The 117,447-nt window shown below is 42.2% G+C and overlaps 3 protein-coding genes across 15 annotated transcripts; 2 read left to right on the top strand and 1 right to left on the bottom strand.

The window, feature by feature from the left end:
• Nucleotides 1-11,458: 11,458 nt before the first annotated feature.
• On the bottom strand, nt 11,459-45,020 carry PARP9 (poly(ADP-ribose) polymerase family member 9). 5 transcript variants are annotated; one of them, XM_049105338.1, is made up of 11 exons: nt 44,931-45,020; nt 39,785-39,887; nt 38,954-38,987; nt 35,984-36,834; nt 33,127-33,354; nt 31,512-31,730; nt 28,058-28,118; nt 23,414-23,794; nt 19,094-19,230; nt 18,075-18,249; nt 11,459-12,281 (listed from the first exon to the last, which is right to left on the bottom strand). In XM_049105338.1, the coding sequence occupies exons 2-11, from the start codon at nt 39,797-39,799 to the stop codon at nt 11,902-11,904; spliced, it is 2,481 nt and encodes an 826-aa protein (XP_048961295.1). In that variant the 5' UTR covers nt 39,800-39,887; nt 44,931-45,020; the 3' UTR covers nt 11,459-11,901. The 5 variants fall into 5 exon arrangements, with proteins under 5 accessions (XP_048961295.1, XP_048961293.1, XP_048961294.1 ...); XM_049105336.1 differs by having other exon boundaries at nt 39,776-39,887; nt 44,931-44,983; XM_049105337.1 differs by lacking the exon at nt 44,931-45,020 and adding an exon at nt 44,604-44,745.
• On the top strand, nt 44,662-52,502 carry DTX3L (deltex E3 ubiquitin ligase 3L). Of its 4 annotated transcripts, none has more exons than XM_025475363.3 (5): nt 44,662-44,802; nt 46,681-46,880; nt 48,777-50,321; nt 50,804-51,021; nt 52,105-52,502. In XM_025475363.3, exons 2-5 carry the CDS (start codon nt 46,782-46,784, stop codon nt 52,172-52,174), a joined length of 1,932 nt encoding a protein of 643 aa, XP_025331148.3. In that variant the 5' UTR covers nt 44,662-44,802; nt 46,681-46,781; the 3' UTR covers nt 52,175-52,502. The 4 variants fall into 4 exon arrangements, with proteins under 4 accessions (XP_025331148.3, XP_025331139.3, XP_048961296.1 ...); XM_025475354.3 differs by lacking the exon at nt 44,662-44,802 and adding an exon at nt 45,040-45,239; XM_049105339.1 differs by lacking the exon at nt 44,662-44,802 and adding an exon at nt 45,040-45,239 and having other exon boundaries at nt 46,681-46,811.
• Nucleotides 52,503-58,118: 5,616 nt separating this feature from the next.
• On the top strand, nt 58,119-103,189 carry PARP15 (poly(ADP-ribose) polymerase family member 15). 6 transcript variants are annotated; one of them, XM_049105459.1, is made up of 17 exons: nt 58,141-58,357; nt 67,188-67,583; nt 68,436-68,669; nt 75,023-75,132; nt 75,299-75,524; nt 77,186-77,302; nt 80,518-80,754; nt 82,116-82,337; nt 83,731-83,809; nt 86,198-86,347; nt 89,476-89,538; nt 91,980-92,147; nt 95,021-95,227; nt 95,312-95,458; nt 99,165-99,298; nt 101,886-102,060; nt 102,368-103,189. In XM_049105459.1, exons 5-17 carry the CDS (start codon nt 75,453-75,455, stop codon nt 102,655-102,657), a joined length of 2,061 nt encoding a protein of 686 aa, XP_048961416.1. In that variant the 5' UTR covers nt 58,141-58,357; nt 67,188-67,583; nt 68,436-68,669; nt 75,023-75,132; nt 75,299-75,452; the 3' UTR covers nt 102,658-103,189. The 6 variants fall into 6 exon arrangements, with proteins under 6 accessions (XP_048961419.1, XP_048961416.1, XP_048961414.1 ...); XM_049105457.1 differs by having other exon boundaries at nt 67,459-67,583; XM_049105458.1 differs by lacking the exon at nt 75,023-75,132 and having other exon boundaries at nt 67,459-67,583.
• Nucleotides 103,190-117,447: the final 14,258 nt, after the last annotated feature.

The following is a 117,447-nucleotide window of genomic DNA, read 5'->3' on the forward strand; positions in this document are numbered from 1 at the left end:
GAGAGGTCGGAGGATCGCGGGGGAGTGACCGTGGGACCGTGCTTGGGTTGAATTGCAAAGTCATGTCTGCAAATCTGTCTTCGCGGCTCTTCCTAGGTGGATCGAACCATGCCTCCCTCACCTGTTTATAACTAGCCTCTAACGTGGTGGCTTGGACCTAATACACGTTTATTAAATGAATGATGGAACAAAAGATGAATGGATAAAGAAGATGTGGTATATGAAAATATCAGTGAGGGTGACAAAACATGAGAGACCCCTAACTCTGGGAAGTGAACGAGGGGTGGTGGAAGGGGAGGTGGGTGGGGGGTTGGGGTGACTGGGTGATGGGCACTGAGGGGGGCACTTGGCGGGATGAGCACTGGATGTTATGCTACGTGTTGGCAAATTGAACTCCAATAAAAATTTTTTTTAAATGATGGAATGAGTGAAGGCCAAGGGAGTATTGCAAAAGTGTTAAAAGTGGGGGCCTCGTGTCTAAGGCTTTCCCAGGCAGCACGTGTGAAGAAGACTCTGGGTATTCCTTTTTCTTTTTCTTTTTTTTTTTTTCTTTCTTCTTTCTTTTTGTTCCTGTTGTTTGTTTTTTTGTTTCTCTCACTTCCCTTTTGCCTGATAATGTATGAGAAGTATCAAAAATAATTAAGAAATTAAATGAAACATAAATAGTTGCTTTGCTCCCACATGCTGGCAAAGGAAAGTTAGGGCAAATAATTGTTACTGTTAAATTGGATGGAATTCTTTTTGAACAGTGCCTTCAAAAGATGAAGGACAAGTCAAGCAGAGGTCACAGTAGAGAAAGTCTCACATGTGACATGGCTTATCAAATTGATTTAAAATACTGGCAGAGAAGCAACGTGAAAGACATCTGGTAGCTTAATTCATTTATAAGCATGGGAGGGAGGACCACACTCCCTGAATCCTAGACTATGCAATGTTCATTTGTCCTGGATCTCTTCCTACGGCATCAGTACTCTCCATTGCTCCATTGGTGAATGGTGTGTTTTCGTTTTTTCTGTTTTGTTTTGTTTTGTTTCGTTTTAGGATGAGTTGGGTTTGAGCAAGGGGAATGGGGAGAAGGAAGGTATTCTAAGGGGGAGTCTAGGGGCAAGTATACCTGACCACAACTAAACTGAGAAGAGATCACTTTATTCCAATCAGGAGTTAAGATTGTTCAGAGCTGGACTTCAGTCTTTGTGAAAACTAGTTTCTTTGCAGTTCACCCTTACTCCTAGCTAGGGCCTTTCTTCCTTAGCCCAGCCTCTCTCCCTGGGCCCAGCTTCCTCACCCCCATGAGACAGCTAAAAACTCTACTCAGTTTTTCGGCCACTGCTTTCAGAATTAGCAATCGCCTCGGGTGGAAAAGTGATGGCAAATGTCAGTCTCACCTCTTATGGCTTTCTTTTCTTCCAGATCTTAGACCCACAAATTCTCACTGCCTTGGTGGCTCCTCCATGCCTTCATGTTTTTATATTTTGTCCAGTTATTCTCAGTGGTGGGAGGATTTGTTCGACAACAGTAGGCCATTGCTGAAGCATAATCCTTATATATGTGTTATTTTTACAAAAATGTTATCATACAACACAATGTGTTTTATTAGTGAATATCTCTCTGACCTTGTCTTTCTGTAGTTTGAGAAATTTAAAATTGTGCAATAGTTTTGCTGTTACAAAGAATGCTGCTATGAACTTTTTTGCACACGTTTTCGTGTATACAGGGAAACTGCTAGATCCTAGGATATTGCATCTTTAATTTCACTAGCTGTGGTATGCAGAATTTTAAGATGGTCCCCATGATCTTTGCCCCCTGGACTTGCCATATTGATCCCTACACCTCAAATGTGAGTGGGACCTTTGACTTAATTCTAGCCAATAAACTGTGGCAAAGGTAATGGGATGTCAGTCCCATGATTATATTTGTCTTAGTCGACTGGAGCTAGGCATGCTCCTGCTGGGCTTGAAGAAGTGAGCCATCATACAGTGAACTGCCTAAGGAGAGGGGCACCTGGCAGGGAACCACTGATGGCTTCTAGAACCTGAATGCCTCCAGCTGACAGCCAGTAAGAAACCAGGGCCCTCAGTCCTACAACCATGAGAAAATAAATTCTACCAACAACCAGGGACAGCTTGGGAGGTGACTCTTCCCCAGTCAAGCCACCAGATGAGAAGAGAAGCTGACTTATACCTTGATTGCAGCTCTGTGAGACCCTGAGCCAATGAACCAGTCAAGCTGTACCTAGACTCCTGGACTACAGAAACCGTGAGATAATATGTTTTAAGCTCCTAGGTTTCTAGTAATTTGTTACACAACATTAGTGAACTAGATATTGCTAAATGATTTCACAAATTGGTTGTACCAATTTATACTCCACATGCAATATATAAGATTCTTTTTTGTAAACATCCTTGCTAACATTTGGGAATGTCTGACTTTAAAAAAAACTGCCAATCTGATAGTTGTGAAAATAAATAATAATTATACACATATGTTATTACTTAAATTTAAAAACATGTATTTACTGGAAATTACATATTCTGTTATATTCTTTTCTGTTGCATTAATGCTATTACTTAAAATAGCAATAGGACTATCTGAAAATGGCAACTAGTAATAATACGTAGACTAATTATAATTAAGCAAATAATATATGTGAGAAAAATATAACATTTTTTTAAAGGAGAGAGGGGCAGAGGGAGAGAGAGAGAGAGAGAATCTTAAGCAGGCTCCAGGGATCCCTGGGTGGCGCAGCGGTTTGGCGCCTGCCTTTGGCCCAGGGCGCGATCCTGGAGACCCAGGATCGAATCCCACATCAGGCTCCCGGTGCATGGAGCCTGCTTCTCCCTCTGCCTGTGTCTCTGCCTCTCTCTCTCTCTCTCTGTGACTATCATAAATAAATAAAAATTAAAAAAAAAAAAATTAAGCAGGCTCCACACCCAGTGCAGACCCTGACATGGGACTTGATCTCACACACTGAGATCATGACCTGAGCTGAAATTAAGAGTTGGGCATTTAATTTTTTTCATTTTTAAAAAAGATTTTATTTATTTACTTGAGAGAGAGAGAAAGCATACACAAACACGAGTTGTGGTGAGTGGTAGAGGGAGAGGGAGAAGCAGATTCCCTGCTGAGCAAGGAGCCAGATGCAGGGCTCCATCCCAGGACCCTGAGATCATGAGCTGAGCCAAAGGCAGATATTAAACCAACTGAGCCACCCAGGCGCCCCAGTATTTTTATTCTGTCCTTTGGTACAGCAATTTTTTAAAACTATTTTAACTCTTTTTTTGCATATTTAAATTTTGTGGGTTATATTACTCTATATTCTTAAGATACATAAATGTAAGAATTTTTTAAAGGAGAATGTAAATACAGTAGAACTAATTAAACAGATGTTTATTCTTTTATTTTATTCTTTATTTCCTTTTCCATTAATACTTCTCTGAACTACCTGGAGCCTTTAGGACATCTTTCTTTTTTTTACATAATGATTAAAGTGAATATGTATTCTCTCAACAAAAGTGTTTGAGCACAGAATATTTAGAATTTTATTTACTACCACAGCACATTTCTGAATTTGTAGGGATTCATTTCCAGCTCTCCAAAGTGTCTACAGACTTGCTTTGGTAAGCCAGATATTTGTCGATTAAGCTCTTTGCATCTATAAATTAACCATGTAAACTCTTCCTATCTAAACTGCTCGTCATTTAAAAAACACTCTGAAGCACATTGTATGTCATCATAAGTTAAACCTCTCTTCCCCTTTAAAAATGGTTTTAAAACACAAAAGTAATTTAAACCTGTGAAATTGGAGTTAGCTTCCAAGTAAGTTTACAGTTTTAGTAAAGAAATTCCAAAAGTTCTGCTTAATTTGGTTGCCTTTTTTAAAGATTTGTTTATTTTAAAAACGATGTTTGGACAAGATAGAACACCCTTTGTTTTGTGTGTTTATGGTTTCATTTAAAATCTTAATAAATATTAAGAAGCCAATTTGAAACTCCCATTTTTCAGGTCAAATTGCCTTAGGAGCTAAAGGGGAGGTTTTTTGTTTTTTGGGTTTTTTTTTTTTTTTTTTTAATCAAGAAATGTAACATCATTCAGTTCCATGGAGCAGTCAAAGGTACCATACAGTAATGAGCACTGCTTCACGTGATAGCCCAAGCTAAAGCTAATTCAGCAGCTGCTATTTTGGGTTGAGCATTGGTGTCTTTGAAAAACTAAAAAACTTTTGATAGATTCTGAAGTACTTGTCTCTCTTATCCCAGACTTGTTAAGATTCAGTCTCCATATGTGCTGGAGATATACTCTTCTCCATCCCAAATTCTTCTCTGCAAATTATGCAGTATGCTCTGTTTTTGTTATTTGCCTTCCTAATCCAGTTATATTATCTTCCATTGGTCATCAACATTACATAGTCATTTAGCTTTCTTTTGCAGTGATGTCTGGGTCATGCTGTTGGTAGTGTTATAACCATTCTCGTCTTTATTATCTCTTCTCTTATAAAATTTGGCCACCATATTCACAATGTTAAAAAAAATTCAACTTGTATGAGGCACAGCAGTTAACCCACAGGCAAAGGCAAAGATGGACTGCTAATGCTTCCGATTACAATGCACTTAACCTGCACACTTAACTCATATCCCTTAGAATGATGCGACAGTGGATGATGATTATTGTGAACTGCAAATCATGGTTACCAATAGCAATGGCCAGAGGGGAAGAAACACAGATAGTAACTACAGACATCAAAAAAATCTATGCTATATCTCTTTGACACGAAAAGCAGCATGGTTGCTTTCATCCCCTATTTTGGGGGCTGTCATATGGATGGGTTTTGTCTTTTCCCCCAATCTTCCATACCCATTGTAGACCAGGATTTTTTTGTGTGTCCTAGAAGGGTTTCCCAGGATGTGGGAATTTTGGCACCAAAACCTGGAAGGTCAGGCAAATCAGGACAATTGTCAGTCTTCCCTACCTGTACTGGCGGGGAAATGAAATGAATCTACTTCATCTATCCAGTATACCAATTCCCCAACCCGATGTGAGTGCTGGCAGATAACTTTCTACTGCCCCCTTCTCTGAAGAAGTACAGGCCTAACAGGAGCCAGCTTGCTAGACGGTGAAAAACTGACATCTCCTCAAAAGGCCAACTGTTGTTACAACATTCAACTTATTCTAATGGTATAGTTTGTGCCCCAAAGCTTTCCTTTGGAATTATACTGAAACTAGTCTTCAGCTGAGCCCATACTCCTGCTAGCTTTCCCCCTGCCCTATGCTGTCTTTATTTCCATATTCCTAAAAGGACTCACCCAATAAGTCAGTTGAACAAGAATCCCCATCTTAGGCCCTGTCTAGACCTAGAACAAGATCCAAATTGATTATTTTCCATTTCCTTAGCCAGTTGCTTAAGACCATTTATTGAGATTGGTCCATTGTTTTCCCAGTGATCCACAGTTTCACCTCTGTCATTCATATATATATATATATATACACACACACACACACACACTTAGTGCTGTATACAGAGAAAAGTATGTATATAGTCACATGATACTCAGTGAATAAGAACTAGTGAGCAAAAATGCAAGCATCAAATAGCCAGTTTTGACTTGACATGGAAATTTGAATACAAATCAACTATATTCTTTATCACGTGAATTCTGGCTTTTAAATGGTACTTAGCTTCTAATTGCAAATATCTGCTGGAAAATTTTACAAATGTACCAAAAAATATTGACACCATATAATCTGCAATGTGAAAAGGTATGTCATAAATATTATAGAATATATAATTTTTATAGTATATAATAGTATATGTAGTATATAATCTTTATAATACATAAACTTGAGGGATATATTTTTCAAATACACATGTTTATAAATTTATATGTATTTTTATATGTATTAGATTCATGTAGAGATACATATATATTTGAGATATATATATGTGTATGTATATATTCAAGATACATGTGTGAGTATGTATATACTCAAGATACATACATTATCAAGTTTCTACATTGGTATAGGTCTGTTTTGGGGCTTTGTATTCTATTCAGTTGGTTTGTTTGCCTATTCCTAAACCAATAACACACTATAATTACTATAGTTATATAGTAAGTCATATGTTATAGCCAAGTCACCGTTACTTTGTTTTTCTTCTTTAAAATTACCTTGGCTAGGGATCCCTGGGTGGCTCAGCGGTTGAGCGTCTGCCTTCGGCCCACGGCATGGTCCTGGAGACCCAGGATCGGGTCCTGCATCGGGCTCCCTACATGGAGCCTGCTCTTCCTTCTGCCTGTGTCTCTGCCTCTCTCTCTGTATCTCTCATGAATAAATAAATAAAATATTTTTTAAAATAAAATAAAATTACCTTGGCTTTACTTGGGCCTTTTTATTTAATATAAATTTGATAATTACTCCATCAATTCCTGTGAAGAAAATCTGTTATGATTTTGATTGACATTGTATTGATAAGATTTGTTTTTGGAGAATAGAGATATATTGAGCCTTCTTTTTGATGACGATATAGTGTATCTCTCCATTTATGTAGGTCTTCCCTAATGCCTTTGAATAACATTTTGTGATTTTTTTCATGAAGTTTTTATACATCTTTTGTTAAGCTTATTTACTTTAGTAACTATTTACTAATTATTTTTCTGGTGTTGCTATTGCAATGGTAAAAAAAAAACCATCATTATATTTATTCTCATGCATAAGAAGGAAATTGACTTATGTATAACTTCTATTGGGAACTTTGCAGAATGCTTTTACTCATTCTCATTATTTGTGTCCAGACTTTCTTGGACTTTCTATAGATAATCATGCTTCCTGTGATTAACAACATTTTTATTTCACCACCATTAGTCATGTTTTTCATTTTTTCTTCTTTACTGTGTTGGACAGGCATTCTAACTCACTGCAGAAGGTACATGGTGATAGAAAGCATCCATTGTCTCATTCTTGATTTTGTAGGGGAATCATTCTAATGTTTTAACATGAAATATGATGTTTGCTCTAGGTTTTTGATATCCTTTTATGAATTTATTAAGTAACTTTTCTCTTTTTTTTTGGAAATGAACATTTTAATATATTTATATGGTGAGTTACACTAATAGATTTTCTTAAATTATCCTAGCATTCTGAAATCAACCCAACTTGACCATGATTTATTTATTTATACAGAGCTGATTATACTTATTAGTAGTTTGATTAAGGTTTGTGCATCTATTTATATAAATTCAATCTGTATTTTTCCTATCTAAACTTGTCTATTTTTGGTATCAAAATTAAACTAGCCTTGAAAAATTTGTTGGGTAATATTCCCTCTTATTTAAGAAGTTCTCCAGAAGATTTTAATAAAATTGGAATTATCTGTTCTTTGAAGATTTAGTAGAACTCACTAATAAAATCACCTTAGCCTGTTGTATTTGTTTACTTGGTAGTTAAAACTTTAGCTGCTGATTCAACTTATTTAATAAATATTAGAAAATTCAGGATTTTCAGTTCTTCAATTATGGTAGATTATATTTTTATAACAAAATCTGTATTTTATATAAATATTCAACTTATTAGCACAAAATTGTTTCTCATATTACCTTGTTACTTTTAGATCTTTAATGTATTTTAGTCACATCCTCTTTTATTCCCCAAATTCTTTATTTGTACCTTTTGTTTTTTCTTTTATCAGCCTTACGAAGTATTTGTCTATTTTTTAAATCTTTACAAAGAAACAGCTAATGACTTTATTATTTCTCTCTGTTGTATGTTTTGGTGTCTATTTCATTATTTTCTGTTTTTATCCTTTCAGGTTTACTATGTTTTTCTTTTCTTACCTTTGGTTGGATGCTTAGCTGATAATTTTTGCCTTTTTTTTTCTTAATATAAGATTTAAGGTTTAATTTCATTAGTTTATAAAAGCACTATTTTAGCTTTATGTCACAAGCTCACAGGTGTGTGACCATCTCAGCCCTCACATCCAGGCCCCATCCCAGCAAATAGTCACCCTTTAGCCATTCTTGATGCAGACTGTGGCATAGTCGACCCTCAGGAGAACAGACCCAAGAAAGAGGTTCAATTTGAGTCCTGGAAATAGACATGGAGCTGTTTAGGCAAGAAAATTGGGGGATTCCAGGTACTGACTAGGTGTTTAGAAGTGAAGTATGCAGGCTTCAAATGGATACATTGTCTTGACCCTATAGACTACTCACTTTTGTAAAGATGAGAAAACCTAGAGGAAGGCCAGAGTGGGGCCTTCTGAAACTAGAGGGCCAGATCAGGGTCTCTCCTGCCCATATCCAAAGACAGTACCATATGAGACAGAAAGCATGCTTCTTTCAAGAGGAAGAATGCTGCCACTAGCAATCAGGCAAGAAAAAGAAATAAAAGGCATCCAAATTGGTAAGGAAGAGGTAGAACTCACTATTCACAGAATGACAGGATACTATATCTAGAAAACCCTAAAGACTCCACTAAAAAAACTATTAGAACTGCTAAATGAATTCAATAAGGTTGCAGGATATAAACTCAATATACAGAAATTCAGTGCATATATTCTATACAATAATAATGAAGTAGCAGAAAGAGAAATCAAGAAAATAATCCCATTTATACTTGCATCAAAAAGAGTAAAATACTTAGGAATAAACTTAACCTAGGATGTGAAAGACTTGTACTCTGAAAACTATAAAACACTGATGAAAGGAATTGAGGACAACACAAACAAATGAAAAGATATTCCATGCTCATGGACTGAAAGAACAAATATTGTTAAAATGTCCATACTATCCAAAGCAACCTACACATGTAATGCAATCCCTATCAAATTACCAATAGTATTTTGCATAGAACTTGAACACTTAATCCTAAAATTTGTATGGAACAACACAAGACCCGAATACCGAAAGCAATCTTGAAAGAAAAGAACAAAACTGGAGGTATCACAATCCCAGATTTCAAGATACATTACAAAGCTGTAGTAATCAAAACAATATGGTGCTGGTATGAGAACAGACACATAGACCAATGGAACAGATTAGAGAGCCCAGAAATAAACCCACAATTATATGGTCAATCTTCAACAAAGTAGGCAAGAATATACAATGGGGAAAAATCTCTTCAAGAAATGGTAGTGGAAATACTGGACATCAATGTGCAAAAGAATAAAACTAGACCACTTTCTTATACCATACACAAAAATAAGCTCAAAATGGATTAAATGTGAGACCCAAAAAACATAAAAATCAAGAAGAGAACACAGGCAGTAATTTCTCTGACACTAGCCATAGCAACATTTTTCTAGACATCTTCCCTCAGGCAAGGGAAACAAAGGCAAAAAATAATATATTGGGGCTACATCAGAATAAGAAGCTTCTAAGGAGCTAAGATGGTGGCATAGAAGAAGGACCCTATGCTCCTTTTGTTCCTAGAGCACAACCAGATAACGATCAAATCATTCTGATCAACCTGAGTACTGATGGAACAAACTGCACAACTAGAGGGAGAGAAGAGGCTACATCAAGGAAGGAAGTGCAGAGAAATGGTTTGGGAGAAAAACAAAATAAAAAGCTTCTGCACAGCAAAGGTAACAATTGACAATTAAAGGGCAATCTAAGAATGGGAGAAGATATTTGCAAATGACATATCTGATAAAGACTCAGTATCTAAAATATATAAAGTTGTATGTATATGCATGTGTGTGTGTGTGTGTGTGTGTGTGTATATACAACTAGTCAGCATATATATAACTCAACACCCAAATAATCCAATTTTAACATGGGCAGAAGTCATGAACGACATTTCTTTAAAGAAGACATACAAATGACCGACAGACACATGAAAAGGATGCTCAACATCACTAATAAGGGAAATGCAAATCAAAACCACAATGAGATCACACCTGTCAGAGTGGCTAAAATCAAAAACACAAGAAAGAATTATACGCCTGAAAATAATATTATACTATACCAACTGGAATTTAAATAAAAACTTAAAAAAAAATTTTAAACACCTAAAACAGCAAGTGTTGGCAAGGATGTGGGGAAAAGGTACCCTCCATTGCAAATTAATACAGCCACTGTGGAAAACAGTATGAAGACAAAAAAAATAGTATGGAGGTTCCTCAAAAAATTAAAAATAACGAAAAGATCCGGTAATTCTGCTATTGCCAAAGAACACAAAAACTAATCCAAAAAGATATATGCACCCCTGTGTTCTTTGCAGCATTATTTATATTAACCAAATTTTAGAAGTGTCCATTGATAGATGAATGGATAAAGAAGATGTGAGATATATATAGATCTAAATAGATCTATATATATAGATATATAGATATATATATATCGTGGAATATTATTCAGCCCCCCAAAATAATGAAATCTTGCCATTTGCAACAAGAGCTAAAGAGTATAATGCTAAGCAAAAAGAAGTCAGAGAAAGACAAAACCATGAGTTTACTCATATGTAGAATTTAAGAAACAAAGCCAAAAAAAAGAGAGAAACGAAGAAACAGACTCTTAACTGTAGAGAATAAACATGGTTATCAGAGGGGAGGTGGTGGGGGTGGTAAAATAGGTGAAGGGAATTTTTTAAAAAAGAATGCTGCTTACAGTGAGATGAGGTGGAAGAAATGTTCTGTGCAAGGATATGAGGGCCAGGAAATTGGGGGAGTATAGAGAAATATGGATTTCAGAATAGGCAAGAGATACATGGTAAGATTAGCTGGCCTCTACATTGCAGAACTCTGAAGTAAAATTTGGGCGAAGTCACAGTGGATTCAGCCTTTATAAGACCTATTCTCTCTGCATAAAATACTCTTCCAACTCTGTTCCTGATTTGCTGCATCCTTCATTCACCTAACTCTTATGAATGCTCTACACCTCAGCTTGAGTTTCACTTTCTCTAGAACGCCTTCCTCCCAACCTCTGATTAATTTATCCCTCTCCTTCTTAAATTTTTCCAAAGAATCTGTAATTCCTCTTTTGTTATACTCAATCACATAGCTGCCTTTCTGATTATTCAGGCTGAAAGCTTTCTGAAGACATTTGTCTTGTTCTGCATCGTATCTCCAGCACCCAGAAAATGACTGAAACACACCTGGGAATCAAGAAATATTTGGCAAATTAATAATTTGGCCTTGGGGCACCTGGGTGGTTCAGTCAGTTGAGTGTCCAACTTGATTTCGGCTCAGGTCTTGATCTCGTGGTCCTGGGACTGAGCCCCCCACATCAGGCTCTGCACTCAGTGGGGAGTCTGCTTGAGATTTTTTCCTTCTGCCCTCCCTCATGTGTGCTCTCTCTTTATCTCTAAAATAAATAAATCTTAAAAAAAATAAGTCATTTGGCCTCATGATGCTTGAGTGGCATTGCTTGATATGGCTGATTCCAAACAGGATATCAGTAGAATATCAGCCTTTTGATGTCCTTCCACTTTGAATAATGTCATTTTACATAAAACTTTTCAAAGCCAGTTACTCATACAAAGGTGCTTTATTTTGAAATCTCCAACAACATATAAGATTCTCTGGAAAATCAAAAATCATCAGGCTGCTACTCTATTATTTTAGAAAATAAAAAGGTTTAGATTATATAATAGAAAAACTTCTTCATTATATGTAAGACATTTTTGCTGTTACCTATAGTAAAAGAGATGAAAGAGCATCCTGAAGGAGAGGGAGTGGTTCTGAGAGTGTTTGGATTGGGATTTACCCATCCCAATAGAGATGAAGACAAAGATGAAGACAAAGATGAAAGAATTAAGATGCTAGTTTGTATTGGGTTCCTTCAATAACCTGATAGGTCCATATGGACAACCCATATGACATTTTCAAACCAGACTTTGACTCACTGATGATCATTATTTGGATAGTTCCTCCAAAGCAAGCAAATGTCAGTTGTTAAAATGATGTGGAGCCTAATTGACAGAGCTACCCCTTGAGAATCTTGCTCCAGACTGCTGTGAAGACAGCATCCTTAGTCCTGATGAGTGATCCTGTGGCCGTACATGATCCTGGGTGCAAGTCCACAAATACTGGGGCATAGCCTGAGTATCACTAAAAATCACAAAGGTTTCAGGGCTGGAGACATCATCAACCACACTGTCATGGATATCTATGTCTCCAGGACTCAACGGTGAGGGAAGAATATTTAACTGATGACCCTGACAGAAGGAGCCTGTGAGTACTTCAGCTTCAAACACATATATCAGTTCAGTTGTAGCAGATGTTTTCTTGACCTGGTCTGCTAGGTTTTTCAGGTTCTTGGTGAAGTATATACCAATTCCATATTTTAGGTCTGATAAAAGAAAACAAGTTAAAAGATTATTATGATTATTATGAACCATATTGCCTATGTGGGTATTAATACATATTCTCTCTCTAATCCTCCAAATAATCACCACCTCCTGGTCTCAAGTCTCTGTCTATTGCAAAAACACCTAAAGTCAATCTCTTCAGACAAATCATCATTGATGATGATCAGCATAATAATAGCTTACATTTAAATATACCCACCTTCCTTTTTACTCTCCTTCTTCCCTCCCTATTTTTTTCTTTACATTTACTACAGATTTAATCGAATATTGTTGTAGGCTCAAGAGCAGCACTGAACCACAGAAGTAAGCCATATCTGCAACTTAAAATTTTCTAGTAGCTACATAAAAAGGTAAAAAGAATCAGGTAAAATTAATTTAATAGTTTTTATTTAACCTATTATATCCAATATGTTATTATTTCAACATATAGTCAATATGAAAAATTATTAAGGAGATATTTTACATTCTTTCCTTCAGGTAGTAATCTTTAAAATCAGTGTATAACATTTATAGGCCATCTCGATTCGGGGAACCACATTTTAAGTGTTCAATAGCCATGTGTGTGGCTGGTGGCTACCAACTGGACAATACAAGCTCTAGGGCTTCAAAGAATGACTAGGACATGATCCCTATTCTCAAAAACTCACAAAGGGAGCTTCCCACATGTAAATGGTTAAAGCACAGCACAATTTTATGCGGAGAGAAAAGTATCTTGAGATAAAAATCAAAGATTTCTTTCCTAGAAAATTCTTCTTGATCTTGGTTCCTCCACCGAGTTCTTGCTACTTATTTATCTCTATATATCTCATATATAATTTTTTTAAGATTTATTTTAGAGGGATGCCTGGGTGGCTCAGTGGTTGGGCGTCTGCCTTTGGCTCAGGATGTGATCCCAGAGTCCCGGGATCAAGTCCCGCATTGGGCTTCCTGCCTAGAGCCTGCTTCTCCCTCTGCCTATGTCTCTGCCTCTTTCTCTGTGTCTCTCATCAATAAATAAATAAAATCTTTTAAATAAAAAAGATTTATTTTAGAGAGACAGTGCAAGCAGGGGGAGGGGCAGAAGGAAGGGGAGAGAGAGGCAGAGGAGAGTCCCTGCTGAGTGTGGCACATGACTCCAGGCTGGATCCCAGGATCCTGGGATCACGACCTGAGCCAAAACCAAGAGTCAGAGGCTGAACCAACTGAGCCACCCAGGCACCCAATATAGCATATATAATTATTTTTAATCAAAGCATAGATTATGGTCTTGAAAGGTTTTCTGGGAGAGGAAAAGGGGTTTTTGAACCCTAAGTTCAAAAGCCTAAAGGAAGGATTCAGAGCATGGAGTTCATGCCATATGTAACCGAAGAGAGAAGGATAAAATATTCTTAGAACAGTTTTCACACTTCCAATTAAATAAAAGTTCTCTGCCTGGTGGGAAGAGAAGAATCAGAGAGGACACGACTAGAACTCTTGGGGATTCTGAGAAGGGACTCACTTCGCCGCCCCACTCCCTCAAGAGAGCCCTCGGAGTTAAGATGGTGCAGAACAAGAATCTCAGAAAAATGGGAGGGAGAGACTTCCAGAGTAGAAGGGGCCATTCATTGCCCAACTCTAGTGGATGCAGGCTCTTCATCCAGCTGGTAGCTAAGTGGAAAGCAGCAGTGCCTGGGGATGATGTCCGGAACAGGTGAGGACTGCCACACAAGACCTTGCCCTTCACCTTGAAGGATGGGCACACTCAAAAATTTCCTGTGCTGCAGGAGGGGCACCAACCATGGTCAAGAGAGGAATAACCTCGGCATGAAAAACAGTGCCCTGTGTAGACCCTGAGAGCAAGGGGCACCATAAATTTAAGCATGGGAGGGTGCCAATGACCAAGCCCAGGGTGGTTTATCTAGCAGAGGACATTGGAAGCCAGAGAACAGACAGCTGCAGAACGAGACCTCCCTCCCCACAATGCCTGTCACATCATCTACAGCACTCTCAGAAGAGAAGGAGGGGAAAAAACTTGCAGGAACTGAATTTTAATCCCAAAGGGGCTGAGACAACTCTGAAAATGACTGAGTTCCTCTTGAACCACCAAGATGGGAGTCTTTCATGTTTGTAGACCTGGGAGCCTCAAAGGCAGGTGAAGTTCCATTTTAGAGCTGTGAAGAAGACAAGCCCCATACTGGAGTTCTGGGGACCTGTGGAGTTTGTACTTTGACTTACAGATACAGTAACAAAGGAATGTAGGAAGCAGCCCCCTGGGCCTGCACGAGTGAGGGAGGGTGTCAGCCAGGAAATGCCATCTGAGCAACGTCTGGAAGAAGGAATAGGACTTTGCAGGGATAAAACGGGTAAGGAGGAAGGTATTCCACAGGCAAAGGCATAGAGGCATGAAATATCCCGCACATTTAGGAAACCCTAAGAAGTTCCTGGCTGAAGTGTGGTGGAGCACAGTGAGTGATGACGCTGAGGAGATAATGGGGCGGGGCGGGGAGGGGGGGGGGTAGGGCCTTACATGCTGGGCCAACCAGGCTGGAGTTCAACCCTGTAAGCAACTAGGAAGGCAGATAGTAAACAGGCACATGTGTTTTTAGCATGATAATTCTGGTAGCAGAGTAAAGGATAGGTCAACTAAAGGATAGGGCTGTGAGGCAAGGAAAGGACCTGGTCATCGTCTAGGCCCAAGGAAAGAACAGCAAAGGCAGAGGAACAGAGAGGTGAGGCTGGGCTGAGAATGACACTGAGAGGGAACCTAGAAGGACTGTGTTACTGCCTGGACCTGAGAGGAAGGATGGAACAGAAGATGGTAAAGTTTCCAGCTAGGAGACCCGGGAGATAGATAGTGATGGTATTAGCCAGGTTAGGGAGTATCAGTTGGGTGGGTGGGTGGGGCGGAATAAAAGTGCATATTTCTTAGGGAAAAGCATGGCCAAGGTAAGAGTTCAGTCTGAGGTGGCTATAGAACTTCCAGGCAGAAATAATCAAAAGACAATGGGAAATATGGACCTACAGGTCAGGAGAGAAGAAGGAGGTTAGAGATACAAATTTGTAAGTCATCCTAGAGGTAGGAGTTGAGGCTATAGGTATAGCCTCAATCACCCAGGGGGACATTGTAGAGTTAAAAAAAAAAACAGGGGGTGGGGTACCTGGGTGGCTCAGCAGTTGAGTGTCTGCCTTCACCGCAGGGTGTGATCCCAGGATCTGGGATCAAGTCCCACTTTGGGCTCCCTGTGGGGGGTCTGCTTCTCCCTCTGCCTGTGTCTCTGCCTCTCTCTCTCTCTCTCAGTCTGCGTCTCTCATGAATAAATGAATAAATCTTAAAAAAAAAAAAAAAACAAGGCTTTCTTTAGAACTTCAGAAAATACCCAACAGATGGACTCACAGATTATAAAGGATAAGGGCAGGAACTCTGTGTGTTTTGTTTACTGTTGTATTCCTCCCACCTAGCACAGGGCCTGACTTATAGAATGCGCTCATTGTGGAATGAATGAATGAACCCAATAAAAAAAAAAACTGCAAGCATGGAGGCTCCTTCTTGCTACATTCAGCCTAGCCCTACAAGCAAGAGATGAAATCAGAACTGGCTGGAATGCCAAGTCAAGATAGAAAAATATATATATAAAGATTTGTTAATAGAAGCCCCCTTTGCCTATAGTTGGCCATCTAAATTGACCAAGAGTCCCATAATTCGGAACCTTGCAGGGAACCCCCTGCAAAAAAAAGAAAAAAGAAAAAAGGCCAAGAGCCTTTGTACTCCAAATGAAAACTGAGTGAAAAAAAAAAAAGAGTTGCAAAACAATTTCAGTGGTGATAAAATGTCTCCTGGGTTTCTCAAGCACCTTTGGTTAAGCCCACTCACCAGACACGTCAATGCAAGTCACATTATGGGCACTATCTCCCCAATGAGTCTATCATCTGAATTGCCTCAGGCAGTGGCTTTAAGCCTAGAGCTAGGGATGTGGACAGAGCACAGAGGCCAGTAGGTAAAAGACCAGGATCTTGAGGCTTAAAGACTAGATGGAGACAAGACCTTTGGCTGGGTTTTAAAGACAGAAACTTGACCAAAAGTAAACAGGCTTCATGCCTGCAGAGGTTTTAAAGGAACTGTATTGCTGAAGAAACTGCAAGCCTGGCTGTCAGTAGCCTGGGAGCATTCTGGTCCTGAGGCAATCCATGGACCCCTGGTAGGGAGCCGGCCTAGAAATGACCAACAGCACCAACGCATATGGAAGATTCTTCCCAGAGTGCAAAACAAGGAAACAAGGGTCTTAATCCACTCCCAGAATAGAGTCCTCACTATCCATGTCCAGCAGCAGGTGATTAGTGGTATGGACCAGTGACTTTCCTTCTCTCCTTTAGAAATGAGAGTTTTTATTGCACTTTTCCTGCTCCTTCTCCTGGCACTATATAATGAGTGGGTTGGGGCAATTACCTTGCTTTTATGCTTTAAGAGAGGACATTTTGGACTTGAGGCTGATGATGAGACAGGGTGAGACTTTGGGGCTGTCTTCCTTGGGAAGTGGTGTATGTGTCCTTTAGGAAGAAAGCTCTGTATAGATGTCAGGCAACTAGCAGCATCTGCCACAGGACCAGAAAGAAGGCACTAGAGGAGTTGAAAAACTAGTGATGGTCTTAGAGTAGTTTAAGTAGGGGCAGGGGGTGGGGAATGCAGGAAAGCCACTTATGATGGGTTCAGGAGCAAATAGAAGTTGTGAATTTTTAAGACTTTGTCAACAACCCTCTTCAGGTTACACTCAAAGACTTCTTGGTAGGGATTCATTTACCTATTTTTGTCCCCAGGAATTTTCCATGTTCAATTTTTACTTCAGGTATTGCTTAAGTTCTTCTGTCTGGGGCAAAGAGATGAAGATTACCAGACTCTGTGCTTTCTAGAAATCAAGACTTGGAGTTGGCTTCACAGCAAGGATCATGCTATATAGTTTGAAAGGTAAAGGTTCTTGCTCTTTAGCAGGAACATAGTCAATGGATCAGGTAAAGCCACATTGCTAGGTATTCTCCATGATTATTACTAAATTTCTTAGCCTCCTTTGGAGAGATCTAAAGGGGACAAAATGGCCATTAAGTATGCACTATTGTTGTACAACTGAAAAAAGACACAGAAGCTACACATAGTAGAACTCCCATAGCTGAAGGATCTCAATATGTCATTCACTTCACCTGCCATAAGATATCTAATTCATTCACTAGCTGTCTATAGGAAATGAAGAAGATGAAAGAGAAAAGTGCAACTTAAAAAAAAAAAAAGATTTTATTTATTTATTTATTCATGAGAGACACAGAGAGAGGCAGAGACACTGAGCAGGGAGCCCAAAGCAGGACTGGATCCCAGGACCCTGGGATCACGCCCTGGGCCAAAGGCAGGTGCTCAACCACTGAGCCACCCAGGTGCCCCAGAAAAGAGCAACTTAATACTAAGTTCAGGAAAATGCCCTTTTAATTAAGGGATGAGGTTTGGTAGTGGTGATAATAATTTTATGGAGATAACAATAGCAACAAAAAGCTTCAAAGTGTTCTCTGCAGATAAAACACATAACCACAGAAAGAGAAAACCAGTGAACTGTAGATCTTACTGCTAACGTTTTCATCAACATTAAACTCATCAGCAACAAAACATATGAAGGACAAAAAATATGACCCTTCCCAAATAACTTTATCACTATATGCCAGCTGCAAGTGATTCCCCTCACCACAGCAACAGATACTATGCGTGGTGAGTCACTTGCTGAGGTCTGCTCACCCATCCCCACCTACGGAGGCCCTGAAGATGAGGGGCCGACACCTACCGCAGGGCACCGAGTACATTCTTTGAAAGCCAACTCTGCATACTGCTTCACAGAACTGGTAAGGAACTTGCTGAAACAACCTGCAGCTCACAGGTTTCCCATGTGTTCTCTCTTCCATCACTTTCTTCTTTTTTTGGAAGACAGCCATGAGAACGGAATTGTCTATTTTCTCCACCTATGACCCAAGGATATGAAAAACTGAAAAAAACTGGGAAAAAGTAAGAACCACTATTTACATTGCTTGATACCCTGCTTCACAGATAAAGGCTCGTATGTGCATATGGCTGCATGCAACTTGCATTTCATGTAGAGTGTTTTAAGAGTCTCTCCTGGCCCAACCCTCTCCTGCTTTGACTTGTCTCTTTAAAATTCCCTGTCCCTTCTTTGATAAATCCACTTAATAAAAATTCACTGAGCAGGAATGCCTGAGCTGCTCAGCGGTTGAGTGTCTGCCTTTGGGTAAGGCGTGATCCCAGGGTCCAGGATCGAGTCCACATCAGGCTCGCTGTGGGGAGCCTGCTTCTCCCTCTCCCTGTCTCTCCCTCTCTCTCTCTCTCTATGTCTCTCATGAAAAAATAAGTAAATCTTTCAAAAAAAAAAAAAAAAACATTCAGTGAGCAGTCACTCCGTGCCAGGCACTGGTAATGAAATGGTCAACAGTGTAGACACAGTTGTTGCCTTCTTAAAAGCTCATAGTTTAGTGAGAGGTAAAACTAGGTAAACAATTATAATATGGTGTGATAAATGCTATTCCATTTCTTTCATTTTGCTTCAAGACAGGCAGATAGGTTTGCCCTGAATCTTGATTGGTGCTTCTGTACATCCTGGCATCATCTCTACCTCCTTTCCAACTACACCCTTTGTGCCTGCCCACACCCCTGCCCCACTTTCTGTCTTAATCCCAGGGTTTTGGGTCAACAAGTAGCTGGCTTAGAGTCATCAGCAGGTGAATTATTCTTTTGGCTACAGAACCAAGTGATAGCAAGACGAGTCAAATCTTTCCCTTAAATTAAGTATACCTTTATAACCTGCAAACCACAGTTTTCAAACAGTTTCTTCTGATCCTGAATTTCCTCAGCTGAAAGTTTTAGGCATCTCAGAAACTTATTCCTTTTCATTTCATCCTGATTTTTTGGTTGCCCATCAGTCCATTGTCCTAAAAATAAGTAACACAGCACTTTATCTCAATGCTCTGTGAGAGGACAGAGGGTTGTAAAGAAATTCAATAAAACAAATTATAGAAAGTTAAAGGGGTGGATTAACCAGTTTACATTGTGTGCCTTACATGTTCAGGACATGGTAGGAGAGTACAACCTAATGAGAAGTCATAGGCTAAAAGAGGGGGTTAATAAATTTGCCCTCACATGGTTTGGATTATGAGGCTGAAGGGTGAGAGAAAAAATATCATTAATGTATAATTCCCCCATCAATGTTGTAACAATGATATATAATTGTGTTGCTTATAGAAAATGTTTATATTTCTACCCAGGATGCTCATCAACAAAAAGATACAGGTATGACAAAACATTAAGGAGTGATGAAAAATAGCATGACATTTACATAAAACTTCAAGATTTTCAAAAAAGATCTCATATCTCAACTTCATTTGAACATCACAACACTGCCGCTGGAATAATTCACACACTTTTACCAATAAGGAAATTGAAACTCAGAGAAGTTAGGTGACTTGCCCAGAATCACACTGGGCTTTCGCCAGGGCTTTCTATAAGTGGCAAAGCAGAATGTTGGGTATATACATCACTCCTATGCCACCCAGCCAGAGAGAGGAGAATTTGGAGATTAAGAGTTTATGGTGTCCTTTCCTTCCTTTTTTTCCTTCTTTTGTTCCTTCTCTCTACTTTCCTACCTTCTTTTTTAAATTCAAGGGACACCTGTTATTGCCTAGCAACTCCTTATTGGAATAAATATACATATAGGTAGACAAACAGAAACCCCCAAAAGACTTATTTTCTTTCAGTTTTTCTTTTTCTTTTTTTTTTTTTTAAGATTTTATTCATTTATGAGAGAGAGAGAGAGAGAACCTAGCAGGGAGGAAGGGACAGATGGAGAAGCAGACTCCCAGCTGAGCAGGAAGCCCCATGATGCCAGGCTGAATCCCAGGAACCTGAGATCATGACCTGAGCCAAAGGCAAACGCTTAACCAACTGAGCCACCCCAGGGGCCCCTCAGTTTATTTTCAGTTTGACTTAAGCCCAAGTATATGAACATGACTGATTCCTAGCACATTATTTAATTGAATGGGCTCAATTTAACCACAAAAAGCAGATAATAAATCCAAAGAATTTCTATAGGGGCCAAGTTATACATCTGGAATGCGGGAGGGACAAAATTCCATAGCAGAGAAACTCCAATGCCAGGACATTGCAAAGGAAGAGATTATAAATTAAACCTCGAGAGCAACAGCTGACATTCATAAAGTATAGTAACAGAGTTCAGTTTGCTTGAGTTCAGCAAACATTTACTGAGCTCTTATCACCTGCCTGGTGCTGGGTTGGGCATCAGAGACTCAAAAGATCCACAAACCGCTGCTGTCAGAAGCGCTCCTCAGGAAGCATTACAGTGGCAGCATCAAAGAGGAAATACCTAACTTCTTGTAATTTAAAATTTTATTCTGGTGGATAGTTGATGATCCTTGTAGTAAAAACTCATTACAAATCTATCCATTTTGTTAATGAAGGTCTTAATTTGATTGAGAAGAGGGTGTGTAGGAGACTGTGAAACACTGCTGTGGAAAGATATGCTTAGTCATCAGCTATCAAAAATGCCACCTTGCAGCAGAACAAGGGACTGACAGGACTAACTGCCAATAGCTGGGAGAAGGAGTCAACGGTATGAATGCAGTTAGTTTCAAGTAATGCCACAAGCTTCATAGACCAGTCTTGTCTCTCGTTCTCCTGGGGAGCATAGTGCGGTCAGTTTAAATACCCACAGTCCTTAAGTTTCAAAAGCTAAATAGAAATCATAATCTTTGGCCTCATCCTTATGTCTTATTTTTGTCGTTTTTTGCCCCCTGAATTTTTCTAAGGAATGGAGATACAATATTTATTGTAAACTCCAACTGACTTTGACCATGTCTGCCTGAATTATTTTTACAAACAAGGTGCAAGTAAGGTGTTCTTTGAAATTTTACATCTGAATTTTTGTGCCAAACTCATCAACATTTCAGTGATCTTTCTACAGTATGAAACTGACCTTATCTCTGCTAAAATCCTTCAAGGCTCCCCCTTGTTTCAAGAAAAACTCTGAAATCTCATGTGATTTACAAAGTCTTGCTTAATCTAGACCCTGGTCCGATTGCTTGGAGGTTTCTTTATCTTATTAATTGCTATTTATTCTTCACTCACCATTTGTGACACCTCCTCTGAGAAGGCTTCCCTTGACCTCCCACGTCTGGGTTAGGTGTCTTAATAGGTATGCTGAGACCCAATGCCAATGTCTGTGTGTAGGAGGGTTTCCCGTATACACAAGCAAGCAATTCTGCTGCTATCTACCCAAAGATAGCATCAGATTCCACAGGTTATGGGTTCAATCCTATAAGACTGCCCCCCAACACACATACACACACACCTCAGACACCAGTCAAAAGCCAGGTTGTTACCTGTGCTTCTGGCTGACTAGCTACAAACTAGAGGTTCCAATGACCTTCTCCTTGGATTCCAGACACCAGTTGCAAGTTCCGATTGCTACCTGTACTTTTGACTGGCTGACTATAAATCAGAGAGGTTCCCATGAGCTCCTCCTTGGGTTCCACTAATTTGCTAGAGAAGCAACACCTGGGTGGCTCAGTGATTGAGCATCTGCCTTCGGCTCATGGCATGATCCTGGAGTCCTGGGCCTGTTTCTCCCTCTGCCTATGTCTCTGCCTCTCTCCTGTGTCTCTCATGAATAAATAAAATCTTTAATTTTTTAAATAAAATCTTTAATTAAAAAAATTTGCTAGAGCAGCTCACAGAACTGAGGAACATGTTACTTACTGGATTGCTGGTTTATTGTACAGGTATATTACTCAGGAACAGCCAGACTGAAAAGTTGCATAAGGCAAGGAAGGAATGGGAAAAGGGGGCGGAGCTTCCATGCACTCTCCCAGCAAGCCACACTCCCTAGCTCTCCATGGGCTCACCAACCTGGAAGCTCTCTGAACCTGTCTTCCTGGTTTTTTTTTGGAGGTCTGTTACCTAGTCACGCTGATTAAATCATTGACCATTGGCAAATGATTCAGCCTCCAGCCCCTTCCTTAGATTGTTGGGCTGGGGGATACCAAAAGTTCCAATCCTCTAATCATAGATTGGATCTCCTGGTGACCAGTCTCCACCCTTAGGTGCTTTCCAAGGTCCCCTCCTATATGTAACAAAAGACACCTTTATCACTCTCAACACTTAGGAAATCCAAGGGTTATGAGAGCTGTAAGCCAGGAATGTGGACAAAGACCAAATATACATGACAAATATGTTTTGATCACCTGAATGACCAAATATACATTCTAAATGACAGCATCACAGTGCCTGTCTGAGGTGCTCTCATAGAGCACTTTCACCCTCTTTCATAATGAACCTGCTTGCATCTCAGTATCCTCAATTAGATTTTGGGTAGAAACAATGTCCATCTTATCACTGTATCTCCAGCAGCCACCAGGATGCTTGGCACATATCACAGATAAAATATACATAAGTCAAGTAAATAAATGAAATAAACCTCTGTTTCCCAAGGTGGCATTTACAACAGTATAATTTTCCTATTTAGCTCTTGGGTTATGTTAAAAGGATCTCTCCAGACCCAAATTCCCAGTCATCATGATGAATTTTGCTCCACTGAATGGGAGATCCTTGAGTGTACTTCACGGTACAAATGAATAATTTACTTTGGTGAGCTCAAAGTAATTTCAACTTTCCTAATGCTGCCAGCAACAAATACATAGCTGCAATAAAACTCAAAGAAATGAATTAATCAAATGGAATGTGTCCACATTTGAATGCTCCATTTGTAGAATTAGGGATGTATTCCTCGCCCCCCACCCCCAGCCTGGGCTTGCGTTGCCTGAGGCTTTCCCATTTAATTGCCTCTCAGACAACCCATGTCCAGTAAATACAATCTTGCGTGTGTGCGTTGTGTGTGTGTGTGTGTGTGTGTGTGTGTGTGTGTGTTCATTTACCAAGTAACCTTGCTGGTAGAAAGAGAGTTATAAAAGTTTATGGCCTATCACAGAACCAGCATGTTTGCTCTCACCCCCATACTATCTCTGACCCACATACATAGAACAGATGCACTCACACCATAAGGAATAGTTGCAAGAGCTGACTTTCCGATTTAAAGTTACTCACCTGACAAGCTCCAAAGGGCTAGCTCCTTTTTTCTTGCCATTTCCTCTTGGACTTCACACAGCATATGTTCAATGTTCAGAACAACCTCAATAACATCAGCTTGGGTTCCTTTGATCTCTAAAATTGCCTTTTCCAGACTGATAATCTCTGAGATAGAGACCCTTAAGGTATTCTGAAGCTGAGTCAAAACGTCATGTTCCTTTTTCCCGAGGTAGAGGATATGATTATTCTCAATGATATGTGGATTCTGGGGGCTCAGTATCCTCTGGATCCACGCTTGGGCCTCCTTCATCTTTTCCAGGTTGGATCCCATCAGACTGATTGCAGGAGATTTAGGTTTGAGCCCATTTTCTCTTTTCTCCTCTCTGGTCAACTTGGGGACTGAAAAGAGTATCATAAACATCCACAGAAGGCAGGTGGGTTTTAAACCAGAGCAGAACAAAACACTAAAGCGAACATTTGTTTCGAGGATATTGTGACTGTTGCCAGCAGCAGCAGCTTCAATTACATGCCTACCTCTGAGAGCTGGGCCAGATATGAAGGAAATCTAAATGTATGGTTTACAGCCTCCTTGAGAACAGAATTTAGCCTGTAAGGGGTCGGCTTTATCTTGCCTTGCCCCTGCTATGTTGCTTTTGTCAATTCACAGGTGAGTTCACCTTGTGATATCAGCCTAGATGTTAACCATCATAGTCATACCTCAGAGCCGTAGATTGGGTTCCAGACCACTGCAATAAAGTGAATGTTGCAATCAAGCAAGTCAAATGAATGTTTTTTGGTTTTCCAATGCATATAAGAGTTATGTCTACACTATACTGTAGTCTACAAGTATGCAATAGCATTATGTCTAAAATAACACTGTACATAGTTTTTTTTTTTTTGTACATAGTTTTAAATACTTTGTTGGGGATCCCTGGGTGGCTCAGCCGTTTAGCGCCTGCCTTTGGCCCAGGGTGTGGTCCTGGAGTCCCAGGATTTAGTCCCACAGCGGGCTCCCTGCATGGAGCCTGCTTCTGCCTCTGCCTGTGTCTCTGCCTCTTTCTCTCTCTCTGTGTCTCTCATGAATAAATACATAAAATCTTTAAAAAAAAATACTTTGTTGCTAAAAAATGCTATCATCTGAGCTTTCCGTGAACCATAATCAGGATCACAAATCACAACAAATATAACAATGAAAAAGTTTGAAATATTTCAAGAATCACCAAAATGTTATATAGAGATATGAAGTGAGCAAATGCGGCCGGAAAAATGGTACCAACTGACTTGCTTGGTGCAGTGTTGCCACAAACCTTCAATTTGTAAAAACAAAACAAAACAACTCCAAACACAAAACAGTATCTGAAGCACGATAAAACAAAGTACCATAAAATGAAGTATGCCTTTATGTTCCACTGACTGAGATTTTCCTTAACCTCTGCTCCTACCAACCTCGAAGTCAAACATCTCTGAAAGCCGTAGAGCTTAGAGAGTGAAAATTCTTTTAGAAAAATATGTATTCCTGATTATAAAAATAACACATTTATTTTTGAAAAATTAGAAAATTATCCAAGTATAATGAAGAAATACCCATAACTCTACTCTCTGGGGTTCCTCTTCATGTCTTATCTGTATGTAACAGGACATTTTACACCACAGAATTTGGAGCTTACCAGCTCCTGCTGCTTGACATGGTATATCCCAGCAGAAAATGTCAAGGAACTTGATTCCAACCCACTCATGTGTACCCCTCTCTATAACTCCCCTCCAAAAGGAGCAAAGATATATATAAAGAAGTAGAATCTCTGATGGACTAGAGTAATTCTCAACCCAAATAGAAAAAAAAAAAGGTTAGAGGGCAATAGACTAGATGAGAGGAAATTCATAGGTGAGGCAGTATCTAGAATTATATATCGAGAATTCTCTCGGGCGCCTAGGTGGCTCAGTGGGTTGAGTGTCTGCCTTTGGCTCAGGTCATGATCCTGGGGTCCTGGGATCAAGTCCCCCATCTGGCTCCCCCTTCTCCCTCTGCCTGCCACTCCCCCTTCTTGTGCTCTCAGTCTCTGTGTCAAATAAATCTTTAAAAGAAAAAAGAATTCCCTCAAATTATCAAGAAAAAGGAAGAACACAAATGGCCCATATATGTGTGAAAAGATGCTTATCTTCACTGGTAATCAGGGATATGAAAAATTATCCACCAGACTGGTGGCAAATTTGACAATATCAAGTGTTGGGAACACTTGATATAGAGCAACTGGAACTCCTGTATATATCTATGATGAATGTAAAACTGGCACCACTACCCTCCACAATTATATATTGTGTAAAGAGATTTTTGTACATGTGTTTCGGGAGGTATGTATAAGAAAGCTCACATTTTTGTTTCTAACAGCAAAAAACTGGAAATGACCCAGACGTCCTTCAATAATGGAATATTGTTATACCAATGAAAAGGAGTAAACTTGAGCTATTTGGATGAATCTCAGAAGCATATTTTGAAGGGGAAAAGTAAATTGAGCACTTACTATGTTCTAGGCATCGTTCTAAGTGCTTCACATAAATTATTTTGTCCGCTTTTCACAATCTTACGATATAAGTACTATTAACAGCCCCATCTTGCAAATGAGGAAACTTATTCAGAGTTATTAAGTTACTTGCCCATGGTTATTAGGACTAATAAGTTGTGGCCATGGAGCTAGCAGGGGTGGGCACTCTGCCTCTAGCACTCATGTGATTCTGCTCCCTGTAAGCAATCTGAGGTTAGTAGTGGAAATTAGCATCCTTCCCCCTGATAGAACAGTTGGGGGGTATCGGGAACTGTGAAACAGTATCAGGAGAGACCTAGAGAGGGTCTGAGAGAAGAAAAAAAAAAAAAGCCAATGGTTTAGACAATAGAAATGACAAAGGGTTCTTAAATTGAAGGCATAGGGGTTTTGTTTGTTTTTAACCCTTCTTCTGCCCAGGAATTTATATTACTTTTTAGGAAAAAACTAGAAACAAAATATGGTGATACTTCATTTACCCATCATTACTGGGAAAAAAAGAATTGTTCTTCTGTGTAACTCATTCTTCAGATCACTAAAGGATACACTTCTAGCACCAAACACATTAGTTAAATATTTATTAGTTAAATTACTTTTTTATTTTATTAGCTAAATATTTCTAATGAAAACACATTTCCCTGCCTTCCTAAATAGTTTAACTTTTCCTTGATAATCTGAGATCATCATCATTAACCGTTATTGTCAATTATTGTCCTATGCTATAATTACAATTCTTTTACAGGTGTCCTTAAAAATGACTGAAGTCAAAGGTAACGCCTGGCCCTATTATGCAGACCAGTCACATAGAGACATTTGTATGTTTCTTTTCATATTATCCTCACCTAAAACTCCTATCTACCTTTTCCCCTAGATTCAGGGTGGTTCTCTACCCATGCACTGCATTTGTTAGCTGCTGTGGGTTTTCTTCACCTTGGGTGCCCCAACCCACCAGCTCTAGCCATTGAAAATCCGCCATCCTCAAAGCCCAACTTAGAACCACTTGTCCAGGAATTTACTCTTGATCCCTTCAGGTCTGAATCTCTCCCTCCTCTGGGCCCCGTGGGTCCTCTCATTCATTATTCTTTGGCCTTCATTTAATGCTTTGCAATTTACAGAACATTTTTACATACATAATCTCCAATTCTCCTCACAAAAGTCTGTTATTATCATTGTTCTACAGATAAACAGATTCATAAGAGGCACAGTCACAGACCACAGCTCTTCAAGTATCCTCCTCCTTCATATCTAGCACTGCTGGACCACTGCACATCCATAAGTGAAGTCTTCTATTAAAGGGTATAGCAAATCATTGGGACCCTAGTGGGAAATATCCTAGCAGTTTCTATTGCCGGTTGAATGTCTAGTGTTTTTATAATGTTCTTAGAATATTGTAGAGTAAAAGACTATTATTTCAGAAGTATACATCCTAGTTGTCATGAGGTATTTCCAACTCCATGGACTCAAACTTCACTAAAGGATAGGAGTTATAAGACAAAGTTAATCTTTCTCCAACATCAATCAGGATTAGTTTAGTCCAGTGATCCCCAAACCTAGTTCAGCAGCAAAACTGATTAGGGAGCCACTGAAAAATATACATGCTTGACCCAGATGGAGAGCTCCCGAATCAAAATCTGTAGAGTTCGGGCCTATCCATATTTCTGTTTGTTTGTTTAAAGTTTCAGTTATGATCCCAGGGATTACTCAGGTATGGGTAGTGTCAGGTTAATCCACTTATTATTATCTGGTATTACTGAGATATGTTTTCTATCATGGCTAATGAGTAATCCTATTTAGATGTAACCTCATTCAGAGCAAAAAGAGTAACAGGCTTAGTCAGCTTACGGAGGGCAGAACTTAGAGAAAAATTATAGACCTCTATGAATGAACTACCCACACTGTGGATTACTCACTGTGGCTTAGCCTCTCTATTCATAACATGAGACTGGACTGGGCAAAAGTAGAATCACGTTCAGATACTGAGCCAGTTAGTATCTGAATAAAAGCACAGTGAGATATATTTGGCTTATTTCTTATTCTTGTCCCTTCCATTAGTTCAGATGATGAAAAATAGAATGAGACTCTGTTGGGTGGGCTCTACTTCCAAGCCCATGAATTTCTTACTCACCACTGTAATTATTGGAATGATGTGGCTTGGACTTATTCTTTGCCATTTCAGCGCTGAAAGTCTATCAGAAGCAAAAGAGAGCAGAGTCATAAGTGGGGATTTCAGGCAAAGTCAACAAAATCCCTCTTTCCACCTGCATATACCACACTTGGCCTTATCCACTCTGTCAATCCCCATCCCCACTGCCACAAATCTACAGCAGTCCTAGGGAACAGCAGTCACAGCATCAAATTACGCAGTACCACGAACTATTAGAACACCTAGGGGAAACGAGTATAGGAAAACCGGAAAGAAAACCAAAATCTGGTATAAAAGAAAAAAAGAATGCATATCCCAAGGCAAAATATAATCATTCACTCATTCCACAAATATCAATGCTCTGCTTATTACATATTAGACACTGAACCAAAGGTGTGGCTACGTCACTGAAGACAAAAATGGGCAGATGCTCTTGTAATTAATAAAACAGAGACTTATTTAAATAAGTTATGTGCATACCAAGCTTTGTCTGTAGATTGAATAAATGATCAATTCTTGTTAAGTGCCTAACAGTGAACCTGGCACATAGTAAGCATATGTGAGCTATTGTTGTAATTATTTTTTTACGGCAATCAACAGACAAAGATTGGTATGTGTTGCCATGCAGACCCTTTAACATAGAGTCCATTTGAAAAAACGAAATGTCTGCTAGGGTTTGGAATGACTATACCTACTAACTCTTGTTTAAAGTTGGTTCAGTTGGCAGTGATTATTTCATTGGAAAGATGGTAAATAACGAGGGGGAGGCTAGATTTTTCTACAGTTTCTCCTTAGCAGTGCCTGGCTGATGCAATACATGGCAGATGTTTTTATTATCAATGCCTAGGGGAGCTCTCAGATTGTGGGTGATCTTTATAATTTTTTGAATCGCCACATACATTTTTGTTTGTGTATTGAAGAGAACAGAACTTCTTTTCTAGATGCAGTTAATTTTCCCTTGTAGGAAGATGCCACTTCCTGAGCAGTTCAGGGATGTGCTCAGGGCATCTATCTGGGCCCATCAATAGTGCTTTGTTTTGTCTGGAAGGTGAGCTACTTTACTGGGTAGATTTTACAGGTAGGTCAGCGTGGATGAGACACAGTGGTGTCCTGGAGCTGGCTGACATTGGCTAATGAGAGCTCACCATGAACATCTCTTCCCAACTCCACCTTCAGTGATGTCACACTCACAGCTTGAAGTCAGCAATGAATTCCAGCAAACACTACAAACCTCCCTGGGTCTAGTCAAGCAGCAAAAGGAATAAGAACCTATACACTTGTTCCAGCAAAGAGCAAAAGCTAGAACAAGTATAAGTTCATTTTCTTGTAGGGAGAGATAAAAATGGCATCCACTGACCTCGAGACAGACTGAGAGGTGGAAGAGTGAGAAGTCAGAGGACTAGTGTTCAGAGCCACTCTCTCTGCCAGACACTGAGCAAGACCCCTTATATCCAAACCCCAGACATATGCCTGGAAAATTGTCCTAGCCCTTGGATGTTGCTACTGGCAGAACCAGAAATCTGTCTTGAAAACCTATTTTAAGCTGCTGTAACTTATTTCATTTCCTTTTTTTAGTCTTCCTTAACATCATGACAATCCCTTCTCAAAGTGCCAGCTAAGCAAGAAGAAAGCACAGAGATGGTACTTCAAAGGCAGGACAGCACAGCGCCACATACTCATTACGGGGAATATATCAGGGACCTTTTCACACGTTAGAAACTCAGCTTATGGGTGCCTGGGTGGCTTCGTGGTTGAGCATCTGCCTTTGGCTCAGGGTGTGATCCCAGGGTCCAGGGATCGAGTCCCACATCGGGCTCCCCGTGGGGAGCCTGCTTCTCCCTCTGCCTCTTTCTGTGTCTCTCATGAATAAATAAATAAAATCTTAAAAAAAGAAAGAAAGAAACTCTGCTTACTCTGCCCATTCTAAAACCAAAAGCTAAGATGAAGCAAAAACTAAAGAAGCTAGACACACAGACGTCTGCCCTCAGACACAGGGACCCACTCTCCTACACACAATCCCTCAAATTTGTATCAGACCACGATGGACTTCCCTCTGAGGTCACCTACAGAGAAGTTAAACAAGAGATTGAATTTGGGGACAGTACTGGGGACACAGCGAAAGTAGCCAAATGTACCTCTGCTGTGAAATAATCTAATTGGGAAGAAAAGATAACAAGTCACTTGGTTTCGTACTCAGGTCAGCATTCCGTGAATCACAGTTCATTACAGCTGATACAGTGGCTCCTCTTCACGGAGGGCTTACCTGTGGGCCACGTAACGTTGTAAGTGTTTTATGTGTATTAACTCATTTAATGCTCACAACAGCTCCATAGGATGGTGGTTATTATTACCACTTTACTTTTTTTTTTTGCAAATAAGCTCTGTGCCTAAAGCGAGGCTCGAACTCACGACCCCAAGATCAAAAGTTGCATGCTCTATGGACTGAGACAGCGAGGGGCCCCTCTTATCCCACTTTAAAGATGAGGAAACTGAAGCACAGAAAAGTATATTAACTTGCCCCAAGAAGTTGATTGATTGAAGAGGAGAAGACAAGGAATTTGTCTTAAATATGTTGGATTTAAGAGGACAATCAGATAACCAAGTGGAAATGAGGGAGGGTTAGGTATATGGGTCTGAAGGTGGCTCACAAAACAGAACTTTGCAGAATCTGTAAGAATACTTATATTCTCAGAGGGGAAGAGAAGAGAGAAGAGCAGAGAACCCCACATTGAAACTGGAAGGTTAAAAAAAAAAAGAAAAAAGAAACTGGAAGGTTGCTTACCTTTGAGGAGCAGAGTTGAGAATGAAGGCGGCCAACAAGGGAAAAGAGGGAAGTTAGGCAGCTGGGTAACATGGCTTCTTCTTCTTCTTCTTCTTTTTTAAAGATTTTTTATTTATTTATTCATGACAGACAGAGAGAGGCAGAGACACAGGTAGAGGGAGAAGCAGGCTCCATGCAGGGAGTCCAACGTGGGACTCGATCCTGGGTCTCCAGGATTACACCCCAGGCCGAAGGTGGCACCAAACTGCTGGGCCACCAGGGCTCCCCTCTTCTCCTTTTTTTTTTTTTTCAATTAAGATTTTATTTATTCATGAGAGACACAGAGAGAGAGGCAGAGACATAGGCAGAGATTCTGAGAAGCAGGCTCTCTGCAGGGAGCCTGAATCGGGACTAGATCCCAGAACCCCGGGATCACGACCTGAACCAAGGCAGATGCTCAACCACTGAGCCACCCAGGTGCCCCAACATGACTTCTTTACAGACATTCTTCACTAGGTTGGAGGTGGGCAATTTAAAAAAAAATTAAATTTACCAAGTTAGAACATCACTGTGCTGTAAAGTGCTTAGCTCACGTCTTAGGCTGGCGATACTACATAGATGTTATCAAACGACGGAATGAATGAACCATAGGACATTTCTCAAATATTAACTGACCTTATAGGTCTCCAGTTCTTCTGGAAAGATCACAAAATTTACAGTTAATTGTTTTTTCAAATGGCGCTTGGCAAAATTTAAAACTTCACCAAACATGATCTTGGCTGCTACATAGTTCGGAATACCAATGTTTCCAGTCCCCAGGGCGGGGAAGGAAATAGAAGTTTTATTTAGTTCAAGGCATTTCTCCAAACATTCCTTCACCGCAATTCTCAGCACCTGGAGGAAAAACAGATGAGCCTTTGAGTCCAAATAAAACCTCCCTTGCCTCTTGGATCCTGCCCATACTTTGCAATGACGACCTCTATTCTCCCTAACAGTCGTGTCCATGCCTCCTTAGAGAGCAGGGGAAGTTCCCCTCCATGGGAACCCACTGCAGACTTAGGTTAGATGATAAGCAACAGAAGTAATTTAGGGCTCTGTCTTATGCTCTTCAGGGTATTGGGGTCCGATGATTTCTCCCAGTTCATAAGGCCTTGCCCATCTCCCTGCGTCAGAGAGCCAACCATCAATTTATCGCCACTTACCGGCTGCTTCCAGGTTGAAACAAAGAGCTCTTGGAAAAGTTTAATAAAGGAGACAGAGGGTAAAGTAAGTAAGCAGCTCTATCCAGCATCTTTAAGATATGTCCGAATGTTCTATGTGATTGCTTCTCGAGAAGTGCTAACATATTTGGCAGACTTACACTTTGCATCAATGTTTCAACATCCAAACTGAATTCTAGTACAGGATGGTTGCCTGTGAAAGGGCCTTGGAAAACTCAGGGGCAGAGAGTGACTAGAGGGCCAGTGTGGGATTAGAGGGCTCTCAGTCAAAGGAGGGCCAGAAACGGTGGCAAAATAGAGAGAGACAAAGGTAGAGAAGGGGACTGTCTCCCTCTCTCCACATTTGAGTGGGTCCCCCCTACTCTTTTTCCGGCAAAGTTAGCCAGAAAGCCAATCTCTACCACAAGCATAGGTAGGAAGACACCCCAGGTAATAGATTTACCTGGAGTAACACTGGAAAGGGAATCCCAGGACCTCCTGGCATTTAACTGATGGAGGGAAATAGGGAGAGGTGAAATTCCAGGTCTGCTTAGGGAAAGGCCAACAGGGTCACAGAAGGGTGAGGTGAACAGGTGTGCAAGCTGAGGTAGCCCCCACCTTTCCAGGTCTATTTACAATATGCCGGCTTAAATTTTTTTTGAATTTTTATTATTTTTTAAAGATTCTATTTATTTATTCATGAGAGACACAGAGAGAGAGAGAGAGAGAGAGAGAGGCAGAGACATGGGCGGAGGGAGAAGCAGGCTCCATGCAGGGAGCCTGATATGGGCTCTATCCCAGGACCCCGGGATCACGACCTGAGCCAAAGGCAGATGCTCAACTACTGGGTCACCTGGGTGCCCCCAGCTTACAATTTAGACATAAGTTAGGTAATATTGTAAGCTAACTTTCTTAAGATAATTTGGGACAACAACACTTTCTCTGCTTTTCAGAGTGGTAAAAAATGAGGACTAACCCACTTACCAACCTTTAAAGGTTGGTAAGTTAATAAATGTAATGACATGATGGGAACTCAGCAAAGACTACGCAGACGGTGGAACTACGTAAAGATACACTTATTTTGAACTTACCTGAGACTTTTTGAAACATCTTGAGTCCCACAACACATGGCATACACATTGACAGGACAATTTAAATCCTTTTGTGACCAGTACCAACTGAGAACCTTGATGTATCCCGGTAATTTTATTATTAAATTCCAGTTCTAGTTCATCTCCTGCTTGTTGTAGAATTGATTTCGACACAGGTCCTAATCTGAGACCATGTAGCGGATCTACAGAATTAACAATTACATCCGTCTGAAAAGGAAAAAAAGCAGAAAACAAAAAACAGATAGGATTCATTGTTAAATCACTTTTTCTTAAGTCTTTATTTTGCTGAGGAGCTTTGAAAACTACTTTTGAGGATCCTAAATTCACAAAACATCATTTGTTTGTTTTGCACAAAATATCATTTAACAGGAGATAGAAACTCATAATTCCAAGGAGGGACCATTTAATTGCCATGAGTCCATTTGGCCTATTCAGAAATTAGGTAAAGTATGTGGATGATACAATTCTGACTGCAAACGTCCGTGAGCCCCTTGCTGCTTAATACCCCCCCCCCCCATTCCAAGATTCTGAGCATTCCCTGGGATTTAACCTTTACCAATACATGGTTTCATTCCTTGCCCCACTGCCATCACTTTTGGCTATTTCTGTGTGAATTTTCTGTTTTGTTTTAAAGAGAGTGCAAATAAAATTTCTTGAGAAATTTCTACCTCCTAATTATTTTTCTTTTTAAAGAAAGCAGTACATGATTAAAGAAAGTACAAATGAGACAAAAAAAAAAAGTCTTCAGTGGAAATAGGCCTCCCTCTTGCTGGGTCCCTTGGATGCCCCACGCCCCCACCTGTCCTACAGGCAACTACTTTTACCAGTTCTTCATCTGTCCTTTCAGAAATAGACTGCATACACACGGGCTGTGTTTTCATTAATATTAGCTCCTCATTAGCTCTCAGCGCTGGGCTACAGGGAATGGTATCCTTCCACCACCACCCCCCTTCACCCTGCTCAAACCCCTATAAATCATCCTGATGGCTTCGGCTCCCTTTGCAGGCAACCCAGGTACTTCTTAATTTTTTTTTTTTTAAGATTTTATTTATTTATTCATGAGAGCCACACAGAGAGAGGCAGAGACATAGGCAGAGGGAAAAGCAGGCTCCCTATGGGGAGCCCAGTGTAGGACTCGATCCCAGGAGCCCGGGATCATGTCCTGAGCCAGAGGGCAGACACTCAACCACTGAGCCACCCAGGTGCCCCAATCCAGGCACCAGGCACTGCTAATAGATGTTAATGAATACTTCACTTTGAAAGCGCAATCAGAATTTGCAATTTGGAAGCATTGGCACCCTTCAAACATTTTAAAGTTCCTAATGTTGCTGGCCATAAATAAATATAATAAAGGTTTAATTAAAGAGTAAGTTATTCAACTAGGATGTTTCTACTTTAATTTTAAAGTGGCATATTAATAATGACTTAGTGAATCAACGTTTCATCGTGTGGGGTCCTCTAGTCTTCTTTCCTAATTGTCTTGTAGAAAATAAGTGGTATTTTTTCACTTATAACTAAGTCTATTTGATTGTGGCCATAGGAGAAAATTAAGTGTGATATCACTGATCTAGGAATAAAAAGAATATATAACCTTATATGTTTTCTCATCCTCTGTTGCAGCCCTTCTTCCCACTGCCCCCTTCACTTTTTCATCAATAATTTGCGGAACACCTAGATGCGTGGCTAGACTGGGCCCTAGGGCTACAAAGATGAACAAGACATGATCTCCATCCTTAAGGTGCCTCTGCTGAGCTGGGGAGCTGCATCAACCCTGATTCCCTCTCAGGCTTGCCAGGGCCCTGGTCTTTGTGCCCAAGAAGCAGTGGATAAATGCCAAATTATCATTTGTATTCTCTACAACCCCTGACAGAGCAGTATATTAAGCACACAACTTACAGCTCCATCTAGATCCCCTGACTGGTCCAGTCTGTGATTTTCAGGCTGTCACCACTTTTGTGTGTCTCCGATCGAGTCCTTCTAAAGCCCACCCAGGCCGTGACTCCTGCCAGTTCATACCCATCATAACTTGAGATCAGATTCAAAACTCTTATCTTCTGAACTAATCTTTCTAGGTCCACGGCACCACCCTCTTGTCACAAATGTACATACTCTTAGATATTGTGAATTCATTTTGTATTAAGACTTTTTTTGTGGGCAGCCCGGGTGGCTCAGCGGCTTAGCGCCACCTTCAGCCCAGGGCATGATCCCGGAGACCTGGGATCGAGTCCTACATCAGGCTCCCTGCATGGAGCCTCCTTCTCCCTCTGCCTGTGTCTCTGCCTCTCTCTCTCTCTCTCTCGAATAAATAAATAAAATTTTTTAAAAAGACTTTTTTGTTGTTGTTGACTATTGATAGGTTGCTTTAGAAACGTTCAGATGGGTTGTTTCCCCAATGAGATTTTTCAAATGGAGAATTTCTTCTTATATATAAAGAGTATCATAGATGTTAAGTTCCTTGGAATCAAAGAGTGTCTTACTTCCTCATAGTGCCTAAGAATAAATATCAATAATAATCATAAATAGTTATCACGTGCCGAGCTCTATTCTAAGTATTTTATGTGTATTGATTCCAGCTCTTTGATATAAGTGCTACAATTATTCTCATTTTATAGATGAGGAGACCAAGGTCCAAAAGATAACTCGATTCAGATCACCCAGTTAGCACACGACAAAGCTAGCATTCGAATCCAGATGGTCTGTCTCCGAAGTCCATACTCTTGGCTCTAACAAGATGCTTTCTAAATAGCATCTGAAATGGTACACATTTAAAAAATATTTGGTAGGTGGTAAGCAGTTCAGGGATCTCCTTTGGCAGTATGAGAGAACAAAGACTTACCTCCTGCAATTCAATGTAGCCCTGGACAATCTGGAGAGTCACATCATTCACAGTTAGCGTCTCAAAAGGAGAGGTGGCTTCTTGACTCATCCAGGATCCCAGTTTGTTCAGCCTTAGGGTTCCTTCCAAAGCATTTTTAAAGGCAACAACAGTAGGGTGCTCATTGCTTACCAGGTGAATTTCTTTCAAATTACTGTCCAGTTGCTTCCCTTGGTAATACAAATAGATAGTTTTCACAATGGTCTGTGTGCACAAGTCCAGAGGAAACTGGAAAATCCCAGAGCTAAGGGCTGGAATTGCTAGTGTCTTAATGTACGGAGAGGCAAAGGTGGCATAATCCAGAATATTTACAATGGCCTCCTGCAGCTTATAGATACATGCATCACAATCTGTCGCTGTCCACTGAGGCCCAACTGCATGAATAATGAATCTGCAGGGAAGTCTCCCTGCATTTGTGATAGCTATCTTACCAGTTGGTATTTTCCCAAATTGGGAAATGAATCTTCTGCTCTCCTCTTGGATTTCAGGGCCGCCAGCATTCACCAGGGCCCGGGCCAGCCCTCCTGCATGAATAAGGTCTCCATTGGCTGCATTCACCACAACATCAACAGCGTGCCTGGTGAGGTCATCCCACCAAACAGATAGCTCCAGCCCAGGAATGAGCATTTCTCTGAAGACTTGCTGAGGTCCACGGAAGGTCCCGGAAGGGGATGGCAAGACCAGGGTACAGACACAATCAAATTTATTCTGAAGGACTTCACACAGCTGACTCTCATTATTTTTTAAAATTGTGAAATGACTGTGATTAATGGGAGTTTGCCAACTGTGGCCTTCTTCAAGAGTGGCAGTTTCTGTAACAGGAGAGAAGATTTAAAAAAAGAAAGAAAGAAAGAAATGAGCAAAGTGTTCCTTTGAAAAGGATGTAATTCCACTTCACATCAGGAAACTGAGTTTCCCATGTGCAAAAAGTGAGATGAGCTTCCTCTCATCCCCTTCTGATGCTCTTTTTCAACCAGACATGTAATTAGACTAAGGATATACAAGAGTTTTTCGTGGTAGGTCACCTGTGAAGTGCCTAATTCTGTGCCTGGCACACAGTGAGCACTCAATAAATGGTAGCTGCTATGTTACAGAGATGGTGGTGAGAAAACTATGTGTATGGGGACTCTTGAGATTTTAAAAATTTGTGTAAAAATGATGACTCTGAGAGCATCCATACTTAAGGCCCATGCATTGGAAATGACGGAATTATGAGTCAAACATGTATGGAGGCTTTCTTTTATTCATAACTTGTTTGCTTTGGTCAGTGTCTCAGTTTGGGGTTCTTTAAAAAGCAGACTCTGAGGTGACGATTTGAATGCAAGTTTACTTGGGAGGTGATTCTAGAAAACACCAGGGGTGGGTGCCAATGACCACGGTGGAGTGGGAAAGTAAGACAGGACTAGGAAGGAAAGGAGTGTGTTATGGAGCAAAGGAAGCTGAACTCCACTAGGGGGCAGTGCAGCTCACGTGTCTCACAGTTACACCACTAGTGGAGGGGGAAAATTATCCCACTGCCTTGAGTCACTGGTTGAGGATGCTCCTGTGGGGGGCCGGGTCCAGCATGTGTGTGGAGCACTGATAGTGCCACAGTAAATAATCCTTCATCATACTCTAGTTTCATGGCACAATTCTGGTGGAATTAAAACCAGCTGAAAGTTATATTTATTGTAGGTGGCAGACAAAAAGAGGTGCTGCTCAGACACCCCCCCACACACACACACGCTCCACCCCACGCTCAATGCAGTTATAAAGGGGCAATTTGGCTAGGCAACAGCTTCTAGCTGCTAGCCAATCAGGGTCCATTTCAGCTTTCCAGCCAAGGTCCACACTATCCTCAGGGTGGCACCCATCAATGGCTGAGCAAGGCCATTTATGCACAATGTGGGGTTCCTGCAACGGGCAGAGCTTTGTCAGGTGTTCATTATCGTCTGATGACTCCACCCACCCAATCTGGTTTCTCTTTTCCTTTCATAATAATTCCCGCGTACCTCTAACTCCATGTCAGTTTCTGCTTCCTGGAGAACCCCACCTGTGACACTGTATTTCCTGGAACCTAAGGCATCATTATTATATGCCACTGAGAGAGGGGAAATGATGCCAATTAAACCATGGCACTTTAGTGACTGATAGGGAGTAGCCCTATTTCAGGGATGGGAAGAAATATGGGTCCTAAGATAGATAAAATGGGGTAATTAATTACATTTTACTTCAACTTCCATTTCTGATCTGAGCCACTTAGAAAGATCTCTGGTGGCCTTAAAGACCTAAAAGAAGCAGCACATGGGGGCCTGGGTGGCTTAGTCTGTTATGAATCTGCCTTCGGCTCAGGTCATGATCTCAGGGTCCTGGGATGGAACCCACATAGGACTCCCTGCTCAATGGGGGCCTGTCTCGTCCTCTCCCTCTGCCTGACGCTCCCCACCTTGTGTTCTCTCTCTCTGTCCCTTCCTCTGTCAAATAAATAAATAAAAACTTAAAAAAATAAAAATTTAAAATTAAAAAAATAAAAGAAGCAGCACATGAATAGACAAATCCAGTTGGCCTGTGCTTTGGTTGAAAATCGCAAGTTGGCCACTCCTATGATTAGGCAGGTTCCATTTGGCTCAAACAACCCTTGTTAAACAAAGGGACAATCAGTAGGTCACTTGGCCAATAACATCAGCTCTAGGGCCAAAGTTGGAAGATTCTCACATCTTGTGGGCAAAGGCAAGGATCAATGGGAGGGCTAAGAGAACATGTCTCTTGGTGTCACACTGCCCCTGAAGCAGTCTCCCTGGCGAAGCATGTGCTGGGTGGCCACAGTGTCCTGCAATCACACACCTGAGCACCTGGGGAGGGGGGGGAGACATTTTGCTTCTACATTCCCCTTTCTCCACAGTGGAAAGATCTGATCAGAGATCCTCTGAAACAAAAATGAGGTGATCCTACCTGATTTCTCATTGGAAGCTGCTGCTCTGGAACCCTGCAATAAATAAAAGTGGTCTTAAAAAAAAACCGCAACTCAACAGACTGGAGACTACTGATGACAAACACAGCCTAATAAACACAAAGCAACAAAAACCCCACAAAAAACTATGAGGTTTGAAGGGGAAGGGGAATACGTGTTCGTTTGTTTAATCTTTGTACCTGACATACTTGAAATACTACAAGTCCCAGCAAACCCTGACCTGGAGGCCAGTGCACTTCTAATTTGGGATGAGGTGAAGAGTGGAACATTTACACTTGCTTTTCAAGGCCCAAAGGTCACAGACCAAAATGATCCCCAACTCCCTCAAATCTCCAAAGGCTTGTGGGGTTTCTCCAGACAGAACAGGACACATGGGAACACGAACCTCATCAGTTACGCCTCCCCATCCACCAGTAAGGACCTACTTTCAATTGCTTATCTCATGACACAAGCCCAAACATGGAATATTCAGTTTAAACAAATGAGGTGCCTTTTTCTCCGCTTCCTCCTCCATCCTCCTCCCCTCATCCTGCGAAGGCAGATTGTGGAATGAGTAGACAGAATCAAAATGACACTGAAGTGACATTAAAAAAAAAAAAAAATCACCCATCCTCATGTTGGCTCTGTTGCTTACATTAGCAAATTCTTAATTCCCCATCCCTCACGTGGTGCAAGATGAAAGCTTTCACTGGGCTATTAAACCCAAAGAAGAATTCCAAGTAAAACTAAAGACCTCAGGTTTCTAGCTGTTATAGGAAGAACTCTTGTGTGCTGATCAAGGTTCATCATTTATATGTACTTACGTTTTTTACCTGGGAAAAGTCCATCCTCCAGGCTCCTGGAGTCTTCAAAGGTTTGTACTCTATTCTGCGTTTCCAGATATAAGCTGTTATGCCCAGATCTGGTTGCCCGCTTCTAGGAATGAAGAGAAAGGTTGCAGTAAGCACTGACTAGTGTCTTAGGGAATTTGGTAAGAATACACTGAACGAAGAGTAAACATGATTTCTGACCTTAAGTCGTTTTTGTGAGTTTTTTTTTTTAAGATTTATTTATTTATTTATCCATGAGAGACAGAGAGAGGCAGAGACATAGCAGAGGGAGAAGCAGGTTCCCTGGGGAGCCCGATGTGGGACTCGATCCCGAAACCCCAGGATCACGCCCTGAGCCAAAGGCACCCAGGTGCCCCTCTTGAGTCGTTTATAATTTCGTTGGTGAAGATGCACACATTGTTTTTGCTGCTATTGTTGCCGTTCACCTTCCATCCTTACAGAGAGGTTCTAGTTGAAACTGTAAGGGCAGTTCAGAGAAGGAAACCGTAAGGACAGTTCAGAGAACTAGTTCCCTGAACTACAGCAGGGAAAGCTTTGTGGAGGAGGTGAGGGCAAACCCATGCCTTGGCAGACCGAGCGAGCTTTGGCATTATCTAGAAGAGGAGGATGATACCAAGAGGTATCTGAGCACAGCATTCAAAAAAAAAAAAAAGGAAAAAAAAAAGAGGGAAAACTGGCCTTAAGAGTGAGTGAAGTCCCTGGAGGATATTATTTGAAGAAAGAGGGAACTGTGCTCATGCCAGTGGAAGGTGTGTGTCACCGAGTTTGTGATAAATATCCTTGATCAAATTATAAAGGAGAATATCTGGAAAAAAATCAGAAACTCTGTGAAAACATATCTTAAGATTATCCATCTAACAGGGAGGAATTAAAGATTGAATTTTTAGGAGAATGCTGATGAAAATGCTTAAACACACAGTTACCTTCCTTTGTTGCCCACACAGCTGCCTTGAGCCCTCTGAAATGGTTTCTAATGCCTTTGCTGTAGAAAACTTCTGGGGGGCGCCTGGGTGGCTCAGTCGGTTAGGCGGCTGCCTTGGGCTCAGGTCATGACCTCGAGGTCCTGGGAGCCCCACATAAGCCTCCCTGCTCAGCGGGGAGTCTGCTTCTCCTTCTCCCTCTGCTCCTCCCCCTTGCTCATTCTCTCTCTCTCAAATAAATAAATCTTTTTTATTTTTTTAAATTTTTTTTAGATTTTATTTATTTATTCATGAGAGAGAGAGAGAGACAGAAAGGCAGAGACACAGGCAGAGGGAGAAGCAGCCTCCCCATAAGGAGCCTGAGGTGGGACTCGATCCCAGACCCTGGGATCACACCCTGAGCCGAAGGCAGAGGCTCAACCGCTGAGCCACCCGGGCATCCCAAATAAATAAATCTTTTAAAGGAAAAAGGAAAAAAATAAAAAGCTTTGCTCTATCTACAGCAGCAGAGCACTATTATTCTTACAGGTCAGGAAAAGCAGCAATCCGACAGAATCCTAAAATGCAAGGACGGGATACATTTTTGCCACCAGAGGGCACTCCTGTTTTCACAAAGGAAGGATGACTTTTGTGTCGCTTCGCTGGGGTCTTCCGGGGCTTTGCTTCAGAGGTTATGGCATTTGTTTTTTCCTTCAGACCTAGGGATGTTCCTTGAAGACCTAAGATAGACTTGGCCGTGGGGGCGGCATTCATTTAACCCCAAAGAAATAAGAAAGAAAGAGCATGTTGCCCCATTCAGTCTCTTTCCATTTTTTCTCTTTTTTGGGTGCAGGGGGAGAGAAAGCAAGCATAGGCATAGGAAGAGAAAGGGGCATAGGAAGAGGGAGAGAGAGAATCTTAAGCAGGGGCCATGCTCAGCTGGGCGCCCCACCTGGGTCTCCAGCTCCTGAGATTATGACCCTGAGATCATGACCTGAGCCGAAATCAGGAGTTGGACACTTAACCTGACTGAGCCACCCAGACACCCCAGTCTCTTTTGCGTTAAAAACAACAGAAATAAGAACAAACACCTTCCCAATTTTCCATCACCGGCTCTGATTCTTTCTGTCCGTGGGTAGCATGAAGGATTGACTCTCCTCACGCTCAGCACACGGTGGTCTGGCCCCTTGTCTCACCCCACTCCTCCATGGGGTTAATCCTAGCAGTCTATCTTCTGTCCTAACCTTTACTTGACTGCTTTCTACAACATTTCCTTCTTCGATTCCTACCTTCTTGGCTTCCACTATGCCCCTCCCGTGGGTTCTCACCTTGCCTTTAACCCTTTCCCTGGATTCACCTCCATGGTTTACTCCTTAATCGATTGCCCCAAGACTCTGTCTGAAAAGTACTTCTCTGCTTATTTGGCCCACCCTCCGAGGGTGATCTCATCCATCCTCAAAGCTCCAGCTCACCAGCTGCAAATATGATTCCCAAACTATCCTTAGGCTATACTTCTCCTGATCCCCAAGTTTCTTTTTTTTTTTTTTAAATATTTTATTTATATATTTATGAGAGACACAGAGAGAGAGAGAGGCAGAGACATAGGCAGAGGGAGAAGCAGGCTCCATGCAGGGAGCCCAAGGTGGGACTCCATCCCGGGTCTCCAGGATCACACCCTGGGCTGAAGATGGCGCTAAACCGCTGAGCCACCCAGGGATTCCCTGATCCCCAATTTTCAACTCCATCTGGATGTCCCACAGTCCCCTTGCACATAGACTCTGCAAAACTGGACCCATAATCTATCTCCACTCCCTAACTCTCTACTCTCACCAACTCCTCCAAAATCCACACTTTATCTCCTGGATACCACAGTTTAGTAAACCGATAGACCAGTTACCCACTGAAGTCAGAAATCTAGAATCTTCTCCCTTGTGCCATATCCAACCCACATCATTGGGTCCTGACCAACTAAATCACTTTCTTTTTTCTGTTCTTTTTTTTTTTAGTAGCTCCATGCCCAGTGTGCAACCCAATGCAGGACTTGAACTCATGACCCTGAGATCAAAGCCTGAGCTGAGGGGTACCTGGGTGGCTCAGTTAGCTAAGCATATGACCCTTGGTTTTGGCTAAGGTCATGATCTCAGGGTTGTGAGATCAAGCCCTGCATTGGGCTCTATGGGCAGTGCAGAGTCTACTTGAGATTCTCTCTCTCTCAAATAAATAAATAAAATCTTTAAAAAAAATTTTTTAAGGGACACCTGGGTGGCTCAGCAGTTGAGCATCTGCCTTTGGCTCAGGGAGTGATCCTGGAGTCCCAGGATCAAGTCCCACATTGGGCTTCCTGTAGGGAGCCTGCTTCTCCCTCTGCCTGTGTCTCTGCCTCTCTCTCTCTCTCTCTCTCTCTCTCTCTGTGTCTCGTGAATAAATAAAGTAATAAAGTATTTTTTAAAAATTTTTTAAAAGGGGTGCCTGGGTGGCTCCGTTGGTTAAGCATCTGCTCTCAGCTCATGTCATGATCTCAAGGTCCTGGAATCGAGCCCTGCATCGGGCTCTCTGCTCGGTGAGGAATCTGCTACTCCCTCTTCCTTCTCCCTCTGTGCTCTCTCTCACATACGTACTCTCTCTAATACATTAATTAAATTAAAAATTAAAAAAAAAAGACCTGAGCTAAGACCAAGAGTTGAACACTTAACTGACTGAGCCACTCAGGCACCCCTAAATCACTTTCACATATGCCCCTACCCTCCTTTCCTACTGACACCATTTCATTTCAGAGCTTCAGAGCCTCTTGCCTTGAGGCAATACATTCTTCTAAAGGATTGAAATATATTCAATTTTACATTTTACTGTTTGAATAGGTATAATATTTACTGGTTCAAATTTAAAAGAATGTGAAAGGCTCCCTCCTACCCACCTCACCACGTTTCCTTCCCAGAACTAATCAGTGTCAATAGCTCCTCCTGTATCCTTCCAGAGGCATTTCCCCCACACAGTAGCATCGTCTACACACTCTTCTGCATCTCACCCTTTTCATGTCATGTATCCTAGAGATCTTTCCGGGTTTGCACCTCAAGAGCTTCTTCATTCGTTTTAATGCTCTTTGCATTCCATTATATAGATGCCCGATAAGCTATTAAACCTCTAGGTCTCCCTACTTAGGGACATTTAAGGCGTTTCCAATGTTCTGCTGTTGTAATAAAAAGGGGGTGCAGGGGATCCCTGGGTGGCGCAGCGGTTTGGCGCCTGCCTTTGGCCCAGGGCGCGATCCTGGAAACCCGGGATCGAATCCCACATCGGGCTCCCGGTGCATGGAGCCTGCTTCTCCCTCTGCCTATGTCTCTGCCTCTCTCTCTCTCTCTCTGTGACTATCATAAATAAATAAAAATTAAAAAAAAAGGGGGGGGTGCAGAACAACTTCGTGCATAGGCCACTTCCTGCAGGTGTTAACTGATCAATGGGCATATCCTTTCTAAACCGTGGCTTCTAAAACACTTGAAATTGCACCTATACCTCCCACTCTATCTATATTGGTCAGCACTGGTCTAGACCCTTCCCCCGTCCCAATTCATCTTCTCCAAGGCGGATCCCAATGCGCTTTGGGTCTCAGGGGTTCTAGTGCCTCAGATGCTCCCCACCTCTCAGTCTTTTTAAGATTCTGCTTCAGGGACGGCTGGATGGCTCAGTGATTGAGCTGTCTGCCCTGGGCTCGGGGCGTGACCCCAGGGTCCTGGGATCGAGTCCCACATGGGGCCACCCACAGGGAGCCTGCTTCCCCCTCTGCCTGTGCCTCTGCCTCTCTCTCTGGGTCTCTCATAAACAAACAAACAAACAAATAAATAAATAAGTAAATAAATAAGTAAGTAAATAAATCCTAAAAAAAAAAGTTTCTGCTTCAAACTTACTCTTGGAGGCCTTAAGAGACTTTGCTTCCTTACTCACTCAAGTCCGCCTGCCTTCACCAGCAGGGCCTCTGCGCTCATCTTCGCCCCCTGGCACCCGGGTGGGAGCCCCGAGCCCCATCACCGCTGCGGGGCCCGAGGGAGGTACCTGGCGCCCCGTCCTAACGCAGGTGAACGGATTCAAATGTCAGGAGACACGCAGGTAGGTTTTCCCCGGGAATTCGAGGGAGTCCCGGCCGCCGCAGGTGACAGTAACGAGGCACGAGCGGAGGAGCTCGGGGGCCTCACCTGCGGGCCGTCCCCCCACCTGCGGACCCCGAGCCGACCTACCTGCTCGCCGGGAAGGGCGCCCCAGGGAGGAGGGGGGCGGGGGGAGGGGAGGGAGCGCCCGGGCAGGGCTCGGGGAGGGACTTCCGAGAAGCGAAACTGAAACTTTGCGGCGGGCGCCGCGGACCCGAGCCATGGCCCTCCGCCCGCCGTCCCCGCTGCTCGTGCGGGTGCCCCAGGCCGGCCCGCGGACGCGCTGGAAGCTGGGGGTCTACTTCCAGAGCCGGAGCTCGGGCGGCGGCGAGTGCAGCGTGCAGCCCGCCCACCCCGGGGACCAGGTCACCTTCCAGGTGAAGTTCTTGGAAAGGGCAGGTGAGCGGCGGGTGCAGAGCGGGTGCAGAGCGGCCGGGCCCGCGGGGTCCCCCCACCCACCCCCCCAGCTCCGGGGACCTACACAGGATGGCACCCACTGCTGGGGACCCGAACCGGGGCCCCCGCTGCCTCCAGAGGGAGGCCGGAGCCCAGGAGGCCCAGCCAGGGATCTGCGCTGACCACATTTTAGAGGGGATGCTTTGCAGCATCTTCACCCGCACTCAGAGTTCTCAGCTCTGGGAAGAGCACCTTTCCCTCCTCCAGACACCTCTAAACTCCTGTCTTTTAGGTATTCCACTTTATTTCTTTTTAATTTATTAATGGGGGGTGGGGGGTAGGCAGAGACCCAGGCAGAGGGAGAAGCAGGCTCCATGCAGGGAGCCCTATGTGGGACTTGACCCCGGGGTCTCCAGGATCAGGCCCTGGGCTGAAGGCAGGCGCTAAACCGCTGAGCACCGCCCCCACCCCCCGCCCCGGGGTGCCCTAGGTATTCCACTTTATTTCTTTTTTATTTACTGAGACATACACACACACACAGACAGAGAGAGACGAGAGAGAGAGAGGCAGAGACCCAGGCAGAGGGAGAAGCAGGCTCCACGCAGGAAGATGTGGGACTCGATCCTGGCTATCCAGGATCGCGCCCTGGGCTAAAGGCGGTGCTAAACCACTGAGCCACCGGGGCTGCCCTAGGTATTCCACTTTCATATTTTAATTATTCCATTGATTTGTTTTCCAAGAATTACAAATAGTCATATATGCTCACTGTAGAATAAAGAGAGAGAAAAGAATAAAGAAAACCACCCTGGAGCCGATCTGGTGCATTTCTTTGCAGCCTTTTTTTTCCTACGAATGTCAGGCCATCGACCTACATTTGCGAAATTCTGAGGCTGTATCTTTGATTCCTGCTCTTTTCGTTTGACTTTGTAGAATGAGTATTATTCCATATCATTGAAATGGGAAACTGGAGACAGTTTCGGAAGCCTGACTTTTAAAGAATGGACTTAATACCCTTATCATGAGCTTTTCATTTCTACAGTAACACGTAAGCTGGAGGTGCCCTGTGGCTCAGTCGGTTAAGTGTGTCTGCCTTCCTCAGGTCGTGATCTCAGGGTCCTGGGACCCAGAGCCCCAAGTCTGCTCCCGGCTCAGCAGGGAGTCTGCTTCTCCCTCCCTGCCCCCTGCTCATGCGGGGCGCACATGCGTGCATTCTCTCTTTCTCCCTCCCCCCCCCCCTCAAATAAATAAATAAAATCTTTAAAAACAAACAAAAACATAACCTGCCCACTTTGGAGTTTGACAGTTCCCTGTCACCAACCCACCATTCCAGGATGCAGGGAGTGGCCTTCTTGGGAAGCTGTTGGGACAGGGTACAGATGCATGAATAAGAGGTTTATTTAAGTCTTACCCGTGTGTATGTGTGTGTATAATGTCTCCATTGAAGCTAAAGAGAGAGTCTTGAAGAAAGAAAAACATCAAATTATCGTTGACAACAAACTTCTGACTATTTTTCTGGAGCCCACTGAGAATCCAGTAGATTCTGGAATGTCTTCGCTGACACAGTCACAGAAAGAGGTGAGGTCTGATGAGAAGCATCCAGAGGGAGAAGGTATTCCTAATGCTATGGATTCCTGTCTCCAAAAGGTAAGGATTAAAAGATGGGGCGGACAGATAGGTCCCTGTACCTTCCCCTCCGTTGGCCATTCCTTTCATTATTGATCCAACCACCACTTGCTGAGGACTTACTAGAAGGCAGGTACTCTTTTAGGCATTGGGACACAGAAGTGAACATAATAGACAAGATCCCTCTGGGTGGGGGGGGGGTACATAGAAAGACAATAAGCAAGTAAACAAAATAAATGAAACCATTTCAGGCAGTGAGTGATATGTACTGAGAAGATAATATGATAGGGTGTTGCCTTAGAGGGTGACAGAGCCAAAGTGAGGAAGGAGAAAGAGGTGGTGCTGCTTCTCACCAGAAGTCAGAAGCAACTTCTCTGAGGAGGAGACATTTGTCCTGAGACAATATCAACTGCTTATTGTGTGCCAGGCACTGTCACAGGAGCTGGGAATACAGCCAGGAGCATAGACCATGCTCTCAGAGACCTTACATTGTAGTGAGAGAAACAGATAATAGGAAAAAATATATATATGTAATAAAATATATATATAATATATATAAAATATATATATAAATACATAAAATTAAAAAAAATATATATATATATATATAAAATGTCTGCCAGAGGTGCTAGGAAGAAGAATATGCTAGGATAGATGACAGATAATGACAGGCCATTATTTTAAACAAGATATCAGGGAAAACCTCTCACATGAGGTAATGTCTGGGTAGAGACATGAATGAAGTAAGGGAGCTACTAGCTAAATGAGGTAAGAATGTTCGAGGCCGGGGGAAGGGCAAGTACAAAGGCCCTGAGACAGGAGCTTCTATCCTGAGCCCCAGGATGGGTTCTAACCCCCAGTGTGGCTAGCAGGCAGTGGGCAAGGGAGAGAGTGAAAGGAGAGGAACTCGAAGAGGTAACCGAAAGTCAGATCCCTGGGGGATGAAGGTAGAAACTTTGGGTTTTAACTTCAGTCTTAGGGGATTCACCTGATGGCTTTGAGCCAGGGAGTGGGCTGATCTGGTTTACGTTTCTAAAGGCTCACTTTGGCTGCTGTGTGGAGGGCCGAGTGTAGGAAGGGGCCAGAGTGGAAGCAGAAGGTGAAGGGTTGCAGCAGGCCAGGAGTGAGATGACAACAGCTTGGACTCAGGGCGGCCCTGATGAAGGTGTGAGAAATGGCGAGATTTGGGCAACACCTTAAGGATGATCTGGACCAAGGATGTTACGTGCAGAGGAAGTAGCAGGTACAAAATCCTTGAGGGGAACAGAACAGAGAAACCTTGTTTTTGTATTACATTCAATTTGCATGTCCTTTTCTCAGCTTCAGCTGGTGTTTTTGTCCTATATTTGAGCTTCTCAAGGACAGAATTTAGAGGGCCCAGCAATACCTCATGCGGTTAGGTACTCAGTTTAAGAAAAAAAAATGGAGGAGAATTGAAGAAGAGAAAACACAGTGAATAGGGAAAAACATCCTCTTCAGATTTATGGCTCCTTTCCAAGCTCACAGACTCTTGTGAGAACCACAGCAACTTGCCCAGAAAGCGGAAGTGCCTTCCCTCCCCCCCACTCCCCAGTAGTGGAGATAGCAGAGGGCTCTAGAAGCCCAGCTTTTTGTCCACATCACTTTTTGAACATGCTTGTACCCAGGCTCTACATTTACAGTGGACTCTCTGGAGATGTCCCTGGGCCTTGGCTTGTTGGTTTGTTTCCTTTCCTTTTGTTTTGTTTTAATTCCCCCAAGTGATTCTAATGTGCAGACAGAGCTGAGAACCTCTGGGCGCAGCCTGCTACAACCTCTGCAAAAAGGATTTGAAAGAAGTCACCTTCTGGTGGTTTCTCTGGTCTTTAGGCGTTGTCCTGACAGGAGAGTGTAGGGCTGACATCTGAGAGATTTTATTTATTCCTTTTAAATTTTCAGATCTTTCTTTGTGTCATGGCTGACCTGAATTGTAACCTGTTCTCTAAAGAGCAGAGGGAACAGATAACCACTATCTGCCCCGAAGTCAAAAAGATGGAAGGGCACGATGGAATTGAGAAGGTGTGTGGCACCTTTGGAGATATTGAAAAAATACATCACTTCTTGAAAGAGCAACTCCAAGAAAGCGGGCACAGACATGAGTCTTCCCTTTGGACAGGGGAGAGGGAGCTGCGCCCTCAGCAGGACCAGAACAGCTGTGTTTCCCCCTCCCAACCAACAACCAGGGCAGAAGAAAAAAGCAGCCATCTTGAAATTCCCTTGCCTTTCTTTGAATACTTCCAATATATCTATCCTGATACAATAAACTCAATACAGAAAAGATTTGGTGTAAAAATAAGAGTTCGGGAGAGTTCTCTGAATACTGTCAATTTAGACTTCACCTCCAATCAATCAGGTGACCTCGAAGCTGCTAAAGAGTCTTTTTTCAGTGAATTTCAGAAAACTGCAGGACTGCTGGAGCAGGAATGCCTTGCTTTTGAAGACAGTAAGCAGGCAAATAAGATCAAACAGGAATTGAATCAACGGTTTACAAAGCTCCTTATAAAGGAGAAAGGAAGGGAATTAACTCTCCTTGGGACACAAGATGACATTTCTTCTGCCAGATATTTTTTTACCCTAAAAGACCCTGAAAATCTTGTCATGGGACCTGTGAAAATATCGGCTCTCACATGCCTGAATAATGGGATTGAAGTTGACACCGCTCAGTATAAGCTTGTAGAAGCTGAATTACTCCAGAAGGTGAAAGAGATAGAAGAAAAGTACAACACTCAATGTGAGATTTGTGGAAACATTAAGAAAATGCGCATTCTATTTGAACCTAAGGACAAGGAACTCGATCTGTCTGTCCATGCTTACGGAAGTTTCATCGAAGCCTATCAACATGTGTCAAGTCAGCTGGTAAGAGAAGTTCTTTCGCTGAAACATCTGGGCAGAGAGAGAAAGCTCTTACATGGGACCAAGTTCGCTGATGACTTTAGAACAATGCATCCAGACATACACTTCGTGCTAAATCAAGAGTCCATGACTCTGATTGGGTTGCCAAGTCACCTGGCAAAGGCCAAGCAGTATATCTGTAAAAAAGTGGAATTGTCCCTGTTGGCTGGAGATCAAGGGAATGAGGACCACGAAACACCCATGGACACTGACAGTAATGATTCAGAAATGGCTTCCCCAACACTCCAGCACTCTGTCAGTTCTGGGGGGTCAGGGGAGGACAAGGAAGAGGACAAATGTAGCATCTGCATGGACATCATCAGGAACAAACACGTGCTCTTGAAGTGCAAGCACGCATTCTGCACCCCTTGTATCGACAAAGCCTTGTCCTATAAGCCGGTCTGTCCCGTGTGCCAGACTTCCTATGGCATCCAGACAGGCAATCAGCCAGAGGGAACCATGACTTTCGCATTCCTAAAAGACTCACTTCCAGGTTATGAATCCTGCGGTTCCATTGTGATTGATTATAACATGAAAGGAGGCATACAAACAGTAAGTGTTTCTGAGGTACATGGGTTTCTTTCCAGGATGCTAGAATTATCAGAGGAAAAGAGACTCTCTTGTCTCTGGATTCCTGAGGAATTATTTCCATAAATGGAAAAATACATGGAATGTATTTTCATATATATTTCTATATTCAAGGGCCTTAAATAATAATAATAATAACAACAACAACAACAACAGTAATAAAGGTACCAATGTTTGCTGATAACTTAGGTATCTTTTGTGTCTGCTAAGGCAGAGAAGAAGTGGGTGGTGACTATGTGTTAGAATGGGGCAAGTCAGAAGATGGATAGTATTTCTGGCAAGAATTTAGGGAAAAAGAGAAATAGGAATTATTGCAAATATATGCAAACCTTCGGTATTTTTTTTTGTATTTACTCCATCTGCAAATGAGTACATCTATCTGTATAGTAAAATTCAGACTTGGGGAGTGTTTTCATGTGATATTTTTTTTTTTTGTCTTCACACAGAAAGAGCACCCAAACCCAGGAAAGAAATACTCTGGAGTACAACGAACAGCATACTTGCCTAATAATGAAGAAGGAAATAAGGTTTTGAGACTGCTTTGTAGAGCCTTTGAGCAAAAGCTGATTTTCACAGTGGGAGAGTCTCGAACACTAGGAGTCTCAGATGTCATTACATGGAATGATATCCACCACAAAACGTCCCGTGTTGGAGGGCCACAAATGTGAGAACCTTCTGAAACATAATGATTGCTAAGCGGGATTTAGAGGTTGTAAAATATGGCAGTTTGAGGAGGTGGCTGTAAGGAGACTGTAGAGCAGTGGGATTGGATACAGTAAAGTATTTTTTTGAAATATAGTTGACATACAATGTTATATTAGTTTCAGTTGTACAACAGTTGATTTGACAATTCTACACATCGCCCAGTGCTGACTATGATAAGTGTAGTTACCGTCTGTCCTTTATTTTGCAACTGGTAGTTGCACCTCCTAGTCCATCTTTTGCCTACCCCCCACCCCATCCCTAGCCCCCTTCCCCCAGCAATCACCAGTTTCTTCTCTGTATTTATGAGACTGTTTCTGTGTGTGTGTGTGTGTGTGTGTGTGTGTGTGTGTTGTATTTTTGATTCCACATATAAGTGAAGTCCTATGGTATTTGTCTTTCTCTGATTTCACCCAACATAATAACCTCTAGGTCTATCTATGTTGTTGCGAATGGCAAGATTTCATCCTTTTTCGTGGCTGAGTAATATTTTATGTATTATTTACTTTGCCTTCTTTTAAAATCACCCTTTCTTTTACCCTCCCCTCCCGAATGGTCCACAGAGATCCTAAAATCAGTTGGCCAATAGTACTCTAGGAAAAGTCTCAGTTAGTAGTGGTGGAAGTTGTATCATCAGCAATCCAGTTGTTCTTTACTTGCCCTTTATGAAACCCAAATAGAATGCCTCAGACCCTTTAGTGTTCAAAAGGGAATGCATCCTAAGCTTTTCAAAAATGTCCCAAATTTGAAAATTCTTCTGTAGAATATGGTTGCCCTCCATAAAAATATAGTGTAGTTATTAGACTTTAGGAGAGTCACTGCTTACCGTGAGCTGAAAATAAAAAGTCTTGTTCAAGGCCAATCCTGGGCAGACAGCTAGGCTCACTTACCAGGCAGAGCACTTACATCTGCACACTTACAAGTGATTATCAGTCATCTGTCTTCAGGATTGTTTTTGAATGTTTGCAACACTACATGTTAATCTACTGTACAGATTTTTTTAAGACCATTTGTGAAGAAGTTAAGGACCTTTTTCCTTCTGCAGGTATGGCTACCCTGATCCCGATTATCTGAAACGTGTCAAACAGGAGCTGAAAGATAAAGGAATTGAGTAAGAAGACTGCAGGAAGGATGTCTTGAGCCAAGCTATCAAAAGACACAGTTGAAGAAACATCTTTTTAAACTTTTCATCTCCGAAAAAAAAAAAAAAAACTTTTCCTCTCCGGACAGCCTGGGTGGCTCAGCGGTTGGGCATCTGCCTTTGGCTCATGATGTGATCCTGGGGTCTCAGAATCAAATCCCGCATTGGGCTTGCTGCCTGGAGCCTGCTTCTCCCTCTGCCTGTGTCTCTGCCTCTCTCTCTCTCTCATGAATAAATAAAATCTTTTAAAAAATAAATAAAAATTTTAAAAATAAATAAAATAAAATTTTTCATTTCAAGAAGTCGTAGATGTAAGAGTAAGAATCTCCTAGTCTGTCATTTCTGGAGTGTTACTTTTTACGGAAGATAAAAGCTCCAAATATCTGTGTAATTTTATATGTATTGTGCCTCATTCTTGGGTCATCTTTGGGGGAGCAGGGGGTGGAGTGTCGTGAGTCTGAAATCATCTTCTGTGTTCTTCAGTTGAAATAGTAGCTGACAAGTGATACTCTTTTTTAAAAAATTTTAAATATATTTTATTTATTTATTCATGAGAGTCACAGAGCGAGAGGCAGAAACACAAGCAGAGGGAGAAACACAAGCAGAGGGAGAAGCAGGGAGCCCAATGTGGGACTCGATCCCAGGACTCGGGGATCATGCCCTGAGCCGAAGGCAGACGCTCAACCGCTGAGCCACCCAGGCGTCCCTGTCAATTGATACTCTTTTTTATTGCCATTTCTGAGGTAGCCTTTTGTTTCTTTGTTTGCTCCTTAAGTACCCTGTAAGTAAAATCCTAGTGTGGATGGGGGTGGGGAGGAAGGCTTTGATTATGGAAAATTAGAGACCCACATTCCCCACCACCACCACCCTCACCATGGCCAGAAAAGGGGCCAGAAGCAGAGATTGGGCAACCTCTGGTAATAAATGGAATAAGGCTATTTTTCACAACACAGAGCTTGATACACAGTTGGTGCTTCATAATTTTTTGCTGCCTGACTCAGGTTACTAATAGCCCAGCATAGGGATTATGTTCCCTACATCTCTGACAGAGGCAAGTAAGGAAGCCATTTCTGGAGACCTCACCACTGATTAGGAAAACTGAGTTTCTTACTCCACAACACTTAGCCTCTGAACTCTGGCCTCTGAACAGGCCTCTAATTTGGTCCTTGCTCCCTCCTGATTCTTAAAATCTGCCATATGGGGTGCATTTACCCCGTCATTATAATACTACATGTTTCTGAACACTCTTTTCCTCTGGATATTACTGTACTTTTTTAAGTGTACCCTGCTTCCAGTGTAACAGATAAATAACCTTATTTTAGTTTCCATAGACATCACTTTCTCAGTAGTATAGCCCCCACCATAGCAGTTTTTCCATTCTTTTATTAAGTCCCACCAAGTCCTATTTTCTCCCTCATAATCTTTCTCCGTGGTGCTCTCTCTGGACAGAGACAAGGTAAGTTGGATCTACTATAAGAAATATATGGCATGGCAAAATGTGCTTTTAAATTTTAAATTTTCTGAAGAAAATTATACTAGCCAATTATCTGGTTATCCACGTCTCAGCCTCTCTCCGAAACAGATGAACAAGAGGTCTTTTTCTTTTCCTAAAAATACACATATATATGGGTATACATTTGTTAATCAGATGGCAATAGCTAATATTTATTATGGATGTATTTTATCCTCTTGATTAAGGGCTTTGCTTCTATGATTGAGACTATTAATGCTATCCCCATTTTATAAATGAGAAACTGATGCATAGAGAGAAGAACATTGACAAAAGTCACATAGTTTATAAGTAGAAGTGCTGGGATCCGAAGAAGGTAGTCAGGGCCTTAGGGCTTCCACACCCCCAGGCTACCTTGCCTCCTGCAGGAGACTTCTCCAAGGAGCAGGCTGAGGAGTTCCCATTATCCTGGGCTTCTCTCAGAAATGGATTCCTGCACAGTGCTCAAAGTAGATTTCCTCCAAGGATGATGTCCTATTTGAAGAACTTAAAAACCCAGGATCTTTTCCTTTATCCAAGAGTTAAGAAAGCTTAAGTGATAGGTCTTTTCTTAAAAATCAGATTATTCATTTAGTTTTTGATGATTCATGAAAGTCTTTACTGTTATGATTGTTGGGTCAGCTAAATTTGCTTCAAGAAAGCAAAACTGGGTCCTGCTAAGTTCTGGATCCTAGCCTTTGGATTACTGCTCTTGTTCTGTGGAAGGTATTATCATCTGTATCTGCTTTAAATAAAGTTATATCCAGGGGCGCCTGGGTGGCTGAGTCAGTTAAGTGTCTGACTCTGGATTTCGGCTCAGGTCATGATCTCTGGGTCCTGGGATGGAGCCCTGCATGGAGTTCCAAGCTCAATGTGAGTCTGCTTGTCCATCTCCCTCTGCCCCTTTCCCCACACTCTCAAGCACGTGTGCTCGATCTCTCAAATAAATCAATCAATAGTATCTTAAAAATTAATAAAGTTTTGGGATCCCTGGGTGGCGCAGTGGTTTAGCTCCTGCCTTTGGCCCAGGGCGCGATCCTGGAGACCAGGGATCGAATCCCACGTCGGGCTCCCAGTGCATGGAGCCTGCTTCTCCCTCTGCCTGTGTCTCTGCCTCTCTCTCTCTCTCTCTCTGTGACTATCATAAATAAATAAAAATTTTAAAAAATTAATAAAGTTTTATCCATATTAGGAACATATTTTCTGTGTTCCTCTCCTGCTCCTTTTTTCTCTTCCCTTAGGATGAGATTCTGGGAGTTCTCTACAACACCAGCAGTGTAGAGGTATATCATGTGCTGTACAGATGTCTGCAGCTGATTTTGTGTGTAGCTATTTGCTAAATAACATCACAGCAAAATGGAACAGGACTGACTTCACTGTTGCCACTTTGGGTGGTGGAAATCACATTGCTTAGTATTGTTTCTCCTTAACACAGAGGTTATTACAAAGATAAAAGTAGGCTACCAGCTTCATCTCTTCTCTCCTAGGGAAAGCGGATGTCATACCCTATCAAACCACACTTGCCCCCTCTTTGCTCCTACAGTTTCTTTTTCACCTTTCCAGCATCAGTGTTGGATTACCCAGATGCTTCACTGGGTACCAGCATATCAGGTCACCTTCTCTCCAAAGGAAAAAAAAGAATTGAAGCTGGTATTAAGAGGGGCGCCCTGGGTGGCTCAGTCGGTTAAGCATCTGCCTTTGGCTCAGATCATGATCCCAGAGTCCAAGGATCGAGCCCTGCATCAGGCTCCCTGCTCAGCAGACAGCCTGCTTCTCCCTCTTCTCTGCTGCTCCCGTACTTGTGCGTGCTCTCTCTCTCTGTCAAATAAATAAATAAAATCTTTAAAAAAAGAGAGAAAATAGTATTAAGATATTTGATGTTTTCTAAAGATAGAAAGCTTCTGCACCCAATTCCCATGTGTGGGCCTCCATACATCCAAGCAATTCTCTAACATCGGTTGGGTGTCCTATACTTCAACTCAATTCTGACACTACCAGGCCAGGTTACCACCCTGGCCACACAGAGCCTTGCAAAGATCTATCCTATCACTCAGAAGCTTCATTCACTTGACATATGGATTGAAAGAGAGTGTAAAAACCATTTCGTTTAAATATCTTATTTCATAGAGGAGAAAACTCAGTTTTACTTCCTGGGAAAACAACAGACAATGTAAGATCTATTACATTTATAGCACATTAAAATGTGGCCTTAGTGGCACCTTTGACTTCTCCCCATCCTGTTTCCTGCATATCCATCATCACCAGCCCTGCCTCTCCTTCACTTCAACTCTCACTGTCTACCTGGCATGTCCATAGTTCTCTCACCAGAATGAATAAAATACCCTCTAAAGACTCTCTGTCTCCACCCCCCTCTCCTCATGTCACTTCAAACTGCCTTTTAAAAAACAATAGCTCTGGGGTGCCTGGGTGGCACAGTAGGGTAAGCATCAGACTCTCGGTTTGGTTTCAGCCCAGGTTGTGATCTCAGGGTCGTGAGATTGAGCCCTGCGTCAGTCTCTGTGCTGGGCATGGAGTGTGCTTCAGATTCTCTCTCCTTCTCCCTCTGTTCCTCCCACTCATGCTCTTTCTCTCTCTAAATAAATCAATGAATCTTAAAAATATATTTTTAAAAAAACAATAGCTCTGATCTCATTATTCCTCTGAAATACACCTTCAGTAACTCCCTGATGCCTAGAGCAAACTTGATCTTGGATCAGAATCACTGGAGGTGTCAATAAAACACTGATTGCTAAGACAACCCCCCCCCCAAGAGTTTCTGACCCTATAGATGTGAGATTGGGCCCCAGAATTTGCATTTCTGATAAGTTCCAGGTGATTCTGTTGCTGCTGGTCGGGGCATCACATTTTGAGGACCACTGGCCTAGAACATAGAGTTCAGATGCCACAGCATGGCCGTCAGGGATTTCTCATTGTTTTGCTTACCTCATGCCCCTTCCTCTCTCCCAAGCCCCCACTCCCCACTCCCAAGCCCCCACTCACAGCAGACTATCAGCTTTTCCAAGCCACGATCTATACTTTGCTTCTTCTGGCCTTTGCTCTGTTCTCTCTGGAATGCCCCTCTGCGTCATTCTCCACTTAGAAATGTCCTACTCTTCATTCCAAGTCTCACCCAAATGCCACTACTGTGGAAACTTTCCTTCAATCTTGTCTTAAAATTATGAATCCTTTATTTACTTGTGCTCCTAATACTTTGTACATATCTTTTTAAAATGCAGATGTGATATCAAAATCCACTGCCTGGGGTGCATCAGCTCCATTCTGTGCCCTGATGGCGGGCTGAGTTCAGCAACGCAAAGTACCAGCAAGAGACAGGAAGGTAGGAGGACTCAGTGGGAACTGATTTGGGAAACGTGCTTCCCTTGCTGAGTCCAGAACGCAGCCAGGGCTCCCAGGCAGGGCTCTCTCCTGTAGGTGTATGGCTCTTACCAGGTTTGGAGCTGCCGCCTCCACCCCTCCCGCCAATCTAGTAGTCTTCAAGTTTTAGCAAGCACCTTTAGGCCACATAATTGATTAAACCTTTCTTTGCGCATCTATATCATGCATTGTTTCCTAGAAAGAATGGGGAGGGAGGGGGGGTGCAGGGGGGGACCAATACACAACCTCTCTGCACCCAATATGGTAATAACATCACACCTGTAGCTGGCACCATTTAAGTCTCCATGAAATTAAGAAGTGTTGCAGACCACTGTGCTCCCCCTTTTTGCTGATTAACTGCTTTTTTGATTGATTTTCTTTAAAAAGAAATATTTAAGCTGGTTTTTAGATAGGAGTCTGCTTTTTCCCCAGGTGGCCGGCCCCTTGGATAAAGCTCATACTCCTTTCCACCCCAAACCCTTCCCTTGAGCATTGGCCATTCTAGCAAAGGACAGCTGGACTTGCCTTGGGGTAACACGTTCAGTCCGCACCTACCCGGGCCCCTCCAGGCCGGATGGTAAGGGCGAGGGGAGGGAAGGGAAGGGGAAGTGAGGGGAAGAGAGGGAAGGGGAGGGGAGAGGGAGGCTGCTTTGCCATTTCTCACTGATTTCCCTTAACCCTTTGCCTCCACCCAGAAAGATAATTCTTCTACTAAACCCTCTTCAATTACCCGTGGTGCGTACACAGGTTGCCCCAAAACTCCTTTTCAAAAGGAAGTTTTCGTGCCAGGCCGACAGTAGTACTTGTTTTCAGTAACGGAAAGAAATCCGAGGAGTATTTCTCTTCTATTTGCCTCCTTTAGTCCCCACGATAACCTGAAGCCTCTCAGCACAGATTCCACCGACTGGGGTCACACACCTGAGAACCGCAGAGCCCAGAATTTGGACCCCAAAGTGGTCTGACACGAACATCTGTCCCAGAGGGGTGATACAACCTAGAGGCGGCTGTCTGCGCCCCAGGCAGCTGTGGTTTTCAGAGAAAAGAAAGTGAAAGAGGAGGCCCGGGCCCGGGGGCGGTCGGGCGGCGCGAGCGGAGCAGCCGAGGCAACCGGAGGGCCGCGCCCCGTCCCCATCCCCGTCCCGGTCCCCGTCCCCGTCCCCGCGCCCCGCGCCCAGACGCCCGCTGCCCCGACCTTCGCGCGCCCACTCGCGGCCGGGAGGCTGCGTGACCCGAGCCCGAGGCCGCCGGGGAGCCGGGGAGCCGGACTGGAGGCGCGCCCGCGCCGGGAGGATGGTGAGGGGCGCGCGGGCGGCGGGGCGGGGGCTCTAAGCGCGGGGGCGCGGGGGGGGGGCGCGGGGGGGCGGGGCGGAGCGCGGCGGGGCTCTAAGCCCGGGGGGCGGGGGGCTCCAAGCCCAGGGCCCGCGGGGCTCTAAGCTCGGGGGCGGGGGGGGGGGCGGGGGGGTCGGGGGTCGGGGTGGAGCACTGCAGGGCTCTAAGCCCAGGGGGCGGGGGGGGGGCTCCAAGCCCGGGGCAGCGGGGTTCTAAGCCCGGGGGGTGGGGGGGTCGGGGGTCGGGGCAGAGCGCGGCGGGGCTCCAAGCCCGGGGCAGCGGGGCTCTAAGCGCGGGGGGCGGGGGGGCTCTAAGCCCGGGGCAGCGGGGGTTCTAAGCCCGGGGGGGGGGGGGGTCGGGGGTTGGGGTGGAGCGCGGCGGGGCTCTAAGCCCAGGGAGCGGGGGGGTGGGCTCCAAGCCCGGGGCAGCGGGGTTCTAAGCCCAGGGGCAGAGGGCTCTAAACCCTGGCGGTGGAGATCCAAGCCCGGGGTGGGGGTAGGGGCGGAGCGCAGTAGGGCGCTAAGCCCAGGGCCAGCGGGGCTCTAAGCCCGGGGGCCGAGGGCTCTAAGCCCGGTGTGGAGGGCTCTAAGCCCGGGGGCTCTAAACCTGGGGCAGCGGGTCTCCAAGCCCGGTAGAGGGGTCGGGGCGGAGCGCAGCGGGGCTCTAAGACCGGGGGCGGTGGGGCTAAGACCGAGGGCAGAGGGCTCTAACCCTGTGGCAGCGGGGCTCTAACCCCGGGGCAGTGGGGCTCTAACCCCAGGGCAGTGGGGCTCTAACCCCCGGGCAGTGGGGCTCTAACCCCGGGCGGCAGGCAGACCCAGCCCCGCGCCTCCGTCCCTACAAGGCGGCTTCGTACTCCCCAACTTGCCCGGAAGACAGTGCAGTGTGGGGCATCCTTGTCCGGGCAAATCTTTGGTCTCTTTTCCCTCAATTTTTGAAAGTTCCTTGTAAATCAGGGATCTTAATCTTTTATCTGTGATATATGTTTAGGCTGTTTCCTCTCAATTTGTCGTTTGTCTTCTCAGTTTGCTTATGGTGGCTTCCCACCCCCTCCGCCAACCCCCACCCCCACCCCCCACCCCCGCCCTGTGTGAACGGTTTTTATTTTTATAGTGAAATCGATCAATTGTTTATTTTACTGTATTGGGGATTTTGGTCATGTTTTAAAAGCTTTCCCCATCACTGAGGTTACAGTCACCCATTTTATTTGTAATGCTTTCTTTTTTACTTTTAGATCTTTGATACATGTGGAATTTATTCTTTATGATCTGAGGAATGGATAAAATGTTATGTTTTTTTTCCAAATGATTATCCAGTTGTCCCAACACTATTTATTAAAGAGATTAGCACTGCCTTAGTACTTGAGATACCACCTTTATCATATACAGACTAGATTTTTAGATGTACTTTGTTTCTGGAACAGAGAAGCTTTGTTAAATTTTTTAATGTCAGGGCTACTTCCCCTAAGAGCTCTGCCTTCCCACCATTTTCCTAGCTATTCCTGTGTGCTTATCTTTACTTAGGAACTTTAGGGTTGACTTCCAGTTTATGATCTGTGTCCAAAAAAAAAGTTCATTGGGATTTGTATTGGATTTGCCCTAAACTTATAAATTGCAGACAGCTGACACCTTGACATGGTGTTGAGATACTGTAACCAAGAACAAAGAATGTCGCTTCTTTGTTCAGGTTTAGTTTTGTGTCTTTAAAGAGTGTTTGTAGTTTCCTTACATAGAATAGCTCCAGTTATGTTTGTTTCTAAACATTTTTTTTTGCTATTGTACATGAGGTTTTTTCATTCACTGTATCTTCCAATCATGTACACTATTTGTGTATATGAATGCTATGGACTTTCTTTCATTTTAAAAATTAAGGTATAATTTATATACAGCAAATTCATACTTTTTAGTTTACAGTTCTGTAAGTTTTGACACATGAATACAATCGTGTAACAACCACAAAATATAAAAAATACAAAGATATAAAAAAGTTTCATCACCCCCCAAAATTCCCACCAGTTCTTTTTTTTTTTTTTAAGATTTTTATTTATTTATTTATTCATAGAGACAGAGAGAGAGGCAGAGACACAGGCAGAGGGAGAAGCAGGCATCATATAGAGAGCCTGACGTTGGACTCGATCCAGGGTCTCCAGGATCACGCCCTGGGCTGCAGGCGGCCCTAAACCGCTGCACCACTGGGGCTGCCCTGGCCAGTTCTTTTGTAACCAACTTCTTCACTCAAAGTGAGTCTCTGTCAAATACTGGTCATATTTTGGTTCCCATAGTTCCAGAATGTCATAGAAATGGAACCATACAGCACATGGTCTTTTGTGCCTTGCTTCTCTCACTTAGCATAATGCAACTGAATTTCATGTATGTAATTGGACCTATTGCTAATTTGCTATTACTTTCTAATTTAATTCCACAATGATTAGAGAACATGCTTTGTGTTATTTGAATACTTTGAAATTTACAAACTGAGATTTGTTTTCTGGACAGAATATGGTCTTTTTTTTTTCTTAAAGATTTAAAAAATTTATTTATTCGTGAGAGAGAGAGAGAGAGAGAGTGAGGCCAAGACATAGGAAGAGGGAGAAGCAGGCTCCTCAAGGGGAGCCCGACCTGGGATTCCATCCCAGGATTCCTGGACCACACCCTGAGCTGAAGGCAGACACTCAAACTGCTCAACAGCTGAGTCACCCAGGCGTCCCCAGAATATGGTCTATCTTGATAAATTCCCATGGACACTTCAAAACAAAGTGTGTTCTTTTGTTGTTCAGTGAAGTGTTCTGTCAACATCAGTTAGATTAAGTTGGTTGAAAGTGTTGTTCAAGTCCTCGTATCCGTACTGATGTTATGGCTAGTTGTACCATCAACTACCGAAAAAGGATGCCGAAATCCCCAAGTATAACTGTAGACTTATATCTCCTTGGAGTTCTATAAATTTGGACTTCATATATTTTGAAAGCCTGTTATTGGGCGCATAAATATTTAGGATTGTTAATTCCCCTCAAGGAACCTATTCAGTTGCCATTCCAAAAGAAGTTGAATAAAAGTCGTTATATTTATAAGAATTTATAAATATATCAATGTAGAATGTATACTGATATACAGAAATTTATAATATTATGTATTATAAAAATTTATAGAAATACAGAACTTCTATTATTTTTGTAGGGTCTTTTTTTTTTGAGAGAGAGACAGAGAGAGAGAAAGAGAGAGAGCATGAGCAGTGGGGAAGGGGCAGAGAGAGAGGGAAAGAGAAAATCCTAGGCTGGCTCAATGTTCAGCAGAGCCCCACATGGGGCTTGACCTCACAACCCTGAGAGCATGACCTGAGCCAAAATCAAGAGTTGGGTGCTTAACTGCCTGACCACCCAGGTATCTCTGCCTTTGGAGTGTTTAAAGTTAACATTTTTAACCCATCTAGGGTTAATATTATTGTGGTTAGGTGTTGATTATGAGGTGTGAATTTATATCTAATTTTCTTCATAATGAAAACTAACATTCCCAACAATATTTATTAAATTATCATTCATCTCTTCACTTTCTTATTCCCCTTAATACTTCATGTTAGGCTTTTTGATGGATTAAGGTTTATATCTGGAATTTTTGTTGTACTTTCGTCATATCATCTATTCTTAATTTAGAACTATTTAGCTTTATAATTACTACTTAGTGATGCATTTTAAAAAATTGGGTGGAAGGTACAGAAAGTTCCCATATACCACCTCCTCCCCACCAACTCCTCTGTTGTCAACATCTCACACCAGAATGGTACATTTGTTAGAATTGGTGAATCTACATCGATGCATTATTATCACTCAAAGTTCATAGTTTACATTAGAGTTTAATCTCAGTGTTGTACGTTCAATGAGTTTTGACAAATGTTTAATAACATGTATCCACCATTACAGCATCCTGCAGAACAGTTTCACTGCCCTAGAAATCCTGGGCTCTGCTGTTCATCCTTCCCTCTCCTCTATTCCTTGGTACCCACTGATCTTTTTACTGTCTCCATAGTTTTTTGCCTTTTCCAGAATGTCATATAGTTGGAATCATACGTTAGCCTTTTGAGATTGGCTTGTTCCTCTTAGTGATATACATACAAGTTTCCTCCATGTTTTTTAACGGCTTGAGAGTTCATTTATTTTTAGCATCGAATAATATTCCATGTCTGAATGTACCATATACTTATCTATTTATCTGTTGTAGAACATCTTAGTCGCCTCCAAATTTTGGCAGTTATGAATAAAGCTGCTATAATCAACCATGTGTAGGTTTTTGTGTAGACATAAATTTTCAACTCTTTTGGGTAACTACCAAGCAGCATGATTCCTGCTTTGGGTAACTTCCCAAGCAGCTTGGGAAGAAACCATCAAACTGTCCTGCAAAGTGAATATCATTTTCATTCCTACCAGCTACATAAGAGAGTACCTATTGCTCTACATCCCTTGCCTGCATTTGGTATTATCATTCCACTAGGTGTGTAGTGGTAGCTCATTGTTATTCTAATTTGCATTTCCCTAAAGACTTAAGATGTTGAGCATCTTTTCATATGCTTATTTACCATCTGTATATTTTCTTGGTGAGGTGTCTGTTGAGATCTTTTGCCCACTTTAAAATCAGGTTGTTGAGGAATCCCTGGGTGGTGCAGAGGTTTGGCGCCTGCCTGAGGCCCAGGGCGCGATCCTGGAGACCCGGGATTGAATCCCACGTCGGGCTCCTGGTGCATGGAGCCTGCTTCTCCCTCTGCCTGTGTCTCTGCCTCTCCCTCTCTCTGTGTGACCCACGTCGGGCTCCTGGTGCATGGAGCCTGCTTCTCCCTCTGCCTGTGTCTCTGCCTCCCCCTCTCTCTAAGGGCTCCTGGTGCATGGAGCCTGCTTCTCCCTCTGCCTGTGTCTCTGCCTCTCCCTCTGTGTGACCCACGTCGGGCTCCTGGTGCATGGAGCCTGCTTCTCCCTCTGCCTGTGTCTCTGCCTCCCCCTCTCTCTGTGTGACTATCATACATAAATAAAAATAAATAAAATCAGGTTGTTTTCTTATTGTTGGATTGTAAGAATTCTTTATATTTTCAGATAACAGTTTTGGTGTGTGTGTTTGTTTGTTTGTTTTTTATCAGTTATGTCTTTTCAAATATTTTCTACCAGTCTGTGGAAGACTGCATTTTAAAGTGTAGCATGCTGAAGGGCGTCGGTGGCTCAGTCGGTTAAGCATCTGCTTTTGTCTTGGGTCAGATCCCAGGGTCCCAGATCAAGCTCCCAGCTCAGTGGGAAGTCTGCTTCTCCTTCTGCCCTTCACTCTGCTCATGCTCTCACTCTCACATACACTCTCTCTCTCTCAAATAAATAAAATCTTTTAAAAATAAAAAATTATATATATATATATAAAATGAAGTATAGCATGCCAAGTCCCTTATCATTTCATTTGGTATTGCCTTTTTTTAAAAAATACATTTTGCTTTCATTTTGTCAAATTTTATTTTTTAAAAGGATTTTGTTTATTTATTTGAGAGAGGGAATGAGCGAGGGAGAGAGAGAGAGACAGTGCACATGAGCAGGGAGAGGGAGAAGCAGACTCCCCGCTGAGCAGAGAGCAAGAGGCAGGGCTCTTGCTCCCAGGACTTCCTATCATGACTGAGCCACCAGGCACCCCTCATTTTGTCAAATTTTATAAATTACCATGTTGGTATCTTAACTGGACTTGAATTAAGAGATTTTGTATATCTATAACTTGGAGAGTATTGTCATTTGTAATGTATTTATGCAAAGGCAGAGAATATCGAGACTTTATTTTTGCCACTGATATTTAGTAATTCTCTTAAAGTGATCTCATATGTTCTTATCTACATTTTCTCTAAGAATTGATTTATTGATTCTTGTTTTTTAATAAGAGTTTTACTGAGATATCTTACATGCCATAAAATTCACTCTTTAAAAGGGTACAATTCAGTGGTTTTTTAGTATATTCACATTGTTTACCATTACCTATTTTTATTTTTATTTTTTTTTTAAAGATTTTATTTATTTATTCATGAGAGACACAGAGAGAGAGGCAGAGACACAGGCAGAGGGAGAAGCAGGCTCCATGCAGGGAGCCCGATGAGGGACTCGATCCTGGGACTCCAGGATCACGCCCTGGGCCAAAGGCAGGCACTAAACCGCTGAGCCATCCAGGGATCCCCCCATTATCTATTTTTAGAAATTTTTATCATCCCAAAGAAACTCCAACGTGCATTTGCAGTCATTCCCCTTTCTCTCCTCCCCACAGACCCTGGTAACTACTAATATACTTCAGTCTTTGTGACATTAATTATTTTGGACATTTCATATAGATAGGATCATATAGTATGTGGCCTTTTGCCACTGATTTCTTTTACTTAACATGTTTTCAAGGTTATCAATGTTGATGAACATATCAAAACTAAAAAAAAAATATCAAAACTTTGTTACTTTTCATTGTCAGATAATATGCCATTGTATGGATATACTACTTTTTATTTATCCATTGGTCAATTGATAGACATTTGGTTATTTCTACTTTTTATTTTTTATTTTATTTTTATTTTTTTATAATATTTAATTAATTTATTTATTCATGAGAGACACAAAGAGAGAGAGAGAGAGAGGCAGAGACACAGGCAGAGGGAGAAGCAGGCTCCATGCAGGGAGCCCAATGTGGGACTTGATTCCAGGACTCCAGGATCATGGCCCAGGCCAAAGGCGACGCTAAACCGCTGAGCCACCAGGGCTGCCCATATTTCTACTTTTTGACTATTATGAATAATGCTACTGTAAACATTTGTTGTCTCAGTCAAGTGGGCTGCTAGAACAAATACCATAGACTGGGTGACTTAACACTTATTTCTCATAGTCTGGAGGCTGGAAGTGTGAGGTCAGGATGTCAGCATGATAGTGTTCTTGGTGAGGACCCTCTTCCTGATTTGCAGATGACTCCCTCTTGCTATTTTCTCACATGGCAAAAAGAGAGCTCTGGTCTTTTCATCTTCTTATAAGGACACTAATCCTTTCACATAGGTTCCACTTTCATGACCTCATCTAAACCTAATTAGTTCCCATCTGACCCCATCTCCAGATACCATCAATCACCTAAGAATTAGGACTTGAACACCTGAATTTTGGGGGTACACAAACATTCTGTCCATATCATTTGTGAACAATTTTTTTGTGGACATACGTTTCACGTCTCTTGGGTATATTCATATCTGGGTGTAAAACATATGGGTCATATGGTAACTCTCACTTTTTGAAAAATTGCAAAACTGTTTTCCTAAGTAGTTGTACCATTTTATATTCCCACCAGCAAGATAGGAGGATTCCAATTTCTCCATATCCTTGCCAACACTTGTTATCGTCCAGCTCTTAAAATTTTACTTACTCTAGTAGATGTGACGTGATATCTCATTGTGATTTTGATTTGCATTTTCTAAATGACTAATGATGTTCAACACTTTATTATGTACTGGCCATGTGTTTATCATCCTTGGAGAGGTGTCTATTCAAATCCTTTGCTTATTTTTAAATTGGATTATTTGCTTCTTTGTTGTTGTTGAGTTGTAAGAGTTCTTTATATATTCTAGATATAAGTCCTTTATCAACTATGATTTGCAAATCTTTTCTCCCATTCTGTGAGTTGTCTTTTTACCATCTTTTTTTCCCCTAAGATTTTATTTATTTCTTTGAGATAAAGAGAGAGGGAGCATGAGCAGACTGAAGGACAGAGGCAGAGGAAGAAGCAGATGCCCCACTGAGCACAGAGTCCAATGCAGAGTCCATCCCAGTACCCTGGGATCATGACCTGAGCCACAAAGCAGATACCCAACCACCTGAGCTACTGAGGCACCCATGTCTTTTCACTTACTTGATGGTGTTGATGATTTCAAAAAATGTTCACAGTATGTGGGTGTAGTATTTGTAAAGAATGACTTTTTTGGGGCAGCCCGGGTGGCTCAGTGGTTTAGCCCCGCCTTCAGCCCAGGGTGAGATCCTGGAGACCCGGGATCCTGGAGTCCAGCTCCCTGCATGGAGCCTGCTTCTCCTTCTGCCTGTGTCTCTTCCTCTCTCTCTCTGTGTCCCTCATGAATAAATAAATAAAATCTTAAAAAAAAAAAAAGAATGACTTTTTTGGTATCTTTTCCATTTCTAAATTTATCCTCATTTCTTTTGGCCACCTTATTTTTATGACCCAGAAGAATTCTGAAAAATATGTGAAATAGAAATTATAACAGAGTACATTTTTAGTTTTAGTTTTTTTTTTTTCATTACTTCTAAGGAAAGTGACTGACCTGTTTCTTCACTGTAAATACTGTTAACTTCTGAGTTCAAAGTAAGCTTCTTTATCATGCTTAAAGTTTCTTTAGTTTTCTTCCAAGGGTTAAAAACAATGAAAAATTAAAATAATAATCTCTATTTTCCCCATAAATGGCTACCCCATACCCAATCTTCTTTGTGAAAATGCAGCGTTTTTTATTTTGGTTATCTGTAGAATGCCCTTTCATTATATAGTAACAGAAACTTCTTTCTTTTCAGTAATAAGTTGTGGCTCTAGAAATTTATGTCAGTGGATGAGTGTTATCATTTATTGTCATGTTTGTTATTTTTTTCCCCTGTGATTTGGTGGGTAAACTTGATTTTACAAAGAATAATGTTTAACTTTATACTATCATTTAGCCAGAATTATGATTTTTTTCTCCTTTCTTTCTTTCTTCTTTCTTCTTTCTTTCTTTCTTTCTTTCTTTCTTTCTTTCTTTCTTTCTTTCTTTCTTCTTTCTTTCATAGGGCAATGAGTTAAATCTCTTTCCTTCCAAAGCATTTAAAACATCAGAAAGTAATATAAAGGCCAAATCTTTTCAGATCTTAAAGCAGATATGAAAACTAACATCTTAAGTATTTCTGTCTCTAAAAATTGCTAAGTTGGAAGACCTCAGTACAAAAGTAATACTTTTCAGAAGAGTGGATCAAATGGATGAATTGGAAGTGGATGAAATAGATGAATTTTCAAAAGACCATTCACAAGCATCCCTTTTGGTTGTATTTCACAATATCCAAGACCCCATGACTGAGAATGTACTTTCCTTGCTTGTGGAGTCAGTGACCTGTCAGAAGCCAATGGTGACTTCAGGGTGGAATGACCAATACTCAAGTTGCTGTCATGACTTTTCTTGAAAAATACTGGTAAGACAGACATTATCTATTAACCTTTCATTTGCAAATTGTGGTTGTATCCTACTTTGAGATTCCAGGCATCCCACAGTGGGTTTTGATTAAAAGTTGCGCTCTCTCAGTAAGACAATTGCCAAGGGATTACATATTATTACTTTCAGTACTACTAATACCTAACATTTATCAAGTGCCTTGCTCTATGCTAAGCACTATGCTAAGCTTTTACTTACTTCATCTCAAGTAGCACTATGAGACAGTACATTATTATCCGTTTTACAGATGAAGAAATCTAGGTTTAGAGAAAATTAAATGACTTGGTCACGGTCACACAGCTAGTAAGTATTTGAATCAGAATTCCAAATTAGATATTCTTACTTCTGAGTGTATTTTCTTAACCACTGTGAATGTGCCCCCAAATCTCCTGTGAGCTTAATAGTTATAGGAGTTTATTTGTATGACAATGACATGTCCAAAGAGACTGAGATAAGGTGAAATAAGGTAGGGGGGAAGAGAGAAATTAGATTTAGAAAACAATATTGTTTTATAATCATCATCATCATCATTATTATCAGCTTAAAGTGGCTGCACATATCTGATTTCATTTAGAAAGGTAGCTGTTGATCCATGTTCCCAAAATGGTCTTAACTGGAGGCCACCATTAATGAGAGCTGTGTACTCATGCACTCCCAGTAAGCCATGTGGGATAGGTTGAAGTTGTCACCGTGAAATGTAAATTTATGTAGAAATATAGTATATAAATTTTAGTTCTTAGTTATAGCCTCTAAATCAAATTATTTCTTAAAATCTGTTTTCTTTTGCCATGAAATGAAATTATAGTACCAATAAACTGATTTTTACTTGTAGATGTCAGGACATCTGTTAACGTTTGTGTTGGACACAATAGAGTTCAGCAATTTCAGATTTTCCCAAGACTTCTGGAACTGAACGAACCATTAGGGTTGAAAATCTGCTGCCTCATGTGGATAACAGTTACATAACAATTTTTTGAAAACCCCACAAATGGAAGAGAAAGGGTAACCGATGTGCAGCTTTTCCCAGAAGAGAGGTCATCCCTGGTTGAGTTTTCTAACTACAAAGGTAATCAATTTCTTTTCTTTCTTGACCTTTACAGTTATTATTAACCATTTCATGCATAAATGAAGTTAAAGTAGAGACCACACAAGTGTTTAGGAAATCCATCAAAGCTACTCATTCTTACTGGAATATACCATGATTTAACTCAAGGCTTTGAACAGGTCTCTGAAGACCCAGCCAAAAGAATAGTTTTTGTGCAGTAACAAAAAAACGTACAACAAAACTTCTCTTGATCTTAATTTCTCTGTAGTTACTGGTTCATGTCTTCGTTTACCTTTGCAGGAAAATTTCTCAAAAAATTTGTCATTACTCATCCCCATTTCCTCTCTTCTTACTCTCTTAAATCGATTTGTCTAGAAGAGGCTTTTACCTCCATCATTCCACCAAAATTGCTCTTGTCAAGATCACCAATGGCCTCTATGTTGCTAAACTCACTAACCACTTTTCAATCCTCATTTTACTCGATCTCTTAGTAGCATCCGACAAAGTGATCAATGTCTCCTTCTAAATGCACTTTCTTCACTTGCTGCTAGGATGCCACATTTTGGTTTTGCTTCTACCTTAGTAGCTGCTCATTCCTATTCTTTCATTTACCTTCTTTTCTTCAACTCTTAATGCAGAGCTCAGTTCTCTTCTCCTTTTTATCTTCACTCAATTCCTTGGAAATCTAGTGGCTTTATATACTATGTATCCACGCCTCTTAATTCATATCTGCAGTCAAGACTGTCTCATGAACTCCCATGTCTATACTTACTGCCTCCTAGACTTCTTCATCTGATTGTCTAAAAGTATATGACATAAATATAACATGTTCAAGACAAAACTCCCCGTCCTCCTCACCCTACACCACCATCTGCATTATCCACAGGCTTTCCCATTTCAGTAGATGGCAACTCCATCCTCCCAGTTGCTCAGTTCAAAACCCGGGAGTTTCTCATATCCCATACCCAGTCCTTTAAGAAACCCTGTTCATTCTACCTTCAAGATGTATTTAGAATCTCATTACTCCTCAAAGAACACAATAAGAATTTAGAAAATTAAATGAACCATTTTAATGGTGGTAACAATCTCCCAAAGAACCTATACCACAAAAACAGTTTATATTTTAGATAATATGACCAAATAAATACCGTTTTTAATGGCCATACTTCACCCGCACATCTCCTCTCCCAACTTTGATCCTTAGGAAGTGTTGATGAAGCCAAAAAGTCTCCCTGAAACTCTTGGTGGGGATAGAAGACTGGGGGGGAGGAGGGGGGGAATGAATGAAGTCTAGAGAAGAGAGGCAGAAATTAGGATCTTCCTCTTAGAGCTTCGAAGGAAACCAGTCAGGAAAGCTAGAAATTGAGATGCTGTCTGGAGAGAAAAGGAGTTCAGCTTTCAGTAGTGGTTTAAGAAGCTAATAGTGAAAAAAAAAAAAAAAAAAAAAAAAAGAAGCTAATAGTGTTAGGACCAGGCTGAAATAATATCTGATTCTTCATACAGCAAGGAATAGATACTACTGGACATTTTTAATTGGTATTTTGTGAGAAGCCAAACATTTGGTAGTAGACTTCTACATTTAAAACTATCATTCTTAGGACTTATACCAACCTCCCAAAGCTGCAAAATATCTCTCGCTTACTTGTCACCCAGTCTTTAATGCTAGTGTTGACATCTGAAGAGCTATTTTTTAAAAACAGTTTGTTATGGTTATACTCTGGTAAGTAGTTAATGTCTAAGCATACATATTCAGTGTCTCTGGAGATAACATGTGCAGGGTGGGATAGCTAAGAGCCTCAGCCTGCACTCCATCCATTGTGAGCTAAAGGAGCCAGCAGTGGAGGCAGAGTGATATAGAGTACAATGAAACAGTTTACAAACTTTTTGTAAACCACAGTGTACCATAAAAAATATATTTTATATCTCAACCCATACCTTATATAAAAAACAAAAGCATTTGTTGCAGTTTGGAAAAAAAGTTTTGCTACAACACTTATTTCTTGCTAAGGAGCTGACACACTCTATTCTATTTTGGTTTTGTTTGGTTAGGTTTTGAGGGGGTTTTTTTGTTTGTTTTGCTTTTTGTTTTTAATTTTTTGTTAAGGCCTTAAAAATGTATATTCCTGGCATAGTCATTAGAGGTTGGCTTTCAGCAATGACTTTGACACAAAGGGTTAGGAAACAGGGGTTTTAACCTTGTTGCCACTATCTCCACCAGCCTTCCCTTCAAGCCATCCAAAATAAGCATAGAATCTGTGTTAGTTTTCTATTGCAGCATACCAAATTTAGTATGCTTTACATAGCAAACGTTTGCTGTCTCATACTTTCTGAAGGCCAGTAATTTGGGGGCAGCCTAATTGGGTGATTCTGGTCGAGGATCTCTCCTGAGGTTACAACCTGTTCACTGGGGCTGCAGTCATCTGAAGGCTTGATGAGAACTGGAGAGTTTCTTCTAAGTCCACTCACATAACTGCCGCCTCAGTTCCTTGCCTTGAGGGCCTCTCCATATGGCTGTTCACGACTTGGCAGCTGGCTGCCCCCAGACTGAGTTATCTGAGGGGGAGGAGAGGGCTGCAGTGCCTTTTTTGTCTAGCCGCAGAAGTGCCGTGGCATCACTTGTGCCATATTTTGTTGGTCACAGAGACCAACTCTGATACAATATGGAAGGAAAATATTCAAAGGTGCGATTACCAGGAGGTAGGGATCATTAGCTGCCCTCTTACTTACACAATCCAAGAAAATGCAGCTTCAAGACAAGTTCCATTTACTCTTTGCTTCTAGTCAGATTGTCACACCTAAGCCTTCTATATAGAAATAGAGGACCACTGGCCTTTAGAATCCCGAAGGTATGTGTGTGTGTGTGTGTGTGTGTGTGTGTGTATTTTAAAGATATTATTTATTTATTTATTTATTTATTTATTTATTTATTTATTTGAGACAGAGAGTAAGTGAATGAGCAGGGAAGGGGATAGAGAAATAGAGGGAGAGAATGACCTTGAGCAGGCTCCATGGGCGTGGAGCCCAATACAGGACTCAATTTCATGACCCTGAGATCATGACCTGAGCAGAAATTAAGAGTCAAATCCTTAACCGACTGAGCCAGCCAGGCACCCTCCAAAGATATAGATTTAAATCCTCTAATTTACTAGCTGGATAGTGTGGCAATGTTACTTCCTTGTTCCTGTTTCCTCACTTTAAAAAGTGGAGATAAAATCTATCTCACAGGGTCACTGTGAAGGTTAAATTAAGTAAGATAATATTTGTAAACTGACATATAATGAATGGGTATTCAAGCAGTAAAGCTATAATTATCAAAATAAGAAAGAATGGAAAACACAAATTACTAATTTGGTGATAAATACTCGATGTGAATCATGCTTTCCATAGCTATATGTCTCAGCGGCTACAGGGGAAAGTGTTATTATTAAGTGGTGTTTGAATAATAGTTCAGTGCCCTCATTTTGATACTGTTACGACTTCTGACATAAAAGGATTATAATAAACTATTTCTGCTGGATAACATGAATTTGAAAATAGGCTAGTGAATTTAATTTAGAAAAAAAACCTCCCCCTGCTCCCCCAAAGCAAAATAGTTGGCTTAGATGTAAAACCAGACTACTAAGTCTGCTTGGCTGCAAACTCAATGTCCCCCAAGTTGATCCATTCCACCTTAGGGCAGTTCTAATCACAAAAAAAAAAAAAAAAAAAAAAAAAAAAAAAAATTTAGCAATGTATGAAGCCCAAACATGTTTTACTTATTATCTTGTTCTTCCTTATAGAGTTGTAGAAATAAATCCTTTATAAGATAGTCCTTTGGATGTTTAAGGACAACTATTATGTGTAGCTCCCTGCATTCCATCCTACCTATTATCTGGACTTCTGCAAATTATTTTTTTTATTTTTTTTATTTTATTTATTTATTTATTTTTTATTTATTTATGATAGGCACACAGTGAGAGAGAGAGAGGCAGAGACACAGGCAGAGGGAGAAGCAGGCTCCATGCAGGGAGCCCGATGTGGGACTCGATCCCAGGCCCGCAGGATCACACCCTGGGCCCAAGGCAGGTGCTAAACTGCTGAGCCACCCGGGGATCCCCTACTTCTGCAAATTATAGATTCAGTTCCTTTTATATATCCTCATGTGATGCGGTTTGGAGTCCTTTCACAGCTTCACTTTTCCTCTCCTGAACACCATAGCTATTTTCATAATCCCTTTGCAAAGTTTTGTACCTTGAACAAAATACAATACCCCAGGCATTGCCGGTTTTCACCAGTGAAAAGTAGAATAGGATTATTATTCATTATGCATATTCTCGTTATCATGTTTTTCTTCTTATAGCCCCAAATCTCATTACTACCTTTTTAAAAATGAATGACTATTTTTAGAGCAGTTTCAGGTTTACAGAACAATTGAGCGGGAAGTAAGGAGAATTCCTTCTACCCACAGTTTTCCCTCATACTAACCTCTTGCATTAGTGTGGTACCTTTGTTACAACTGATGAAAAAGTATTGCTACATTATTATTAACTAAAGTCCATTATATTAGAGTTCACTCTGGTTGAATGATTCTCTGGGTTCTGACAATGCATGACGTCATGTGTCCTCAAAGACTGGAATAATTTCAGTGCCCTGAAAATCCCCGGTGCTTCACCGATTTATCCCTCCTCCCCTCCCTCCTCCAAACTGCAGGCAGCCACTGATTTTTTTTTAATATTTTTATTTATTTATTCATGATAGTCACAGAGAGAGAGAGAGAGAGGCAGAGACACAGGCAGAGGAGAAGCAGGCTCCCTGCAGGGAGCCCAATGTGGGATTCGATCCCGGGTCTCCAGGATCACGCCCTGGGCCAAAGGCAGGCGCCAAACCACTGCACCACCCAGGGATCCCTGATGTTTTTTACTGTTTCCAGAGTTTTGCCTTTTTCAAAATGCCATGTGGTTGGACTCCTAGAACATGTACCCTTTCAGATGGGCTCCTTTGCTTAGTAATAGGCATTTGGTAGCTTGATGACTCATTTCTTTTATCTCTGGATAATATTCTATTTTATGGAGGCATCACGCCCATTATTTTCCATTCACTTATTGAAGGACATCTTGGTTGCTTCCAAATTTTGGCAATTATGAATTAAGCTATATGGCTGCTATAAACACTCATGTGCAGGTTTTGTGTGGACATAAATTTTCGACTCATTTAGGTAAATACCACAAAGCACAGGCGCTGGATCATATAGTAAGAGTATGTTTAGTTTTATAAGAAACTGCCAAAAATAAAAGAAAAAAAAACCTGCCGGACTCTCTTCCAAAGTGGCTGTACCGTTTTGCATTCCCACCAGCAGTGAATGAGAGTTCCTGTAGCTCCTTCTTCTTCCCAGCGTTTGGTGACCTTTATTTTTTTCTTCTTAAATAGCTACATCACTGTTGACTTATACAGAATTTATCATCCATCAAAATTCCTTAGATATTTCTCTATGACTTAGCTACTGTGCCACATACTCTTTCTCTCAAACTTGTGCAGTTACTCTTTGGACCTCCTTGAGTGTCTTTCCTTTCCTTTGATGCTTCTCCAGATGTCCCAGGGCCTCTTTTATTTATTAGGTTCACCCATAATCCAACTGCTAAAGTATAGCTGGGAAAGACTCACACTTACAACCTTCTCCAGAGGGATTGTCTTCAAGAGACTAGCGGTCTGGAGACTGGAGGTGCCTGGGAATTTACATTCATCACCCAACCAGGATGACCCATAGACAGATAACCGGCTGGTGGGGAGGTATAAAATCCCAGCTCCCCGTCTCAAGGTTGGGACAACAATGTGATGCAATTTATATACTCCAGAGTCCCTTGCAGGATCGGTCAGAAGCCAGCTTTAACCTGAACCCCATTCTCTGTCTTTATTTCTTACTTCCTACGTGTTTCTCCTGAGGGTACAACTTTAGCAATTCAGTTGCACATGAATCCTTATCTCAAGCTCTGCTTCTGGGAATCAGACCTAATTTTATTACTTTTTTTTTGGTTACAGCACACAATTGTTTTTAATGTCTTTTACTATTATAACTCTTCCTTTTAAAAAATTGTATTTACTTCTTTTTTTTTAATTAATTTATTTATTTTGTATGAGAGAGTGCAGGGGGAGGGGCAGAGGGAAAGAATCTCAAGCAGACTCCTTGCTGAATGTTGAGCCTGACACACGGCTCCATCTCATAAGCCTGAGATCATGACCTGAGCCAAAATCAAGAGTCAGACGCCCAACTGACTGAACTACCCAGATACCCCAATGTCGTATTTACTTTTAACAGTTAGCTTTTAATTGCTCATGCATAATTGTGTGCATTTATTGAATCTTTAAGAACCAGAGTCTTGTTTTTCTCTTTTTTCCAGAAAAAATATCACCTCTCCAATAATATAATGAATGTTAATGGGAAAATCAGATTACTTGTACAAACCTTCACTGCAAAGTAAACATTATTGGGATAGATCTATTCCATTAGGTGAGGATTAACTCCATTGCATTCATGAATATCACATCTTTCATTGAGCTGCCTGACAGTGGTACTATTTTAGGCAGACATTCTACATTTCAGAGTCTCATTAGTTTCAGGACTTCTTTTTATACTAAAGATTTTGTCTGAATCCTTACCTTTTACTTTATTTTAGTGGTGGACACCTACTTGGCCAAAGAGCTTGTCTTCAATGAAAGGCCCATCTCTGTGTTTCCATATTATGTGACTTTGGGCCTAGCCTTGCACAGAAAGGAGAAGCCCCTGAGAAAGTTGGCTGCACCATTTCTAGTGGCTCTGGATCCTCTCATATGGAAGATCTTGCAGAAGAAGCATCACCTGATTGGAATGATAAATTACAAAAGGGAAAGTGTCACTGTGAGGTAACATGGCCCCAAGTCAGCTGAAAGGGAGCTAGAGGTAACATTCAGATCTGTGGCGACTGAACCCAAGGAAAGACAAAGATCAATGTCATCAAGACTTGGAATGGGGACTTTTCTAAAAACTTCTGCCATATAATTTCTAAATATCAAATCACCAAATTGAATGTGAAGCCAACAGCATGGGAAGACATAAAAAACAACATAGATTGTTTTTTATTTTGATTGAGTCTGATATATTCAAGGAGATGATCATAATAACAGGTTGTTTGGAGGATGTGAAAAGAGTCCAATTAAAGACACCAACCATAACACTGAAAATGAAAAAACAAAATTTGACAGAGAATGTGGCTGGTTCTTCTAGAAGGTTTTCTGGTCTTTATATCAGTGCTTTGAGAGAGTCTATACCCAAGGATTTCTCAGGATGGGAGGCCATTAATAATGCTTGCACCAAACATACCAGAGTACATGCAGGAGAGTATAGGGAAAAGGACTGCTCAAGGAGCCCATTCCCGGTCCTTCTGGAGTTTTCTATTTGTTATAGAGAGTAGAGTGTGGAAAATTCTCTAAGATTTTTTTTTTTTTTAAGATTTTATTTATTTATTCATGAGAGACACAGAGAGTGAGAGAGGCAGAGACACAGGCAGAGGGAGAAGCAGGCCCCATGCAGGAAGCCCGATGTGGAACTTGATCCTGGGTCTCCAGGATCACGCCCTGGGCCGAAGGCAGGCGCTAAACCGCTGAGCCACCCGCAGATCCCTCTAAGACTGTTTTAAGCAAAGAAAATTCATAACCCTTTTGAGTTAGATCAGTCATGAAAAATACATTTCATTTCATGGGTTACTTCTGATCAAACAATAGTTGTTGCCTGGAGCTCTATGTTGAGCAAGGTTCTGAACCTCTACTTGGATTGACTGAAAAAGAGTGTTGATACCAATTAATGTCTGTCATGGGTGTGGATGATGAGGTATATGGGCAGGGGGAGGTGATGTGCGCCATGTTTTTACCACTGGGTTTAAGTGTGAGATGACCATCAGGTAGATCAGCTTGTCTTCCTAGAGTCTGTGCAGATTCACAGATGGTGCCTTTCTCAGCTGATATTTTGACTTTGAGTAAGTGGTTTCATCTCTTTGTACCTGGGTTTTGGTTTTGGCTTGGTTTTGGTTTTAAAATTCTTTGGCTGATTAATAGTCAAACTACAAATGCTTTATTGTGGAGAACTGAGGGGTGTGTCTTAGTTTGAGTTTCCCCAGGAGAGTACTTGAGACAGGATTCAAGTGCAAATGATCTAAATAGGGAAGTAAAAGATACTGATAGGGTGTGTTATTAAATCAGTTACCACTTACTCCCACTGGGGAAACGTAGAGTGAGTCCTACCTGGGAGGCAAGGGTGATGGGTGGTTTTACTTATTCCCCTCAGCAGGGTCTACTAATCTAGAATTCTTGGGGGGCATAAGTAAAAAGAGCTCACTGGCATATGGAGTATTAAATACAGTTGGTACTCAGAAATTGTGATAATAAATTATTTGCTTTTGAATCTTAGGGTGGGATTATGAGTTGAGTTAGAGAGGTGTGGAATCTACTAGTTATTTTCTGTTTGGGCACCTGTGAGTAAGGCTCCAGATAGCATTGACTGGTCAATACTTTTACTGTTTTCTCCACAGTCAAGAGACCAAGTCAGCTGGATGAATTGTCTTTCAAACAGAAATGTGATAACCTCAACCCAAACCAAAGAAGGTCTAAACCTCGTGTTGATAAGTGGAGATGTTATTTGTTTCCAGGTAAGTGGTGCTATTTAGTAAATCCGATAAGAAACAGTGGGGTCTAGTTCACTGGTTCTGTGATTTGAGGTCAAAGATTAAGATCCTATAAATTTGAGGAGCTGAACCTACCTGAGGTTCAAGCAGGCTATACTTAACTTTCCCCTGTATTCCACATGTTCTCATGTGAAGACATCCAAGTTGACCACAAACCCGGGCGTGGCATCTACCTCTTTTATTTCTCTGTAACTCATCTTGACCTACTTTCAACCCAGTTCTGTTCCAATCAGCATTTATGGGGAGGAGATTTGTACATAACTTTGTAATATCACCCTTTACAAAAGTACCCCGTTGCTCCTGTCTGAGCACTTTCTGAGACACAGGCAGAATGAGAAAGGAGAAATATTACCAGGGTGGGTACTAAAAGCTCAGCTTGGCTTTTGCCTGCCTTCACTCCTATTGCATTTCCCCTCGTGGAATCACCAGTTAGCAGGAGATACAGGCCCTGTATTCCATCTAGAGTTAACATCCATGGTATTCAGTCCTGGCTGCACGTCAGAACCATCTGAGAAGCTTTTAAAAATACAGGTGCCCAGGGACACCTGGGTGGCTCAGCGGTTGAGCATCTGCCTTTGGGTCAGGGCGTGGTCCTGGGGTCCAGGGATGGAGTCCCACATCGGGCTCCCCGCAGGGAGCCTGCTTTTTCCTTTGCTTATGTCTCTGCCTCTCTCTCCTTCTCTCTTGCCCCCCCCCACCCCGTGTCTCTCATGAATAAATAAAATCTTAAAAAAAAATGCAAATGCCCAGACCCCACCCCTAGAAAATCTGATTTTAATTGACCAGGTATGTGGTCTAGGGGGTCAGTAGTTTTTGAAAGAATTCCAAGTGATTCTAATATGCAGCTAAGGCTGAGAATTACTGATGTGAATTCTTCTTCGGAATTCTGTAGTTTCCACCATTTTGACACTTGGTGTTTACCTTCAGATGGCATACACTCAAGATCAATGGAAAGAGAATTCTTCTGAGAAATTTAGAGACTCATGGCTTATGAGCCACTGGAAATATTCTTTGCCGTTGCTGCAGCTAGTGAGATAGCAGGAGGGAGGCATCCAACCACTTTCTTCATGTTCTTAGAATGGCTAGAATCCTTAAGCTCCTTTGTTACATGGTTTCAGGGCCTAGTTCTCAAATCTTCAAGTTGAAAAGTTGAATCTTCTAGTACTAGCCAGACTTAAACTGGCACTAATCAAACTCAAAAGACTTATTTATGAAATTGGAATTGTAATTCTTTAATTTGCAACAAGGAAGCCAAGTGCCATGGCTACGGGCCATGGAGGGCCCTGTAGCTGCCTATCAGGAGATTGCTTGGTGAGCGAACTCAGACCAGAAAAGAACTGGGTAACATCCAAGTACAGTAAGTTTCTTTGTCACTTTAGGAGTAGACGCAGTGTGGTGGTTACACAGACCAACTCCAAAGCTCGTTCAGACAGAATTCAAATCCTACTCTACCACTGACCAGCCGTTCACCTTGGTCAACACCCCCTGTGACTCATCCTTATCTACAACTATGGATGATGATGATATTAGGGTTGTTGTGAGGTTTAAATAAAATAATCCACATAAAACATTTAGCACCTCCCTGGCACATAGTGAAAACTCAAAAAAAAAAAAAAAAAAAAAAGGTATCTATCATTGTTATCCACTTAAAACAGACCACTTCAAATTTTACCCTTCACCCAAGTTGTGTTACAATCTAGTTGAGATAGATTTTCTGTACCCTCATCTTGTAGACGAGGAAAAAAAGACGAGGTCTTTTTACTACATAGTCTGTTATTAAACTCGTGTCAACCCTGTCAAGGTACCTATTCTCAGGGGCTCCCTGCAGCCTGTAGCATAAAGTCTGAAAAAAAGTGTGAGCTTTTGGAGCCTTCCATCACTTGACCCCAAATTTCTTTCCAGCCCCGTCTCTCACCATTTAGCTAACACGCTCTGTTAGCTAAAGTGGGCTGATTTCTGACCTTTCTCAAGTCTTTGTGTTTTCTTAAATATTCACCTACCTAGAATGCTTACTGCCTTCTTTCTCCTTGTCCCAGCTTCATGGCTTATCCTCTTTGTAAAGACTTTACTCACCAGTCCAGCCTAAAGGCTTCCTGCCTTTTAAAAAATTCTATAGCAATTACTAATTGTATTTTTAACACAGAGTTTCTTTTTATCATCTTGAACTGATTTAAACATTCAGAATATTTCACTGTTTTACATGTTAATATATTACTTCTCCAAACTGTGTCGGAATCAGTAAGCAGAGAGTGGGATGAAAGTGGGCTGGATCTTGGTTTTTTGGCAGGCTCACTGACTTTTGTCCCTGCAGGGAACTTCTCAGGTCCTGAGATTAGTTTATGTTAACTAATCTCCTGTAAGATGGAGATGGACCCATGAGAGTGAGAAATAGAACTGTTATGTGGCCCAAAGACATAGATACCTTTTAATTTACAATGAAGAAGGGCTGCCTAAGGAACCAGGATACTCAAAATTCACATGATCAAAGCATTCTCCTCTCCAAATTTGAATATGAAATCCGAGTAAGTGGAATTGGATGAATTGAATATTACTATCTATCTACTGGCCTCAAGTCATGACGGCATCTCACCAAGAGATGGCCTCGGCAGGCATTGGAGAACTCTTGATACCACTGGACAGGCTTGAATGTAGGCAGTCCTACATTCACCTCAGTGACCTTCCTTTGTCAGGGCCTTCAGGGCTGACCAGATGCCACCCATCCTGCAGATGGACTCATTCTTTCTATAGGGATGTTCATAAAGTCTGAACAATTACTCTCAGTGCCAGCCTAAAAGCAACTTTCTCCCTCTTCCTCGGTCTCTCTCCAAGGTCTGTGTTTTTGTCTCATCTGGCTAACTTTCTTTTTCTGCTTCTACCTTTCATTCTGACTCTCCTTCTTTGCCTGTGGTCTCTGGTTTGCTCATTTTCATAGCCCTAGCCTGAGTCATTACATTACAATACGGGTGATGTATTTCCTTAATTTCTAAGTTTTGGAGCTCAACTCACTTGGTATTTAAGTACTAACAACAGATCGTAAGCTCCTTGAGGGTAGGGCTGGCAGGTCAGTATAATAGACAAAACACATCTTATGCCTTACCCCACAATACTTGGCAAGTCATAATTGGTTAATCATGATTCATTGATTCAGTCTCTAACAAATTGTTGCTGTTTTCCTCAAGGCCGATGTCATTGTCAACACCGTTCCCATGAATCTTCAACTTGGAGGCGGACAATTATCTCAGGCTCTTCTGCAGAAAGCTGGCCCAGAGCTCCAGAAAGAGTTATATGCCACCAGGCAGGGAACAGAGGAGGAAGTAGGTAGCATATTCATGACAAGTGGCTGCAATCTGAACTGCAAAGCCGTTCTCCATGTCGTGGCACCACACTGGGATAATGGAGCAGGGTCTTCTCAGCAGGTAGAGAAAATCCTTAGTTCCCTACTTCATTGGTAGCTTTGGTAATCTTCGGGCACGGTAGAGATCTGTGGTTCTCAAAAAAGGGAATCTATTCCCCAGGGGACATTTGGCTTGTTGCCACAGTTACTGATAACTAGGAAGTGGAGACCAGGGATGCTGCTAAGCATCCTTCAAAGCATGCATCAGCCTCCACAACACAGACTTTTCTGGCCAAAGTTGAGAAAGCCTAGTATTGATCAAACTTTGTCTGTTTATTGAAATATTTGTTGCATTCCACGAACAGTCCATGATAGCTACCAGTTATTTCAGAATAATTGACCCTCGGAAGTAGTAACAATCCTTGGGGTTCTCCAGGGATGATACCTGAAGATTAGTGTAATAATCTTTCAGTAGAACAAAGAGAGGCAGCCAGAGCTGTGGTGGAGAATGGGGGTCATTGCTCTTCTTTTTTTTTTTTTTTTTTTTAAAGATTTTAATTATTTATTCATGATAGACACAGAGAGAGAGAGGCAGAGACACAGGCAGAGGGAGAAGCAGCTCCATGCAGGGAGCACAACGTGTGACTTGATCCCGGGACTCCAGGGTCACACCCTGGGCCGAAGGCAGGCGCTCAAACCACTGAGCCACCCGGACTGCCCGGTCATCGCTCTTCTTGTGATGACTTCTTACCTCTACTCCCAACTTTTTTTTTTTTTTCAGAATACAGAAGTAATACATGGTATATTACAGACTACAGAAACTATAAAGACTAAAATAAAAATTATAATCCAGCCGCCTAGAGATAAATTTGGTTAACATTGTATTATATTCTCTTCAAGTCCATTTTATACGTACTTGTTTCTTTTTTTTTTTTTTTTTTTTTTTTTTTAAATTTTATTTATTTATGATAGTCATCACAGAGAGAGAGAGAGAGGCAGAGACATAGGCAGAGGGAGAAGCAGGCTCCATGCAGGGAGCCTGACGTGGGATTCGATCCTGGGTCTCCAGGATCGTGCCCTGGGCCAAAGGCAGGCGCTAAACCACTGCGCCACCCAGGGATCCCTACGTACTTGTTTCTTAGTTGAGATTCTCTTCCCCTTTTTATTTTTTTCCCTTCCCCTTTTTAATCCTTTTTTTTTTTTTTAACTTGATACAAACATCTCCCCAATGTCCATAAACATGGCTTTTGATTGCCATAAGACACCATTGTTTATATAGCCATTCCCATACTATTGGAGCCTCCTTCCTGCATGGTTGGAATCTCTCTGGAATGTTCTCTCCCCTCTGTTTCCTCTTTCTAACTCTCTCAACCCAGACAATAGCCAACAATAGCAGAGGAAACCTCAGCCCTAACTTATACAAGTGTATTTTATACATTTCAGATCATGGCAAATATAATCAAGAAATGTTTGACAACTGTAGAGGAGTTCTCTTTTTCATCAATCACATTTCCCATGATTGGAACAGGAAGTTTGAGGTTTCCCAAAGCTATTTTTGCCGAACTAATCCTTTCGGAAGTGTTCAGATTTAGTAGCAGTCTATGGCAGAAAAGCTTACAAGAAGTTCACTTTCTGGTATATCCAGGTGATGACGAAACCCTTCAGGTATGGTGACATGTCTCTTCTAGTCATTCTGGCAAGTGAACCTAAGTGCAACCAGATGTCTTTATAGATCCGTAAATAATAATGTTTTCACTTCTCTGTCCATAAGTATTGATTGCTGTTGAGGGGTTTTATATGATTCTATGAGATAACACTGACGACTGACACAGTCCTTCCTAGACAGTTTAGCCAGAGACAAGGTACTGTGCATTTAATAAATTCTTAGGAAGAAGCAGAAAGTTAGTGGCATAAAAGTGGCCCAGGTATTTTAACACTGAATGAAAGCCAAATCATGGCTTTATTTATAGGGAAAAGACCAGATAAGAGAAACCTCAAGACTTTAGGTGTTGTTTTTTTGATATAGAATAAAACCAGTCTATCCAAGACTATGAGGGTCTAAAGCTAGAAATAGCAGTACAATATTCAGTAGTAGAGAAGCAGCCAAAGTACACGTACTAAGCACTTAACCACTGACATCGCCCTGGTAAAGTGCACCCATTCCTAGAGACGCAGTCCTTAGTTGGTTGGCCCAGTCTGAGTGCCAAAATCTGTTTCTAATTCTTGAAAAGTTATATTGACTTTACATAAATTGTGCATAGTTATAGCAAAACCACAAACAATATAAAAGTACAAAGAAGAAAGGTACAGCTTGGTTTGAATTTCAGTTTTGCCATTTATTTTTTTTTAAGATTTTATTTATTTATTCATGAGAGACACACACACACACAGAGGCAGAGACACAGGCAGAGGGAGAAGCAGGCTCCATGCAGGGAGCCCGACGTGGGACTCGATCCCGGGTCTCCAGGATCAGGCCCTGGGCCAAAGGCGGCGCTAAACCGCTGAGCCACCAGGCCTGCCCTCAGTTTTGCCACTTAAAGGTTGAGGGAGGCCATTTCTCTGAATTTCAGTTTTATCACGTGTCAAGTGAATGTGACAAGAACACTCCTCAGAGTTGCTGTGAGACTTCAAAGAGGATGTATTTGAAGTGTTTTTGCATGGCGTCTAGCACATAGCACACCTCAAAACTGGTTGCAGGAGTAGTTATTATTACCTTTTTGTTACCTGGCTTTAAGGGCTATTGCTACAAGGTACTAACATTAGCACTTTAACAAGATATCAACTATAATGTTCTTTCCTAAGTTCTTAGTTACTCTCAGGCATTTGGGATAGAATTGTGGCCTTTCCACGAAATAAACTAAATCAGCCCTGGAGTTCATTGAGAAAATTCCTAGTTTGAACTGCAATCATATAATTAAAAAGTCTCTGGCCAAGAGAGAAATACAGGGAGAACTATTGTTCCTAATATGATGTCTGGTGATCATTGCTCCAAAGAATTGGATTAATATATTTATAGAACATTGTTATAGTCGGTAACCATATTTCTTTCTATTTCCAGGCATTTTTAGATAAGTTCACTACATGGTCAAGTGTTAATCCCAATGAGGACAAGAATCTCATGGCTGGAGGTAGCCAAGGTCTGGCAAAGTTGTTCTGCTGAGAAATATTTCCCTCTGTTTAGTGGCTCTTCAGTGGTAGCTGAAGTCCAATAGAAGGAGACAAAGCGAATTCACATGAGGCACAAATCAGTAATGAAGGAGGTGGTGGGGCATGTTCCATTGTCTGAGCACACAAAGAATAAATTATATGGATGTTGTGCTGCTGCACCCCAGCAGACTCTAGGGTGGGCCATGGTCTGGTGAGGCCAAAGAAAAGACCCAAAGACACTGATCGAGGTATAGGTTTATTGCGGGAACTTGTACAGGGAGTCCAGAGCGGCCGGGTGGATGAAGCCTCCACTGCCAGGATCCACATGCAGCAATTTTTTTTTTTTTTTGCAATTTTTTATATCATAACAACATACCCTAGCAGCTGTCCCTGGCCCCTCCCCTCCTTGCATGGCCAGCGTTTCCAAGATCAAGGCCTGCCATGGGGACAGTCTTCATTATAAGAGAGACATACAGGGTTGGTCAGCCCCCCACGCTCAGCCCCTGACCTTGAACACTGACCAACATGCTCTTCTGCACATTCCACTTGGTGGGAATAAGAGGCAGGACAGGATCTCTACGTTTTCAAGATAGTGATTAACAGGGGCACCGAGGCTCTGCTTGGCCAAACTAGCCATCCAGCAGGCATCATACCAGATGTGAACAAAATCTGGTAACAAGGCCAGAGTTTCTAAGAAATGGCCATTAAAGATAACTGAGGATGGAGGAGTGAGGCAGTGGCCAGGGGTGGGACCAGTGACCGCCCTGTGGCCCCCTTCATCGTCCCCCTGCACTGCTTCACCTGCCGCAAGGTCCTTGTAACAAGCAGAAGGCCTACCTGGGGCTGCTGTGGGCCGAGTAGATGGAGGGGGATGCCCTGGCCATTCTGGGCCCGAAGCACTGCTGTTGCCTCCACATGCTGTTGGCTCACATGGATCTGATCAAGAAGCTGTGCCCCTGGAGAAGTGACTGTGCCGGAGCCCATCCACCATGCTGACCACAGGCAGCCAGTGTCTCACCAGGAGTCATTCTATGGAGGTGTGGGTAGCTGGGAGCAGAGCCCAACCACAGCTTCCTGGGTGTGTGTCCTCCCATTCTGAAGGAATTATCCAGAAAAGGTCTTTGAAGACCCACACACATGCACACAGATAACTGAAATGTGGCTGACACTAAACTTCACCGATTGCTTTCATATATATATATTATTTAATCTATACAGTGGCCTCCTGGGCACGTGGCTCTGTTGCCACTGCTTCATGTGGAAAGGGAGGCCGAAGGAGCTTAAGGGATCAGTAGAAATAGCACAGCTGCGTTGTAAAGCCCCAGAGCGTAGAGTGGACAGCAATGTTATGCACCAGGTAAGGGTGATTTCCTCAGAGCAGCCTTCCTACTGCTGCCCCAGTGAGATGGGAAGCTACAGGAAAAGCTCATATTTGGAGTTAGTGAGCTGTTATTTAACGTTGGACAGGGGCGCACAGGTGGCTCAGTCAGGTGAGCGTCTGACTCTTGATTTCGGCTCAGGTCATGATCTCAGAGTCGTGAGGTCGAGCCCCACGTCGGGCTCCACGCTCAGCGCGGAGTCTGCTTGAGATCCTCTCCCTCTGCCCCTCCCCCTGCTCCAACGCGCTCGCTCTCTCTCAAATAAATAAATAAAATAGATCTTCCCCCCCCAAATTGGACAAATGACCTAGTCACTGCGACCATCTCTGTTTCTGTAAGATAGTAATTAAAGAGTCACCTGGAGGCACAAACTTTCCATCACAAGATGGGTCCAGTCTGGAGACCAAGCATACAACATGGGGCTGGGGTTCATAAGAGTGTTTCGTATTCTTGAAGTTCACTAAGAGAGGCGATCTCGGGTGTTCCCACCAGGACCGTGTGCGTGTGCATCCACACACTCCCACACACAAAATGGTGACTCTGGGGGGCGATGGCTGTGCTGGTAGTTCAACTGGAGAATCATTTCGCAGTGCATGTGGAAGTCAAGACATCACGCTGTACATCTTAAATATTTACCATTGTCCCGTGTCCTACTTCAACAAAGCTTGAAACAGAAGTCTCCCAGCGATGCCGGCGTGCCTTGCCCTCTGTCCTTCCTCACGCCTTCCCCAGGACTCCACAGCAACCTGTGCAGACGAGCGGACGGTCCAATGAGATGTTTTGGCCTCATCCTGTTTTACTGAGAAATGGATACTCTTCCTGCCACAAAGCATTATTTTCTAATTTCCTTAAAAAAGGAAACCCAGCGACTTGGCAGGCGGGGAGGCATGGCACTGTTTGGTTTATGGAGGCAGAAAGCCAGAGGACTGGGAAGAGAGGGGGGCACACTCTTTTCGTTCTTTCTCCAGCTCCTCTTTCCTTCGCTTGCTTTCTCTCCAGGTATGTTCACGATGGTCTCCAGCCCTGGGTTCGCGACATATGAAATGAAAATTGGTGCAGTTACTTTCCAGATTGCTACTGGAGATATTACCAAAGAAAAGGCAGACGTGATTGTAAACTCAACCACAAGGACATTTAATCTGAAATCAGGTATTTTATTTAAGCACTACGCGTGATTGTCACTATTAGCGTGACTCACTCATTTCTGGGAGGGAAATCGTGGCTAATGTTGCCTGGGTCTAGAGGCAAAGTGTTGCAGAATGGAAGCGGGCCCTGGAATCAGAAAGACCTGGGTCTGAATCCCAGCTACGCCACTTAACCTTTGTGTGGCCTTGGAACCATCACTTATCCTTTCTGAGCCTCAGTTTCTCTGCCTGTCAAATGTTGATTTCTCAGAGTCATGAGGTCGTGAGGTTAGGTGGGGTGTAGCAATGTCAAGGCACGATGCATCGGGCTTCGTCTATGTTACCTCATCCCCTTGTTAGCACTGAACTGTCAAAATTGCACACTTCTAATTTACAAAGCTTAAGTTTTGTTTTTATTTCCCTTTTTATGGAACTCAGTGGGCACTCGTATCTCACTTCTTGTAACTGTCCCCTATGTTACCCTGACCCAGAAATGAAATTCAGACCCTTTTTCTTGTTATTTTATTTTATTTTTTTCTGAAATGTCTGACCACCTCCATCAATGGAGCACCTTAGGGCATGCCTCCCCACATGTCTATTTGTGTATAACTTGCACACATATACTCTTACGTTAATATATTTTTCATTACAAAGCATTAAATTTTGAAGTAAAAGCATAAGATAAAACATAAATAGAAGTTTAAATATTTTCTAAGCTGCAAGATATTGTGGAACTCACTATGTAGAAGTAAATATGTAGAATTACCATCCAATGTATCAGTTCTTTAAAATGCAGACATAAAGAACATCCAATTATGTAAAATGTGGTACATTGAACATATGTATTTGTCCCTGCCTGCCTTTAAAATTCCATTAAAGCAACAGGAAAGGAAATAAATAAACCCACAAGGAAAAAGAGAGTTGGAGGGAAACCAATCATGAGCAAGAGGCAGCAGTGTATTTTTAGAATATGAGAAGCAGCTAGCCAGTGGTGAAAACTTCGTATAGCAGGCGAGAACAGTAATCCCTAGAGACGCAAGAGTTGGAGGCAGCAGGCACCTGGGAAGGGAGGGCACAGGTAAAGGGATGAACGTAGAATCAGATGCAGTTCTGTAGGAGGAGCTCTTATACCCATTTCTTCGTCCTCCATCCATCCAATGCACTAATAACTTCCCTTGCTCTTCCCTGGCCAGAGATGGGAGGCTCATTCTGTACAGAAACCACGCAGAGATTCTGGGCTTAGAGCAGCAGGCCCGGTGAGATGAGGGTAGGAGCTAGACCGTGTTCCAGGGACAGTTTCTGTACTCAACAGTGAGTGCCCAGCCCCCGTCCCTGTGGAGCTCCCAGAACAGAAGGGGCCCTATGCCCTCCAAGACAGGAGATTGGAGGAGCCTGCTGGAGAGAACCCAACTGCCCTGAAGTCTAGTATTTACCACCTGCTTACCTCACACTAAAGTCTGCTGATCAAATTGAACACCAATACAAAATATATTTATAAAAAATAAAAAATAAATAGAGTCTGCTGGTCAGTGAGCTTCCCTTACGTGGTGCTCCCAAACTCCCTCTAAATGTGGATGGACTAAAAATAATTAATTAATTAATTAAAAATGTGGATGGACCGATGAAGATCATCTGATATTTGAGGAAAACCTCTATTATTGCAAAGTCAGACATCATAACAAACAAAAAGGGATTTTTTTTTTTAAAAGAGACAATTTGGCTTCTAACTCCCTTATAAAAAAAAGTGAATAAATAAAAGAGACGATTCACAGCACACACATAATCAAGGAGACACAGGTGGGTAGATGGATGATAGAGGACAGATAGATCCTTATAATGAAAAAATAACTAATAATTATTCAATCCCTCTGTGGGCCAGATTCTATGCTAAGCCTCTTTTATCCACTCTTTTAATGTTCAGATAACCCTGTGAGGGAAGTACCGTGCTACCCCCTGTGTAATAGTTGGGGAGCTGACCAGGCCCGTGTTAGCCAGTGAGCGGCGGGGGCCACCCTAGGCCAGGCTGCCCGAATCATGGTCTGTGCCTTCAACCCCGCCACTGAGCTGCATCAGCAGTGACCAAAGTGGTGAAGCTACAGCCTCGATTGGAAGGCAGCCAACTGTCTGTCTACCTGTGAAAAACAAAACATTAAAACCAAAGAACTTGGGACGCCCGGGTGGCTCAGCGGTTGAGCGTCTACCTTTGGCTCAGATGAGCCTGGGGTACCGGGATCGAGTTCCGCATCGGGCTCCCTGCATGGAGCCTGCTTCTCCCTCTGCCTGTGTCTCTGCCCCTCTGTGTGTCTCTCATGAATAAATAAATAAATAAAATCTTAAAAAAAAAAAACAAAACCAAAGAACGTAAGTAGAACGCTCAATTTTATTTCAGTTTTGAGATCCATGCTTCTCATTAATATCAGAACTTTCATTTTTATGGTTTTCCATTTTATAAAGTAATCAGGGTAGAATGCAGAAAAAAATTCAAATACCTGCAAAAATATCTCTGTACAAATGGAGTCTGTAAAGCTGCAGACACCGGCCTGTCAGCTGTTGGGCGGTGCCGTCACGCAGCAGCTCAGTGTTGATTATTCAGCTACTGAATGAAGGTTGCTGTAGAAAGTTGAGAAGAAGGTAAACCATAAGAGACACTGAACTCCAGGAAGCAAACTGAGGGTTTGCTGGAGGGGGGTGGGTGGGAGGAGAGGGAAACTGGGTGATGCGCAGTAAGGACGGCACATGATGTAGTGAGCACTGGGTGTTGTATGCGACTGATGAATCACTAAATTCTGCTTCTGAAACTAATTTCAAAAGGTGGGCATTTCTGTGGGGGGCATCAATGAGTTGTGCTTAAAGGGATGAGCTGAACAAAAGTAATGTATAAAAGCTATAATCATGCATTGACTTTTTTTTTTAAGATTTATTTATTTATTTATTTATTCATGAGAGACACAGAGAGAGAGAGAGGCAGAGACACAGGCAGAGGGAGAAGCAGGCTCCATGCAGGGAGCCCGATGTGGGACTCGATCCCGGGTCTCCAGGATCACACCCTGGGCTGAAGACGGCGCTAAACTGCTGAGCCACCCGGACTACCCAATGCATTGACTTTTAACTAATGTTTTTTACCACTAACATGTCTTAACATGTCTTATTTAGGGGTATCTAAAGCAGTTTTAGAAGGTGCTGGACCGGCTGTGGAAAATGAATGCGCTGTACGAGGTATGACCACCTGTTACTTTCGGCTACAACCTATTGCAGATCAGAAGGGCCGAGAATACTATCTCACAGGGCCTATGGGGGTGAAAGTGGTGAGCGCTTTGGGAAAAGGTTGATTCCCTGGGAGAGCAGATACGGGTGCTGTGACTTTGTGGCCATGGGGAGGTGGTCCTTTTCCCCCCCACCTTCCCACCTATTAAAAAGAAACTAGGCCTGGGTCCTAATTGCCCAGGCTCTGCCACTTAGAGTCGATCCTACTCTAGTAGAGTAGGAGGGATCCTGGGCATGCCGTCTAATCTACAAGAGCTTTGTTTCTCTTATCTGTTAGACAGTTCTAGACTCTACTAACAAGGGAGGAGTATGGGAAGGCTGTCTCACAGGTGGTTTTGACGATCAGGACAATGAATGTGAAAAGCTCTGTAAAGTGCTGTATAAATTATCTTTCACTTTTCCCAACCTTGTTCTACTTGCTATAGCACCTCATCTACTGACACGAGTAAATGTGGAGCCTTGGTGGGTCTGAGGTGTTTTCTGACACCCAGCAATTCTTCATTTCTAACACTATCTACCTGTAGAAATAACACTCGATCCCATAGGTTAAAGGGCTCCAGCCCCACTTCAAATGCCAGGCACAAGTCCCAGCGGCCACCTGTACTACTGACCCATCTCCTATAAATTGGGTCATTCACAAAACCCTTTCTCAGGTTTGACAATACCCTAGGATGACTCTTAGAACATCAGGAAAACACTTGTCTTACATTTACCAGTTTATTATGAAGGATACACCTCAGGAGCCGCCACATGGAAGAGATGCAAAGGGGAAGAGATGGAAGCCCCATGCCCTCTCCAGATGCTCCACCCTCCCAACACCTAGGTATATTTACCAACCTGAAGATTCCCAAATCCAGTTATTTAGGAGTTTTTATGGAGGTTTTATTGTGGGGGCGGGATTAATGAAATCATTAGATTTGTGGTTTAGGTACCCGGAGGCCAGGGGCTGGGGCTCAAAGTTCCAATCCTCTACCCTTGGCGCGGCCCTTCTGGAGAGCAGCATCCATTCCGAAATTATCCAGCCCACAACCCTCAAGAACCATCTCATTCGCTCATGAATGAGACTCTCATCACTCAGGAGATTCCAGAGTTCTTGGAACTCTGAGCTCAGAACCAAGGACAAACATCAAATCCTTATTTTTTATTATATCACAGTGGGGGAACCTGTAAGAGTGATTGTAAACTCTTTATCCTCCAAAACCGGGACTCCTGCCTTGCCCGGCAGACAGTCAGCTAGGAGGGTGATTTAAAGAAGTCACAGGTCCCATGCTTGACAAACAACTGACCTGCTTTTGCCGGAAAGTCCTATCTTGATGGCTCTCCTCTGATCGAGACATTGTCTCCCCAGTCTATTCCTGGAGAGGGATCAGGGGAAGTAATTCTGATCACCAACATGAGGACGTTCGCTGGAATTTATGGGCTGCAGAGCTGGCCGTGCCTTGGAAGGCAGAAGCAGGGAATGACGTGAGGTTGGACAAGCTGCCAAAGCCTGTGACGCTACCTGGGAGGGGGCGGCAGGGAGGGCCCGGGCAGGGTGGGTGGCTGGGCCCACTCTCCTGAGTTGGCTGGAGCCCTGCCTTCCTCAGGGGCCTACTGGGCGCCTTAAAACAAGCCCTGGTCATTTCCATGTGCTCGAGAGCTCTGAGCGTCCTAAGAGAGGGAGGAGTTTTCACCCTTTCGTGTCTCCACACCACCGGATGCATCACTTTTCTCTCCTTGAAAAATTAATCTATAGCATATGAATTGCTCTTCTGGACAGCAGCTTGGGGGGGTGGGGTAAGAGCTCTGGACACTGACTGCTTGGGTTCAAATCCCAGGCAGTCTTTGCTACTAACCTTATATCTCTGAGCCTCTGTTTAACCTGTGAAGTGGAGGAAATAGTACCTGCCTGCTAGCCTTGTTTTGAGGATTGGGTGAATTAGAGCAGGTTAGAGTGCTTTTGAGTAGCACCCCGAATATTCATCAGTGTAGGTGTTGAGTTAGAGAATCCTGGTCATGGGACATCTGGGTGGCCCAGCGGTTGGGCACCTGCCTTCAGGCTAGGGTGTGACCCAGGGGTCCTGGGATCGAGTCCTGCATCGGGCTCCCTGCAGGGAGCCTGCTTCTCCCTCTGCCTGGGTCTCTGCCTCTCTCTCTCTCTCTCTCTCTGTGTCTCTCATGAATAAATAAATGAAACCTTTAAAAAAATAAAAAATAAATAAAGAATCCTGCTCATAAAGAAACTGAGCCTTGTCACAGTCCCCGTGGGTGAAGCCAGCGAGATGGAGGGACGCTGGACTTGGTCAGGAATCATCACAGGCTTTCCTGGGGTCGCTCTTTTCATTTCTCGGTGGTCGCCTTGTTGCTTCCTGTGAGTAATGTGCTGTGTTTTCCTTTTCTTCCTTCTGTTCTAGCTGCACAGCCTCACGGAGAGTTTATAATTACACAAGGTGGCTACTTAATGTGCAAGATAATCATTCATGTTCTTGGGGACAATGATGTCAGGAAAACTGTCTCCGCTGTCCTAGAAGAATGTGAGCAGAGGAAGTACACGTCTGTTGCCCTTCCAGCCATCGGAACAGGTTTGCAGCCTCTCACCACTCAGCTTCTGGATAATCCAGATTCCTTGAGGCTTAGCCTCACGGCTGGGCCCTCGGTGCTGAGTGCAGGCAGGGGCAGTGATGCATCTCAGGCAACCCAGCAGCCCCTGGGGGCCCTGTGTGGGGCCCAGGCCTCTGTCAGGCATCTCTGTTCTTTACTGTATGGTCTCCAGGTATCTCTCCACGTTTGGCCCTTAATACCATGGTTTTCTTGCATTTCTCTCGGGGCGTGCTCCGTTTCAGCCTGCCCTCTGGTTTCCAAACCCTCACGACCTCCCCCTGGGGTTTACTGCAGCGTCTCCCACTGGCCCCTCATTTGTGCATTCCTTAGATGGAAATGCTGTTTCCCAGGCCCACCGCGAGTTCCTGGGCATGAAATCCTTAGTAGGATGCAGTCACTGTGCTTAAGCAACAAGCTCACGTCTAGGGGCGCCTGGGTGGCTCAGGCCGTTACGTGCCTGCCTTCAGCTCAGATCGTGATCCCAGGGGCCTGGGATCGAATCCCACATCCAGCTCCCTGCTCAGCTTGGTGTCTGCTTCTCCCTCTGCCCTTCCCACCACTCCTCACCCCTCCCCACAGCTCCTGCACACGCTAGCTCGTGCTCTCTCTCCCTCTCTCCCTCTCTCTCTGGCAAAAAGAAATAAATAAAAATCTTTAAAAATACATGAAACTGTCAGAATCCAACTCCGAGTTTCTAGGAACACTTTCCTCCTCATCTCTATCCTAGTGTACAATAATTTGCTCTTACTTGAAGGTGATACTAATGACCCGCTCCCTGATTCATTCACACTCAATTGCACAGGCTTTTTAAAAGGGCCTGGAGGGCAGCTTGAGGGGGGGGGGGGGGGGGGGGGGGGCGTTGCTCAGCGGTTTAGCCGCTTGGCCAGCGTGATCCTGGAGACCCGGGATCGAGTCCCACGTAGGGCTCACTGCAGGGAGCCTGCTTCTCCCTCTGCCTGTGTTTCTGCCTCTCTCTCTCTGTGTCTCTCATGAATAAATAAATAAAATTAAAATAAAAGGGCCTGGGAGGGCCTTAATAATGCCGTCACATGATTATATGGTGTAGTAAAGCTTCAAGAGCAAGATATTTTAACCACTGTGGGTTCGAGTCACTGTTTCTTCCCACTTTGACTTCTCAGACTTTTCCTGGCACTGAGCATTGGAGAGACTGCAAGTATTTTTAGAACACAGCTAAGGAAACTTGATTTGGGAATATGATTTTCAAAATCTCAAATTTTATGCTTAACTGTGATTTTTTTTGATCAATGTTTGCTTTTACATGTAACTTTATATTTTTATTTTGTATTCTTTTTCTGAGATGCATACATTTCAAACCCTACAAAATCTAGACCTGCTCCTGACTCTTAGTTTCCCCATTTTGCAGATAGGAATTCGAGGTTTTAAGTACAAGGTGATATAGCTAGTAAGCAACATTCAAACCCAGGCAGCCTGGTCTGCACATTTCAACCATTACATTTTTTTTTTTAATGTTATGTGGTTTTGGTTGCCATTATGCTCTTAATTACTATGTTCTTAGCTGCCACATTCTTATCTCTATTAGCTATTACCTTCTATTATCACCCCCGTTTTATAGCTGAGGAAATTGAAGTTTGGAGGTACTGTGGGCTGAGTTGTATTCCCCTGCCAAAATCGAGTGTTGAAACCCTAACCCCCAGTACCTCAGAATGTGACTGTATCTAATGAGAGGGTCTTTTAAAAGGTAATTAGGTTAGGGGCACCTGGGTGGCTCAGTGGTTGAGCATCTGACTTTCACTCAGGTTGTGATCTTGGGGAACTGGGATTGAGTCCCGCATCAGGCTCCCTGCTTCTCCCTCTGCCTATGTCTCTGCCTCTCTCTGTGTTTCACATGAAAAAAATAAAATCTTTTTTTAAAAAAGAGGTAATTAAGTTAAAATGAGGCCTAGTGAGTGGGCTCTAATCCAATATGACCAGGGTCCTTGTTAGTTAGGAGATTAGAACATCCGTAGGTACAGAGAGAAGGCCATGAGAAGACACAGGGAGAAGACAGCCATATACAAGTCTCAGAGAGAGTCCTCAAAAGAAACCAATCTGTCCAACACCTGGATCTCAGACTTCTAGTCTCCAGAATTGTGAGAAAATAATTTCTGTTGCTTGAGCCAACAGTCATGGCATCCCTAGCAAACTAATATAAGAGGAATCAAATGATTTACCCAAGATCACACAGCTAATCAGTGGAGAGTCAGGACACGAACCCAGATCTTCTGCACCAGGTCACATGCTCTTTTCTCTGTGCTGCCAGCATCCTTCAGTTAAAGACCAGCAGGAACACATGGTATGAGGAACTATGCAGCATCTCACCAAGAGGTCTTTAAGGACTTATTAATGGATTTGAGCTTGCGCTGGGTGGCTTTGTGGTGGTCTCAAGCAAGTTGGGGCTTTGCTCTGGCTTGGATACTTTGAGGAAGCAGACATGGTTCTATGGTTGGGCATCTTACCTGGAAGGGGAGAAGAGTATGGCTGATGCTGTGATTATGAATGAAGCCGCAATTGCTCCTATTAGCCAGGATGGGGAAGGTTGGGCCATTTTTGTGGTGTGGATAGTGTTCATGTTTTTGGCTGTGGTCAGACATGGCTATTCAGTAGTTGTGTTTGACTTAATTGATCCCAGCCACAGAGTGGTTGCATCGGATGACGTCCTATGACTTTGTGTTCAACCAGCGTACACGGAGACCCAGCTCTGAGTGCCGGACCCGCTTCTGGCCGCCGGCTGCTTTCCTCTTTCTCAGCACCAAAAACTGCATTTGCCAAATCTCATCACTTGCCTAATACCTGCAAAAGCTTCTTTTGAGCGCTTTAAGTTTTTCTTTTTCAGGCAGTGCTGGAAAAAACCCAACCATCGTCGCTGATGACATGATCAGTGCTGTTGTAGACTTCTCATGGAAACACTCCTCCCCATCATTAAAAAAAGTTAAAGTTGTCGTCTTTCTATCTGATTTGCTAAATGTATTCCATGACAACATGAAAAAGAGAGAAAATTCTACATCACCTTTCTTTCAATCCACATGCTTCGAGAGTGCACGTAAGATGATCTTTAAAAAATCATGTGGTTATTGCTCAGATTACTGGGCAGATGTTTAGATATTAATGGTCACTGTTTTATCAGTTTTAGGATTCAACAGACAGCCTCCTATAATATGTGGGAGAAGTACAGGAACTATGCAGCCCAGGCTCCCGTCCACCGATTATTCTTCTGAAAGGCAAAATCACTCCTGGGAAACAGGAATTGCGAAGGAACAAGAAGAGAATAGAAGTAAGGATGCAGAAAGAGGGGGATAGGCTTTGAAAATCCTAGCCAGTTATCTCTTTATGTACTTATGGATTAGCATCGATCCTCAGTGCCCCTCGTAGCTGTGAACTGGCTGACCTGATACTGGTTTATTGATTATCCACCGCTAGACAAGTTAGCCCAGGAATAGAAGCAGATGGAAGAAGGGAGTGGTCAGAGTCATCCTGCTGTACTACTTCATGAGCAAGCAGAGTCCCAGTTGCTTCTCTGTACGATGTGTGTTTATGCATTATTTTTAAGTGTCTATATTGACCTGCTCCTCTTTCCCCCATTTTGTGGCTTCTGTACTGCTGTGAAAGTAACTAGAAAAGCAGCCTCCTCTTTGCAATCACTGTTCTTGCCCATTTTGAGCACTCACTCATAGAGCACTATGGGTTTTACTAGTGATAAGGTGTGCCTGTCATCAGAAGCCTGTCTAAACTGGAAATTGTTGTCTGAACCTGCCAGTGGGAATTTTGGTTCTCTCTACACTTATTTCCTGACAACCATTCTTGTCAATGTGTGTTCATACACAGCACATATAAGAGCTACGCGAATACACACACACACAGTAAAGAAAATTGAAGATAATAGTTGGATCTGTTAATGCTCTTGCAATAGCAAATAATAGAAAATCCAGTTTAAACTGGCTTATAGAAAAAATTGAAGTTGACTCACATAACTATAAAGTCCTAGGCATATGTGGCTTCAGGTCCAATTTGATCCAGGTACTCATATTATATAATCTAGACCCTGGCTTTCTTCATCTCTCACTCTCTTCTCAGCTGTGTTGTCTTTATCTTCAGGTTTCACATGGTGGAAGAGGGCTGCCAGCAGTATCAGGCACATATCTCCCAGCAGTATCAGGGTGGGTTCAACAGGAAAGGGTATATCCAGGGGCAACGTATACTTACCATCAGGAACATGATGCCTGGGAACAGAGGTGTTCACATAAGGCTGAAATTCCTTCTGATTGAATCAGCTTAGCTCATCATTGCAGTTAGGGAACTGGAATTTTGTGTGTGTGTGTGTGTGTGCTGTATCCTTGAACCGAAGGAGATCACTCTCTGAAGCAATGGGGAAGAGTTGTTCATCCAAGGAAATTCAGGAAAGAAAAAGGGAAAAGGCTGCTGGAGAGTTAAAAATAATACATATCTACTAGAGTACCTCAGGGTATATAAATTAACATTTTTCCCCCTTTGGTCTTTGTAGAGGAAAATTTTATTTGAATTTAAGAGCAATAAGTCATTATAAGTAAAGTGAAAAATTAACTTAAACTGGTTCATCTACTCCGTGTATACACCAAGGATTTAAAATGACTTATGAAATTTTAAAAATAGGAAGGGGTGCCTGGGTGGCTCAGTCAGTTAAGCGTTCAACTCTTGATTTCGGGTCAGGTCATAATTTCAGGGTTGTGAGATCGAGTCCCTTGTAGGGCTTCACACTGGGCGTGGAGTCTGCTTAAAAGTCTCTGCCTTCTTCCCCCTCTGTCTGTCCCTCCCCTTCCCATTTCTCTTTCTAAACAAACAAACAAACAAACAAACAAACAAAATATATATATATATAAACAAACAAACATCGGAGACAAACAAAAGATAACTAAAATGAGCAGACCAGTGACCCAATGGCACTTGGGGCAAAAATAAACAATAAAACTGCCTTACATAATCTTTGTTAGTAGATGAAAGTAATAATGCAGATGAAATGTTAGATAAAAGGACATTTGTTGGCAGAGATAAACTTGAATTTTAGTAAGAATTTATCATGTGGACTTCCTTAAAAGAGAACTGAGTTTCATTTGAGCCGATGATACACAGTTGCTTTTCCAAACTATTCATTGATTCAGAGTGCTTTTACTGAGCATGGATTGAATATCAGACCCCAGCAACAAGATTGGGAGCCATGTAAGGAGGTGGGAGTTAAAGCCATTGAGTGTGGATCTGATTATCCATGCAGACTGTGGAGGTAGAGAAGGTCAAGACTGAAGGCAGAGACAGGATTTGTGGTGCGTCATCCCACCTCTACTTGTAGAAAGGAAACTGAGGCAGGGTGCACAAGTAGAGGTGCAGGAGGGCATTCATCCAGAACATCAGGAATGGGAAAATAAGGACACCTGGGTGTCTCAGTGGTTGAGCATCTGCCTTCAGCTCAGGGCGTGATCCCGGGATCCTGGGATCGAGTCCCACATTGGGCTCCCCAGAGGGAACCTGCTTCTCCCTCGACCTGTGTTTCTGCCTCTCTCTGTGTGTCTCTCATGAATAAATAAACAAAATCCTTAAAAAAAAAAAAAGGAATGGGAAAGTAGAGTGACATTTATCTTTTAAAAGAGATTTTTAGGAAAAGCACTCAGGAAAGTGCCTGGTACATGGTAAACACTTGAAGAAAGATTGCCATCTCGTGTTACCTCCCAGGAAACTCTGGGCTGTGAGGCACTAGAGCACAATTCTTTTCCTTCTTTGGACAGTGGCCTTTCATGTAACGTTGGATGTGTGAATACTTAGCCTTCCTGGGACTTGGTTTTCTCATTGCTAAATTGTCCAGCCAAGGGTCACCTTTTGTCCACAGGTGGAGTAAGTAGCACAATTCAGTGTGGCTTAAGGGTGTGATTTAAGTTGTTCCTCTCAAGAAAATACCATTGTCTTTAAGCTTTACTCCCTCTTTATTTATTTTTAAGATTTATTCATTTTCTTTTAGGGAGAGAAAGAGAAAGAGAGTATGGGTGACGAGGGGGCAGAGAGAGAATCTCAAGCAGACTCTACACTGAACACAGAGCATGCCAGGGGGCTCGATCACACAACCCCAAGATCGTGACCTCAGCTGAAATCAAGAGCCAGACGCCCAACTCTCAGGCTCCCTGCTCAGCAGGAGAGTCTGCTTCTCCCTCTGCCCTTGCTCGTATGCTCTCTCTCTCTCTCTCAAATAAATAAAGTCTTTTTTTTAAATTTTTTTTTAATTTTCTTATTTACTTATGATAGTCACAGAGAGAGAGAGACAGAGAGAGAGAGAGAGAGAGATAGGCAGAGACACAGGCAGAGGGAGAAGCAGGCTCCATGCACCGGGAGCCCGACATGGGATTTGATCCCAGGTCTCCAGGATCACGCCCTGGACCAAAGGCAGGCGCCAAACTGCTGCACCACCCAGGGATCCCAAATAAATAAAGTCTTAAAAAAAAAAAAGAACCACACTAAATAAAACTGATAAACATGAAAACATCAATAAATCAGTTTTCATATTTATACATCAGTTTTTTTTTTAAGTAGGCTTCACACCCACTGTGGAGCCCGTCATGGGACTTGAACTTATGACCCTGAGATCAAGACCTGAGCTGAAATCAAGAGTCAGTTGCTCAACCAATTGAGCCACCCAGGCACTCCCACACATCAGTTTCTAATGGAATTAATTCCATTAAGTTTTCTGGGGAAATTCTCATTTCAAGCTACAGTGAACCTAAGTATACCTAAATATTTTAGCTAGGCCATTACTATAGGTCATACTAGCATCAGAGCTATTCATTTCGTCATTGTTTACCAAATTGAGGATGACAAAAGAAGCAGTTGTGAAATGTGTAGCTTTTTGGTTTTTTTCAAAGACCGAGATTAGATGACTGTGAAGCAAGAGCATAGGAAGTGCCTTGATTTTCAGAGGTCCCTGGAAATGGATATTGTGTTTTCACCAAATGCTGACTTCCCAGATAATATTCCTGAACACTGGACCAACATGAATCAGCAGCTGTCTTGTGTGATTGAGCTACATCCTGGACAATCAGAATATGATTCCGTAAGGGCCTTGTTCTCTGAGACCTGTTTTTTCTACAAAATAGAGAAGGTAAAATTGTGTTAAAAAATCGCTTCTTTTAACTATCGAAGAGCTAACATGAAAGCCATCTGTTTTATAACAACTCTTCCTTCTTTTATGCCTTACTGTATTTATTTTAATTAGACTTACTCAAGCTTCATAGACTTTGAATCTCATGGCTCATTCATTAGCAATAATGAAGGAGATTCCCAAAAGTAGCATATATATGTCTGGATACTTTCACTTACAATTTACAAACAAACCTATTCAAACTGATTAAACAGGAAGAAATGTATTAGGAATTAATGGAAAGTTCAGAAGTAGGATGGTTTTGGGAACAGTTGGATCCACTGGCTTGATGACATCATGGATCTAGTTTCTCTGGCTTTGCCATCCACAGGGTCAGCTTCATCTGAAGGCTGGACTCGCTTCATAATTGTAGGGTAGCTCCTGGTGGCAATCAGGGGGTCTCCGCTTCCTCCATTCACATCCCATGGAAGAAACACATCCACTGGATGAGAGTCTCAGGCTTTGTGTTGAGCGGACCACTCCAGCCGGGCTGTGTCAGGAGAGTACTATATGCTGATTGACTTCGACCTGGACTGTCAAATGCCATCATTTTGTGATCCTATCATGAGACGACCCTGATTGGTTAAACCCTATGAGTCTCCCCACTGAGAACTAAACATGAGTCCAACTCCACCCAAACCAGCAGTTGCTGTACAATGGAGATGAAGTGGAATAGATGTTCAGGGATTCCCACAATGTCTACCATGCTGCATAAAAAATTTTAGTCAGTAAAGTATAGGAGTTTAGTAGAAGGTCATTATCATACCAGGTATATCAGAGCAGGGTGCGACATCCTAGTCCTTTAAAAATCAACCACATTATAGCACTTAAGAAATTGTGCTTTCATAAGCTTCCACATGGCTGACTCACTCTTGAGCAGTGGGCTTCTTAAGGTAGCAGTTGGATTCCTAGTACCTAGCACGGTTCCTCCCATATCATAGGACATAATACCTATTGAGTGAGCTTACTTCCTGAGAAAGGAATCAGAAGACAGAGACTCCTGCAGAAAGGACAGAATTTAAAGGAGGGGATGCTTCATGGATGTTCAACACTGTTGAGAGTACGAGAACCTTCCTTGTTCAGTTGTGTTTTACAGTATCCGTAACTTTCTTGGCTCTTATCCTTCTAGTATAACCATTTTGAAACACCTCATTTTTGGATTAATTCCATAATATACTTTCTTTCCTGCTGCCTCTAGATAAAATCATTATTAATTCATGGCCCCCAGCCTCTGCTGGACTCTCCAGATGCCTGGAATCCTTTATTGCTTCCTCCAGTCAGTTCCCTCATGCATTCCCCATTGCAAAATTTCAACACTCTGCTTGAGGTCTTCATCTCTCTCAAAACAACTTTCCCTCCTTCTTTTATGTCTCGGCTTCTCCTCAACTTCTGCTACAGGTAACCACTTCGTTCTTCTTATTTATGTATTTATTTTTAATAAATAAGATTTTTTCTTTTTAAATTTATTATTAATTATTATTATTATTATTATTATTATTATTATTATTATTATTAAAGTTGGCTTCATGCCCGGCATGGGGCCCAACACTGGGCTTGAACTCACAATCTGTCAGTGGCTATTTGACTCTTGGTTTTGGCTCAGGTTGTGGTCTCATGCTTGTGAGATTAAGCCTGCCTCTGGCTCTGTGCTCAGCATGGAGTCCACTTGAGATGCTCTCTCCCTCTCACTTTGCCCCTCCTGCTTGTGCTCTCTCTCTCTCTAAAATAAATAAATAAATCTTTAAAAAAAATAAAAAAGAGTTGGATGCTTAATTGACTGAGCCATCCAGGCACTGCTTATTTATTTGTTTGTTTTAGAGAGAGACAGAAAAAGGGAGGTAGGTGCAGAGGGAGAGGGAGACAGGGAATTTTAAGCAGGCTCCATTCCAGTTTGGAGCATGACATGGGGCTCGATTTTACAACCTGTGCCAAAATGAGATCATTGTGCCAAAATCCAGAGTTGCATGCTTAACCAATGGAACCACCTAGGTGTTCCTTGAGTAACAATTTTTTGTTTTAAGATTGTATTTATTTATTCATGAGAGACACACAGAGAGGCAGAGACATAGGCAGAGGGAGAAGCAGGCTCCATGCAGGGAGCCCAATGTGGGACTCGATCCCTGGGATCACGACCTGAGCCAAAGGCAGACACTCAACCACTGAGCCACCCAGGCGTCCCTTGAGTAAGAATTTGAATATGAGTGAATCTCCAGGGATTCCAGGGAACACACACACACACACACACACACACACATATAATATTTACATATATAGGTAAATATTTTTATATAAATTATAATTTCTGTCTTATAAACTATAGTAAGCACTATTACAAAGTATAGATACTCTTAACCTAGCCTTTTTCTAAAGGCAGAAAACTACCTATTCTCGGAATTTGCTGTTTATTTGCAATTTTTTTCCTTCTCCTTCTCCTCCTCCTTCAGTCCTCCTCCCTCTCCTCCAAACTGCTATTTTACAATCCACAACAAGCACAATATACTGATCTCTAGAGTCATTTTCAAAATGTTTTGCTTTGTGTCATTTGCAGATTGAGAGGATACAGAATGTGTGCCTCTGGCAGAGCTACCAGATAAAGAAAAAGCACATGGACATCAAGAATGGCTATAGAGATAATGAGAGAGTCCTGTTCCATGGGACAGATGCAGACTCGGTGCCGTATGTCAATCAGCATGGCTTTAACCGCAGTTATGCTGGGAAGAATGGTAAGGAAGCAAGCAATCCGGTTGACCAGAAGGTAGCTCTGGGGTTGGCTCTCCACACCCAAGCAGTGTAGAACCATAGATGGCAGCTGTCTGGTCATTGCCAGGGTAGGGGTCTTTGTGCTTCATCAGAAAGGAGGTTGGCAACTTTCTGAGGCTAGAGGGAGTGGATTTTGGAAGTGATGACAAGTGGCTTTGGTGGGCAAGAACTGCATGAAAAAAAAAAAAACTTGTGTCAGGTTTTGGTCATGGTTCTACACACTGTGATGATTTTATGTTCTTAGGAAGGTTTCTATCTTTCTCTTTACAGCTGCAGCTTATGGAAAAGGAACCTATTTTGCTGTTGATGCCAGATATTCTGCAAATGATATATATTCCAGACCAGACAGCAATGGGAGAAAACATATTTATGTTGTACGAGTACTTACGGGAGTCTACACACTGGGACATGCAGGATTAGTTACCCCTCCATCAAAGAACCCTCACAATCCCACAGATCTGTTTGACTCTGTCACAAACGATACACAACATCCAAACCTGTTTGTGGTATTCTCTGATAATCAAGCTTACCCAGAATATCTCATAACTTTCAGGTCTTAAAAAATAGGGTTTTTTTTTCAATCTCAAAGAGACGATTTAGTTGTCTATTTATGAGAACAATTTATAGAGTTTTTGTCTTTGCCTTTGGCTTGTTTAGTAGATAAAAATCTGTTAGACCCCAAAATGCTGAAAACAGCCTTTTGAAGATGCTCTATTGCCATTTGTAGCATACGTCTTTTCTCAGCATATTGATGAGTAGAAGTTAAGAAATGTAGATGACATAATTATAGCTACAACTATTTACAGACACCAAATCTGTAGGAGAACAAAAAACACATTGCTTTTTTCTAGCAGAGAAGAAATAAGATGAATCACTTTAAAACCAAGATGTCATTGTTCTTACAGAACATGTTAAGACATCAAACTGTGTTGAGCTCAACTGTACTGTTAAATAACGAGGCTGCTATTGTGCATCTGTAACAGCTGGGAATTTTGCTTCCTGAAGAAATACTTATTAGCTATAGCTCAGCTTGAATGACTGAATCAAAAGGTATCACCTCAAATCTGTTGTGAAATAAATCAGGAAAAAATGTGTTGTGTCACTGTCTAATGCTACATAACAAATTCCTACAAAATTGAGTGGCTTTGTGGGTAAGGAATTCAGGCATGGCTTAGTTGGTCATTCGGATTTAGGGTCTCTCTCATGAAGTTGAGTAAAGGTGGTGGCAGGGGATGCGGTCTTCTGAAGGCTTGACTGAGGCTGGGAGATCTGCTTCCAAGGTGGATCACTCAAATAGCTAAAAAGTTTTTGCTGGTTGGCAGGAGTCCTCAGTTTTCCCTCCACATGATCCTCTCTAGGCTGCCTGTGTCGCTCATGACATGGCAGCTGGCTTACCCCACAGTCAGCAGTTCAGGAGGGCGAGAGGCAGAAGCCTGATGTCTTTTATGACCTAGCCTCTGGAGTCAGACTCCACCTCTTCTACAGTATCCTGTTGGTTCCATGGGTCAGCTCCTCCAGTGTAAGTGCAAATTGCGGAAAGGCATGGACACCAGTAGATGGCAAACATTGGGGACCATCTTAGAGGCCATAAAATGAGGGAATGACTGATACATTGATAAAATGTTACAAGCAAGTGGAAAGGACTCTAGATGTCATCTAAGCCCACTGTCCCCTCGTCTTTCTCCTCTACCCTCCCCCTCTCCCAGGCAAAAAGCCCTTGAGCCTCCCCTCGACCGTTTCCAACACTCCACATCTTAAGGATAACTTATTCCATCATGAGCTCTAACTGTTGGAAAACTCTTGTTTACGCTGAGTGGAAATCTGTTCTTCTGCGTCTATTGCCTGCTGATCACTGTCCCACCTCCTGGAGGACGCAGAGCAAACTCATTCCTTTTACAGATGGTCACTCTTCAGATTCCTCTCTTACCTCCTTGATGTTAGAGTTAGGTAAATTCTTGAAATACTTAGCAGCTTATTTATCCTGATGTATCACTTATCAAGAGTTAAAGATATCGAAGTGTTTACATAATCTTAGATAAGCACATGCACACTAAAAAGAGTACAGGAAAGTTTAAAACTGTCACCATACTGTATCACTCATAATTGCGACATTCAGAGGAAACCACTGCCAAGTTCTTAAACACTGCCTTCTCCTTCCTACATCCATCTTCAATGAAGTCAAAGTCGTGCTTTATTCAATTACTTAATTATACAATATTGTTGGGGATCCCTGGGTGGCTCAGCGGTTTAGCGCCTACCTTCGGCCCAGAGCATGATCCTAGAGACCCAGGATCGAGTCCCACGTCGGGCTCCCTGCATGGAGCCTGCTTCTCCCTCTGCCTGTGTCTCTGCCTCTCTCTCTGTCTCTCATGAACAACAACAAAAATTATACAATGTTGTATCTGCCTTTTTTCATTTAACATTGTGTTACCCTCATGTTATTAATTTCTTCTGTAAACATAAATCGTAATGGGCCAGTTTTTCCACTATATATTTTCCTTTTATGTGTCTATAATCATAAAGTTTTAAAAAATGTCATCATCTTTCCTTATAGATTAATAATCCAATTTCCTTCTGTAATATATCTGTATTATTTCCCCCATGTTGTTAAATATCTAGCGTATCTTTTGTTGGTTGCATAGTATTTCATTGTATGTCTCTACATAAATGTTATGTCAAAATTGGGTGCCGTATATTTCTAGATAAATAAATGGTTGGATTATGAGATGCAAAGACCATAATCTGCCTTCAATGAGATGCTGCTTCCCGAATCTCTTGGGGGAGATAGAGTCCTAGAGAGGAAAGCAAGCTTAAATAATGCTGTGTCAGTTGGTCATGGGCCTTGGCTCCCATCTCCAGTATAGAATCCTAGTGAGCCAGGTTGGAACGTAGAAGGACTCTTTTTACTTAGGTTAGGTAGGCTTTTATTTGCAATGTAAACTGCTATCATTGTCTCCTCCAATGCTGTCACTCAAGGACCCCCCTAATTTATTTTGCTGTACTTCTGCTCATAGTATGTATGCTGATGTGTTCATTGAACACAGGGTTTATGAATTCATTTACCGGTGGTGGGTTAATTATCACAATGCTGGTAAGATCATTTATAGGTAATATGAACCAATTTGATTTTGCTAAATAGTTTATTAGAACAAATACGGTTTCTTACAGTAAACATGCTTTATGAGCTTAACTGATAAAATTATTATGTTTACAAGCTGCCGTGGGAAAAACTCTTGCTGTTTCTCCTTTATTCATACTACGTCCACACTCACAACGCTTGACACCAGATGTGTGGGGTTTTCTCCGACTCTAAGCAATCCTCTGCAACATTAGCTGGGCGTCCCACAATTTAACTCCATTCTGACACGATCTACCTAGAAATAGCATCAGATCCCAACTTGGAAGCTCCCTGTAGCTCATACCTTTGGGATTTTTGTGGAGATTTCAACATGTAGGTAATGAATGGTCATTCGCTCCATTTCCAGATCCTCTCCCCTTGATGGAGAATAGGAGATGGAGCTCAAAGCTCCAACCTTCTAATTGTGGCTTGGACTTTTTTAGTGACCTCATGAGAACAAAAAATACTGCCACACCCAAGAAATTCCAAGAAATTTAGGAACTCTGTGTCAGGAAATAGGGTCTAAGATCAAATTTTAGAACAAAAGATGCTTCTAGTACTTTCATAACCTTGGAAATTACAAGGCTTTTAGAAGCTCTGAGCCAGGAACCAGGGGCAGAAACCAACATATACTTTTTATTATTTCACACAAGTTTTGAACTTTTCTGCCACTCTTAGTAAACACATATGAAAGAAGTCTTGTAATTAAACTCAGAGTAAATAACAGGATTTTTAACTGAAGTACAGTTGACAAGGAGTGTTACATTAGTTTCAGGTGTCCAGTATAGTGATTGGACAACTTTATATGTTCTGCTAAGCTTACCACAAGCATAGCTATCACCTGTCACCATACAACACTATTACGATACCACTGACCATGTTCCCTATGCTGGACCTTTGAGTGACTCATTTAATTTTAAAAGACCTTTGCTCCATCTCCCTATCTGTTTATATTACCTTTGTGGTCACCAGGATATAAATAATATCTAACTTTCTTTTCCTTTTCTTGTTAAAAAGGGCATTTTCAACGTAGTAATTTATTTCTCCAAAGCCCCTTGTTACCTACAATTATAATTCTACAACAAAGACCTGTCAAATAAGTAATTTTGACTTCCACAAATCCACCCCCAGCTCTTCAATCCAAATCTTCCTCTTGTGTGCCTGATGTGCCCCTGCTTCTCCACACCCAAACCTAGCATCCCCTTTACCTCTTGATATCTCATTCACATTTCACATAGTCAGACAGGAATACACTAGAAAGGACTTTTTCGATTACAGAACAAACTTTCTGCAAAAAAATTAAAGAATGCAAATGATTCTCTGCATGTCTCTGTAGTTTATAGTGCAGCGTGGTCTTTCATGTTAAATCCTCTAAATCACCAATCAAAGCACCTGAGATAAGGAATGTACTCACCCGGGCACCGGGGTGGCTCAGTGGTTGAGCATCTGCCTTTGGCTCAGGTTGTGATTCCAGGGTCCTGGGATCAAATCCTGCTTCAGGCTCCCCGCAGGATGCCTGCTTCTCCCTCTGCCTCTATCTCTGCCTCTCTCTGTGTCTCTCATGAATAAATAAATAAAAAGATCTTTAAAAAAAAGGAATGTATTCACCAACACAAAATCAATAACATCAATTGAGCACATCTGGGGTCAACAAAAAACCTAAAATTTTCTGTATAAGTGAAAAAAGAGCCTCCTCCAAAAGGAATTTTAGAATCTGGAACACATTAAGACAACTCCTGCCTTGCTACTTTTCCAGGGTTAAATAAGATAATACCACAGTTATATTGAAAATATATATATTATGGTTTTAAACTAAAAATTGGAAGGCAAGAAGCAAGGAGTATAACCTATAGAGGCAAAGATAAATATATTTGATTACATTGACATTTTGAAAATTGAGGTTCGAGTTTGGGGCTCCTGGTGGAGTATACAGCTCTTGATCTCAGCATTGTGGTTCAAGGTCCCATGTTGGCTATAGAGATTACTTTAAACAAAAATAAAACCTTGAATAAATAAATAAAAATTGAGGTTCAAGGTTAAGATTGAATATATGCACCTAATTTTGCTTCCTTCTCAAACTCTAGGAAAGGCTCAGTAAAGGGATTTAAAGGATACATAAGCCCTTAGGACAGAGAGAATAGAAGAGGAGATGATAGCAAAAAGCATTTGACAAGCTAGGAAGCAGATAGATCTGTGCTAATGACTATAGACAGCTCAACCTTAAGCTAGAAAGTGGGAGGAAAGCTGAGAACCATCTGCTTTCCTCTTGAAAGTCTCAGGAACTGACAGCATGTGAGCCTCTGGGGCTGAGTGAAGCCGAGAAGAGCAGGTGCTAAAATGTGGACAGGATGAAAGCCATTTCGGAAACCGTTAAATCCCTCGATACTTTTCCCACCCTCCTTGCCCAGGGTGACTGCCTCTTACCTACCCTCTTACCTACCTCTTACCAAATAGCCTCCTGGGCTATCTTCTGCAGATAGTAAAATAGAGAATCTCTAAGCAGGACACCAGGTACCAATGAGGTCTCAGGTACCGGAGCAAAAACAAAGGAGTCAGTGGCCAAATGCATACCAAATACTAAATCCTGAGAGGACATCCCTCCAAAGCCACCTTCCCCCATTAGACCCCCCAAACAGCAGCAGTCATACTTTACTTTTCAGACAAGAGATTGGACATTTCTACTTTGCACTTGTCCATGTCAAGAGGAAATTTTACCCTAAATTGAGCAGAGATTCCCCACTACAGACCATGAAAGTACATATAATGAAGCCCAAAGCTGACAAACCCCATTCCCTAGCTTTCAGACTTCTGAGAACAGACAACCAAGGTTTATCAGACATTTAAATAAAGCCTCTAACTCAGAATCTGAAACTATTATTGAAAAGAAAATTCTGTTACAAGGAACATTTAAAAAAAAGATTTAGTTATTAGTTGAGAGAGAGAGAGAGTGCATGAGTGAGGGGAAGTGGGGCAGAGGGAACGAACCTCAAGCAGACTTCTCACTGACCACAGAGCCTGACACGGGGCTTTGATTACACTGACCCGAGAGCATGACTTGAGCCAAAATCAGGAGTTGGACACTGAAGTAATTGAGCCACCCAGGCACCCCACAAGGAACATTTAAGAAACAAGAGGTCCTGAAATTAAAAAGTGTAATAGCAAAAATGAAAAGTATAGAAAATGAAGTTGATAATTTCTGAAAATTTTCAGGAAGTAAAGGCACACAAAATGGAAGAACGAAAGCGAGGATACAATTAGGAGACCACTGCAAAGGGCCCAAGACTGGATTAATAATAATTCCAGGAAGAGAGATCAGAAAGCAAAGAAGAAGCCATCAGTGAAAGAAATTATTCAAAAAAATCCCAAACTAAGAGACAGGACTTTCCAGATTGAAAGTCTGTACTTAGTGCTTCGTACAACAGAAAAAAATAGACCAATCCCAAGATACACTATGGGACATTTTCAGGAACACTAAGGACAAACTTTTCAAGGGAAGAAAATAAAACATACAAAGGATCAAGAATCAGAATGGTTTCAGATTTCTCAACACCGATGCTGAAAGCTTAAAGAGAGTGAAGCAAATGCTTTCAAAATCCCAATAGAAAGAGCTTTCTAACAGTCAATATGGGCAAGAGCCTTCCAGTCACCATAGACTACAATCAGGGGAAAATATAAGCCCGTGAAAATAAGGGAAATTCTTCTAAATTTCCACATGCGTTTGGATATACATAGAGTCTCTCTGGAAGAATAGCCTACACAAGAAGCAATGACTATCAAAGTGACAAGTGCATTATCCTTACCCAGCAACCCTACTGCTAAGAATTTGTCATTCAGACAAAAGTGAGGAATCATATATGTACAAGGTGACTTAATATAGCATCTTGGCATTTTTGCATCGACTTCCCTGCAAGCAAGAAAACTAGACAGCTATATGGGCTAGGAGGAGACTTTTCACTTTGTACCTCCATACTTTTTGAATTTTGAATCTCATAAATGTATTGTCTATTTAAAAAACCAAATATGAGGAATGCCTGGGTGGCTCAGTGGTTCAGTGTCTGCCTTTGGCTCAGGGTGTGATCCTGGGATCCCAGATTGAGTCCCGCATTGGGCTCCTTGCATGGAGCCTGCTTCTCCCTCTGCCTAGGTCTCCTTCTGTCTCTCTCTCTCTTTCTGTGTCTCTCATGGATAAATAAATAAATAAAATCTTTAAAAAAATAATAAAATAAAATAAAATAAAGCTCTGCATTTAAAAAAACAAATACGATCACTTAAACTTTTAAAACTTCTGTATAATAATTTTAAAAGGTAATAAATAAGGTTATAAAAAGACACTGGAATAAGAGATTTGTAACACAGACAACCAGTAAGGGATTAGTATCCACAAAAACATAAGGAATTTCTATGAATCAACAGAGAAAGGAACTCTACAGAAATATGAATAAGACCATCGAAAAGGCAGTTCACAGAAGAGGAAACTAGAATGATCAATATGATTTTTTAGATGCTCAACATCATTAAAATAGTAATGACATGTTATTTCAGATCTATCAGCTTGGGAAAATTTTAATGTCTGATAATATCAAGTATTGGGGATGTAGAAGAACAAATTAGAGCAACCGCTATGAAAAGCAAGTTAGAGTCTGCACATGTACTATAGATAAGATTATTATTATAGATAATTAAAGACATTCAAATAAAAAGTAGGAGAAAATATGGAAGAGACTATAAATTCAAAAGCCATAAGTAAACTAATTCCCAAATAAAAGAGAAAAGAGTCTCAACTTGGATTCAGTGTGCATCTTTGCCCTTGGGAAAATTTCCATTTCCCTTCTACAGAAGGGTAGAGGCTGTTAAGGTAATTTGATCCTATCCAAACACGGGCATGGTCATCCTCCAGAGTGGCTTCTGTTCCCATGGAGGTGGTCACTTTGTCACTAACTGGGGAGGTGGGAGTGAGAGAGTTGCTTCTATTTATTCCCGCCTCCCTGTGGTGTGAACACATGCATGCCACCCCCAAAAGAATGCTCCAAATACTCTTTGCTCCTGGGTCCCCAGGGAAGAAGCCACACTGCAGGGGAACTAGGAGACCACATGCCTCTGACAGAGCTCATCCCTCGGGGCCACACACCCAGACCTCCCGCAGGTGAAGCACGTAAAATACAGAGCCCTCCTCCCTTCCTCATGCTACATCCTTCTACCCTCTCCCCAAGGCCCTTTTAACGTCCAACTCCCCCCAACTTTGAGCCTTCCCTCCTTTTCCAGACTATGGCCCTTCCCCCAGCAATTAGCAAGGCCTATGTCTCCTGTAGTATCTGCAAAATCTTCCCAACCCATGACATTGCTTGGAAGTCATATTCATTCCTTCACCAGCCCTTCAAGGCTGCTGAGCAGGACTGTGAAGCTGAATGCCTGAAGGTACAGGAAAGGAAGAGGATATGAAAATATTTTTTGCTTGAAAGGAGGTAATTGTTTTCCTTCCTTCGCTTCTTTCTTCTCTCCCTCTTTCCCATCCATCTATTACCCTGAAGTATTTTTCAAAAAGAAAAGGAAAAGAAAAAATTTAAATCTTGGCATGAGTTAATTTTTCAACATATATATATGAGTTTCCTATCTGTCATAACTTGTAGACCACATTTTGCTAAAAGAACTTCTGGGTCATTTCCACCTTTGCTATAAAAGTTAGAAGGGCCCTTTACTATTAAAAAAATCCTGGAGGATACAGAACTGTATTAGTCAGGTTTCCCTGGAGAGGCAGAACCAATAGGATGTGGATACATATGTAGAGAGATTTATTTTAAAGAATTGACATGCACTTGTGGAAGCTTTGTGAATCCAAAATCTGATGGAGTTGGCTAGTAGGCTGGAGAGTCAGGAAAAAATTTGCAGTTTGAGTCCAAAAGCAGTCTGATGGCAGACTTTCCCTTTGGGAAGGTCAGTCTTTAGTCTATTAAGGCGTTCAACTGATTAGATGAGGCCCACCCATATGATGGAGAGCAATCCACTTTACTTAAAACCAATGTATTTCAATGTTAATCACACCCCTTAGTCCCAGTTAAGTGTCTGACTCTTGATTTCAGCTCAAGTCATGATCTCAGGATTGTGAGCAATCAAAACCAGTCCCAGTAACCGTCTCTGACTTAAAATGGTTGGGGGAAAGACTGCCGTGTTACACACAAAACCAACTTATTTGCTGCTTAGGGTTTACATAAATAAAAAGAGAGAGTGTGTGTGAGGCAAGAGAGGCCAAAATTTAAAAGTTGTTCAAAGTAATAAATGCGATCAAATGCATTATTATTTGTTGAATGAATGAATGATATTTAGATCATTTAAAGATACAGTTTTAGGGACGCCTGGGTGGCTCAGCAGTTGAGCATCTGCCTTTAGCTCAGGGTGTGATCTGGGGTCTGGGACTGAGTCCTGCATTAGGCTCCTGGCAGGGAGCCTGCTTCTCCCTCTGCCTGTCTCTGCCTCTCTGTGTGTCTCTCGTGAATAAATAAATAAAATCTTAAAAAAAAAAAAAGCAGCAGCATGTACAAGAAAAGCTCTCTACTCTTTTTCCTGTTTACCTAAAAACAGGATAGAAATTAACAAAGGTATCCCTCCTTCCCCTACCAAGAATAACAAAACTTAATCACTGGAAACAACGTTAGACCCTTCTCAGCCTGGAGATGGCACTAGAGGAATCTACATAAATTTTACTACCATTTAACTACCATTAGTTTCCCATATATTTGCCTCCCCATGATTTGCTTCTCATTGAGACTCAAGGTCCTTTTCCTTTGTCTTGTTACTTCTCTAAAAAGCTATCTTTCTTTTGCTAAGATGCTGTATAAACTCAAGTTCTAACCAAACCTTTGAGTTCCTCAACTCTGAGTTTACCCACGTGTGACATTCATGATGCACAGATTAATAAACCTATTTGTTCTACTCTTGTTGATCTGTCTTTTGTCTGTCCAATAAACAGAGCCATAGGTGGAAAATCTAAGCTGAATAGAGAACGAGACTTTCCCTCCCCTACAGGAGTATATCAAACAGAAATAAGACTTTAAAGGTGTTACACATGAGAGACTCCTAACTCTGGGAAACGAACTAGGGATGGTGGAAGGGGAGGAGGGCGGGGGTGGGGGTGACTGGGTGACGGGCACTGAGGGGGGCACTTGATGGGATGAGCACTGGGTGTTATTCTATATGCTGGCAAATTGAACACCAATAAAGAAAAATTTATAAAAAAATAAAATGGGGGGTGGGAGTGAATGGGTGACAGGCACTGGGGGTTATTCTGTATGTTAGTAAATTGAACACCAATAAAAAAAAAAAAGAACAAAGATGCAAAAATAAAAAAATAAAATAAAATAAAATAAAGGTGTTACAAATGCTATCTTAGTAATCACACTACCATATAAAAATGTAACAAATCAACCCCTTATACATCTTTTAAAATGTACACAATGTTTTATGCCAACTATATCTCAATAATAACAAAATAGAGGATTTGGTTTTAAAATATGAGAAGGGGAGGTGCCTGGCTGGTTCAGTTGTTAGAAAATGTGACTCTTCATTTTGGGCTTGTAAGTTTGAGTCCCAAGTTGGGTAAAAAGATTACTTAAAAATAAAAACAGATGAACATAGGGGAAGGGAAGGAAAAATTAAATAAGAGAAAAACAGAGAAGGAAGCAAACCGTAAAAGACTCAACTATAGGGAACAAACTGACGGGGAGGTGGGGTAACTGGATAATGGGCATTAAGGAGGGCATTTGAAGTAATGAGCAGTACACAGGAATATTAATAATGAGACTATTCAAAAGACCCACACTGGAATGCCCGGGTGGTTCAGTTGGTTGAGGGTCCAAATATCTTGATTTCAGCCCAGGCCGTGATCCCAGAGCCTTGAGATCAGCCCTGTGTTGGCCTCTGTGCTCAGCAGGAGGTCTGCTTGGGATTCTCTCCCTCTCCCTCTGCCCCATGCACTCTCTCTCTCAAAAATAAATAAATAAATAAATTAATAAATAAATAAATAAATAAATAAATAAATCTTTAAAAAATTTTTTAAATTTATTTATGATAGTCACAGAGAGAGAGAGAGAGAGAGAGAGAGAGAGGCAGAGACATAGGCAGAGGGAGAAGCAGGCCCTAGGCACCAGGAGCCCGACGTGGGATTCGATCCCGGGTCTCCAGGATCGCACCCTGGGCCAAAGGCAGGCGCCAAACCGCTGCGCCACCCAGGGATCCCAAGTAAATGAATCTTTAAAAAATAAAAAAAAGACTCACACTTTCCACCATACTCTCCAAAAAAACTCCAAGTGGATTGAAAGTTAAATGCTTCAAAATCAAAATAAATACACTCCCACGTATGTGAACAGACCAGCACCTGGGGAAATCACTTTTTGACTATTGATGGAACAGAAATGAAAAAAGATGGGCAGGTTCATTACTTAGATAGTTTTAGCTTTGATGGTGGGCATACCAATAAAGCTGAGATTAAAAAATTCAGAACAGAGAAAATGTTTGCATATAAACACAGAAGTTTAATAACTAAAAAGTATGAAGAGCTCATATAAGTGGGTAAAAATACCAGCTGTCCATTGCACAAATGATTAAAAGACAGTTCACACAAGCAGAAATGTGATTTTAATCATGATCTTTGAAATATTCAGTCAACCTTGCTGGTAAAATAACTGCAAGTTAAACCTACTGTGAAGTTTCATTTTGTACCTGAAAAAAAGAATAAGAAACACTTCTGAGAAGTGACAGATTCCAAAGCCTGCAAGGCTTCAGGAAAGCAGATATGCTCATGCATTAATGATAGCGATGCAAATGGATCCAGTCTTCCTGAGGGGCAAAATGCTACTTTATTGAAAGAATCATAAATATGCCTAACCCCTGACCAAGTAATAGAATTTATCCAGAGGAAATAATGTTTAATAAAAACCAAAAGTATACATATACAATGTTTATTTTATGATAATAAAACACCGGAAGAAAGTGAAGATCCCAACAATACAGAAATAGAGGTTAATTGTGGCACGCCAAGATGATATGCTCTAGTGACATACTAAGAATGATAAATATGAAGATGACACAGGAAGTAGAAAATATTTTGTTAAATCACATTACATAAAAGGATGAATATCAAATTGGGTGTACGTACCCATCATAACTATCATATGGCTATGAATATGTATAGGTCAAGGAGGCAAAAGCACAGAATAGGGAATGTGTCTAGTTGGGTTAAGATCAACAGACTTCTAGGAATTATTCTGTAAGGTCGTCAAAACTAGATTTTTCAAAGAATTTAAATTGTTACAACGAGAGAAAAATTCTCTTTGCGGGACATTTCACTGGCTTATAGAAATACAGTTACTTACTGCCTGGTTAACTACCCAGATGGAAGGATGATGGGGTTTCCATGTAGGTACGTGAAACTTACTGAAGCTATGTTTCCATAGAAAAAAGAGCAGAGGTAAACAATGGTCAGAATGGGTCATTCCGCTCCAGGGGAATGTTTTCCCCCTCTAGCCTTCTGAATTTTCAGCTGAGACCCCTGTAATATAAGTTTGGCCAGAAAAAAGCAAGCAGAACTTTAGTAACATGTATACCTCACGTATACGTGGGAGATACCGACAGAGAATGAGTACGTACCCCAGGGGGCTCAGACTTCAAACTTAAATATCGGTAGTAGAAAAAGGGGTTGGGGGAATGTAGGTCTCTTAGGAGAAAGTACACGACTTACTTAGGAAAGATGAATGGGCCCTTAGAAGAATAGATGGAGGTACAGTGGTTTATGGCAAAGTACGTCTGGGTGTGATGTTGACTTCTAGTCCCCTCGCCTGTGAAGCGAATCTCCCCTGGTTGAAACTCCCGAGAGGGGCTTTATGACAAGTGAACCCCTTTGGAAGGATCTGTCTTGAGGTAGATTTTAAAGGGAGTCTAGAGAAAGTATCTCCCTGCACTTGCTGTTTTATAAATATTCAAAATAATCAAGATACCAAAGCAGCCTGTTTGGGCAGTAGCATGTCCTGAATTCCTCATCATGTTTTGGGGTGGCCCATTCTGCCACCCTTCAGCTGCACTGGGGGTGGTAGGAAAAAAGAACCTTAGTGAGCACAAAGGAGCTGTTAGGCCCCAGGCACTGCCAGAAAGTAACTGGAGAAGTGGAACTGCCCTGGGTAGAATTGTGTCCCCTGGAAAAGAGACGTTGAAGTCCTAACCAGCATATCTGTGAATGTGACATTTGACAAAGGCATCTCTGCAGATGTAATCAAGACAAAATGAATTCGGATTGGACCACGTAAGCCCTAACCTGATGGCTGGAGTCTTAATCATGATACGGGATGAGGCACCTGGGTGGCTCAGGGGGTGTGAGCATCTGCCTCTTGGCTTCAGGCTCAGGTCAGGATCTCAGGGGTCACGGATGGAGCCCCACATCCATCCTCGCATCAGGCTCTGCGCTCAGCAGGAACTCTGCTTGAGGTTCTCTCCCTCTGCCTCACCCCCCCTTGTGCTCTCTCAGATAAATCTTAAGAAGAGGAAGAAGAGGAAGACGACCACAGGACGGTGGACACAGGCAGACACTGGGCAAACACCACCTGACCCTGGAGGCCGAGATCCGCATGATGCAGCTGCGAGCCAAGGCAAGCCTAGAGCTGAGGGCAAACCCCAGAGGCCAGGAGAGAGGCACACGGAAGGGTCGCCCTCAGGGCCCCCAGTGGGGACCGATCCTGCCGATGCTTTGATTTCTGATTTCTGGTTTGTAGGACCGTGAAAGAACACATTTCTGTTGTTTTAAGCTTAGTTGGTGGTGCTTTGTTACAGCAGCCCTAGGAAGTCAAGGCAGGGGCTAAATACGTATGGTCTGGTCGAAATAGCAACAAAAAAACCGACTGCAGCCGAGTCCTGGCCTCCAAGGCAGTGGGAAAACCTATGGTTCATCATTTTTAGGAAAGCACCTTCTATGGAGTCCCCAGCCCTGTCATGGGAGTTGGTAAGCTCTGTCCTGCAAAGCAGATCCAGCCCGCTGCCTGCAAGCTGAGTAAGAATGGTTTTCTACAGGGTAGAAAGAGGAACCAAGGAGCAGATTTCCATGGGGACTTTCTCTAGAAAAAGGTAGCCCTTTGGAAAGGGATCCGTTAGACGGGGTTCTGGACGTCAGATGAGGACTTGGGATATTTTGTTTGGTTATTAAGTAAAGAATAATTCAAACAGGATAGAGAACTCGGGAACTGAAAGCAAGGACTCGCACAGACTTAGCCCTCCGGGAAGCTGCTCTTGTAAGGAGCTGTGTTTTCTGGAATACCTATGGAAACGTATGGCTCGGCCAGGATGGAACACCTGCCAAGGGGGAAACAAAGGAAGTGCAGCTGCTGCTTTCCGGCTCAAAAGGAAAATGGGTGGGTAAGGTGACAGGTTCAAAACAGGCCTGCAAGTTCTGAAACACTCTCCCATGAAGAGGTGGAGTCTATTTCTCTCTCCTGGAGGGTGGGCTGGGCTCAGTGACTTGCTCCTAAAGACTGAGATGCTGGAGAGGTGACACTGAGGGCTGAGTCATAAAAGATGATACGACTTTGCTTTTTTTTTTTAATTTTTATTTATTTATGATAGTCACAGAGAGAGAGAGAGAGAGAGAGAGGCAGAGACAAAGGCAGAGGGAGAAGCAGGCTCCATGCACCGGGAGCCCAATGTGGGATTCGATCCTGGGTCTCCAGGATCGTGCCCTGGGCCAAAGGCAGGCGCTAAACCGCTGCGCCACCCAGGGACCCCACGACTTTGCTTTCTCTCTGCTTCTCCCCTTCTGCCCTCCCACCCCACCCCAACACTCCCTAGTTGCTGAGCTTCCTGGAGGCCCCAGGTGGTGAGCCCACACTTGGAGAGAGAGGCCCGGAGCGCCCACTGCTCCGGCCCCCAGGTGTTTTGAGTTGTCCCAGTCTAGCAACCAGACAGGTGTGAGTAAGATTGCCTTTGAGATGACGCCAGCCTCCGTCCCAGTCTCCCAGCACATGAGAGACTTTGAGGGAGCCCGCCGGGCTGAGCCCAGGATGTTGAGAGATAATAGTAATAAGTGGTTGTTGTTGTTTTATACCATTACTTCGGGGGGGGGCATCAAGCAGCAAAAAATACACAACTGAAATAATGTACTCATCTCCTGGTGTGCCAAGAATTTTTAAAAGTGAAGTTGATTGCCTGATGTAAAAGGAGAGTAATTTGTTATACTGAGATTTTCTCTTTCTTTCTTCCT

Source organism: Canis lupus, chromosome 33 (genome assembly GCF_003254725.2).
Source record: "Canis lupus dingo isolate Sandy chromosome 33, ASM325472v2, whole genome shotgun sequence".
Lineage (NCBI taxonomy): Eukaryota > Metazoa > Chordata > Mammalia > Carnivora > Canidae > Canis > Canis lupus.

Bases quoted from the DNA above. Each gene is read 5' to 3' on its own strand.
- PARP9 (XM_049105336.1), bottom strand. From the start codon at position 39,799: ATGGACTTTTCCCAGGTAAAAAAC. The intron at 38,988-39,775 runs GTAAGTACATAT...TATTTATTGCAG, and splicing joins ACTTTTCCCAGGTAAAAAAC to GGTTCCAGAGCAGCAGCTTC. The intron at 23,795-28,057 runs GTGAGTAAGAAA...TACTCTTTTCAG, and splicing joins TCATTCCAATAATTACAGTG to TCCCCAAGTTGACCAGAGAG.
- DTX3L (XM_025475354.3), top strand. From the start codon at position 45,062: ATGGCCCTCCGCCCGCCGTCCCCGCTGCTCGTGCGGGTGCCCCAGGCC. The intron at 46,881-48,776 runs GTAAGGATTAAA...TTAAATTTTCAG, and splicing joins TGGATTCCTGTCTCCAAAAG to ATCTTTCTTTGTGTCATGGC. The intron at 50,322-50,803 runs GTAAGTGTTTCT...GTCTTCACACAG, and splicing joins TGAAAGGAGGCATACAAACA to AAAGAGCACCCAAACCCAGG.
- PARP15 (XM_049105459.1), top strand. From the start codon at position 75,453: ATGGAAGATCTTGCAGAAGAAGCATCACCTGATTGGAATGATAAATTA. The intron at 77,303-80,517 runs GTAAGTGGTGCT...GTTTTCCTCAAG, and splicing joins GAGATGTTATTTGTTTCCAG to GCCGATGTCATTGTCAACAC. The intron at 82,338-83,730 runs GTATGGTGACAT...TTCTATTTCCAG, and splicing joins GTGATGACGAAACCCTTCAG to GCATTTTTAGATAAGTTCAC.